This window comes from Lynx canadensis, chromosome E2, assembly GCF_007474595.2.
Source record: "Lynx canadensis isolate LIC74 chromosome E2, mLynCan4.pri.v2, whole genome shotgun sequence".
NCBI classification, from domain to species: Eukaryota; Metazoa; Chordata; class Mammalia; order Carnivora; family Felidae; genus Lynx; species Lynx canadensis.
Window position 1 is genome coordinate 57,667,920 of NC_044317.1, and position 140,158 is coordinate 57,808,077.

Here is a 140,158-nt window from a genome sequence, read left to right on the forward strand (position 1 = left end):
ACCAGCCCACTATGCCCCACCGTGCGTCTGTCCCCTGTGATCGCTGTCTGTTCACCCCCCTGAGCCTCACAGCTCTCCTTCTGCGTGAGCGAGGAGTGCAGCGCAATGGTCCGTCGTTTAATTCTGCGAGGCAGGTGCACCCTCCCGTTGGGGGATGAGGGGACTGAGGCTCAGAGAGGTTAAGCCACTTGCCCAAGGTTGCCCAGCTGTGATGGGGGGCAGAACCAAGAGAACTCAGGTCTAAGGGAAGTGATGTGCAGATAAGCTTTGTCTGGTGTGCCAAGCATTTAAAACTGAAACCCAAATCTGAATCAGTTGCCAACGTTTAAAAATAGGGAGACTTCACGTTGGAAATCTGATTTCCGGCTTTGTTTGAGCCAGTGGACGTTGTGCAGCCTCGTTGTGCAGGGGCCACGGTGGGCCAGCCCAAGTGGCACGCGCTCCTTCAGACCAGGCGTGCCGTCCATGTCCTTTCACTGGTCTGACCAAGCACCAGGCACCAGCCATATGTGGAAGTTGGCATCCTGAAACCCTAGGACAGTGTATGGCATATAGTAAAACTACCATTCATTCATTCATTCATTCGCTCATCCGTCCAACGACCAATGTTTATTGACTTTATACTATGTGCCACGCACTGTTCTTGATTCTGGGGCTACAGCAGTGGAAAACAAAAGATCCCTGGATTTGTATGTGTTATATTCCAGAACGACAGGCAAATAATCAGAAAGATAAGTAAGCAAAAGTTTTAGGGTATTAGATGGCACTCAGTGCTAAGGGGGACAGAGGAGGGGATGGAATGTGTTAGGACACTTACGTGAAGTTGCAGGTGAGGAGACTAGGTCGGGCTTCGCCGAGCAGGTGACCCCGGAGTGGAGGTCTAAAGGAAGTGAGAGATAGAGCCGCGTGACTCTCCGGAGGAAAGATACAGCCAGTGCAAAGGCCCTGAGGTGGGAGCCTGTGTGTGTGGTCACCGGCAGAGTGAGTGAAGGGGACGTGATGGGGCAATTGAAGAGACAACAGACCCTGTCTCCCGAGTTCTAGGTCCTGGGACCAGGGTTCCTGAGCAGAGGAGAAACAAGAACTGACTTACACTGAGAGACAAAAGGCGCACAGGCAGGCAAGAGGGGGAACGGGAGGTGGTTTTTCTGGAGGGGGAGCCGTGGAGTTGAAGAAGTGATTTGAATTCAGAGCGTGTCCCAAAGCTAAAGCAGTGGCAGGGTGGCTGTAGGATGTGAGAGAGAGAGAGAGAGGAGCCTCTAAAACGGCATCTCCCAACCTCAGCACTGTTGACACTTTGGTGTGGATCGCTCCGTGTTGTGGGGGCTGTCCTGCTTAGCGGCACCCTGGCCTCCACGTTCTCCATGCCAGGAGCAGTCCCCAAGTCGTGACAACCCAAATTGTCAACTGTCTCTGGTCTAGGAATAAATTCACCCCTAGTTGAGAGTCACTGCTCCCAAGGCTGTGGGAGACTGAGAACGGGGGGGGGGGATGCAGGGGGTGGGGGTGGGGGGGGACACCCAAAGGGTGGAACAGCGGGGGTTTTGTTTCGTTTATTTTATCGTCTCTGATCTAATTTATTGTGAGGAGCAATATCATGAGCTGTGTTGGCCACGCTAAATTTAGGATGCCTACTAGAGCCATCACCTGGGACAGGGGCAAGCATAGAAAAGTGCCATACAGTCAGCATTTTAGGGTCTGTGGACCCTCCGGTCCCTGTGACAGCCACTCGCGAGTGAAGGAGCGAGACCACGTTCCAGTTAAACTCGTGCACGGACACCGGCTTCTGAATTTTCATATCTTTCTCACGTGCCACGAGATAGCCTCCTCTGATACATGTATTTTTTTTCAATCACTCAGAAAGCATAAAACCCATTGTTTCACTGGCTTTGGCGGGCTGGGTTTGACCCTCAGGTTGTGGTTTGCTGACCCCTGGTCTAGGTTGTTAGTGATATGGCTGAGGAGGCCAGAGTTCAGGGGACAGTCTGGGCGGGAGATATAAATGGGAGGGGGTCATTGCATATGGATGGATGAGGTCACCTAGAGAATGAGGAGGGAAACAAACCAATTAGCTGAGGGCTGCAGCCTGAGTTAGTCCACTGTTAACAGAGATGAGAGCACCTGCGAAGGAGCCCAGGAAGCAGGGGCCGTGGAGGTTTGGGGAAGATGAGGTAAGCGGGTGTCCTGGAAACCAAAGCAAGTGTCCAAGTGTCTTAAGGAGGGTGTAGACGAAGGCTGGCTTTATTACTGTAACTGTCATTTATTGGTCGCTGAAATCCCACGATAAGCCCGTTTCATACGGACTCCTGTTATCTCCACCTTCTAGAAATGGCAGCTAAGGCCCAGAGAAAGCCGAGTGGCTTTCCCAAGGTCACACAACCAGTATGTACTACAGTCTGGATTTGAATCCAGGTCTGGTTTATCTCCTAGGAGAACAGAACAACGCATCCATCAGCCTCCAGCCCATCGGGGACCTGGGAATGTAGAAAGCGAGCCCCCTGAGCCATTGCCTCCTGAAGGCACCGTCTTCCCCGGCGACTTGGGGTCTCATTCCCGTGTCCCTGTGAGTCTCCCCGACAGATGCGGTAGATGGAGTGACCAAGGATTGCAGACTTTAGGACCAGGCTCATTGGGTTTACCTCCTGTCTGCCATGCGCAGCAAGGTGACCCAGGGCCACATATTTAACCTCTCTGTTCCTCCTTTCCATCATCTGTGAAATGGGGATTGGAATAGTCTCCCTCCCCCAACCCATAGGGATTTCAGAGGGATTCAGTGAGCTACCATTGTAAAGCACTTAAAAGGCCAGCGGGCACAGAGTAAGGGCTAGATTATGTCATTTCATTTTGTTGTAGTTCTTCTTCTAATTATTATTCAGGATTCAGGTGACTGCCCTGAGGCCCCCCTTCCCCTTCCTTGATGACCCAGAAGCCCCAGCCTCTGATCCAGCACTACCCAACAGAAATGCATATATGACTTAAATTTTTCCAGGAGCTACATTCAACCAAGGAAAAGGGAGAAGGGTCAATGAATATAATTTAAAAAATAGAAATTAGAAATTTATAATAAATCAATATAAAGGTTAATAGTATGTTTTATGTAAGCGAGCATAGCCAAAATATTATCACTTTAATATGTAAGCAATATAAAGTATTATTGATGGAATATTATGCTTTTTTTTAATACTAAGTCTGAAATTTGGTGCGTATTTTATGTTCACACCTCACCTCAGTTGCCACGTTTCTGGTGCCCAAAAGCCACCTGTCAGGACTCAATGGACCCACAGCTCCATTTATTGGAGCAGGTTATCTGAAGCCCCTGTGTTCAGCACTTTTCACGCCTTATCTCACCGAATTCTGTTAATTGTGCCAAGGGGGGAAGGTGTTATTACCATTCGAGTTTGTCAGAGGAGGACGCTGATGGCCAGAAAGGAAAGTGAGTCAGCCACATGGCCACCCAACATGTGAGGGTCAGAGCAGGCTGGAGCCCACATCCCCACACGTCCTCACTGCAGCACCCAGCCCTTTTACACCCACCCCACCCAGGTCTGTGCTAGGCAGACTCTGGGGGGACCCAGGGACACATCACTGCCATCCCTGCACATGAAACCTCCTGGCTCAGCCCCGTCAGGTCAGATGATACACAGAGGCATGCTGCACAGCCCCCTGTATTCTGCACTCAACTCTGTATTTCACTGAACACTTTTCAAACCCTATGAGGTCATATCATTGTCCTCATTTTCCATAGGAGGAGGCTGAGACTCAGGGGCATTCAAGTGCCCAAAAGCCACACAGCTGGGAAGTGGCCGCCCAGGGAATGTGAGTCCAGAGTCCGTGCTCCTGGCCACCACAGTCACCGTGCTCCCCTGCCTTAAATACGTCTGCCCCTGAAATTCAGCTGCACTTAATCTCCTCCCCATGATTTACCATCTACATGGGACCGAGCAACTTCTTCCACTCTGTGCCTCAGTTTTCTCATCTGTAAAGTGGGGATATCGTTACTGTCCAGTAGCCCTGGGACTAGTCATAATTATCGCGTGTGTCAATACCTGTCAGATGCTTGGACAGGTGCCTGGTGTGTGGTTAGCCCTCAGTAACTACTAGTTATCATTACTGCTGTCATCACTAATCTGTTGAGAGGGTCTATGATTAATTAATTAATTATGATTCATGTTTTGAGAGAAGTGATGTGATCCCATTCAAGAAAAGGAGAGAACTTGAACCCACAGTCTTACCTACCACACCATAATGCATGGGCTGATGGATAAGACTTGCGCTTGAGAGGTATATAATCAATCAATCATTCATTCCTTTTTTATTTTAAAAAAATTTGTTTTTAACATTTATTTATTTTTTAGACAGAGAGAGACAGAGCATGAATGGGGGAGGGTCAGAGAGAGGGAGACACAGAATCCGAAACAGGCTCCAGGCTCTGAGCAGTCAGCACAGAGCCCGACGCGGGGCTCGAACTCATGGAGCGCGAGATCATGACCTGAGGTGAAGTTGGCCGCTTAACCGACTGAGCCACCCAGGCACCCCGTCATTCCTTTTTTTTTTTTTTTTTTAATTTTTTTTTTCAACGTTTATTTATTTTTGGGACAGAGACAGAGCATGAACGGGGGAGGGGCAGAGAGAGAGGGAGACACAGAATCGGAAACAGGCTTCAGGCTCTGAGCCATCAGCCCAGAGCCTGACGCGGGGCTCGAACTCACGGACCGCAAGATCGTGACCTGGCTGAAGTCGGACGCTTAACCGACTACGCCACCCAGGCACCCCCCGTCATTCCTTTTTAAAAAAATATTGTGGTAAAATATAAGATAACAAAACATAACAATATATATAATCAATCAATTATTGATGTAATATCAATATTGATAAGACTTATCAATATTGATAAGACTTGCGCTTGAGAGGTATATAATCAATCAATCATTCATTCCTTTTTAAAAAAAATTGTGGTAAAATATAACATAACAAAACATAACATTAAACAGTAGCATCATAACTGTTTTCAGGCGTAGAGTACAGTTAGTGTTAAGTACGCTCACATGGCTGTGCACCCATTCTCCAGAACTCTTTCCATCTTGCAAAATGAAACCGTTCCCATTAAAGAACTCCCCATCCCCCCTCCCCCAGCCCCCGGAACCCACCATCCTACCTTCTGTCTCTATGAATTTGACTCCTCTAGGGACCTCATATAAATAGAAGTGTACAAATATTTGTATTTTTATGACTGGTTTGTCTCACTCAGCGTAATGTCCTCAAGGTCCATCCATGTGGCAACACATGTCAGAATTCCCTTACTTTTTAGGGCTGAATAATATTCCATTATACGTAGAGATCACATTCTGTTTATCCATTCATTTGTCAGTGGACACTTGGGTTGTTTTTGGCTGTTGTGAATATGGGTGTGAACGTATTTCTTAGAGACCCTGCCTTCTAATTCTCTTGAGTCTACACCCAGAAGTGGAATTGCTGGGTCATATAGTGATATCGTTTTTCACCTTTTGAGGAATCTCCATACTCTTTTCTGTAGCAACTGCAACATCTTACACCCCCACCAACAGTGCACAAGGATTCCAATTTCTCATCCTCACCAACGCTTATTTTCTGTTTTACTTTTTTTTGTTTTAAATAGTAACCATCCTAAGGAGTATGATGTGGTATCTCATTGTGGTTTTGATTTGCATTCCCCTAATGATGAGTGATGTGGAGCCTCTTTTCAAGTGCTTGGGCCCATTCAATCATTCTTTCATAAAAACATTTATTAAGCACCTACTAAGTGCTAGGCATTGTTGTAGATGCTCGGGATACAGTAGTGAACAGCCCATAGCCTATATTCCAGTAGGGCAAACTGCTGTGTGTTTTAATTCTGCTTCCACCCCTCCCCCCATCAGCTGTGAATTGATGAATCCTTTCTGTGTCTCTGCTTCCTCATCTGGACAATGGGTATATCGACTGATATCAACTGAGCACTTAATTATGTTCTATGCAAAGTGCTAAATCTCTTTACCTGGATTCAATCCTCACAACAACCCCATGACATAGGTCCTATCATCCCCTCTTTATAGGTGAAAGGGTTGAAGCCAATTGGCCTCAGTAATACCAACAAGGTCACAGAATAAGGACACGACGGCGTCGGGTTTCATTATCAAGCAGCGTGGCTCCAATTCCCAACGTTTGGCCACTGCCCAGCACCAATAACATTATCTATTTCATAGGACTCTCGGGAGCTCCGGATGAGTTAATCCACCTAGGAAGCATTTAGCAAGTGTTAGCGATTAGTGGAATTACTCACTGCCTTATATTCCTTCTTCCCAATCCTTTCCTTTATCTCCATTCCCTGCCATCTTCTGCCTCCAGCCTCCCCTTCTGCTATCCTTATATTCATTCATAATTTCATTCTTTCATTCAACACCCATTTCTTGAGGCCTCCTTTGTGCCAGGCAATGCTAGGGACACACGAGGAATGTCCTATGCTTTCCCCCTGCAGAAACTTCCAGTTTGCTGAGGAAGGAGCTCATAAATGAACCCTATGCATGCCCCCCCCCAAAAAAGGGGGGGGGAGGGGGAGGGGTACCGCAGGGCGCTGTTCCCGGAGGAACTCCGCTCTCCTGGAGGGGGAGACTGACCCAACTTTGGTAGGAGGCGGGCGCGCTCACAGGGAGAGCTTCCTCAAACAGGTACCCTGTGAGCCTCCCACTTGCAGGGTAAGTTTTTCATCAGTGAAGAATGTGAACGGAATCCACAGCATGGGCAAAGGCCTGGAGGTTGAAAGGAGCCTGGAGAATCGAGGAAACTAAGTGTATTTATATTTATACTTACATATCAATCTCCAGCTGTGTGCTAGAGGTAGTAGAATAGGAACCGTCCCCAAAGTGAGAGGGAAGACGGGTCCCCAAAGGGTGTGAGGATGAGGAGTCTGGGATGGAAGAAGGGGGTAAGACTGCATGACGTCTAGAGGCATACCTCCTCGAATGCCTCTACTTGCTCCAGCCGCTCCAACTTCCCAAGGATTCCAGGTAAGAGGCTCGGAATCCCTTTCCCTAGAGGCAGAACAGAAGAGACTACAACTCCCATGATCCACTGGGGCTGAGCGTTCACAATTGGATTTAAGACTCCATGGAGCCTCATGGGAAATGTAGTCCTCGCCTTCTGTGCCCTCCTTGGTTTTCTCACGCATTTTCAGACCCGTCGAGTTCAGAGTTGCAGAGCGCCTTGACATTGCCGAAACCAGCACCTTCTTTCTTAGGGGTAGGCAGAAGGCCAGAGAGGTTGAGTGTCCTAGCTCGGGTTACAGGGCAAGGGTCCTTGTGGCCTTTTAGCGAGTGTTGCGTGGGTTTTTCTTTCTTTTTCTTTTTTGGTGGGAAAACCGAGGCCAGAGAGGTTTAAAGTTTGTCCCAGACGCTGACAGGCCCAGGAGCCAGGATGTCCTGTCTCTCAATAGGCCCAGAAGGAAGAAGGGATTTGGGGAAGAGGGGGTCGTCTCTCACAGGGGAGTTCCCCCAACTCTTAAGTACACCCCCCACCATCACCCCCATCCCCCTCCAGGGTTGAAAAGAGGTGTCTGCGTGAAGATCAACCATTTCCCGGAGGACACGGACTACGACCATGACAGCGCGGAGTATCTGCTCCGTACGTGGGGGTCTGGGTCAGAGTGGGGGCGCTGCTGGGACGGGGAGGGGCGCCTAGAGAGCGGAGAGGGGGCTGGGGAGCGGCACTTAGATCGACACGCGGAGATGAACTTGTCAGCCAATCCAAATCCAGATGCTGAGATCCTCTGGCTCCCTATTGGCTCAGTGATCCCTCTCCCGCCCCCTCCTCTCACCTCGAGGCGGGCTGATGGATCCTGGGAGGGGATTGGCCGCCTTGCTGCTCGGCGCCCTTGGCAACACTGCTCTGTGACTGGCTGTCGGTGTCTGGGCTGGGATTGGCCAGTGCGCCCTGGGCCGTGAGGCAATCTGCGGCGCGGACTGGCCACTCTCTCGAGCAGGCTGGGGAAGCCGGTGATGCGATTGGTAGCTACGCCGAGAACGCGGCAAATCCTGAATTATGATTGGCTGCGGCCTCAGCCAGCTCAGAAATCGCAAAATCCGTTTGCTGGGGTTTGGAGGGTGGGTGGGAAAGACTGCAGAGAGAAAGACAGACAGACACACACAAGCGAAGACCGGAGCAATAGATGGAGCCAAGCAGAAGCATGGGGGTGACACAGAAGAGGAGGAAAGGAGGGGAACCCAAAGAGGGACATGAAGCCAGGCAGAAAGGGAGGGGTGGTGGATAAGATATTAAGAGATTTGATAGATCTGGAGAAAGGAAAGAAATACGCAGAGAAGGAGGGCAAAGAGAGAAAGAGAGAGGGGTCACAGAGAAGTTCAGAGAGAGGGAGAGTGATACTGAGAAAGGAAAAAGAAAAATAAACACGCCAGGAGAGAGAAAAATAGCCCGAGGAAGAAAAGGACGAAGAAAAAGGCGGGAGAAATAGAGAAATTTTAAAGGGGAGAGAGAATGAAACAAAAAACGAAATAATCAGAACACAGGCAGAGAGAGAGAATGGGAGGATTCCAGCGAGAGAAGCGGAGACGAAAACTGGTGAGGGGAGCAAAGGGCCGCATCTGACTCCCTGGCTCCCCACCCTCTCTCTCCCCTCCTTTCCCTCGCAGGAGTCGTCCGGGCCTCCAGCATCTTTCCCATCCTCAGCGCCATCCTGCTGCTGCTCGGGGGCGTGTGCGTGGCGGCCTCCCGGGTCTACAAATCCAAGAGGAACATCATTCTGGGCGCAGGGATCCTGTTCGTGGCAGCAGGTGAGAGGCAGAGGGAGGGGGCGGCCGGCTGGGGCGGCCCACCTGCGCGCGCGCACACGTGTGCGCGTGTGTGCGGGCGCGCGCGCGCGCGTGTGTGTGTGTGTGTGTGTGTGTGTGTGCCGGCGCGTTTGCAAAGCCACCCTGCCCCAGGCGCCTGTGGGGGCCTAGAGCCTTCCTAGGCTCTTCCTAAGCTCCATCGCCACCCGCTGGGCAAGGTAGGTGTCGCCTTAGCGCTGTCTTCGGGATGGGGGGGAGGGGAACAACCCAGCACTGACAGGTGTCTAGCGCGTAATCGGGATTGCCGGGAGTTTAGGTTCCAAAACCCGCGCGGTTATGGAGACGGAAGGGGCGGGGCTTGGTGAAGGGGGTGTGGCCTTGAGACGGTCGGGATCTTGGGGATTGGTGGGTGGGGCTGGCATCCGAGGACTGGGAGGGACCGGGAGAAAGTAATTTGGCTGCAGATAGAGGGGGAGGAACCTGCTTTAGGGGGCGGGGCCTCGTGGACCTTGGTGGATCCAAGAAGAGGCAGGTGCTGGAAAACCATCCGGACCAACTTGGAGTGAGGCTCCCCACGCTTCTCTCCCTCCTCCCTCCCCCGCTTTTCTACATGAAATGAGTAGTGCTCGGAAATTCCAGGGGGCAGAATTCGGAGAAGGGGAAGGATTTAGCATAAAGAGCAGGGTGTACTTTGGCGGTGGGTCAAGATCTGCTTTTGAGCCAGAAGACTAGAAAGGCGGGGGCCAGGCGTAAGAGGGGACCCGCAGGGGGCGGGGTTTGACAAGTTGGAGGCGGGCTTAGGGTAGACGGGTGGGTGGGTGTGTGTGAACGTGCTCTAGTAAAGGCGAATTTTAGACCAGCAGGGGGAGGTCCTAGCCTAGATAACCAGTCTGGGTTAATACCATGAAGAGTTTACATCAGCAAGGTACCGGGCCTAGAGAATCAGGCAGAAGTACCTCATTAACAGAGTTTAAAGGAGCATAGGGCCCAAGAGAAAACCCAGCTTTATAACGTTAAGGGTGGAGTTAGACCAGCCAGGGTAGGGCCTGTAAACACAGGCTGGGATCACCTCATCACGGGCAGGGTTTAGACCAGACTGAGCAGGGCCTGGGCTAGCTGGGAGTTCGGCCCTCTAGGGGTGGGCCCTAGATCAACTCGGGAGGAGTTTAGACCGTCTGTGACAGGACTCCGGCCAGCCAGGGCCTGAACCGCCTAGGGCCGTGGGGCTGGGGCGTGGTCCAGACTAGGCTGTTTTTGGGGCAGGGCCTGGGTTAGCTGGGGCAGGCGGAAGTTTAGAGGACCTGGGACGGGGCAGGGACTATTCGGGGTGGGGCCTACACCTCCAGGGGATGGGACTTAGACCAACGGGGGCGGGGCCTACACCGCCCTGGGGTGGGACTTAGGTCCGCCTGGGCGGGGTCTGCACCTCTTGGTTGGAGTGTAGGACACCTGGGATAGGGCGAGGACTATCTAGGGCGGGGCCTATGCCACCTGGGGGTGGAGCTTAGACCAGCGCGGGGCGGAGCCTGGGCCAGCTTGGGAGGAGTTCAGGGCACCTGGGACGGGACAGGAACCGTCCAGTGCGGGATAGGGAGCATTTGGGGAGGGGGCCTACACCACCGGGGCGTGGGTCTTAGACCAATGCGGGGTGGAACATGGGCTAGCCGGGGAGGAATTTAGAAACCTGGGACAGGACATGGACCGTGCGGGTCAGGACAGGGAGCATTTGGGGCAGGGCTTACGCCGCCTGGGGGTGGAGCTTAGGCCAGAAGGGGCGGGGCCTGAGCCAGCTGGGTTGGAATTCCGGGAACCTGGGGCGGGGCTGGGACTGGTGGGTAAGGATAGGGAGCACTTGGGGCGGGGCCTGGGCCAGGTGGGGAGGAGTTTACAGCACTTGGGACTGGAAGGGGCCGTCTGGGGCGTGACAGGGGGCACTTGGGGCGGGGCCTATACCGCCAGGGGGTGGAGCTTAGACCAGACGATTTCCGGGGCCTGGGCAGCTCAGGAGGAGTTCAGGGCACCTGGGACGGGACAGGGAGCATTTAGAGCGGAGCCTACACCGTCCGGGGGTGGAGCTTAGACCAGCCGGGGCGGGGCCCGGGGCAGCCCTGGATGAGTTCAGGGCACCTGGGGCCGGGCTGGGACGGGCGGGGCGGGGCGGGGGCGGGGCCGGGGGTGGCCTCCAGGCTCCCGTCTGACCGTCCCCGCCCAGGCCTGAGCAACATCATCGGCGTGATCGTGTACATCTCGGCCAACGCGGGCGAGCCGGGTCCGAAGCGGGACGAGGAGAAGAAGAACCACTACTCGTACGGCTGGTCCTTCTACTTCGGCGGGCTGTCGTTCATCCTGGCCGAGGTGATCGGCGTGCTGGCCGTCAACATCTACATCGAGCGCAGCCGCGAGGCGCACTGCCAGTCTCGCTCGGACCTGCTCAAGGCCGGCGGGGGCGCGGGCGGCAGTGGCGGGAGCGGCCCCTCGGCCATCCTCCGTCTGCCCAGTTACCGCTTCCGCTACCGCCGCCGCTCCCGCTCTAGCTCCCGCTCCAGCGAGCCGTCGCCGTCGCGGGACGCGTCTCCCGGCGGCGCCGGGGGCCCGGGCTTCGCCTCCACGGACATCTCCATGTACACTCTCAGCCGCGACCCGTCCAAGGGCAGCGTGGCCGCGGGGCTGGCGGGGGCCGGCGGCGGCGGCGGCGGTGGCGGAGCCGGCGGGGCGTACGGCGGCGCGGCTGCGGGCGCGGGCGGCGGCGGCGGGGCGGGCGCCGAGCGGGACCGCGGGGGGGCGCCCGGCTTCCTCACGCTGCACAATGCCTTCCCCAAGGAGGCGGGCGGCGGGGTCACGGTCACGGTCACCGGGCCGCCCGCCGCGCCCGCGCCCGCCCCGCCTGCGCCCGCGGCGCCAGCCCCCGGGACCCTGGCCAAGGAGGCCGCCGCCTCCAACACCAACACGCTCAACAGGAAAACCACGCCGGTGTAGGGGCGCGCCGGGGGGCGCCGAGGGGGCGTGTCCGGGGCGCGTGCGCGGGCGCGCGTGCAACGAGGCTGCCGGGGTGGGGCGGGGGCGCCCCCCCTCCCCGCGAGCGCGCTGGAGAACTGCGTGGCCCTCCCCGCGCCCCGCCTTCCGATCGGGGACCCTGAGGGAGGGAGCCGTCGGGAGGGGGCGTCGTGTTTTATTTATTTACTTTTTTTTGTGGGTTGGCGGGGCGGGGGGAGGGCTGTGGAGTTTTTTTGCAGTTTTGAGATGTTTTCTTTTTAATGTTTTGCTGTGTGCATGTGGGGGCGGGGCGGTGGGGGAGGGAGGGACTCCCAGCCCAGCCCGGCCCAACTCCTGGAGAGGGGCCCATAACACACGAATATATAGTTATACCTACAAACTATATATATGCCCTTTGTAAAGAGATAGAAAGGTAAAGAGAAGGCAGGCAGAAAGGCAAAGTAACGAGGAGTGGATGTGGGCATTCATTCATTTTTTCATTCATTATTCCACAAGGGTTTATTAAGTGCCTGTTGTGTACCAGGAAGGCGCTGGAGAGGGAACATAAACAGGCGATCAGAGTGACTGGTTCATTCATTATCCGAAATTTATTTGTGCACCTAAGCACTAGGCGTTGTGCCAGATGCTGAGGCTACAGAAAGGAGGAAGACAGACAGGGTCTCCCCAGCGTCCTCACAGAGTTTGCATCTTGTGCAGGAGACAGACGTTAATCAAAGAACTGTGTGTACAAGCAGCAAGGTACAGTTAGGACACAGGAGAAGTCTGAAATGCTACAAAATGTTCTGTCAGGGATGGGTAACCCAGTTTAAAAGGAAGAGATATTTTAGCTGACATTGAAAGGATGACAGGAAGCCAGCCAGGTGAGGCTGGAAGTGTGGCAGCCAGAGAACAGCATATGCCAAGGCCCTGGGGCAGGAAGAGCTTAAGGGAGGGCTACGGCATAGTGAGCTGGGTGCAGATGGGCCAAGATGATGCCGGAGATGTAAACAGAGCCAGACTGCCCAGGGCCTCAGAAGTTACGTCAGGAGTTTGGATTTTATTCTGAGGGCAGCAGGGGGCCCTGGAATGGCTTTCAAAGGGAGCATAACATGAATGGAGTACAAAAGGGAGGCAGGAACTCAAAGAGGAGAGTGAGAGGCAGAGACAGGCTGAAATTCAGCATCAAACACAGGCACTGGCCCTTGAAACTCACACTCCTGGGAGGACGCAGATAATCACACAAAATACTGAAGCACAGGCATGGTGTCTGGTGCGATTTAGACATTTGTGTTTCATTCATTCATTAATTCAGCCATTCACTCATTGACATTTCTGTGCCTCTGCGAACACACCAGGCAGTATGTTGGAACCAGGATTGCCCCAGATGAAACAGACCCTCCCCTTGCTCTCAAGGAGGAGTCGTCAAAAACTGCAATCCAGGCAGGGTGATGGGTCCTGTGACAGGGACCACAATGGGGAGAACAGAGTGACCAAATCCCAGGAGTGGGCTGTACTCAGGGAGACTTCCTGGAGAACATAAGTCCCAGCCTGGGTTTAAAAAGGATGAGTAGGAATCTGCCAAGGGATGAAGGGGGTGACTCATGCAAAGGCCGGGGGGGGGGGGGCGACATAGCATGCTGTACTGGGGACAGGGCTCAGAGACCTGGGATGCTGGAGGACGGGGGTGGTGGTGGTGGTTAGGTCAGAGAAGCAGCTAGAAACCAGAGTCAGAAGTGCTGGAGTTCCAGGCTGCGGGGTTTGGGCTTTATTCTGAGGGTAGTGGGGAGACGGGGGACAGCTTTGAGCAGCAGAAGGGCAGGACTGGACGTGGGTGTGAGAAGGCGCCACTCGGGAAAGGGGTGAGCAGGAGGCTGGTGCTATGGGATGTGGCCGGTGAGCCGAGCACGGGCTGTGGGGGTGCAGGGGGATGCATTTGAAGGCTGTGGACGATGCAGGAGGCACTTGGCGCTTAGTGGATGTCCCTTCCTTTGCTCCGTGAATATCTCCCAAGGTCTCCTGTGTGGCAGGCCCTGTGCAGGACGATGCTGGGGGTTGGAGATGCTTCAGACCCTGCCCTGCCCTCTAAGGCCCCTCCCCCAGTCTTGTGGGAAGCCAGACGCGGACACAAATGGGGAGGGGGTGGTAATTGGTGGTGCGCAGGGGCAGCCTCTGTCCTGATGACGATGACGAAGTGAGGCAGCAGAAAGGGGCAGAGCAAAGGAGGGACAGAATCAGGCTGGGTGTTGGGAGTTCCCCTCAGGCGCCTTGTGGGTAGTGGGTAGACTAGAAAGAGGGGGAGCCTGGAGGGCAGAGGATGGCCTTGTGGGTAGTGGGTAGACTAGAAAGAGGAAGAGCCTGGAGGGCAGAGGGCCAGGGAGGAACTCCCTGGGGACAGTTCCAGGGAGAGAGGGTGGAGAGTGTGGGGAAAGGAATACAAGTTAGCAAGAGTCAGAGGAGAACTGAGTGTAGGGAAGATGCATGGAGAGAAGGGCAGGGAGAGGTGGAGTCAAAAGAGAGTTTGGTGGGAGGAGGAAGGCCTGGTTAGGGCGCAGTGGAGTCTAGGTCCAAAGGCCAAACCTAGAGCGAGAAAGAGGTGGAAGATGGGCAGAAGGGGGGGAGGAGAGAGAAGTGGGGGAGGGGGCGGGGGAAGGAAGGATGAGGGAAAGTTGACACTGAGGGTGACCTGGAGAGGAGAGATGTCTCAGACACACAAAACCACACAGAGATGGGGAGGTGGATCTACAGAGAAGTATCCAGAGACATGCCCGGAAGGAAGCGTGGAGACTTGGAAGCTTGCGCAGCGGACAGGACGGGAATGACCCATGTCTTTGGTTTTGTCTTCAGGATTCAAGAAGTATTTATTGAGCACCAACCTGTTCTAGACCCAGGCTAGGCCTAAGGAATGTGCTGGTGGGCACTCAAGGTCCGGCTCCCCTGGGGAGCCCTACGTTTGGACAGATACGGGACGGGACAAGCATTTGGGCCACCAAAGGCAGCACAGAAGCTGAGGTGGGGGGGTACAGGTTTGGGAGGAGCCCCCCTCCCCCCCCCCCCGGCAGGCAGATTAACAGGGTTGAGCAAATCCGGGTGAGGTCAGAGCGCAGGCTGGGCGCCCAGCATGTAGGGTCTAGTAGTCCAGCGAAGAAATCTGCATTTATTCTACACTTCACGGGAGGCCTTCAGAGGGTTTTGAGCACATGCATGACATCATACTTTTATTTTTAACAACAACAACAACAACAACAGAACAGAACGGCATGGTTGTGCTGAGAATAGATTTAGGAATGAAACGTGGAAACAAGGAGTTAGGGACCGTTGTCCTTGTCCAGCTGAGGCTGACGATGGCCTGGACCGAAGTGGCGTCAGTGAGGACAGAGAGAAACGGAGGAATGGGGCCCGGATTTTGCAGGTAGAGCCCACAGTGGTGGGGAGGGATGCGAATGTAGCAGGACGAAGAAGGAATGAGAAGTCAGACTGACAGAAAGAGGGACTCTTTTTTTTTTTTAAGTTTATTTTGAGACATAGAGCAAGCAGGGGAGGGGCAGAGAGAGAGAGAAAGAGAGAGAATCCCAAGCAGCTCCGCACTGTCAGCGCAGAGCTCAGTGAGGGGCTCGAACTCACGAGCCGTGACATCATGACCTGAGCTGAACCCAAGAGTGGACGCTTAACTGACTGAGTCACCCAGGCGCCCCAGAAAGAGGAACTCTTAATTGGGCTTGCGCAGATTACATGATGCTGTGGTTTGTTGCCTAGAAGGGCCCCCCCCTCCCCCGGGGGCAAGGAATCAGAATTTGGGTGGTAGGGACCAAGCGTCCTTCTTTGGACCTGTCAAGTTGGAGATGCCTGCCAGAAACCCAAGTCTGGGTATCCGGTAACCAGTTGGATATGCAAGCCTGGGGGAGAGGCCATGGCTAGAAATATAAGTTTTGGAAACGTCAGCATATAGGAGATATTGAAAGCCATGGGGCTGGATGAGGTGACCCAGGGGGAGAAGGTGGACAGAGAAGTGACCCTGGCTAGTGACTCAGGGACATCTGCATCAGGGAAGAAGAGGATATAGCAAAGGGAGCCACAAGGGGTGACGATAAGGTAGGCGGAGGCCAGGAGGAAGTGGCCAGACGTGCTGAGAACTGAGCCAAGAAGGGGACTGCTAGGTCTGACCTGGTAAGAGGTCATCTCAGAGCACTGGTAGGGACCGGAGCTCTGCTTGGTGGCAGTGTGTGTGGGGCGGGGAGAAGCCCATCTTCTTGGCATGAAAATAATAAGAGCTTTTATACCAAAGAAAGTTCATACCCTTTCTGGGAAAAGAGGGCAAGGGGATGGAAAACAGAAAAATACACTCTGAAATAAACTTAGAGCACGCAAGATGCAGGATGGTGGGAGGTGGGCCAGGAGGGGAAGATGGATTCAGGCAGGACAGACAGACATGCCTCACCGGCTGTGTCTGCTCAGAATGCTCTGGTTCCCCTCTCGGCCCTGTCAAGGCCCAGGGGAAACCCAGTGAGGGGAAGGAAGCAGCAGGTGGAACTCAGTTAAGGACTTCTGGGCCTTCCAGGTGCCAGGCAGCGTAATCTCCGAGTTGCAGGTCAGGAGACAGGTGGCCAGGCCAATGAGAAGGCAGAGGGAGTTGTTCCCTGATGGGGCACAGCTTGGGAGGACATGCCTGTGTGTCACCATCTCACTTCATCCATCCATCCATCCCTGCATCCATCCACCCTTCCATCCCTCCCTCCCTCCTTCCATCCTTCCATCCATCCACCCTTCCTCCCTCCCTCCCTCCATCCTTCCATGCATCTACCCTTCTATCCATCCATCCATTGCTCCCTCCATCCATCCACCCTTCCATCCATCCATCCCTCCCTCCATCCACCCTTCCATCATCCTGCCCTCCTCCATCCCTCCCTCCCTCCCTCCATCCTTCCATCCATCCACCCTTCCTTGCATCCTTCCATCCCTCCCTCCCTCCCTCCCTCCATCCATCCCTCTGTCCCTCCATCCATCCCTGCATCCATCCATTCCTCCCTGCATCTGTCCATCCACTCATCCAATCACCTAATGCACATCTGAGGCCTCTGTGCACCCAGCCCTGGGCTGGGCGGTCTTGAGGACACGGAGCTGAGTTCCTCCTGTACCCCGCCCCTGCCCCAGCCTGGTGGGAGAGCCAGACACAGACACACACACAATCACACCAGAGTGACTCATGCTCCAATACAAGCAGCACAGGGCGCTGTGAGCGTCCAGAGCAGGGTGGACAGATAGGGCCAGGGTGCACCAGAGCAACCAGCCACGGACCAAGGAGTTGGTGAAAGGTGGGTCCCACCTGGCCTGTGCGCAGAAGGGCTGAGGGAGGGGGTGATGGGGTGAAGATCAGGCCCTGCTGCCATTCCACATGGCTGTCCCCGTCCTGGCCCCTGGGGGACCTGAAACTGCATGGAAGGTCCCCCGGGGGTGCCCTGTCTAATAAACTCAATGATGAGGACTGTGGCTCTGGTTCCAGTGCCTCTGACACCCAGCCCTTTTCGCCTCTGGGGAGTTGAAGACAACCAGCACCAGAATCAGCTCTATCCATCAAGATCCAGGGAGCTGGGCCCCAGCCTTCTGCCCCAGGGGTTCAGGCTCCTCCCTCAGACCTCGGAGTCCTGGCCCCCAGCCCCATCCTCCTTCAGGCCCAGGTGTCCTGGCCCCCAGCGTCTCCTCCCTCAGACCCAGCAGTCCTGACCCCCAGCTTCTCCTCCCTCAGACCCAGGAGTCCTGACCCCCAGCCCCTCTTCCCTCAGATCCTGGAGTCCTGGCGCCCCCCCCCCCGCCCCCACCTCTCTCAGACCCAGGAGTCCAGGCCTCCAGCCCCTCCTCCCTCGGACCCAGGAGTCCTGCGCCCAACTCCTCTTCCCTCAGACCCAGGAGTCCTGGCCTCCAGCCCCTCCTCCCTCAGGCCCAGGAGTCCAGCCCCCCGGCCCCTCCTCCCTCAGACCCAGCAATTAAGATTCCCAGCCAGGCCCGCTCCCTCTCCGGCCACCCTGGAGATGGGACCCGCGGCTCAGACGCTTGCCCCTCAAGGGGGTAAAAGTCCCCCCAGGCTCCAGCCGGGTCAGGACCCCGCCCCTAGGCCCTCCTCCCGGGACAGCCTCCCGCCTCCCCCCGCGTCCCCTTAAAATACCCGGGGTCCCTATGGCAACAGGCGCTGGGCGACAGGTGCGGGTGTTATTTACGGGTCGAGCCTGAAATAGCCCGGGAGGGCGAGGGGGTGGGTGGCTGGGGCCGAGGCCGGAGCGAGCGCAGCGGCGCGTCCGGGCCGAGCAGGCGGTGGCGTGCAGGACAGGCCGGCTGGGAGGCGGCGCGGAGCTGGGGCCGGCGCGGCGCGGAGGCAGGAGAGCGAGACGGGGCCCTGCCCGGGAGCCCGGGGCGGGAGGCCTGAGGGGGGCGGCGGGCCTGGAGCTGAGCCTGGAGCGGTCCTGGCCCCGCCGGCCCTGGGAGCCCGGGGGAGGGGGAGCCGAGTGATCCCGAAGGGACGCCGAGTCCCTTCCGGGTCCCCGTGGTCCTTTGAACCCCGGGGGGTGGGGGGGATTGCGTCCCTGTTTCCTGAGCCGCTGCGGGGGACCACAGCCCCTCCTCCTGACCCGGATTGGGACCCCAGGTCCCCCTCCTGAGCCCCGGGGGCGTCCCCCAGCCCCCTTCTCCGGACCCCATTATGTCTCTGAGCCAGCAGTCCCCTCTCTGAGACCCAGGGAGACTTTCTCTGACCTCTCTTCCCCGAATGGCCGGGGAGACACCCACTCCCTTCTCCTGGTTTCCAGCAGGTCGCCCGCCCCTTCTCTGAAGCCCAGCCGGCACTCTACAGACCCCTTCTGTGAATGTTGGGGAGGAGCGTCCTACTGCCTTTCTGAGACCCAGAAGGAGTTCTGACCTGTTCTGAACCCCAGTGGGGACCCAACTTCTCCCTCCCCAGACCTGAGCCCCAGAGAAACCAGGAGGCATCTCCTCTCCAATACATAGAGGGCCTCGGCAACCCTCCCTGGGTACCCCAGTCTCTGAGCCTTAGTGGGGTGCTCAGAGCCCGTCCCCCAGGACACCCAGTTTCCTGGAGATTCCTCCCAGTGGGGACCCAGAGCAGCCCCTCAGAGGCTCAGCTAGTACTCAGTTCTCCTTTCTCCCGGGCCCTCAGGCGCCCCTCCTGGATACCCAGCTTCTAGCTCTGGGCCTTGGGGATACCTTGCTTTTCTTCTTGGTCCCACCCTCCTCCCCGAGTTTCTGTGGGCTCCCTGGGGCCTCCCCTGAACTTAGAGGGTTCCTGGGCCAGAAGATCTATTTTGTTCTCTTCCAAGCTCCAGAGGCGACCTCCTCTCCCCCACTGGAGATTCCAGGGGAAGATCCCGATCTTCCTTTCTCAGAATCCAGTGGAAAGTGAGCCCCTCACTTCCTTCAGCACCCCACTTGTTCCAACCGCCCCCCCCTCCCCGGCCCCGGGCCACCCTCGGGACTCTGCCTCCTTTGCACCTGCTCGGCTACGGCCCCGAGGATGATGATGTGGTCCAACTTTTTCATGCAAGAGGAGGACCGGCGGCGGCGGGAGGCGGCAGGCCGGCGGCGGGCTCTCGGGCAGCACCAGTCCCGGCTGACGCCGGAGCGGGAGGGAAAGATCAAGCTGGGACTCCTGCTGAGCGCGGTGGGCGCCACGCTGGCCGTGCTGGCCGTGGGCACCGAGTTCTGGGTGGAGCTCAACACCTACAAGGCCAATGGCAGCGCGGTGTGCGACGCTGTCCACCTGGGGCTCTGGAAGATGTGCACCAAGCGACTGTGGCAGGCGGACGTGCCCGCGGGCAGAGACACCTGTGGCCCCGCGGAGCTGCCCGGAGGTGAGAGGCCACGCCCCCGGCCGGGGATTGTTCCCGGAGACAGCGAGAGTGGGCGGAGTCAGGGAAACCCGAGCCCCAAGGAGAGAGCAGCCCAAGCCTACACCAACCTGTGCTCCCCGAGTAACCTTTGCTCCAGGCACCAACTGTGTGTGCTGGGGGGGGGGGCGGTAGTTGGGGGCTGGGGGGGTGGGAGAGAAAGTCTGTACTTGCAGACTAGTCTGTGTACCGGCCATCCTGTCCACCCCCCTCCCCAGCAGCCTGTCCGCAGCTACATCCTGTACCCCCAGACTAGCCTGTACCCTAAAACTCGCCCAAACCCTTAGACCAGCCTGTGCCCCTAGAGAGAGAGAGAGAGTTTGGGCTCCCGGGGTCAGCTTGCTTTTCCCACATTGGAGACAGGCCGCACTCCTATCCCGTGGGCCCCGGGGAGACAGATCACCTTAATGCCAACCCCAAAATGAAATCTGTGCCGGACCCCCACGGCCGATACTGCCAAACACAGCTCTCACCGAACACCCCCCAACACCCTCCCCCCCCCCCCCCCCCCCCGCCCCGGGAGACCTTGTGCTTCTGGGAGATGTGCTTTTCCATTTCCTGGTCCTGTCACCTGCAGATGCCCAGACCTGACCCTCCAGCCCTTTTTATTTTCTCTTCCAGACACCCCACACCCCTCACCGTCCCGCAGAATGGCCTTTCATCCGTGGCAATGCCACACAGCTATCCCATACCCCTCGCTCTCCCGGACAGGACATGCCATGCCGTTTACGTGCACCATTGGGACATCCTATACCCCCTGGGAACGGGAATGGGCTCTTGCACCACACGTACTGACCCAAGGAAACTATCTGACACCCCTCACGGTCCATGTAGGGTGTCCCAGGCTTGATCACCCATGTGAGATCTCCAAACAGTGTCCTATAACCTCAGTGCCTCCCACAGAAGATCTCCTATCCCTCTGGGCTCCAATGGGATTTCCCCCCTCACTTATCCACACATGCTATCTTCCACCCATAGGGTCCAAAATAGGACATCCCAAATCCTTGATAGCAGAGTGGGATACCCCCACCCCTCATCATGTGAGGTACCCACGCACTCAGCGTCCAGATTCAACACCTCACTTCTGCAGATGGGCTAATTTTTTGCCCCTCACAGCCTCAAGCAGGAAGTTCCCAAACTTTTGCAAAATGGGGTGCCCTGGTAATAATATGCTTATGTAATATGCTTCGATGCTTACGTAGCACCCAGGCTCTGTTTGAAGTACGTCATGTGCATTAACTCGTTAATCCTCATATCCTCCTAGCAACCTTATGAATAGTTACCATCATCCTCATTTTAGAGAAACCAAACATGAGGAGTAAGGAATGGAAGTGGTTCCATCTATGCACCAGGCTAGTCATATGGGATTTGAACCTGGTTGTCCCTGTTCTTCACAATTGCACTATATCGCATCCCAGGAGTCCATAAAGATGCCCCAAAGGTCCTCGCTGCCCTATAAGGGATGCCCCCCCAACCCCACTCCATAAGGCAGGACTCCTCATATCCTTTGATGTCCCCCTGTTGGTCAGAAAGGACTTCAGCCTCCTCACAGGACCGTCTCATCATCCCACAGTCCTGACCCTCCAGAGGGGACTGTCCAAAAGTTCACAACTTCTGTTATCTCAGAAATATCCCACACATTGCCCTGTCCATCAAAGGGCACCCTTAATTCCCTTGGCTACAAGTGGGGGGAGGGTGTGTGTGACCCACCCCACTCTTTTCCAAATGGGATATGCCATCTGGAGTCTGAGACAAGATGTCCTAAATCACCGGTAGCCATGATGGGAGGCCAGACACCCCACGCTCTCTCAGAAAGATGGACCACACCTTCTTACTCTCTAGATGGGACTTCACGCTTCCCTCATGGATGAAGACCATGTGTCCCCCACTGACTGCTATCAATAGCATCCTCAGCCCTGCTGCAAGAGGTATCCTTTCCTCCTTGTTGCTGCAGGATTGCTGATGTTGCGGGGTAAGGACTCCCGTCCCACTGCTCCTGATAGAACACGTCCTGCCCTTCTCCTTCCCTCAGAGGGCAGGTGCAGTGTCCCACTGCCTCACCTGACTCAGGACTTTATTTCTTGTTCCTCTACATCTTTCTTTGAACTGGAAGGTTCCTTTCTGCTTCTCTAGCCCGCCTGGCTCGTCTTCTTGTACCCTCTCATTGTCTACCTCTCTTCCTCCCCCTTCCTGTGCCTTAGTTTCCCCGTCCGTAGCATGAGAACATGGGACTAGAGGAATTTCGTGGGAAGTTCCAGCTTTCAAATGCAGTTTATATATATATATTTTTTAACGTCTATTTATTTTTGAGACAGAGAGAGACAGAGTATGAACAGGGGAGGGGCAGAGAGAGAGGGAGACACAGAATCTGAAATGGGCTCCAGGCTCCGAGCTGTCAGCACAGAGCCTGACGCGGGGCTCAAACTCACAGACTGGGAGATCATGACCTGAGCCGAAGTCGGACGCTTAACCGACTGAGCCACCCAGGCGCCCCTATATATTTTTTTAAATTTTTTTAACATTTATTTATTTTTGAGACAGAGAGAGGCAGAGCATGAACGGGGGAGGGTCAGAGAGAGAGAGGGAGACACAGAATCTGAAACGGGCTCCAGGCTCTGAGCTGTCAGCACAGAGCCCGACGCGGGGCTTGAACTCACGAACCCCGAGATCATGACCTGAGCCGGAGTCGGACGCTTAACCAACTGAACCACCCAGGCGCCCCTCAAATGCAGTTTAGAGAGCGCCCCAGCCTTTTTTTTTTTTTTTTAAGTTTAGGTTTATCGGGGACCTCAAAGATGGGCAAACTTTACTCTTTCATTTACATCACAAAATCATCGCCAGCCTTCTCTTGCTTTATTTTACAGTATTATTCCCCCCCCCAATTTCTTTCTATCTCTTTAACATGTTTGATATGTATCCATCAGTATATATTTTAAGTTGGAAACTATACAGTGTTATTTTACATCTGTATGTATACATCTGTATTTTACATCTGTATTTTACATCTGTATGTGTTTTAATTTACATAAATGATATTGCGCTGTGGATCGTCCCCGTTTGTGATTTACTTATTTATCGATCTATTTGCTCAACGCTATTTCTCGGATCTCCCCACTTTGCTTTCTGCTCTTGTAGTTCATGGCTACTGCATGCTGCAGAGATTTGCACAGAGGGCATCTGCCCCATTTTCTTGATCCCCCTGAGATGGACACTTAGGTTGATTCCGACTCCCTGTTCTTACAAACAATGCTGCTACAATCATCCACACATATGTTCTGGATGTAGACCCAGAAACGAAATTGTTGGGTGTACGGTATAAACGTACCTCGTTTCATAAAGGATGTCAGAGTGCTTTCCAGAAAGACATTAGTGCCAGTTTCTGGTCCCCAGCTGTTTCCTCTTATTCTTCCAGTGCTTGATATTATCCTTTTAATATTTGCCAATCTAATTGATCTAAAGTGCCCTCTCCCTGCTGATTTAAGTTGCATTTCTGTGATCCCTGGTGAGGTGAAGCATCTCTTCATATACTTGTGAGTCATTCAGACTTCTTCTTCTGTGAATTGACTATTCTTGTCCTTTGCCCATTTATCAATTGGGTTTCCTCTCTTTTCTTGCTGGTCTCCAGGTGTTCTTTGTGTGTTCTAGTTAGGAACCGTCCCTGGGATGAGAATCTCCTCTGAGTCTATTAGCCTTCTGTTCCCTCTATCTTGGTGTCCTTTGTTGAATAAAGTGATCATCCGTTTCTAACCCCACTTGACCCCTCAACAAGCCCATCTGATGAAGCCAGGAAAGAGACTATTATCTCATTTAAAATTTTTTCTTTAACGTTTATTCATTTTTGAGACAGAGAGAGACAGAGCATGAACGGGGGAGGGGCAGAGAGAGAGGGAGACACAGAATCCGAAACAGGCTCCAGGCTCTGAGCGGTCAGCACAGAGCCTGACGCGGGGCTCAAACTCACGGACCGTGAGATCGTGACCTGAGCCGAAGTCGGACGCTCAACCGACTGCGCCACCCAGGCGCCCCCTATTATCTCATTTTATAGAGAAAGATTCAGAGGCTGCGGAGAGGTCAACAGCCTTCACAAGGCCACAGACCTGGACCTCTAGGCTCCAGACTGGAATCCCAGCTCCTGTATAGCCGGATGATGGCAGGCGGGTTTTGTTTCTCCGAGCATCATTCTCTCCTGTGTGTATCAGGGATGCTGATATCCTATTTTTAGGCTGCTGTGAGCTCTGTTAAATGCCCAGCCCTGAGCTTACGCCAGCAATGTCTGTATCATCACCTTTCTTTTTCTCTCCTGCTCCCACAGAAGCAAACTGCACCTATTTTAAATTCTTTACCACGGGGGAAAATGCACACATCTTCCAGAGAACTACAAAGAAAGGTGAGAACCACCCTGTGGTGGGGTGGTGGGGTGGCGGGAGGGGTACGCGGACCATGCCGGAAGAGTTCCTGATAGCATGGTCTTCCTCTATGCTTTGCCCTGGGGTGGCAGGAGGGGATAGGGGAGGTCCCATCTTTGGGGGAAAGAGGTTCTCCAGAGCCCTGTGCCTCTGATGCTCCTACCCCAGCTCCACCTTTGTCATGAGCTGTGTGACTTTGGGGCAGTCACAGCCCCTTTCTGGGACTTTCTTAAAGATGTCCACCTGCCACATGCTAAGCAGAGTGCCGAGCATTTCATTGATAAGAACTCCAGTCCTTGCCATGACCCTGCAGGGCGGTGGCTTCATCTTGTGGATGAAAAAACGGTAGTCCAGAAAATGGTTACATTTACTTTTTCCAGAAGGGGCAGAGGCAGAGGCAGAATCAATCCCAAATAATCCTGACTCCAAAGCAATGCTCTCCTGTAGAATCTTCCGTGAGATGGAAATACTCTGACCTGTGCTGACCGATGTGGTAGCCACTGGCCCCATGTGGCTGCTGGGCGCATGTGGCTGGTGTGATGCAGAGACTAAGTTTTTAAAATTTCGTTTCAATTTGGGGCACCTGGGTGGCTCAGTCGGTTGAGCGTCCAACTCTTGATTTCGGCTCAGGTCACGATCCCAGGGTTGTAGGATTGAGCCCTGCATCAGGCTCTGTGCTGACAGCTCGGAGCCTGGAGTCTGCTTCGGATTCTGTGTCTCCCTCTCTTTCTGCCCTGCCCCCACTCGTGCTCTGTCTCTCCCTCTCTCTCCTTCAAAAACAAGTAAGCATTAAAAGAAAAAAAGGCTATACCCTTTCTTGGGAGCCTGGGTGGCTCAGTCGTTTAAGCGTCTGACTTGTGGTTTTGTCTCAGGTCATGATCTCACAGTTCACGAGTTTGAGCCCTGCAGCAGGTTCTCTGCTGTCAGCACAGGTTTTACCTTTTCTGCTATAACCACAGCCTCTCTGTCACCCCAGTACCTCAGTGTCCAGCCACACCAGTAAAGAGATTGTGGTCATGTCATGACTCCTATCCAGCCTCTGTAAGGGTTTAATGAGATGATACAGCTGAAACGTACAGTGTGATGCCTGGCACATAGTAGGCCCTCAGTCAACAGTGGTTCCCATCCTCCCTGCTCCTTTCTGTCTTGTCTTTGTGCTAAGTGAGTTTGGGCAAGCCACTGTGCTTCTCTGGGATAGTGAATAATCACAGTGCACGTGTATAGCACAGCTCCTGTGTGCTAAGCACTGCACTGGGCACTTTTTATAAACTAATTCTAATCCGCACAACAGCCCAGTCAAATAGGGATTTCGATCCTGATTTTCTAGAGGACGAAACTGGGGTTCAGAGAAGTTTGGTGACATTATTATAACCTTCCAGCAAGGCAGTGGCTGTACAGAACTCAGACTTGGATCATTTCACTGTAACAAGCTACCTTCTCTGTTGTCACCCACATGCTCACTGCCTCAGTTTCCTCACCTGTAAACAAACAGTGACCAGATCCCAAGGAATAATTGGTAGTTCCCATTTCTTTCTAATCCTGACCATGTCTCCTCTTTGCTTTGTGGCCTCAGGCAAATCACTGAGCCTCTCTGTGTCTTAGTTCCTTCAACAGTGTAAGTAAAATATTGGACTGAATGATGTACTTGAAAATTCTCTAGTTCTGAATCTTCCATCTTCCTGGTTTTGGGTCTCTATAGGGGAGTCCTTCCCACTTCCTCCCTCCCATGTTCTCTACTTCTTCCCTTTACTCTCCTTGCAGAGGTGAATCTGGCAGCTGCCGTGATAGCAGTGGTAGGCTTGGCACTCATGGCCCTGGGGTGCCTCTGTATCATCATGGTGCTCAGCAAAGGTGCAGAGTTCCTACTCCGAGTTGGAGCCATCTGCTTTGGCCTCTCAGGTGAGGGCTGGGAGCCTGGAGACTGAGGGAATTGCATGCTGGGAGGTTGGATCTCCAAGAGCTCTTGCATGCTAGGAGGTAGGGTGTCCAAGCACTGTTGCATGGTGGGAGTTTGGAACTCTAGGTAATGTTGTATGCAGGGAGGTAGAGTGTCCAAGCACTGTTGCATGCTGGGAGTTTGAATCTCCAGGGCACTGTTGCATGCTGAGAGCTGAGGGAAACCCACTGGCTGTAGTAGTCTCAAAAATGGAAGAATTCTGGGGCGCCTGGGTGGCTCAGTCGGTTAAGCGTCCGACTTCGGCTCAGGTCACGATCTCGCGGTCTGTGAGTTCGAGCCCCACATCAGGCTCTGGGCTGATGGCTCAGAGCCTGGAGCCTGCTTCCGATTCTGTGTCTCCCTCTCTCTCTCTGCCCCTCCCCTGTTCATGCTCTGTCTCTCTCTGTCTCAAAAATAAATAAATGTTAAAAAAATGTTTAAAAAATGGAAGAATTCCAAGCTTTATTGTTGCCTAGAGATTAAAGGGTCTCCAAACACTATTTTAAATTTGGACCAAGGGTTTCCGAGAATTGTTGCCTGCTTGGAGGTAGAGTCCACAAACACAGTTGTACCATGGGGATTAGAGGAAGCTTAAGGGCTATAGAGGTCTCAAAGAATGGAAAATTCTAAGCCCTGCTGTCCCCAGAGGGGTCTCCAATTTGAACCCAGAGGTCTTCAATTGCTGTTGCATGCTGGGAAGTTGGAGGCCATCTCCAGGCACTGTTGCTTGCTGGGAGGTTAGAGGACATCTCCAAGCACTGTTGCATGCTGGGAAGCACCAGGACTGTAGTAGGCTCAATGTGAGAGTTCTAAGTGCTATTATTGGCTGGGAATTGGAAAGTCTTCAAATACTCTTTTAGCTTTGGAACTTAGGTCTTCAATGAATGTTGCATTCTTGGAGCTGATGGTCAAAAAAAAAATTCTACATCTTGTCAATGTAGTGCTCATTGGATCAGATGTTTGCTAAGGTAGATAGAAAGGTCACTAATTATATAAGCTTCATTTGTTCATCCTCTGTGAATTTACTGAGCACTTACTATGTTCCATGCACTGTGCTAAGGGCTGGGTATATATGACTAACAAGACAGATACAGTCTGCCCCTCACAGAGCCTAGCAGAGATAGACAGTAGCCAGTAATTACACATATAATAACGCAACTATAATTGTGATGAAAGTTATGATAAAGCGTATTAGGGGTAGACACTGCAGTGAGGGTGTATCAGAGAAACTCAGAGAAAGTGGTATTTAAGCTGGTAATTGAAGGGTGAAGAGGACTCATCCAAAGTGTGGTGGTGACAGTAGTGGTGACTATATTGATGATGTTGTCTATTGTGGTGGTGGTGGTGACAATGATGGTGGTGATGGTAGGGATGATGTTGGTGATGTTGGTGGTGACGGTGGTGATGAGGATGATAGTTAAAATGGTGGTAACGGTAGAGTTGATGGTGTACTGATGGTGGTGATGGTGATAGAATAGTGATTTGACAAGTTTGAGGAACAGAATGAAGGTCAGAGCATAAAGCAGGCAAAATCTTTCACAAATGTACATGGTAACCTTAACTAACAAGTGGGGTACACTCTAGTACAAGATAAGGGAGAAATGATAAGTCTTCACGAACATGAACATATGAATGGACAATAATAATGATCAATTTTTATTATTTTGTTGCCTTAGAGATCTTCCTAAATAAAGGGAAAAATTCAATCATCTCCTTTCCTTTCTTTCATTTATTCATTTTATTCATTGATACACACACAGACATATTACACACTTTTGTACGTTTTTGTATATGTAATATTATCAGAATGTACAGGACAAAAGGTGCCTTCCCTTAGGGAGATTACTGGTTAAGGACACCGAAATAACACAAATCATCCCACAATTACAAACTTCTAGGTGCTATACAAGAAAAAGAAAGGTAGATTTCTATGAGAGTGCATAATGAGAGCACCTGATTTAAAGCAGAGAGTTAGTGAGGGCCTCCCTGAGTAACCAAGCTAGACAGAGTTTGGTGAATTTAAGGTCTTGAAAGAAAGCCAGTGTGGCTGGAGGAAGGAGAGTGAGGAGGACACTGGGGTCAAAGATGGACCAGGAAATCAACAGGGAATCCAAACATCTAGGTTGGCGTCTAACTTCTGACAAGTTGTGTGATCTTGGGAAAATCTTTTATCTCTGAGCTCAAGTTCCCACATATCCATGAAGTCAGTCATCCAAGTATCCATTTGTCAAGTATCCATCTATCCATCCATTCATCCCATCTATCCCCGTCTGTCCATCCATCCATCCTTTCATTCCATCTATCCATCCGTCCGTCCATCCATCCATTCATCCCATCTATCCATCCGTCCGTCCGTCCATCCATCCATCCATTAATTCATTAATTTCCTCCCATTCCCTTCTTCCTTTTCCATTCTCCTTTCTCTTTTACCTGTTTTCCCTCTATTCATCCATCCAATCATTCAACAAGTATTTTTTATATATATCCAGTAGGTGCTCAATGCTGTGCTTGATACCACTGGGGATAGAATGATGAATAATATTAAGATGATCCCTGTTTTTGTAGAATTTATAGCATGGTAGGAATTTGGTTATTGAACTCATACTCGTGTTATTCCAGGGGGTGCCATGAAAGTGAGGATATAAAAGTGTTTTATGGAAGTCTCAGGCATGAAATTTTTCTGCAAACTGTACAAGCAAGTGAGAGCGAGGGGGTGGATTTGATGCTGTAAGTATTGGCTATATTTGGTATCAGGCCCTGGACAGATTGAATTTTCAAGATCTCCTTAAATAAAGGGACATGTTCAGATTATATTGATTCTCTCCATGAAATATATACATCAGGTATTGTTCATGTTTTAGAGATACAAGACAGACAAGTTTCCTGCTCTCATGGATTTATGATAGTGAGGGAGATAGCCATGGGACAAATAGACAATACTAATATAAATTAATATATGCTAATAATTACCAGCTGTGATAAATGCTACAAATGAAAATGAAAGAGTGTGGAGGAAAATCTGTAACAGGGAGATCTGATATAGACTTGAGTCGCAGTGCTTAAGGAGGGCTTCTCAGAAGTGCAATAGCAGTGATAGTAATAGTAATAGTAATAGTAATAGTAATAGTAATAGTAATAGTAATAGTAATAGCAATAGCAATAGCAATAGTAGTAAATAGTAATGGTAACAAAGAGTAACAGTAATAGTAATAAATAGTAATAGTAATAGTGATAGTAATAAATAGTAATAGCAATAGTAATAAATAGTAATGGTAATAAAGAGTAATAGTAATAGTAATAAAGAGTAATAGTAATAGTAATAGTAATAAATAGTAATAGTGATAGTAATAAATAGTAATGGTAATAAAGAGTAACAGTAATAGCAATAAATAGTGATAGTAATAGTGATAGTAATAAATAGTAATAGTAATAGTAATAAATAGTAATAGTAATAAATAGTAATAGTGATAGTAATAAATAGTAATGGTAATAAATAGTAATAGTAATAGTAATAAATAGTAATAGTAATAGTGATAGTAATAAATAGTAATAGTAATAAATAGTAATAGTGATAGTAATAGCAATAGTAGGGATGTGTAAGGCAGTACTCAGAGAAGGGTAAGCAGAAAATTATTCCAAGCAGCATAAAGGTCTCCAGGTTTGAAAGAATTTGGTGCATTTGTAGACTGAAAGAGGGGCGCCTGGGTGGCTCAGTCGGTTGAGTGACTGACTCTTGGTTTCAGCTCAGGTCATGATCCCAGAGTTGTGGGATCAAGCCCCGCATCTGGCTCCGTGCCAAGCATAGAGCCTGTTTCAGATTCACTCTCTTCTCTCTCAGCCCCTCCCCGGCCCTCTCTCTCTACAATAAAACATACAGACTGAAAGACGTTGTACTCCCCACTATTTTAGGGTGGGAAGAGCTGGGGAGATGAGCACAAACAAGGAGGCAGGGGCCAGATCACGTAGGCCCTTCTAGGTCATACAAGGCATGTCAGGCTTGGTCGGGGAGGAAGTACAGAGACGTGTCTAAGAGAAGAAGCTATGGAGTAGACCTGGCTTTAATCAAACCTGAGCTCCACCTCTCCAGGCTTTAATCTTCCCCTCTGTAAAGTGGGGATAATAATACATACCTCATGAGGTCTAGTGGGAAGAGATGAGATGAGAGAGTGTTTGGTTAGATTCTTTTCATGGAGGTCTGAGACCCAGACATGGGCAGAGTCGGTCTCCCCCGAGGCCTCTCCTTGGCTTGTAGACGGCTGTCTTCTCCCCGTGTCCTCAATCTGTGTATCTGTGTTCTCCTCTCCTCTTCTTGTGGGGACACCACCATATTGCCCTCCATATTGGATTAAGACCCTAGTGGCCTCATGTCTGTTTAATTATTGCTTTAAACACTCTGTCTTCGGGGCGCCCGGGTGGCAGTTGGTTAAGTGGCCGACAACTCTTGGTTTGGGCTCAGGTTGTGATCTCACAGTTCCTGAGTTAGAGCCCCCTGCATCTGTGAATGTGGGAGCCTGCTTGGGATTCTCTGTCTCCTGTTCTCTCTGCCCCTCCCCCCTCACACTCTCTCTCAAAACAAAACAAAAAAAAACTTAAAAAAATTCTATCTTCAAATATAGTCACATTTCAAGAAACTAGGGGGTCAGGACTTCAACACCTGAACTTTTGGAGGCACAATTCAGTCCACAGCAATACATTTGCCCTATTAGTGTCTAATTCTCCTTCTGGGATGGAGCTCCAAGAGGACAAGGCCTTTGTTAGTCTTTTTTTTTTTTTTTTGATATTTATCTATTTTTGAAAGACAGAGAGAAACAGAGTGTGAGCGGGGGAGGGGCAGAGAGAGAGGGAGACACAGAATCCGAAGCAGGCTCCAGGCTCTGAGCTGTCAGCACAGAGCCCGACAGGATGCTTGAACTCACAGACTGCGAGATCCTGACCTGAGCCGAAGTCAGACGCTCAACTGACTGAGCCACCCAGGTACCCCTGTTAGCCTTGTTTATATATTTTATAATGGGGGCTCAATTAAGATGTGTTGAATGAATCAATGAGGCATGAATTTGCAGAGGAATCAAGGGGACTGGAGAGTGTCTTGTCTGAATATTCTTCCACCTCTGGGTCCCTAAGCTGAGCTGCGTGGGGCCCAGGAGGCCTCAGAGGGGAGCTACTGACCCACAGATCCCAGACTCCTGGCTGCATTCTCCAGGACCTCGATTAAAAACCATGGCGGGGGGGGGGGCGCCTGGGTGGCTCAGTCAGTTGAGCGTCCGACTTCAGCCAGGTCACGATCTCGCGGTCCGTGAGTTCGAGCCCCGCGTCGGGCTCTGGGCTGATGGCTCAGAGCCTGGAGCCTGTTTCCGATTCTGTGTCTCCCTCTCTCTCTGCCCCTCGCCCGCTCATGCTCTGTCTCTCTCTGTCCCAAAAATAAATAAACGTTGAAAAACCATGGCGGGGGGGGGGCGCCTGGGTGGTTCAGTCAGTTGAGCGTCTGACTTTGGCTCAGGTCATGATCTCGCGGTTTGTGAGTTCAAGCCCTGCGTCGGGCTCTGTGCTGACAGCTCAGAGCCTGGAGCCTGCTTCGGATTCTGTGTCTCCTCCTCTCTGCCCCTCCCTTGCTCATGCTCTGTCTCTCTCTGTCTCTCAATGATAAATAAACATTAAAAACAAAAACAAAAACCATGGGGGGAACGAAGTACCAGGGAGTGGGGGGGAAGAAGAGTCGAGGGTCTGAGAGAGGGGGTAGCTAGGACCCATGACTCGTGGGCCATCAGATGGTCCTACAAGATCTGACCCCTGCCCACCTCTGCACGTCTATTCCCCACCACTCTCCCCTCCCCACTGTCTTTTCTCCAGCCACACTGACCTTCTTTCTCTCCCCCAGACACACTGTACTCATTCTACCACCGGGCCTTTGCACAAGCCATTCCTTCCTCTTGCACCGGCCATCACTTAGTTTTGTGCTTCCTCCAGAACCTGGCTTCTGTTCATCCTCCAAGTCTTAGCTCAAATGGCTTTTCCTGGTGACATCATCTCAAAGTCTGTGCTCTGCTCCTGGATGTCACTCGCCTTCCCATCACCCTGTTCTATCTTTCCCGGCACACATCACTCTCTGAAATTATCTCGTCTTCTCATGTGTTTACTTTGGACGTTACAACCTGGCAGCCTGTGGCCAGCGATGACCCATAAATGGACTTTGGCGGGCAGGGCATAACGTTTCTCTGAGCCAATGTTTCAAGGTTGGGCAAATTCCCATAAAAAAATAGTAATCATTTAAAAAATTCCAGCTAATCTTAAAAACTCAGAAGATCTGGCAATTTAAGTCCCCATTTCTGAAGGGTTGCAGTTGGCTGAAGCTGAGTTTTGGACTCTTTGTCTCCCCCCACCCCCACCAGCCACCGCACTCACCTGCTTTGTTGACTTCTGCTTTCTCATTGCCTCCTGCAGGCATTTGAGGGCAAGACTTGGTTTATTTGTTTACCGCCTGTCCCCTCCATCTAAAATACAAACTCCATGAGGTTAGGGTCTCTGTCTTGTACTTTCTTCTTTTCTTGTTGTTGTTGTTGTTGTTGTTTTTAATTTACATCCAAGTTAGCATATAGTGCAATGATGATTTCTGGAGTAGATTCCTTAATGCCCCTTACCCACTTAGCCATCTCCCCCCACACACCCCCTCCAGTAACCCTCTGTTCTCTATATTTAAGAGTCTCTTATGTTTTGTCCCCCTCCCTGTTTTTATATTATTTTTGTTTCACTTCCTTTATGTTCCTATGTTCTGTGTCTTAAAGTCCTCATATGAGTGAAGTCGTATATTTGTCTTTCTCTGACTAATTTCACTTAGCATAATACCCTCCAGTTCCATCCACATAGTTGCAAATAGCAAGATTTCATTATTTTTGATTGCCCAGTAATAATCCATTGTGTGTGTGTGTGTGTGTGTGTGTGTGTGTGTGTGTGTATACCACATCTTCTTTATCCATTCATCCATCAATGGACATTTGGGCTCTTTCCATACTTTGGCTATTGTTGATAGTGCTGCTATAAACATGGGGGTGCATGTGTCCCTTCGAAACAGCACACCTGTATCCCTTGGATAAATGCCTAGTAGTGCAATTGCTGGGTCATAGGGTAGTTATATTTTTAATTTTTTGAGGAACCTCCGTACTGTTTTCCAGAGTGCCTGCACCAGTTTGCATTCCCACCAGTGCAACAGAGATCCTCTTTTTCTGCATCCTCGCCAACATCTGTTGTTGCCTGAGTTGTTAATGTTAGCCATTCTGACAGGTACAAGGTGGTATCTCATTGTGGTTTTGATCTGTATTTCCCTGATGATGAGTGACGTTGAGCGTTTTTTCATGTGTCGGTTGGCCATCTGGATGTCTTCTTTGGAGAAGTGTCTATTCATGTCTTTTGCCATTTCTTCCCTGGATTATTTGTTTTTTGGGTGTGGACTTTGATAAGTTCTCTATAGATTTTGGATACTAACCCTTTATCTAATATGTCATTTGCAAATATCTTCTCCCATGCTGTCGGTTGCCTTTCAGTTTTGCTGATTGTTTCCTTCGCTGTGCAGAAGCTTTTTATTTTGATGAGGTCCCAATAATTCCTTTTTGCTTTTGTTTCCCTTGCGTCCAGACACATGTTGAGTAAGAAGTTGCTGCGGCCAAGATCAAAGAGGTTTTAGCCTCCTTTCTCCGGAGGATTTTGATGGCTTCCTGTCTTACATTTAGGTCTTTCATCCATTTTGAGTTTATTTTTGTGTATGGTGTAAGAAAGTGGTCCCTGTTCATTCTTCTGCATGTCGCTGTCCGATTTTCCCAGCACCACTTGCTGAAGAGACTGTCTCTATTCCATTGGATATTCTTTCCTGCTTTGTCAAAGATTAGTTGGCCATACGTTTGTGGGTCCATTTCTGGGTTCTCTATTCTGTTCCATTGATCTGAGAGTCTGTTTTTGTGTCATGTTTTTTTTTTTTAAATCAAATTTCATTGCAACTTAACTTGACTGCCTTTCCTTTTGTTTCGTGATTCACCATCTTTATTGGGGTATGGTTGATGAGCTTTATTGGGGTATGAATGGTGAGTAGAAATTGTAGATCTTTAAGGTGTACAACTTGGGGTTTTGATATACATGCACGTCATGAAGTGATCACCACAGTTAAACTAGTTAACAACATGCATCACCTCACGTGGCCACCTTGGTGTGTGTGGTGAGAACACCGAGGCTCTTGTCTTGTAACATGTGTGATACGGTATTGCTAACTATAGTCACCCTGCTGCACATGAAATCCCCACAACTCGTTTGTCTTGCGTAATTGAGTTCTGTACCTTTGTCCCACATCTTCCCCTTTCCCCTCCCCCGCCAGCCCTTGGCAACCACCTTTTGTTCTGTGCTTCCATGGTGAGTTCAACTATTCCAGATTTTACTATCGCTCTTTCCAAAAGCCTTACTTTTTTAAAAGTAAACTCCATGCCCAACATGAGGCTTGAACTCATGACCCAGAGATCAAGAGTCACATTCTCTACCCACCAAACCAGCCAGGTGCCCCTTTTATTTTTTCAAACAATTTTTTAATGTAGTCTTTAATTGATTTTCGTGTTTTTGATTTTGGACTTTGATTTTTTTTGAGAGAGAGAGAGAGAGAGAGAGAGTGAGCAGGAGTGAGGGGTGGAGAGAGAGAGAGAATCTTAAGCAGGCTCCACACTCAGCTTGGAGCCTGACACAGGGCTCGATCCCACGACGCTGGAATCATGACCTGAGCTGAAATCAAGAGTTGGATGCTCAAGCAATTAAGCCACCCAGGCACCCCTGCTTTTTCCTTTTTTTTAAATTTTTTAAATGTTTATTTATTTTTGAGAGAGAGAGACAGAGCGTGAGCAAGGAAGGGGCAGAAAGAGAGAGGGAGACACAGAATCTGAAGCAGCTCCAGGCTCCGAGCTGTCAGCACAGAGCCGGACACAGGGCTTGAACCCACGAACCGTGAGATCATGACCTGAGCCCAAGTCGGCCACGCGACCGAGCCACCCAGGCGCCCCCACATTTTTCTTTTTTAAAGCGCTAAAACACACATAAGATAAAATTTACCATTTCAACTATTTTGTGCTCAGTTCTGTGGCACTAAGCACGTTCACCATCCATCTCCAGAGCCTTTTCACTTCCGTGTTTCCCCAAGCACAACTCTGTCCCCATCAAACAGCAGCCCCCACCCCCCATCCCGTTCCCCCAGCCCCTCGGCCTCTGGCGACCACCACTCTCCCTTCTGCATCTGTCTGTGTTGTGTTCCTTCTTTATCTCCAGCTTCCAGACTCGTGCTATAGGGTTGGTGTTTAGTAAGTAGCTGTCGAAGGAATTAGGTGGGGTGGTGCTGAGGGCCCCCCAGGCTTCCTGTTTGAACGAGCATGAGATGGGGTGTGCTGGGGAGACGCTCAGACCCAGGTCGGGGTCCCCGGGGGCCTGAGCGCCATGCCTGTCCTCTCCCCACAGGCCTACTGCTCCTGGTCAGCCTGGAGGTGTTCCGGCATTCTGTCCAAGCCCTGCTGCAAAGAGTCAGCCCTGAGCCTCCCCCAGCCCCAGCCCTGGCCTACGAATACTCCTGGTCCCTGGGCTGTGGGATGGGGGCCAGCCTGGTCCTCCTGCTGGCCAGTGGCTGCTTCCTCCTGCTCACCTTGCCTCCGGGGCCCTGGGGCTCACTCTGCCCCAAGCTGGGGCACAGGGCCACCTAGAGCCAGCACTGTGCCTTCTCTAACTCCTTCCTTTTCTTCTTCTTATCCCTCAAAGTCTTTCCCCTTGTCCTGGAGAAACTGTGTTCTGCCTGCTGTGGGGCACACGTTGTTTGCACACACCTCCCTCTCCTGCCTCATGTTTTCCCTCTGTGAACATGTTCTTCTCGGTGGCCGAATTGGGACACTTGGGGTACGATGGAGAGAGGCCTTTTACAAACGAGGGTCCCCAGGGAAGGCTTGCAGGGGGACCTGATGGGGTAACTGGGGAGTAGGGTGGGGGGGATGAGGTCAGGGGGTCTTAGGACGGACTTGGACTGATTCATTTCCCAGATCTGGATGTATTCACTTGTGGGAGAGGCATCTTCCAACTAATTTGAACCTTGGGGAAACAGGGGAGGGGGAGGGGAAATCGCTGGGTCTGGCCTCGCTGTGGTCTGGTTTGGGATTAAAGGTTTGGAAATTTCAGAGCTTTGATTTGGAATCTGTTTGGATATGGTTGTGCATTCCGGGGTGGTGAAGAGGGACCCCTTGTGCTCTCCGGAAACCTGCTACTTAGCAGCCCCGAAGTCATATGTCAACAAACCCACAGAGTGACCAGAAAACTCAGCAGCTTAGAGCACACGCGTCGTGGGTTGAACTGCATCCCACGTCTGGACACCTGTGCTGGGATCCCGACCCCCAGGATCTCAGGGTCTGTACGGAGGTACCCAGGTGAAAGCGAGGTCATCGGGGTGGACTCTCCTCCAGTATGACTGGAGTCCTTGTAAGGAGGGGAGGATGCAGACAGGCGCCGAGGGAAGAAACAGAGGCCCTCAGCTGCCTGTGAACCGAGGAGAGAGCCGGGAACAGATTCTCCCTCACGGTCCTCAGAAGGAGACAACCCCGAGACCCGCTGACCCTGGACTCCCCGCCTCCAGAACCTGGAGACAGTACACAGTGTGCTTCAGGCCACCGGTCTGGTCTGTGGTGCTTTGTTAGGGCAGCCCCAGCGGGCTGGACAGATTCTAGTGCCTGGAAACGGTGTGACACACGGGGCTCTGGGACAGGAGCAGGGACAGGCAGGGGGCTTTGGAGGTGCCCGACAGATGAGCCGCCCTGGGCTCCGGGAGACGGTCGGTGGGGACACGCATCCCCAGGGCTCAGAAGGAGGCGGGGAGAGTTGCAGGGACAGTGGCTGTGTTCTCAGGGAACGCTGTCATCACTGTGCACTAGAAAAAGCTGGTAGGAACCAGAACAGCACCAGCTGATGCTACAGAGAACCAAGACCCACGTGCAGGGCTCCAGCGCTCAGGCCCAAGGACCGGCCTCGCACCTTGGGAAGACCAGGTGTGTATTTCAACTCCACAGTCACAGCTGGAGGGGGCTCCTGGGAGGCGCAGTCGGGTGGGCGTCTGACTTCCGCTCAGGTCATGATCTCACGGTTCGTGAGTTCGAGCCCCACCTGGAGCTCTCTGCTGTCAGTGCAGAGCCTGCTTGGGGTGCTCTGTCCCCCTGCCCCCCACCTCTCTGCCCCTCCTCCCCTCTCAAAAATAAATGAGCATTAAAAAAAAAGAAAGAAAGAAAGAAAATCGTGGCTTGAGTGCATTCTTTGGTTTCACAGGAATAGCTGAAGCTCGTCTGTTACCTCTCAAAGGCCAAAGTCTCTTAAACTTAAAAATGTTTGAAATAGGATCACCTGGCTGGCTCAGTTGGTACAGCAAACTCTTGATCTTGAGGTCTTGAGTTCAAGCCCCATGTTGGGTGTAGAGATTACTTGACAAATAAAATCTTTTTTTTTTTAATTTTTTTTTCAACGTTTTTATTTATTTTTGGGACAGAGAGAGACAGAGCATGAACGGGGGAGGGGCAGAGAGAGAGGGAGACACAGAATCGGAAGCAGGCTTCAGGCTCTGAGCCGTCAGCCCAGAGCCTGACGCGGGGCTTGAACTCACGGACCCCGAGATCGTGACCCGGACCGCGAGATCGTGACCTGGCTGAAGTCGGAGGCTTAACCGACTGCGCCACCCAGGCGCCCCGACAAATAAAATCTTAAAAAAAAATTACAATAGGGAATATGTGCTGATTTATGAATACAAATGTACTAACATCATGAGTTTGATTTCCTAAATGTTATATTTACAACTTAAAGATAATTACACATATCATATATAATATTTTATATACCAATAATATATAGTATATGATTATAGTTAATTGGTTACTATATTAATAATATGGATATTTAATATGTTGATATGTTATCTTAACATTTTCTATGTTTAGTTATATATTATAAATACAATTATAGGGGCACCTGGGTGGCTCAGTTGGTTAAGCATCCAACTTCGGCTCAGGTCATGATCTCGCAGTTCATGAGTTCAAGCCCTGCGAGCTGTCTGTGCTGACGGCTCAGAGCCTGGAGCCTGTTTTGTGTTCTGTGTGTCTCTCTCTCTTTCTGGCTCTCCCCTGCTTGCACTCTGTCTCTCATTCTCAAAAATAAACATTAAAAATATTTTTTAAATAAATACAATTAAGTAACTATATAGCCATATAGCATCATTATATATTATAGTAGTCATTACATAAATATTATTTATATTAATAGCCTGTCATGGTTTTTTTTAAATATAATTTTTTATGTATTTATTTTTTTAAATTTTAATGTTTATTTATTTTTTTTTTAATTTTTTTTTTCAACGTTTATTTATTTTTGGGACAGAGAGAGACAGAGCATGAACGGGGGAGGGGCAGAGAGAGAGGGAGACACAGAATCGGAAGCAGGCTCCAGGCTCTGAGCCATCAGCCCAGAGCCCGACGCGGGGCTCGAACTCACGGACCGCGAGATCGTGACCTGGCTGAAGTCGGACGCTTAACCGACTGCGCCACCCAGGCGCCCCTAATGTTTATTTATTTTTGAGAGAGACAGACAAAACATGAGTGGAGGAGGAGCAGAGAGAGAGGGAGACACAGAATCCGAAGCAGGCTCCAGGCTCTGAGCCATCGGCACAGAGCCAGGCATGGGGCTCAAACTCGTGGACTGCGAGATCATGACTTGGACCGAAGTCAGAGGCTCAACTGACTGAGCCACCCAGGTGCCCCTTTGTTTTCGTTTTTGTTTTTTTTTTAAGTTTATTTATTTATTTTGAGAGATAGAGAAAGAGAGCAGGGGAGGGGCAGAAAGAAAAGAGAGAGATAATTCCAAGGCGGTTCCACACTGTTGGAGCAGAGCCCAGTGTGGGGCTCGAACCATATCATGGCGTGAGCCAAAATCCTGAGCCGAAATCAAGAGTCGGACACTCAACCAACTGAGCCACCCAGGCGCCCAGTAGCCTCTCATGTTATATGACTATAGCATTCATAACGTTACATATATGAAACATAACATACAATATAATCTATTGTAGTGTATCCATACGATACTTATAATGTAACATGTAAGTTAATATTTGTATGATACGACACGTTATATAATTATAAATTGTCCCAGGGTTCCCAGCAGCCTCCTTGTTGAGGATGCTGTTGGGGAAGAGCTGGGGAGGTGGGTTCACGGCCTTGGACGGGTGGCGGGAGCGTGGGGCAGGGGCTGGTGGGGAAACCCTGGCTCCACCTTACACAGCCCGAGCAATTTTTCGCCGCTTCTTCATCTCTTACAGGAGCTCCTCGTGTGCTACCCCTACAGCCGCTGCCAGGAGTAATGCCGTCCTAATCCCTGCAGAGCCCTGGAGGACAACCTGGCACGGGGTCATGACTCGATCAGCCCTGCTGTTATTATTTATCGAGTGGCACTTTGGGCCCAGCATACAGTAGAGAGCAAAAAAGGGACCCCCAGGGAGCTGACAGTCTGGTGAGGGAAACAGATATTAATCACACAATCACAGCAATGGATGTGTAATTATAAACTCTGGTCAGAGCCAGGGAAGGGGATCAGGAACACGTTTGTTTTTTTCCTGCTTGACTTTGAGCCCAGCCGGCTCGGGGATGCCCTGAGAGCTGTCTGCCTCGGGGGAGAGTCCTCCGGTCTTGGGAATGGCTCTCTGTGCAGCAAGGCCTTCGCTCTGCACCTTCTTTGCCACCTGCAGTCTGGTGGACTCCTCGGAGGTGGGGGAAGGGAGCAGAGACCCAGCCAAGACCAGTAACCGGAAACACATCATGATACGGGACCAGTTATGGAAGCATTAACTTGCATCACTTCACCTTCTATATATTTTTTAATTTTTTTTTAACATTTATTCATCTTTGAGAGAGAGAGAGAGAGAGCAGGGGAAGAGCAGAGAGAGAGGGAGACACAGAATCCGAAGCAGGCTCCAGGCTCTGAGCTGTCAGCACCGAGCCCAACGCAGGGCTCGAACTCATGAGCCGTGAGATCGTGACCTGAGCCGAAGTCAGACGTCCAACCGCCTGAGCCACCCAGGCGCCCCCTAGAAGATACATTTCTGTTGCTTAAGCTGCCCAGCTATGATATTCTGGGGTTGCAGCCTAAGCCTAAGCTGACTAATATGTATGCACACACCACATTTTGTTTATTCATTCATCTGCTGGTAGACTGCTTCTACCTTTCTGTTATTGTGAATAATGCTACTGTGAACACGGGCATGCAAATATCTGATACAAGTCTGCACATTTGAGTCCCGGCTTTTGATTCTTTGGTTTGTATGCCCAGACACAGAACAGCTGGAGCATATGGTAAGTCTCATTTGATGAGTTGGAATCTGACGGTCTGGATTTTTGTCGTGTCAGTGAGGACTCACAGCGAGAGAGAGAGAGAGAGAGAGAGAGAGAGAGAGAGGCAGGCTCAGTGGGGAGCAGGATGTTGCAATAAACTATATCTCATTTCCTGAAGGGTCAGCAAAAGACCAACCGTGGGGCAGAAAGCAGAGGGGGGGGGGGGGGAGCATGACCTCCCCAGCTTTTCTCTCTCTCTCAAACTGCAGAACTGGGGTTTTTGGAACAAGGAAAAGGGACCCCTGTGTGTGTGTGTTTGTGTGTGGCCTCCTGATCTGCTTTGGGGAGCCTCTTGGGATCGTGCAAACAGCTTGAGGCTGGAAATGAGGGTATCAGTGTGGAGATGTGCAGGATGGGATTGAGTTTCTGTTAGGAAATCACCATTACGGTTCTAAGAGAGGTTTGTTGGACACTAGACTCGGGGCTGCGTGGACTGGCGGGGGGGGGGGGGGAACCTTCTTCCCCATCTTCCTTTCTGCTGGAGACAATCATTAGCCGCCACCTAGTGGCAAAAAATGGCAGCAGCAACCTAGACGTGGAGCAGGGGTGGTGGGAATACAGGCTTTCCCCCCCTCCTCCCTTCAAATTGCCAGCTCCCAGCGTTGCTCCTTCCCTGTTCTGGTTATCTATTGGTTTATGCCAAACCACCCCAAACTAAGTGACCTAAAACAACCGTCACCATTGGATCATAAGGTTGGGAATCTGGGCAGAGCACAGTGGGGGTGGGGATGTCTTGCTCCACAATATCCCAGCATCAGCCAGGAGGACCTGAATGGCTGGGAGTGACGTTCCAGGACCCTGCGCCCATGCTGGTCCCCAGCACCTTGCACTCAGGCTGTTCCCAGCACCCTGCACTTACACGCTTTCTCTCACCCTTTAACAATTAATTTTTTAAAAAAATTTTAATGTTTATTCGTTTTTGAGAGAGACAGAGCATGAGTGGGGGAGGGGGAGAGAGAGAGGGAGACACAGAATCCCAAGCAGGCTCCAGGCTCTGAGCTGTCAGCGCAGAGCCTGACGCGGGGCTTGAACTCACCGCCCGTGAGATGGTGACCTGAGCCGAAGTTGGATGCTTAACCGACTGAGCCACCAAGGCGCCCCTAACAAAGAAGCATTTAATTAGAATAGTTTTAGATCAGGGCACCTGGGTGGCTCAGTCAGTTGAACATCAGAGTCTTGCTTTTTTGGCTCAGGTCATGATCTCACAGTTTGTGGGATCGAGCCCCATGTCAGGCTCTGCACTGACAGTGAGGAGCCCGCTTGGAATTCTCTCCTTCTCCCTCTCTCTGTCCTTACACCACTCATGCATGCACATGCTCTCTCTCTCTCAAAAGAAATAAACTTAAAAAAAATAATTTTAGATTTACAGAAACATTGCAAAGAGAGTACAAAAAGATCCCCCTTTACTCTATGACCTGTTATCAATTTCCCCTATATCCTCCATTAGTATGGTACGTTTGTCACAGTTGATGAACCAACATTGATACATTACTGTTAACTAAAGTCCATGCTTTATTCAGATGTGCTTAGTTTCTACATAACGTCCTTTGTCCTGTTCGGGGATACATGACATTGATACATCGTGCCTCGTCTTGACTGCAACGGTTTCCAGACTTTCCTTGTTTTGAATGACCTTGACAATTTTGAAGAGTGACGGTCAGGGACCAGGGGCAGGGTTCATGTTCGTCTGAAGGTACGAAAAAAGAGTGTCGGAACTAGAACTCTTGATTTGTTTTGTTTTCGTGTGTTTGTTTCCGAGAGCTCTTGGGGTGCTGGGAGTCCCAACGTGGGAGTGTAACAAGGTTGCCAGTTTCTCACTCCATGCTTCATGGGGGGAAGCTTCCACTTGGTTTGGGGTGAGAGCAGGCTCAGAGAAGAATGGGATCGTGCCCACCTTTGACACTTTTCAAGGGCTGGAGACCATGCCTCTGAAGACACTTGGGACAGAATGAATGAATCAGGTGTCTTATGTCCTTTCCACCGGCGCCACCTGGAGGTAGAAGGTGAGCCCTGCAGAGAGGCTGGCGATGTGATGGACCCCAAAGGCAGAGCAGGGGGCCCTCCGTGAACTCCCGGAAGAGGTGCATTTACAAGCATCAGGGGGACTGCAGGTGAGAACCAGGGCTGGAGAGTGGACAGAAGCACCAGCCGGGGAAATAAAGAGAAAGCCGACTGTGCTCGCTGCAGCGGCCTGCAACCTGCCAAAAACGTTTCAATTACTGAACTGACACTCTTTTTCCCTTGCATGTGCCTAATTGGACGCCTTTATTACCTGAGATGACTGTGGAGGTCGCGAGACTTGCCTTAGATGTCCCCCACGGGCACAGGTAAAGAAGGAGACCTGGGGGGTGGCTGCATTAGGGTAACGGGGGCGGAAGGAAGGAGCAGTTTTCTGAGCCAATGTTCCTATCACACCTCCGTCTCTACAGTGTGTATGCTTACAATGAGGGTGACACAGTCTTCCTATTTGCCCGCGATGTTCTCAGTTTTAGCCCCCAAAACTGAAACATCCGTGTCCTGTGAAACTCCTCGTTCCCACATCCTGGGACACCCCCCCCGCACCCCCTCCTCCTCCGCCCCCCAGTCCTGGGAAAACTGGGACAGTGGGTCTTTCCACTCACAGCAACCCTATCGGATGCCTGTCTCTCTAGGGCAAGGACGTGGAGTCCTAGAGATTTTAAGAAATCTTCCTTAGGTTCACATGACCCGAACGTATACCCAACACCATCTGAAAACAAAGGACACTCCCTCTCCACAGTCCTGGCCTCTTCCCCCTCGTGTCTCACCCACTGGACACAAGTTAGGAGAACAACAGTGGACGTGCCCTGGCTGCTGCATTTGGAATTTTAGAAAATAAGCAATCAGGAGTCACTTCATTAAAACTGAAGAGGCGCCTGGGTGGCTCAGTCGGTTAAGCGTCCGACTTCGGCTCAGGTCATGATCTCACAGTTCGTAGGTTCGAGCCCGGCGTCGGGCTCTGTGCTGACGGCTCAGTCTGGAGCCTGCTTGGGATTCTGTGTCTGATTCTCTCTCTGCCCCTCCCCCACTCACGCTCTGTCTGTCTCTCAAAAATAAACAACCATTAAAATAAATTTTTTATTTTTTTTATTTATTTATTTTAAAAAATTTTTTTTGACGTTTTTATTTATTTACTGAGACAGAGAGAGACAGAGCATGAACGGGGGAGGGGCAGAGAGAGAGGGAGACACAGAATCGGAAACAGGCTCCCGGCTCTGAGCCATCAGCCCAGAGCCTGACGTGGGGCTCGAACTCACGGACTGCGAGATTGTGACCTGAGCTGAAGTCGGACGCTCAACTGACTGAGCCACCCAGGCGCCCCTAAAATAAATTTTTTTAAATAAAATAGAATTGGAGATGTCCTCTAGTAATTATGGAGGAACACCAGAGGGGATGTCCAGGAATGATAGCTGTCGGGGTCATCGGTTTTAACGATATTTGTCAAGACTGTGTTGAAAACAAAATCCCTCCTCAGACTAGCTCTGACTCAAAAACCTTTTTTTTTTGGGGGGGGTGCCATTTATGTAATTAATTAATTTGGGCTCACAGGGTTCCAGGAATGATTGAGCGAGAAAGCTGCACGGATGGAGGGCAGGGAGGGGGTGCTGAGTTTGGGAAGCAGTCAGAGCAAGAAAACAAAAGCGACAGGCACTCCCTGTCCTCCTTGGGGGGGGGGGGAGCTCTGAATCATCCTCGGGTTTCTTGTTAAAGAGCGGCTTCCTCCACATGGTGAGACAGATGGGCACCGAGAACTCCCAAGTTTTGAAGAGAATGACTTCCTGGACTTGAGGAACAGAGAGGTACGATCACCCTCCCCCCAGCTACCACCCTCTCCCCCAGGCAGGGGTGGGGGGCGGGGCGGGGCTCTCCAGCACCTCATGAGCCTGTGCGGGGAGCAGAGGGGAGCAAAGTGGAAGCTCCTTCAGGGGCCCAGATCCTGGGAGTTTCTGGCTGAAGCTGGGGTGCCAGCTGACGCAGCTCCAGGGGGCACAGAGCGAGTCGCAGGAGCTCACCTCCAGAAGGGACCCCGGGCTTGGGGCTTCCTGCCCTACTCCTGCCGCCTTGAACCTCTTAGGCGTTTATCTTGGGAACGAGCTCCTACTCTCGTTGTGAAGAGAGACAGCTGGTTCTGCAACTTGGATGGGAGCTTGTTTCCCGGAGAATTTTGCACCTTCTGGCCTCACCTTGACAGTCGGGGTCGCATCGCTGCCACTGACTACAGCGACTGGCTTGGGAAGGGGGTGAACGAGTCCCAGAGCAGAGAGGCCTCCTGAATCTTGGAGCCCTGGCCTGTCCCAGATTCTCCCACCTTCTTTGGGTGTGTCCGCCTCTCTGCTCGCACTGTGTGAGTTGGGGGAGGGCACTGGGCACTGGGCACGGGGGGCGGGGGGTTGGGGGGGTGAGGACAGGAAGCAGAGGAGGGTGAGGGGTCAGTAAGCTTGGAGAAAGGGAAAAAAGGGAAAAGAGAAGACACGCTCTGGATTGTGAACCTAGAGGGGCCTCTGCTCTACAAAGAGTCTCTCTTTCTCTCTCTCCTCTCTCTCTCATGCACACACACACCATAGTAGACTCCCTCCAGCTGCCAAAATAACATTCTGTAGAATGGGTGATTTATTGATTTATTGATTTATTGATTATTTATTTTATTTTTATTTTTTTTTAATTTTTTTCAATGTTTATTTATTTTTGGGACAGAGAGAGAGAGAGCATGAACGGGCGAGGGGCAGAGAGAGAGGGAGACACAGAATCGGAAGCAGGCTCCAGGCTCTGAGCCATCAGCCCAGAGCCTGACGCGGGGCTCGAACTCACGGACCGCGAGATCGTGACCTGGCTGAAGTCGGACGCCTAACCGACTGCGCCACCCAGGCGCCCCTATTGATTATTTATTTTAACATTTATTCATTTTTGAGAGGCAGAGCATGAGTGGGGGAGGGGCAGAGAGAGAGAGGGAGACACAGAATCCAAAGCAGGTTCCAGGCTCTGAGCGGTCAGCACAGAGCCCGAAGTGGGGCTCGAACTCACGAACTGTGAGATCATGACCCGAGCCGAAGCCACCGCTTAACCGACTGAGCCACCCAGGCGTCCCTAGAATGGGTGATTTAAGCAAAAGGCAGTCATCGCCCTAATTCTGGAGGCAGGAGGTGCAGGATACGGTGACAGCCAATGCACTATCTGGCAAGAGTGGTCTTTCGGGCTTGCACATGACCACCTTCTTGCTGTGTCTTGACGTGACCTTTCTCTGTGCTCATGCAGTGGGTGGAGAGAGAGACAGAGACAGAGACAGAGAGAGAGGGCAAACTCTTGGGTGGCTCTTCTCATAAGGACACTAATCCTCGCAGATTGGGGCCCCACTCTTATGACCTCATGGGCCCCTCCTTTAGGCAAAACCACCTCTGTGGTAGGAGGGATGGCCACTGGGGCTTTGCGTGTCAAGACAGAGAGGACCCCAGGAACCATTCTACCCTGCTTGTTTCCCACTTTGTTGGATCTGAAAACTGAGGAAGGGGCAAAAAGGTCTCCCATTGCACCCCAGAACACATATGTCCTAGCTTAATTCAATTCTTATTCCGGTGATGCATTCGGATTTCAAAAAGCGATGGTCTAGGACGGGTGTTGGCCATAGGCCCATCACTTGTGTTTGTAAATAAAGTTTTATTAGAACACAGCCCCATCTATTTGTTTAACGTAACAGATATGGCTGCTTTCCTGCTTCAAGAGCAGAGGTGAGTTGTCATAAGAGATCCTGTGGTCCACAAAGGCTGAAAATACTACCCTCTGGTCCTTTTCAGAAAAATTTGCTGACCTCTGGTCTAGGAGCTAGGAGGCTTGGGTTTTCTATCCATTGTGTAGATACATGGATGAAGGATGCTAAACCCTTATTATTCCTGATAAGGTGGGGGCATGCATTCACCCAAGGTAAGTGCTGGAGGCTTTCTTCTTCATGGATTAGTTGTAATTATGTACGAGTGGAAGTTTGGCCTCCTAAACTGTAGTTTTCCTGAGGTGCAGGTTATAAGTGAAAGGCAAGATAAATGCTTGATTTCTTTCCTCTGTGTTTAACACTTTTGTGAGTTGGGTTTCTAGCATGTTCCAAAGGTAGCCAATAATATCTTTTTCTAAATTGATCTAGTAAGTGAAAGCCCCCCTTACCTCTTTGGCTAAAAGTCTGCAAGGCTGTAAGCCTAGAATTGTCACTGTCAGTCCCAGACTCCTCGGGACAGCTGGTCTGAATAATAATGATAACCCAGAAATAGAAATAGGGAAGAGAGATACAGAGAAGAGAAGTGTAAATGATATTTGAGCCTGTGGATGCAATTGTCAGAAGATATCTGTAGCTCTGTCTTTTGCTTAGTTAGGTTACATGACTCAATTTCTTCCTTCTTTCCCTCCTTCTCTCTCTCTTTCTCTCTCTCTCTTTATGTAAGCTCTACACCCAACATGGGGCTTCAGGTCAAGATCAGGAGTCACATGTTGCACCAACTGAGGCGAGCCCGGTACCCCCACCCCCACCCCGTTTTTCCTTATTGTTTTCAAGCCCTTCCAAATTAGGTTTCTCCTTTTGTCACTTCCTACCAAGAGTTTGAACTATGCTAAGAATGGAAGGCAGCACGATGGAATAGGAGGGGGCATATTTTGAGACGCCTGGGCAGCTCAGTCGGTTGAGCACCTGACTCTTGATTTCAGCTCAGGTCATGATCCCAGGGTCATGGGATTGAACCTCATGTGGGGCTCTGTATTGAGTGTGGAGCCTGCCTCAGGGTCTCTCTCTCCCTCTCTCTCTCTCTCTCTCTTCCCTCCTCCCTCCCTCCCTTTGCCCCTCTCCCCTGCTTGTCCTCTCTCTCTAATAAATAAATAATAAAAAAGAAGGGGCACCTGGGTGGCTCACCCGGTTGGGCATCCAACTTCTGCTCAGGTCATGATCTCATGGTTTGTGGGTTCGAGCCCCACGTCAAGTTCTGTGCTGACAGCTCAGAGCCTGGAGCCCACTTTGGATTCTGTGTTTCCCTCTCTCTCTCCCTTCCTCCACTCACTCTGTCCCTCTCTCTCCCGAAAATAAATAAACATTAAACATTTTTAAAAATAAAGTAAAAAGTAAAAAGAAGTGAGCATATTTCATCAGATTGAAGACACAATTTTTTTTAAGTTTATTTATTTATTTCAAAAGAGAGAGCAAGCAGGGAAGAGGCAGAGAGAGAGGGAGAGAGAGAGAATCTCAAGCAAGCTCTGCACTGTCAGCACAGAGCCAGACACAGGGCTCAAACGCACAAACCATGAGGTCAAGACCTGAGTTGAAACCAAGAGTTGGACACTTAACTGACTGAGCCACTCAGGCACTATGAAGACACAATTTGAAGGAAAAAAATGGGTCTTTCAATAACAAAGGGCACTGGGGCAATTGGTTTTGCAAGTGGAGAAATTGGATCCCCACCTCATGCCTCAGACAAAAATTAGTATCAGATGTATGAAATATAAAAAAGAAAATTGAAAACATTGTTTAATGTTTATTTATTTCTCTGTGTATGTGTGTGTGTGAGAGAGAGAGAGAGCATGAGCAGGGGAGGGGCAGAGAGAGAGAGGGAGATGAAGAATCCCAAGCAGGCTCCAAGCAGCCCCAGTGTGGGGCTCGATCTCACAAACCGTGAGATCATGACCTGAGCTGATGTCAAGAGTCAGATGTTTAACTGACCGAGCCACCCGGGCACCCCAAAATTGAAAATGTTTTAAATTTAGAACATATAGAAGAGTATATTTGTCATGTAAAGGTAGTCAGGACACAGAGAAGTCTCTCAACATATAAATGAAAAGATGAGTTACTTTGAGTAGCTAACATTTAAAAGATACAAAAGGAATGAAAATATGTCACAGACTTCCAGGAGATGTTTGCAGCACACGGCTTACAAAGGAAAGGTGTGCCTGCTGTATAAAAATCAGAAACGGGCGCCTGGGTAGCTCAGTTGGTTAAGCATCTGACTTTGGCTCAGGTCGTAATCTCAGAGTTGGTGGGTTCAAGCCCTGGGTTGGGCTGTGTGCTGACAGCTCAGAGCCTGGAGCCTGCTTTGGATTCTATGTCTCTTTCTCTCTCTGCCCCTCCTCCACTCATGCTCTGTCTCTCTCTCTCTCTCTCTCTTAAAAATAAATAAACATTAAAAAAAATTATAAAAATCAGAAAGGAAAAGACTGATAGCTCAGCAGAAATGTGAACAATGGATAGAAACCATCAATTTACAGAAAAGAAACCCCAAATGGTCAGGAAAATGCAAATTAAAACAACAATGAGATATCTTTATATAGGAGGCTTAAATTGGGTTATGAGTTCATCTATTTTAATCAGCAAAAAAATTATCAAGTTTAATATATTTCTGAAGTGGCAAGAACATGGGGGAATTGGGAACTTATACATCCCTGGTGAAAGTATAAATTGGGAAAAGTACCTTAGTTTTTTTTCAGTTTGCCTCTCCTCGTGGGATTAAAGGTGTGCACATCAGACAAGACAGATTTTACTTCTAAATGTATGCCATGGAAAGATCACATTTGTGAACAAGAGGGTAGGTACAAGGATGTCTTTTGCAGGATTTTTCTGATAGCACAGCTCTAAAAACAACCCAAACATCTAGCAGTCAAGGAAAGAACAAAGAGAAACCATGGTTTGTGCAATTTAACCAAGTTCTTTTCAAAAATTTGTTTTATTAAAATCTAATTCAGGGGCGCCTGGGTGGCGCAGTCGGTTAAGCGTCCGACTTCAGCCAGGTCACGATCTCGCGGTCCGGGAGTTCGAGCCCCGCGTCGGGCTCTGGGCTGATGGCTCAGAGCCTGGAGCCTGTTTCCCATTCTGTGTCTCCCTCTCTCTCTGCCCCTCCCCCGTTCATGCTCTGTCTCTCTCTCTGTCCCAAAAATAAATACACGTTGAAAAAAAAATTAAAAAAAAAATCTAATTCACACATCAAAAAAATCTATGCTTCTTTTTTTTTTTTAAAAGACGTTTAAGTAATCTCTACACCCAGTGTGGGGCTTGAACTTACAACCCCGAAATCAAGAGTTGCACGCTCCACTGACTGAACCAGCCAGGTGCCCCATAGTCTGTTTCTAAAGTGTATAATTCAGTGGGTTTTTAAAAATATATTCACAAGGTTGTGCAACCATCACCAGTTTCTAATTCCACAATATTTCCATCACCCCCATAAAGGAACTCCATGCCTATTCTCTCTTCCCTCAGCCCCTTGGCATGCATGAATCTGCTCTCTGTGTCTAACGGTTTGCCTAGTTTGGCTATTTAATATAAATGGAATCCTATAGTATGCAGGTTTTTGTGACCAGCTTCTTTTACTGGGCATAATGTTATTTTAAAATTGTTTTAATGTTTATCTATTTATTTATTTATTTATTTTTTCAATATATGAAGTTTATTGTCAAATTGGTTTCCATACAACACCCAGTGCTCATCCCAAAAGGTGCCCTCCTCAATACCCATCACCCACCCTCCCCTCCCTCCCACCCCCATCAACCCTCAGTTCTCAGTTTTTAAGAGTCTCTTATGCTTTGGCTCTCTTCCACTATAACCTCTTTTTTTTTTTTCCTTCCCCTCCCCCATGGGTTCCTGTTAAGTTTCTCAGGATCCACATAAGAGTGAAACCATGTGGTATCTGTCTTTCTCTGTATGGCTTATTTCACTTAGCATTACACTCTCCAGTTCCATCCACGTTGCTACAAAAGGCCATATTTCATTCTTTCTCATTGCCACATAGTACTCCATTGTGTATATAAACCACAATTTTTTTATCCATTCATCAATTGATGGACATTTAGGCTCTTTCCATAATTTGGCTATTGTTGAGAGTGCTGCTATAAACACTGGGGTACAAGTGCCCCTATGCATCAGTACTCCTGTATCCCTTGGATAAATTCCTAGCAGTGCTATTGCTGGGTCATAGGGTAGGTCTATTTTTAATTTTCTGAGGAACCTCCACACTGTTTTCCAGAGCGGCTGCACCAGTTTGCATTCCCACCAACAGTGCAAGAGGGTTCCCGTTTCTCCACATCCTCTCCAGCATCTATAGTCTCCTGATTTGTTCATTTTAGCCACTCTGACTGGCGTGAGGTGATATCTGAGTGTGGTTTTGATTTGTATTTCCCTGATGAGGAGCGATGTTGAGCATCTTTTCATGTGCCTGTTGGCCATCCGGATGTCTTCTTTAGAGAAGTGTCTATTCATGTTTTCTGCCCATTTCTTCACTGGGTTCTTTGTTTTTCGGGTGTGGAGTTTGGTGAGCTCTTTATAGATTTTGGATAGTAGCCCTTTGTCTGATATGTCATTTGCAAATATCTTTTCCCATTCCGTTGGTTGCCTTTTAGTTTTGTTCGTTGTTTCCTTTGCTGTGCAGAAGCTTTTTACCTTCATAAGGTCCCAGTAGTTCATTTTTGCTTTTAATTCCCTTGCCTTTCGGGATGTGTCAAGTAAGAAATTGCCGCGGCTGAGGTCAGAGAGGTCTTTTCCTGCTTTCTCCTCTAGGGTTTTGATGGTTTCCTGTCTCACGTTCAGGTCCTTTATCCATTTTGAGTTTATTTTTGTGAATGGTGTGAGAAAGTGGTCTAGTTTCAACCTTCTGCATGTTGCTGTCCAGTTCTCCCAGCACCATTTGTTAAAGAGGCTGTCTTTTTTCCATTGGATGTTCTTTCCTGCTTTGTCAAAGATGAGTTGGCCATACATTTGTGGGTCTAGTTCTGGGGTTTCTATTCTATTCCATTGGTCTTTGTGTCTGTTTTTGTGCCAATACCATGCTGTCTTGATGATGACAGCTTTGTAGTAGAGGCTAAAGTCTGGGATTGTGATGCCTCCTGCTTTGGTCTTCTTCTTCAAAATTACTTTGGCTATTTGGGGCCTTTTGTGGTTCCATATGAATTTTAGGATTGCTTGTTCTAGTTTCGAGAAGAATGCTGGTGCAATTTTGATTGGGATTGCATTGAATGTGTAGATAGCTTTGGGTAGTGTTGACATTTTGACAGTATTTATTCTTCCAATCCATGAGCACAGAATGTTTTTCCATTTCTTTATATCTTCTTCAACTTCCTTCATAAGCTTTCTATAGTTTTCAGCATACAGATCTTTTACATCTTTGGTTAGATTTATTCCTAGGTATTTTATGCTTCTTGGTGCAATTATGAATGGGATCAGTTTCTTTATTTGTCTTTCTGTTGCTTCATTATTAGTGTATAAGAATGCAACCGATTTCTGTACATTGATTTTGTATCCTGCAACTTTGCTAAATTCATGTATCAGTTCTAGCAGACTTCTGGTGGAGTCTATCAGATTTTCCATGTATAATATCATGTCATCTGCAAAAAGCGAAAGCTTAACTTCATCTTTGCCAATTTTGATGCCTTTGATTTCCTTTTGTTGTCTGATTGCTGATGCTAGAACTTCCAACACTATGTTAAACAACAGCGGTGAGAGTGGACATCCCTGTCGTGTTCCTGATCTCAGGGAAAAAGCTCTCAGTTTTTCCCCATTGAGGATGATGTTAGCTGTGGGCTTTTCATAAATGGCTTTTATGATCTTTAAGTATGTTCCTTCTATCCCAACTTTCTCGAGGGTTTTTATTAAGAAAGGGTGCTGAATTTTGTCAAAGGCCTTTTCTATATCGATTGACAGGATCATATTGTTCTTATCTTTTCTTTTATTAATGTGATGTATCATGTTGATTGATTTGTGAATGTTGAACCAGCCCTGCAGCCCAGGAATGAATTCCGCTTGACCATGGTGAATAATTCTTTTTATATGCTGTTGAATTCTATTTGCTAGTATCTTGTTGAGAATTTTTGCATCCATATTCATCAGGGATATTGGCCTGTAGTTCTCTTTTTTTACTGGGTCTCCGGTTTAGGAATCAAAGTAATACTGGCTTCATAGAATGAGTCTGGAAGTTTTCCTTCCCTTTCTATTTTTTGGAATAGCTTGAGAAGGATAGGTATTATCTCTGCTTTAAATGTCTGGTAGAACTCCCCTGGGAAGGCATCTGGTCCTGGACTCTTATTTGTTGGGAGATTTTTGATGACTGATTCAGTTTCTTCGCTGGTTATGGGTCTGTTCAAGCTTTCTATTTCCTCCTGATTGAGTTTTGGAAGCGTGTGGGTGTTTAGGAATTTGTCCATTTCTTCCAGGTTGTCCAATTTGTTGGCATATAATTTTTCATAATATTCCCTGATAATTGCTTGTATCTCTGAGGGATTGGTTGTAATAATTCCATTTTCATTCATTATTTTATAATGTTTATTTATTTTTGAGAGAGACAGAGACAAAATGCAAGTGGGTTAGGGACAGAGAGAGAGGGAGACACAGAATCCGAAGCAGGCTCCAGGCTCCGAGCTGTCAGCACAGAGCCCGACTCGGCACTTGAACTCATGAGCTGTGAGCTCATGACCTGAGCCGAAGTCGGACACTTGAGCCACCCAGGCGCCCCTCTGAGCACAATGTTTTTAAGGTTCATTTGTGTAGTGGCATGTTATTCTTTTTTGTGGCTGAACAATATTCCCTGGTATGGTTAACAGCTAAATTCTATGCAGTGGATAATGAGCCAGACCCACAAAATTCCCCCGAGGCGATTTCCAAAAGCATAATATTGAGGACAATTAAGTCACAGAATTATAATATACAACATGATTCCGTATATTTGTATATATACTAATAACACAGAGAATCTTGCCCTATATTGAATATTAGTAGATGTCTGTGTAGGGAAAGTGAAAAAATGCATAAGAATAACATACAGCAGGGGCATCTGGGTGGCTCAGTCGGTCAAGCGTCTGACTTCAGCTCAGGTCATGATCTCATGGTTCGTGGGTTCAAGCCCCACATCAGGCTCTGTGCTGACAGCTCAGAGCCTGGAGCCTGCTTCCGATTCTGTGTCTCCCTCTTTGCCCCTCCCCCACTAATGCTCTGTCTCTCTCTGTCCCTCAAAAAAGGAATAAAGGTTAAAAAAAGATTTTTTTAATTAAAAATAATAATAACAGGGGCGCCTAGGTGGCTCAGTCAGTTAAGTGTCCGACTTCGGCTCAGGTCATGATCTCACAGTCTGTGAGTTCGAGCCCCACGTCGGACTCTGTGCTGACAGCTCAGAGCCTGGAGCCCATTTCAGATTCTGTGTCTCCCTCTCTCTCTGACCCTCCCCCGTTCATGCTCTGTCTCTCTCTGTCTCAAAAATAAATAAACATTAAAGAAAAAAATTTAAAAAAATAATAACATATAGCAGCTTGGATAATGTTCACCTCTGGGGAGAGAGGAAGGACAAGAGATTGGATGTGGTAGTGGTGAAACACAGCAAAATGTTAATGTCTAGAAAGTAAGGCCAGTGTGCCTGTTTCCATTTATACTATTTGGTGTTTTCCATTATGGTTGAATCACTTCATAATTAAAAACCTAACCTAGAAAGAGAAGAGTTACCCTGTATATGCTTGTGAGCTAAGAATATTTACATGTGCATCCTGAATGCTTACACTTTGGTTCATTCACATATTAAACAGTGACTTCCAAACCTGATTGGCTGACATAACTTTGGAATCAGAGCTCGTGTATTTGTGTTGATACGTAACTGGCCATTCGGTGTCATTGTCACACAAAAAAGCCCACCCTCAGAAAAATCCTTACAATGACATAATACGTAAATTAATGAAGTTATGGGTGCCCAATAACAACACCAACATATACTTGGCAAGTCTAGCTTCGTCGTATCCTTCGATTTCAAAGAAATAATGTAGATAGAAACACGATGGCACTGAGAAAACTCTCCCATTCGCATCAGAAAGGAAACTGGTCTTAACTTTAAGACTGGATGGCTCTGCCCAGCACAGCTTGGAAGGATCATGAACCAAATACGTTTAGTGACTTACCTCGGTGCATGCGACTTAGGGTTGTGTTTGATAGGTCGCAGTTGGGTGTCTACATTTGTGGCTTGTATCTTGTGCTCCTTTTCAAAATCACTTGGTGTATGGGATGCCTCACCCAACAGCAATCAATGGAGTTTCCTGGGGGAACAGTTTTCTATGCCTCACCCAACAGCAATCAATGGAGTTTCCTGGGGGAACAGTTTTCTATGCTTTCAAAATCCCTTGGTCTATGGGATGCCTCACCCAACAGCAATCAATGGAGTTTCCTGGGGGAACAGTTTTCTATGCTTTCAAAATCCCTTGGTCTATGGGATGCCTCACCCAACAGCAATCAATGGAGTTTTCTGGGGGAACAGTTTTCTATGCTTTCAAAATCCCTTGGTCTATGGGATGCCTCACCCAACAGCAATCAATGGAGTTTTCTGGGGGAACAGTTTTCTATGTATGGGTGCCATCTAGAATTCCCTAACTGGGTATCCTGGTACTACCAGCCCATACACATGGTATGTGTTCTTAGCCTATGTTTTAAGCCAAACCGTACTAAAGTCACACTCCAAATTTTGGGGAAATCCAGCCAGTAATTCTTGAGAGGTGTGGAAGCAAAAAAGCGGAAACTTCATTTTATTACTATGGATTATGAGCCAAGGACACACAGTGACCTGGTTTCCCTGTGTTCGGTCACCTCCACCACCTTAAATCACGTTCTCCTCCTCCAGGGATCCTACAGCACTGTCCGTTCACAGGATCCTGGGGGCCCCTCGGCGGGGGACAGAAGCCGCCGCAGGTGGTGCCTTGGGGTTTCGATCAGCATAGCTCACTCCCTGGAGGTCTTTCAGCCTTTGGGGAAAAGAGATGGGCATTTAGAGCTTAGCTGTCTCGTATGGTACCTACAAGCCACATATGGCTATTTACATTTAAGTGAATTAAAGTTAAATCGAACTCAAAACTCAGGTCCTCAGTCACACCAGATGTGTCTCAAATGTGCACAAGCCACATGCAGCCAGTGGCTGTTGTATGAGCACAGCTTTGGGACACTTCCATCATGGCGGGAAGTCCTACTGGACAGAGCCATTCTAGGAATGGCCATGTTTCACGGACGATGAGGGTTTTGACTCTGGTTTTAATGAAACGATGCTAATGAGTATAACTGGGACTAATAACAGTCATTGCAAATGTGTGGTTTTGAGAATAGGAACTACTACCCTTCAAGAATTCCTGGGGCGCCTGGGTGGCACAGTCGGTTAAGCGTCCGACTTCAGCCAGGTCACGATCTCGCGGTCCGGGAGTTCGAGCCCCGCGTCAGGCTCTGGGCTGATGGCTTGGAGCCTGGAGCCTGTTTCCGATTCTGTGTCTCCCTCTCTCTCTGCCCCTCCCCCGTTCATGCTCTGTCTCTCTCTGTCCCAAAAATAAATAAAAACGTGGAAAAAAAATTAAAAAAAAAAGAATTCCTACTGGTTATGTAATATTACACTGTTTTTAAAACAGTGTTATTGGGGTGCCTGGGTGGCTCAGTCGGTTAAGTGTCCGACTTTGGCTCAGGTCATGATCTCACGGTCTGTGAGTTCGAGCCCCGCGTCGGGCTCTGTGCTGACAGCTCAGAGCCTGGAGCCTGTTTCAGATTCTGTGTCTCCCTCTCTCTCTGCTCCTCCCCTGTTCATGCTCTGTCTCTCTCTGTCTCAAAAATAAATAAACGTTAAAAAAAATTAAAAAAAGTGTTATTAAGATATAATTTATGTACCATGTGTGCAATTTGATGACATTTAGTGAATCGGTAGAATGATGTGGCTGGCCATCGCCACAGTAAGTTTTAGAACATTCGTCACCCAAAAAAGTTCCCTCGTGCCTATGTGCAGTTACACCTGCTCTCCCCACCCCAGCCGTAGGCCACCACTGATGTGCTTTTTCTGGAGATGTTACACAATGGAACACCACCATGGACAGTCTTCTGTATCTGGCTTTTTTTCACTTAGCAAAATGGTTTTTGCAATACATCCTTGTACCAAAGGTACCTATCACTAGTTTCTTCCTTTTTTATTGCTGAATAGAATTTCACTGTATGGAGGTAGCACATCGTAATATTATATTATTTTAATATTATGATCAACAATTTCCTAATCAATGTCATTAATCCAACGCTTAAAATAGGCCAGATTTGTTTATTGAGGCTTCATTTGTGAATCTGTGAACTATGTTTTTCCATACCTTAAAAAATTATATGCATATCTAAGTGAATGCCATGTGCATAAATATTTTTTAAACACAACATTGAACCATTTGTACTTTTTACTAATGCCTCTTTTTACTTGCTTTGACATAAAGAATAAGCCAATGGACCTCTGTGTCCTATGGAAAAAATGTATAAACGTTATCTGTTATTGCTCTTAGAGGTAATGCTAATTAAAAAAAATTTTTTTAACGTTTATTCATTTCTGACAGAGACAGGACGTGAGTGGGGGAGGGGCAGAGAGAGAGGGAGACACAGAATCCGAAGCTGGCTCCAGACTCCGAGCTGTCATCACAGAGCCGGACGCGGGGCTTGAACTCACAGACCACGAGATCATGACCTGAGCTGAAGTCAGACACTTAACGAACTGAGCCACCCAGGCACCCCAAGGTAATGCTAATTCATGTTGAATCACGAGTAAACAGTATTTTAAATAGAAAGAAATGATGTACATTGGTTAACATTTGTTAATTGATGCTTTTATGCCATCTGATGTTTAAAATTTGCTGGAAACTCCAGCAAACCCTTTATGATTAGCACATCAGTGGATTCACACAGGCCTTCTCATGGGGCATTTTGATTCCCACTCGACATGGGAGGCAGTGAAGGGCCCAGATCACAGGGGTTTCATGATTTGTCTCAGACCATATTGGTAGTAAATAGTAGCCATGGGCAGTTGGAGTCTAGCTACTCGGGAACAAAAAGCCCATGTATCTTTGTTGATTGAGATGTAACTGACATATAACATTGTATAGGTTTTACCACTATGGTGGTAATCGTGTTGCAATATATAAATGTACCAAGTGTTTATTTGATACATTTATATATTGCAACACGATTACCACCATAGTGCTAGCTAACACATGAATCCCATCACATAATTATCATGTCTTTTCCAAGCAGTGAGAACAATTAAGATGTAATCTCTTAGCAACTCTGAAGTTCGAATACATCGTTACGGACCGTGATCACAATGCTGTGCATTTCATCTCCAGAACTTACTTATCTACCAACTTTCTCACCTCCTGGTAACCACCATTCTGCCCTCAGTTTATATGAGTTTGGCCGAAGCATATGTTTTTAAACACAATGTTCATTGGCCTCCGGTAAATTGTGTGAGCTAGGGGCAGTCATATAACCAGAGTGTGGGTTAAGCCAAGGGGGTGAACAGGGTTGGCCTATGGAGATAAGTGAGCTCTTGGGGAGAACTCACCGAGACAGATGTCCTTTCCAGGTCGGATGAATCTGCATGTGAGAGAAAGGGGGAAAAAATCAGTTCTCAGATTGCAGGAGTCAGACTTACCCTTCCTATCCCACCATGCCCATGTGGTTTCTTCCCTTATCACTCACCCATAGCCTCCTGCTGGGGCAGTTTGGAATGGCTGGTTCTGAGAGACAGAAACACATGAAAGTGTGGGATCTGAAGACTGGGGGAGAGGATAGGGTTTTGGAGAGAAGAAGAGAGTCACAGCACGGGTTGGACGGGAGTGGGAATCACAGACACGCAAACAGGGTCTGTGAAAGGTGGGAGGGGGCACGAGATATGTCGAGTTTATCTACCTCTTGGTGGATTCTTCATGTGACAAATCTACAAAAAAAAACACATAATAATAATAATAATAATAATAATAATACCGGGAGGAATTTAGCTGATGAGGAAATCCTTCACTTCACTCCCCTTCCCCAGTGTTTTCAATCGGTGCATCCCTGAACTCACCATGCTGGGTGCATCTGTTGATGAGGAAGATGGAGAGGAAGAGGAGCAAAATGGAGAGACAGCAGCAGGTGGCAGCAATGATGGACCTGGTGACTGGTGGGAGAGGAGCAGGTCACACAATCTGTTTGGCTGCCCAGACACCCTGATCTGCATGCGGCAGGACAGTCGTCAGCAGCTAGACAACCCGGCTTCTAAAGCCTCCAGCTGCTGCTTCCGAGCTGGACCTTCCGATGTCTTAGGGGAGTGAATCTGACTTTCCCTTTCCCCATTCAAAGCGAGGATGGGAATAGTAGCTACTGACTGCACTGCATGGTGGGGGGCGGGGGGGGGGCAACCAGGTGGGCACTCCCAGAGAGGGCCTCGCCCAAGGGAAATTCCCAATCAGTGTGTCAGCCATATCAATAATAATGAAGATTTATGGGGCGCCCGGGTGGCTCAATTGGTTGAGCATCCGACTTCGGCGCAGGCCATGATCTCACAGTTCGTGGGTTCAAGCCCCGCGTCAGGCTCTGTGCTGACATCTCACAGCCTGGATCCTGCTTCAGATTCTGTGTCTCCCCCTCTCTCTGCCCCTCCTCTGCTCATGCTCTGTCTCTTTCTGTCTCTCAAAAATAAATACATGTTTAAAAAAAATTAAAAAAAAAAAAGTCACACAGCCAGGATGGGCTTCAAGTCCTGGGATGTCTAACCCTTCAGGCCAGGCGGCCCCGGGTCCGGGCAGCTCTGTGCTGGCTACTGGGTGTGGAAACCCCAGAGAAGTGAGCTCACAGTCTGGGCAGATACGCGTTTCCCCACATAATGGCGATGCTGGCAGAGGCAAGTCCCATCAGACATGAATGGAAGTCCCAACTCTCTCCCAGTTCAAGGGTTGTTTAAATGTTATACACCCCTGGGATATTATTCAGAAAATCCTACCATGTGCAACAAAGCCTATGAAACCTGGAGGGCATTATGCTAAGGGACATGAACCAAAGGCAAACACTACATGATTGGATTCCACTTACACTTGGAATCTAAAAAATTAAAAAAAAAAAAATTTTTTTAAATTGAACTCATAGAAGCAGAGAGTAGATGGTTGCCAGGGGCTGAGGGCGGGGTAAGTGAGGAGAAGCTTCCAGTTAAAAGATGAATCAGGGTTCCTGGGTGGCTCAGTCGGTTAAGCATCTGACTTCAGCTTAGGTCATGAGTTCGAGCCCCGCGTCGGGCTCTCTGCTGACAGCTCAGAGCCTGGAACCCGCTTCGGATTCTGTGTCTCCCTCTCTCTCTGCCCCTTCCCCGCTCATGCTCTGTCTCTCTCTCTCTCTTTCTCAAAAATGAATAAACTTAAAAAAAAAACTTTAAAAAAACAGGAGTAAGAGTATAACAAGTTTTGAGAGAAATCCAGAGGTAATCCAGGATGTGTATAGTGATTATTCAAGTTCATAAAATACATTACTTTCCTTGGTATTCACTTTTTGGGGCAATGGGAACGCCAATCAGGAGAAATATGTTAATGAAAATTCGTAACTGTTTAATATCTAACATATACGCGTTTTAAGTTAAAATGGCACATAATAAGCAATTTTATTGCCAATCACATGAAGTTTTCCCTTTATGTGAGATCTTGACTTTACAATGAACATTTCCTGGCTACCAGGAACATTATTTTTGAATTATCTAGATATGTCTTATTTCTTTTTTTTTTTTAATTTTTTTTATGTTTATTTATTTTTGAGACAGAGAGAGACAGAGCATGAACAGGGGAGGGTCAGAGAGAGAGGGAGACACAGAATCTGAAACAGGCTCCGGGCACCGAGCTGTCAGCACAGAGCCCGACGCGGGGCTCGAACCCACGAACCGCGAGATCATGACCTGGGCTGAAGTCGGAGGCTCAACCGACTGAGCCACCCAGGCGCCCCTAGATATGTCTTATTTCTAAACAGAACCACACCAGTTAGTATTTTCACAGGAGGGTTCTCTTGCTGACTGAGGCTTACTAGAATCATCTTTCGTGTGGAATTTTTCTTCCAAAATGCCTACTATACAGAAGACCATAAGAACTGAATTTTTTTGTTTGATAGTACTTTTTTTCAGTCTTTTAAATTTGGACAGAATTTGAACACATCGACTCTGCACTCAAAAGAAGCGAATAAAAAGTACTTATAAAAGACAACATGGGGTGCCTGGGTGGCGCAGTTGGTTGGGCGTCTGCCTTCGGCTCAGGTCATGATATCACAGTCCGTGAGTTCGAGCCCCACGTCGGGCTCTGTGCTGACCGCTCAGAGCCTGGAGCCTGCTTCGGATTCTGTGTCTCCCTCTCTCTCTGCCCCTCCCTGTCTCACACTCTGTCTCTCACTCTCACAAAAATAAATATTAAATTTTTTAAAAAAGGTGAATAAATTCTGCACATGTAATGTATCGTATGGTGAAAGTAGTTGATACTCTATTGTATAATTGAAATTTGCTTAAAGAGATCTTAAGCATTCTTACTAAAAAAAAAAAAAGTGAGTACGTGAGGGGCAGGTGCATTCATTCACTTGATGGGGGGATTCCTTTCACAGCGTACTTGTACTCCCAACCATCACGGGGCACACTTTAAGTACCTTATTTTATTTCCCGATTACAGCTCCATAAAGATGGGGCCGGAAGGAGAGGGGTGGGGTGAGAATACCTGACTCACAGAGCTGGATAATGATGGAAGGTGCGAGTACTGGCTTTACAACGCTCAGTCTAGCATCTGACTCACCATGTAGGATAATGAGATCGCAGTGATAATGATTATTTTCTCCCCCGATATCCCGCCCACACCTGTCTCCCTCTGTAGCAGATGATGCTGATACTCCTTCCCTGCTCCCCCAGATCCCTTTGCCGTTTTTATGCACTCTGGATCGTGGTTTCCTGCCTTAACCCTGGCTGCCCGTGTGTGCCACCTTCTCCATCTCCTGCACTTTCCCGTGGCATTGAGCAAAAGACACTCGTGTTCTGTCCTTTTCTTCTCATGCCTTCTTCCCCCGTGCCCTCTACAATATCGTTTCCACGCTCGTACTTATGTGAGAGTCTGCTTCTAGCAGCCCTGAATCCAACACACCCTCAAACACAGCAATCTATCAGCGCATCACCAGGGACGTGAGACACAGGGCAAGAGCAGCTCTTCCCGGACTAGCAAGGCCCCGAATGGACGCAGAGAAGCTTCAACCTTCCTCTAGCCTAGATTTCTCTCCCACAGCAGCTCACTAGAAATGAGAAGTAAACTATTACAAGACTTCCCTCTTCCTATGGCCCCACACCCATCGATCTGAGCTCACCCTGAGATGTCCACATATCCTGGCCAAATTTCACATCCCTGTTTACAAGTTGCCAGAATAAACTACAAAGAGTCTCTGGTGTTGGTGTGAAGGAATCAGACGAGCAAAGGGATACAGCTTGACATGGGGCGTAAATAAAGTCACAGGCACAGAAGAGAAGACTGGCCTCGTATGCGGGCTGGGGACATCCTGTCTGAGCTTAAAGGCTTTATTCTGTTTAGAATCGCGGCGGTATAAATTTGAACTCAGAAAGCACATCTTAAGAAGACACCCACTAGGGTGTCTATAATAAAAGGAAAATAAGGGTTGGCAAGGATATGGAGATATTGGAACCCACATGCATTACTGGTGGGAATGTAAAATGGGGCGGCCACGTTGGGAAATAACTTGGCCGTTTCTCAAAAAGTTAAATGTAGAGTTAACATATGCCCTTCCAATTCTACCCATGGGTAGATACCGAAGAAAAATTGGGAGCGGGGACTCAAACAGGTACGTGCACACCAATGCTCAGGGTAGAATTATTGCGATACCAAAAAGGTATGAACAACCCAAATGTCCACCATGGGGATGGGGAGAGACCGCTTAACAGGCTGGCGATTTCATTTGGGGGTGATGAGAATGTTCTGGAATTGTATAGTGGCTGTGGCTGCACAGCCTTGCAAACATAGTAAAATGCCACTGAGTCATATACTTCAAAAGGGTGAATTTAGGGAGTGTAGTTATGTATCAACCAAAAAGAAAGAAAACGCAAGAGCCGAAATCACCGTTTCTCTTCCTCTTTCCCCTCTGACACTTCCTGCTCTATTTCTGACCCTTTCATGCTCCTGGATGCTATCAGATTTCAGATCTCTCCAAGAAAACATTCCTGGCACGCATTATGGTCCTAAAGCTGGAGTAGAAAGTCTGCTAATCCTGAATAAACACATTTTCAAAGACTATTACTTATTTTGCAAGGACATTTTGGGAGATACCTTTAAAAAAAAAAAAAAAAGCTGGTTATGTCAGCGTCAACTCTAATGACAGCCCTGAACAATTTTGGCTCTTTGGAGTAGCTTGTAGGGAGGTTACAAGTTGCAGAAATTAAAGATGAGTAAGCACCTAGTTGCCAATTTACATTATATATTTGGCCATTAAAATCTGAATGAGCTCCTGTTTTCATCCAAAGATGTCAAAAGCTCTAACTTTCACAGGCATCTCTGAGGATAGAATCTTAGCCAATTCTTCATGGCAAAGCAGCATCAGGGAAAAGTAACTGAACGTTCAGCTGTGTTTGAGAATTTAGAAGTTTTAGCAAGTCCTTTGGTCATACATATTCCCAAAGCACGTGGACCCCACAGCATAGGGATCGTGCCGCCCAAACCAGACACACAAGCCCATCCCCATTCTTCCCAAAACTTCACCATAGTGTTTTCATTATGTAAAATGACAAACGATGCACCTCGTGCTGTCTTACTCATCAGATTTTTATGCACCCAGGAGGAGCTCAGGAGTCATTGCCCAAGAGAGGCAATCATCCTCCCAATCGCATTGAGAAATCATGCATCGAGATGCTTCTTGTGCCTTTTAATCAAAAAGGATCCCCTGTCTCATGAGGTGGGTATAATTTGGAAAAGCATTCTTCAATTTAACTTACCTTTTCCCCCTGGAGGGGCTCTGCGTTTATTGCGGTCATCTAGAAAACAGGAGGTAAGAAAAAGAAATCACAATGATTGTGTGGGAATCTTGGGGTCCTCTGTCCTCATGTCCCACTTACGGACTCTATGCCTTCTTTGGGAAGCAGAGAATGTCTTCCCCACTCTTGGGATGCTCACTGGGTTCGCAAACCAGGGTCAGAATATGAGATTGCTCTTTCTAATATTCTTGGAGTTTTGGTATTATTTCTAATAACAAAAATATTTTTATGACCCCACTAATTCCCCCCTCCCCTTCCAATCCTATTCCTTGCCAGTCTTCCCTATCTCAGGCAAGAGCACGGCCATTTTGCAAATATTCTCTCCCATTTGGTTAAGTTGTCTTCTCATCTTGTTGACTGTTTCTTCAGCCACGCAGAAGCTTTTTAGCTTGATGCCTTCCCACTTGTTTATTTTTGCCTTTTTTAAAAAAATTTTTTTTAACGTTTATTTATTTTTGAGACAGAGAGAGGCAGAGCATGAACGGGGGAGGGTCAGAGAGAGAGGGAGACACAGAATCGGAAGCAGGCTCCAGGCTCTGGGCCATCATCAGCCCAGAGCCCGACGCGGGGCTCAAAATCACGGACCGTGAGATCGTGACCTGAGCTGAAGTCGGACGCTTAACTGACTGAGCCACCCAGGCGCCCCTATTTTTGCCTTTTTAATGCTTTTTGTGTGATATCTGAAAACCTCATTGCCAAGGTTAAGCAAAGGAGTTTTCCCGTTTTCTTCGAGGAATTTTATGGTGTGGGGTCTTATGTTTAAGTCTCTACTACGTTTTGAATTGATTTTTGTGAGTGGTGTAAGATAGGGGTCCAATTTCATTCTTCTGCATATGGGTATCCAGTTCTCCCGACACCATTTATTGAAGAGACTACCCTCACCCCACTGAGTATTTTTGGCTCCCCTGCCAAATGTTAGTTGATTGTATACGTGAGGCTTGAATTCTGGGCTCTTGGTTTTGTTTTGCTGGTCTATGTGTCTATTTTTATGCCAGTACCATACCATTTGGGTTACTGTAGCTTTCTAGTATAGTTTGAAATTAGGATGTGTGATACCCCCAACTTTGTTCTTTCTCAGTATTGCTTTGACCATTCAGGATCCAGCATTTTTTTGGTTGAGTCGTTAGGATTTTCCATATGTAAGATTACATCATCTGCAAATAAAGACAGTTCTACTTCTTCCTTTCCAGTTTGGATGCCTCTTACTTCTTTGTCTTGTTTGATTGCTCTATTGCTACGTTGAATGGAAATGGTGAGAGTGGACATCCTTGTCTTGTTTCTGACGTTAGAGGAAAAGCTTTCGACCTTTCCCCTTCGAGTATGATGCCAACTGTGGACTTGAGTATGTCCTTTGTTATGTTGAGATGTATTCCTTCTATATCCCATTTGTGGAGAGTTTTTAATTTTGAAAGTATGTTGTATTTTGTCAAATACCTTTTCTGCATCTACTGAGATGATCGTATGACTTCTGTCCTTCATTCACTAATGTGGTCTATCGCATTTAGTGATTGTATATGTTGAACCATCCTTATGCCACAGGGACAAATCCCACTTAACCATGATGTGTAACCTTAATGTGCTGTTGAACTTGGTTGCTAATGTTTTGTTGGGAATGTCTGCATCTATGTTCATCAGGGATATTATATTGCTCCGTAGTTTTCTTTTAGTGTTGCTGTCTGGCTTTGGTATTGGTGATGCCAGCCTCATAAAATGAAAGTAGGAGTGTTCCCTCCTCTTCCATTTTTGGGAAGACTCTGAGAAGGATTTGCATTATTTTTTCTTTAAATGTCTGGTGGAATTCATAAGCGAAACCTTCTGGTTGGTCCTGGGCTCTTCTTCATTGGGAGGTTTTTGATTTTTGAGGCACTCTCCTTCTCTGTTATTGATCTGTTCAGATTTTCCATTTCTTCATGATTCAGTCTTGGTTTGTAGATGTCCACACAGGTTCCCTTGTCCATAAGTTATTGATCACATCTCCAGGTGCTTCCAGACCATGGCCAATAGGACCTGGAAATAATTTACAGTCTCCTGCAGGTTCCACAGCTGGTACTGAGGTCTGTCTGCCTACTACTCAACTCACAGGTGGGTGAGACTCCTCTTGGGTCCCTTGGTGTATAGTGCCGAATCCCACAACTCCCACAAAAGCACTTTTGTTTGTGCATGGATGCCACATTTCTGTTGTTGACATGGAAGGTTGGTACAAAAATGAGGGATGTCTTATGCTGCCACGATGCTCAGTTTGGATTTTCTTATTTTCTCAACTTGTAGTGGCTCTGCCATCACCGTTTTCAGCAGAACAATATCCATACATTTGGTTCTGCTGTATGGAATCAGAGTCTCACACTGGGACCTGGAATTGTCTCAGGATCTATGCTGAGTAAGAGGGAAGGTTTTAGGATTGATCCTGAAGAGTACAAAGCAACGGGGGTAAAGGGGAGGACCAGGGTTTCCCTAGGGACATTCTTACCCATCTCTGTATTAACCATATCTTTTATTTTCTGTATTTGATTCTTTGACATTTTGGGACCTTGCTGACCCTGGAGATATTCTCCTCCCAGGGTATCTACTTCCTAGAGATAGGAGACAGCTCCCCCTCAAGCACACCTCTCAAATGCAACCCAAGCAATCCAGAACTCACACTCTCGACCACCTCCTCTATGGCTCCCACACTCTGGACCACTATTCCCCTGCCCTAATGACTCCAGGGTCAGATACGAGACACTCAGGGACAGCCTCTATACCCCAGAGCCAATCCTAAGCCTGTTCCTTCCCACAGAAACCACAGTAAAGGTTACTGCCCCATCTTCTCCCTCCCTCTGCTTCCTGACTAGCCCTGGTGCTTCTCTGTGTGGTCCTGCATGGCATCCCCCTCTTGGAAACTCTAACAAACACTTTTTTTTTCCCCAGTGACAATCACATCTCCATCTTTGGTCATACTTCAAATTTTCTGTTAATACCTATATTCTAAAACACCCTCCATCCACACCCACCTCATTGATACCCATCCGGAATCTCTGATGAGAACTGGTCACCAAATTCAGTTCCCATTCCTGCCTTCCCCCAATTCTCTACACTCAAGCGGTCACAGCTGTCTTTTTGTTTCCTGGACTCTTCTCTCCCCAGCCATGTTCCATCACAGGAAAAGGAATATGTGCCTCAAGGGCAAACCTGAAGCCGCCTTTCTCACCTGTGACCTCCAGCTGCAGGTGTTCACTCTCCTCTGACCACTCCTGGGAGCCCATTGTCTTGTAGGCACAAAAGTACGTCCCAGCATCCTTTGGCTCCAGGTGAGTGAGGAGGAATTCAGCCTCATATCCTGCAGATCTCTGCTCCTGTCTGTACCCAGAGTCCTGCAGCTTCCCCAGCATGAATGTCACATTGTGGCGGTGACCCAGGCACCTCAAGGTCACGTTACGTCCCTGTTCAACCACTGGGCTGGGCAAGGCACTGAGGTAGGGTTTGGTAAGTGTCTCTGGAAAGAATTTGGAGTTAGTCTGAATCTTCCAAGTGATGACTGCCAATGCCCTCCCAGAATTCGGAGGATCAGACAGAAAACTTGGGATGTAGGAACAGATCAAGTGTATGCAAGAAAACTCACCATTCTTTTTCTCATCTTCAAAGCCCAGGGAAAGCCCTGGAAGAGAAACCCTCATTAGACGTGAATTTATATACTCATCTTGGAGTACAAATCAGGCAGATGATGCATGACTAATTTGTTAAAGATCCATACCATTTCTTGAAGGTACTTCCTTGGGTTGATTTAAAAAAAATTTTTTTAAATGTTTATTTATCTTTGAGAGAGAGATAGTGACAGAACACGAGTGGGGGAGGGGCTGAGAGAGAGAGGGAGACACAGAATCCGAAGCAGGCTCCAGGCTCTGAGCTGTCAGCACAGAGCCCGATGCGGGGCTCAAACTCACAGACTGCAAGATCATGACCCGAGCCAAAGTCAGACGCTTAACCAACTGAGCCACCCAGGTGCCCCTCCTTGGGTTTACTTTTTACCTTTTGCTTACGTCCCATTGTTTCTCATTCAGGAGTTATGTTTATGTACAAAATTCCAGTAACCTTTCCTGATTTATTGTGTTGCTTTCCCAATTAGTCTTTTCTTTCACCATCTAGAAATCATTGCACACTTACCTATATTTTCCTCTCCTGTCTTGTATGACGGCAGTTTTCACCCTTACCACTTAAATGATGCAATGGTTATTTTATTGTGGAGTATGAGTGGTGGGTTTCCTCTCTGATTCAAATGGAGAGAAGTTGCTCTCTCTAACAAAGTTCTTCTTTTCACAAAGAATTCAAGACATTCGTGGTCCTAAATGCTTTCTTCACTCTTGGCTTTGATCTTGACAAACATCAGCCCCTCCCTCTCCTGTGCTCTGTTCTATTTATTTCATTCTGGGACAGGAACATCATCCCATGGATGAAAATATGGGAAACCAGTCTTGGGGTCTGCCAAGAGTTGAAGCTAGAATTTCTCAATGCAAGAGTATCTCAAGACATCTGGCCTTTGTTTAAACTCAGAGGTCAACTCACAACAGGGACCTCCAAGCTTCACCTAGAAGGAAGGAGGTGGAGTCTAGACAGTGTGCTGAGAGGGCACTTGCAGTGAAAATGTCTGGGATTAGTAGGTACGAAATCATCCTCTGGGTGGTCAGGGAGTCCTAGGTCTCATGGTCCCTTTTTAGTGCCCCGCCCCCACCAATCCTGCTTTCAGACTCATGTTATCGCAGCTCTGATATCAGCCAATATTCTGCTCAAATAGTGATTCCCTTAAACACACACACACACACACACACACACAAACATACAGTTGCCTTTAGTTCATTTTACATTGTGAAACCCTACCAGAGAATAGAAAGTGAGGGAGGGGTCCTCTTTCTTTGTCAAATAAAGTTGTGTATATTTAAGTTCTACAATATGATGATTTTATATCTAGCTATTATCTATCTATCAATCAATGATTACCACTTTCAAGCTAGTTAACACCTCCATCACCTCATATAGTTACCCTTTGTGAGTGTGTGTGTGTGTGTGTGTGTGGTGAGAATACAGAATCATTAACTCAAGTCCCCATACTACGCATTGGATTCCTCAGAACTTGTCCATCTCTCCTAACAAGGGACGACAGCTGACTTAGACAAGGAAGACTGAAATGGAGAACGCTGTCATTAAGGGGAAGAAACCCAGTGGCATTCAGGATAACCTGAAAAAGCACATTTCCCACAATACAATAGAGAAACTACCAATGATCAAGTATCTGTCATTTGGCTGATGCTTTACAAACAATGACCATTTACATACTCGTATGACTTAGCAGGTCCTTTGCAGATGACTGTCACTTGCCATACAGCTACCATATTTGCCCACCTCTACCATATATCCTACATCTAACATTTGGAATGGCCTTTACATACATCAAATGGAGAGCTGTACAATGTCCAGCCTAGTTAGGGGCTATTACCTTTACTTAGATAGGAAGGAGTGGGGACCCTAGAAACCACAGTTCCCTAAAAACTAATGTGATACTGTGATTTATGGTAAGAAACATACGTTTGGTTTCTGTCCTGGTTCCTGGCACAGAGGTCCTGAAACCCTCGAAATTTTCTAAGTGTTGAAAGCGATAAGCATTCTTTCATTATGTAAATGAAGGGACTTTTGGACCACACCTAAGGATGGGGACTGGTTGCCAAGGGAATCAACCCTAGGAGGACAAGGCTGGAACTTTCAGTCCCACCTCACTGGCCTCTGGGGAGGGGAGAGGGGCTGGAGATGGAATCAATCACCAATGGCCAATGATTTCATCAACCATGCCTATGGAATGAAACCTCTATAAAAGCTCTAAAGGATGAGTTCAGAGAGCTTCCAGGTTGGTGAACATATGGAGGTGAAGGGGAGAATGGTGCACCTGGAGAAGACATGGAAACTCTGTGCTCTTTCCCCATACCTGGCCCTCCACACGTCTTCCATCTGGCTGTTCCAGAGCCATATATATTTATATTTTTATATTTATAATATTCTTTTTTTTATTAATTTTTGTTTTAACGTTTATTTTTGAGACAGAGAGAGACACAGCATGAACGGGGGAGGGGCAGAGAGAGAGGGAGACACAGAATCGGAAGCAGGCTCCAGGCTCTGAGCCATCAGCCCAGAGCCCGACGCGGGGCTCGAACTCACGGACCGCGAGATCGTGACCTGAGCTGAAGTCGGCCGCTTAACCGACTGAGCCACCCAGGCGCCCCTGTAATATTCTAGTAATATAGTAAGTAAAACATTTCTGTGAATTCTATGAGCTTCTCTAGCAAACTAATTGGACCAAAAGAGGGGGTCATGGGAACTCCTGATATATAGACAGTTGATCACAAGCCCAGGTGACCACCTGAACTGGTGACTGGCATCTGAAATGGAGAGGGGACGTTCTTGTAGAACTGACACCTTACCTATAGGATCTGATGCTACCTCCAGCTAGATAGTATCACAATTGAGTGAAATTATAGTATACCCAACTGGTGTTCAAGACTTGCTTGGTGGTGTCAGGGTCCCACCCTCACACATTAGAACTGGGTGCCAAACTTGGGTCTCCCAGTTATCGTTAAATTACAACTTAACAGATCCTTTGAACCCATCATCTGGAAAGCTTGAAAATTTTTATGTAAAAGATTATTCAGATTATAGTATATTATATAAAATATTATCTTATTCCATTATAGAAATAAATGTCACAGCGATACATGCTGCACCATGGATGGACCTTACAAATATACCAAGAAAAAGAAGCCAGACATGAAAGGTCACATGTCATATGATTCCATTTACATGATACGTCCAGAATAGTTCAATCTAGAGAGACAGAGAGTAGATTGGTGACTGCCAGGGTCTGGGGGAAGGGTTAGGGTTAGGGTTAGGGTTAGGATGATGAGTGACTGCCTTGTGGGTATAGTATTTCCTTTAAGGGTGATGAAGTCATTTTGTGGTGGTTACATAACATTGTGAATCTCTACCATGCCACTAAATTGAATACTTTAAAATGGTTACTCTTGGGGCGCCTGGGTGGCGCAGTCGGTTAGGCGTCCGACTTCAGCCAGGTCACGATCTCGCGGTCCATGAGTTCGAGCCCCGCGTCGGGCTCTGGGCTGATGGCTCAGAGCCTGGAGCCTGTTTCCGATTCTGTGTCTCCCTCTCTCTCTGCCCCTCCCCCGTTCATGCTCTGTCTCTCTCTGTCCCAAAAATAAATAAACGTTGGAAAAAAAAATTAAAATGGTTACTCTTATGTGAACTGTACCTCAATACATTTAAACATTTTTATGTAAGTTGGGTACTTTTGCCCTAAAGATGCACAAAGATTCAGGTATCAAAAGTCCACCTGAAATAAGATTAAGTGGAAATGCCTAGTTGTATCGCAAGCAACCTCCGTCAAGTGCAGTGGTGGATCTGGCTGGCCTCTAGAGCCATCTGATCCAGGGATTCAGTGCTGTTAGGGCCTTTTCTCTTCACTGGCATGCATCACTCCCTCTGAATATGGTCAGGATAGGACCAAGAGCCTGGGAGCGGGGCTGAGGGCAACTACAGTCTGGCATCTTTGGAAGGTCACTTCATAGAGGACCAAAATTTATCTGTGTCCTGATGCCAGTTTGAGAAACTTCCCGACAGAACTGGACTGGCTTGCTTTGCATCATCCCTGGAATAATGATTATGGTCAAAGAGAAGGACAGTCTTATGGGTTGATTTGTGTCCCCCTCAAAAGATATGTTCAAGTCCCAATATGTTATTTGGAAATAGTGTTATTGGGGAGTAGGATGGCCCCCTAATCCAGTATGACTGGTGTCTGCATAAGAAGAGGTGGAGAGACATGGAGACCGACACAGAGGGAAGACGGCCATTTGAAGACATGAGAGATCCCAGCAAAGTATCTACAGACAAGGAGCCCAAGGACTGCCTGCCATCCCCAGAAGCGAGGAGAGCTGGGAACAGATTCTCCCTTCGAGCCTCAGAGCCCTCACAAGGAACCAGCTCTGCACCTTGATCTTGGACTTCTGGCCTCCAGAACTGTGAGAGAATACATTTTTATGGTTTTAAGCCACTTGGCTTGTGGCACTTTGTGACAGCAGCCCCAGGAAATGAATATGGGCAGGAAAAGGTCACTCTCTTCACTTCCCATATTATTCTGCCCTACAGCGGGAGGTTTGGAGGTTTGGGGTACAGTGACTGACAGCCACCCCAGAAGCTCAAATGTGTGTGTGGGAGGAACAATACCCCAAAGGGAAGGTCTATACCCCAGAAGAAGGAGGAAGGAACTGGGGCAGATGAGAAGTCCTGCTGTCCTCCACACACACCCTTCACCCCCTACTCATGAAGTGGAGGAAGTGGGGGCTTGGTCAGTGGAGCTGCTGGTTCAAAGTCTAGGGCTCCTGTGTGACCAAGCCACAGTTATAATTGAGGCGTTCCTTTCTACAGGCTCAGATCCATCTGATTACATCACGCTCAAGTTGAGGACAGTTAAAATCAGGCTGAGGATAGGGCTGGCCAGAAAATTTTCATGTCATCCACTGTCTGCAGCATAACTCTTCACTGAATTCCTGATTTGTACCCAAACTCACCACTCCACACTGTACATACCCCACCCTCCTATATGCCTACAAGCATTCATGGCAAGACTGGTATTTAGACAAAACAGGTTTGGGGACCCCATGGGAGCTCTGCATTTCACAGCTGAGTAAACCAGGGTGTCACTACACATCTCTGAACCTTGGTTCCTCATTCCTTATGTGCAAGCACCAGTACAGAGGCATGTTGTACCACAGCCCACCAAAGTCTGACAGGTGGCATGTGTCTAAGACACAGAAGCCATCAATTCACATCAACCTCCACTTCATGGTAAATTTTCTCACCCACCCAAACCCATCCATCCCAGTCCTGGAGACTCACCGAGGCAAAGCAAGGACAGGAATTCTGTGATCATAGTGTCCCTTCCACCCAGACCGAGATCCTGTCTTCAGTTTTATAGTTCAAAGGAAGAAGGGGGACTGGGCCATCATGGCTCCCTCCTGCCACTTTGTGCCCAGGCTGTGTGGGCAGAGGTTTCACCCTGACACTTTGGTTCTCCACCACCTGGTGTAGAGTTTCCTTCTCACAACCAAGCCAGGAAATGATCAATGACAACATCTCCTTCATAAATCCGGTGTGTGTGGCTCCACCCACCCCGAGATCTGTCTTATCTCATCTAAAGTCCTGACCAAGATATTTTCTTTAAAAAAAATATAATAATTGTCTTGGAAAATGTTTTAGAGTTGCAAAAAAAAAAAAATACAGGGTTCCCATGTGCCCATCAACCAGCTTTCCCTAATGGTAATAGAAATACAGTACATTATCAAAACCAGAAATTTAGCATCAGCACAGTACAGTGGCTGGGCAAGCACATGGTAATGTCTAAAATGCAGGAGTCTCTGGTAAAAGCTGGGCACCCGCTGCCCATGAGAGCAGGTTGGTCAACAAGAAAGCAGAAATGGATGTCTGCCTTTGAAGCTGAGTAAACTTGTCTCTTAGTAAACCTTGCCAAATGGGTCACACATTGGATTTTTAGTGTGCTTTCTTTTACAGAAGAGAAAGTAATCAAGGGAAATTGGAAAGCTTCCATTCAATTTTTTTCCCCTCACGGGGAGAGTGTAATTCCATTTTCCAGGAACAAAGGAGGAAATATTGATCAATTAAGGGAGAAAATTCCTCTCTAAAAGTACAACACACATCTTTCTTTCCCAGCTACTCATTGCTTCCCAAGTTAGTTAAGACTCTTGTTAATTAATGATTGCCTCACATAACTGAAAACACTAGCGTTGTAATGGGTTCAAGCATGGGTAGATCCAAATGCTCAAATAATAGAACTCTGTCTTTCTCCATGTCTGGGCGCCACTTCCCACTGTGTAGACTTCACTCTCAGGTTATTTCTCATTATGTTCTGGGAAGATATCCACCAGCATATCCAGGCAGAAATAATGTACTTGAAAAAAAATAGTATGCTTGCGCTAACACTTGCAACAAAACTCATAAGGCAGACTCAACATTGCTTGATCTTGGTTTACATATCTGTTCCTAAATTGATCAATGTAGCCAGTGTGATAGATTATGCTGATTGGCCTTTCTGGGGCAATGAGCACACCTGCAGCTAGAAAGTTGGATCAATCTCATTTAACCACAGAGAGTAAGTGATAGTTGGCCAATGTCCCAGTCAAGATAGTCTTACCAGGATATACAGGATATGAGTAGTTAGACGTGCAAAAAGTCAATATTGTCCACTATGTGCCTTCATCTGCCCATGTAAGGCTGTGCCCAGGCACGATTTTGCCTCCTTCCCAGAACTAATCTATGATTCTTCTCTCCCTTAACCATGAATATTTAACCATGAGATTGCTGAAATTGTGTGCAGGTGCCATAATGTTATAACAGCTATACATCAGCTTTCTAGAATTATTAGGTCCCTTGCCTGGAGGTGAGGAGAGTTGGGAGGAAACATGATTGTTTGCAGATACACAAGGGTTGAAAAATCATACACTACACCTCAAAGCAGATGCCAGCACTTCATTTTTTTAAAATTTCTAATATTTATTTGTTTTTGAGAGAGAGAGAGAGCAGGGGAGGGGCAGAGAGATAGGGAGACACAGAATCTGAAGCAGTCTCCAGGCTCTGAGCTGTCAGCACAGAGCCCGACATGGGGCTCAATCCCACAAATCCCACTTGGATTGAAAGTATTGGAGGAATTAAGATTGGAAGGGAAGACTTCGGAAATGCAGAAAAGCCCCAACCCTGGACCACTCCATGTCTACTAAAAACAGCTTGTTTGATACTTATATGACCTCTGATTCAACCTCAACCTTGTCCTGCAACTATTTTTTAAGTACAATTTTTCAGAGGTTAAGTTTCCAACAAAACACCAGTGGAAAGTGAGTTCTGATTTTCATTAAGATTTGAAATCACCCAGGTTCAACCCTAACTAGTAATAAGAATGTGTGTGTGAATGCACATGTGCACACATGCTCTCCATATTTCCCAGATCTACTTATTTCTGTCCAGCCCTTTCTGCATTCAGATGGGGTGACTTGGCTCTTTCATCTTCCTGCTGAGAACAATGTGCTAGCCCTCACACATTCTTCTGGTGGAAATGGAAGATGTACTAGGGGCCGAATCAAAATATGCCATGCCCCTGAGGACCTGGGCTGGAGCTAAAATATTACCACTTGCACTTTATCCTCTTGACCAAAGCAAATAACATGGTGAACCCATAGTCAAAGGGCTTTAATGAAATCTATTGCACTATGACTTCTTGGCCACAGTTATTCATATCCATCCCATGTACAAAATATGCTCATCTCCATCCCAGGACCTGCTCCCCTAAATCTTCATCCAAAAATGGCATTAGTCTTCAAATTTAGGATCTACTGATCATTATCAAGTCTATATGTGGCTCCTTTTGATCCAGGATACATGCACTAAAAAGACAAATTAGCTGTCCCATACATCTTCCATATAATAGCAAAACAGAAGTGGGATAACCACAGCACTCCCACGTGAAAAGGCTTCTTCCCTGTGGGAAACATCAGCAGTCACTGGTTCATAGCAATTGCAAAATCACTCTGGGCAAACGCTGCAAGATGCCACAATTCTGGGGATGGAAATGTTCCTTCATAAAGTTTCAGTTCTATTCTCTGAGAAGGGCTTCTCAGCCCACTGTTCTTCACAGCTCTTGGTTCCTCCCTCTGAGTTATCTTTATTTTATCAACCCTCCTCTCCACTTCTGAAGAGGACCCTGGAGAATATGACCCTCTTGATGGATGGTACGATTTCTCAGCTCGCTTTCTGCCCAAAGAAAATTGAGCCTTCAAGTCTTTGTGTAATTTCCTTTTTCTTTTTCTTTTTAATGTTTATTTATTTTTGAAAGAGAGAGAGAGAGAGAGTGCAAGCAAGGGAGGGCCAAAGAGAGAGGGAGACACAGAATCTGAAGCAGGCTCTAGGCTCTGAGCTGTCAGCACAGAGCCCAACATAGGGATCAAACTCACAAACCGTGAGATCCTGACCTTAGCCAAAGTTGGACGCTTAACCGACTGAGCCACCCAGGCGCCCCTTTGTGTAATTTCTTTAAGTAGAGCTGGGAGCAATTTTATCAGCGTAGATCTCAAAAATGTTGTAGCTTTCTATCCATCTGACACCAGCCCATCCCATATGGTAGAACATACAGCCACCATTCTTTTTGAGACATAATTCTCTCTGTACATTTAACGACAGTGTTTTGGGCAAACCAGGATCCTGCGGGTACACTTTGTTAAGCTTTCTCCAAGAAATCTTCTGTCCAACTAGACAATGTACTCGATATCACCTTAGTCTTCCTAAAGGCCTTAACAAAAAAAGTTTCAAGCCAACTTCTTCACTTTCCTGAAAGATTTCATGTACACAGAAATCATGAGTGGTCCATGGAGATTTGTGTCTGCTATGTCACAGAGGAGCTAGAGAAGGAGTTTTATATCACACTCCCCAGTGTTGATTTTCTCCCATTTTTTCCCCACTGCACATGTCCCTGGTTTCTATGATGTCATTCATCTAGATTCCATCTTTAGCCCCACTCTGAATTTGTTAACTCATTTTTATACAGAACAGTTCAGATCATCTACCAATTGACCCCTTGCACCTTCATACCCAAACCCACCACTGCACTCAGCAAAGGTGTTAATTTTATTTATTTTTAAAACAATTTGTAGTGTTTATTTATTTTTGAGAGAGAGAGCGAGAGACAGAGAGACACAGCATGAGTGGGGTAGGGGCAGAGAGAGAGAGGCAGACACAGAATCTGAAACAGGCTCCAGGCTCTGAGCTGTTAGCACAGAGCCCAACACAGGACTCGAACCTACGAACCATGAGATCATGACCTAGGCTGAAGTCAGACGCTTAACCGACTGAGCCACCCAGGTGCCCCGAAGATCTTCATTTTAAAAGGTTCACATACTTTAGAAATGTTTGGGGGTAATATATATTTACGTGTGTGTACACACACACACACACACACACACGTGTATGTATATCCTATACTGTTATCTTGTTTTGTCACAAACCAATACATTTTATTTTTTTTCAACGTTTTTTATTTATTTTGGGGACAGAGAGAGACAGAGCATGAAGGGGGAGGGGCAGAGAGAGAGGGAGACACAGAATCGGAAACAGGCTCCAGGCTCCGAGCCATCAGCCCAGAGCCCGACGCGGGGCTCGAACTCACGGACCGCGAGATCGTGACCTGGCTGAAGTCGGACGCCCAACCGACTGCGCCACCCCGGCGCCCCACAAACCAATACATTTTAAAGAGTGTTCCATGCCAATGAGTACTTTCTCACAACATGACCATAAATTGCTTCCACAGCGTGATTTATTTATAGAATTTTTTTAGAATTTTGAGTCTTTTGTTTATACATATTTGTATACATTATCATATCTTCCTGGAAAATTGAAATTTTATTTGTATACTCCACAATGTGACTCAAATTGATGCATAGTGTTCCCCTCTATGGAAGTAAGTACTTATTTGTACCTAACCAATCTCCTACTTTTTCACATTTATATTGCTTCCAATTCACTTGCTAATATAAACATAGTTAAAATGAGCAACTTGTAAATCTTTTGGACAACTTTAATTATTCCTCAGGGCAAACTACTGGGATTTAAACTTCCAGGTGAAAGACTATAAATGTTTTGTGTAGTGGTGGCGGAAGGCAGATAAGCTTCATAAGCTAGTTGCCATTTAGTAAAGAATATTGATTTATCATCCTAAAAACTGATTATGTGCATGTATATTTTCCTAAATTCTATTCAACATTACATATTAGCATTAAAAACTTTTGGGGGCACCTGGGTGGCTCAGTTGGTTAAACGTCCAACTTCGGCTCAGGTCATGATCTCACAGTTTGTGAGTTCTAGCCCCACATCCGGCTCTGTGCTGACAGCTCAGAGCCTGGAGCCTGCTTCGGATTCTGTCTCATTCTCTCTCTGCCCCTCCCCCACTTGGGCCCTGTCTCTCAAAAAGAAATAAATGTAAAAAATTTTTTTTTAATTTTTGTCAAAAAGATAGAGTGAAATGGCATCTTATTTACCTTCTCCTGGTTTGATTGCTTGGAATAGCAAATGGCTTTCTTTTCTTTCTTTCTTTGGGCTTGTGTGGGTTTTGTTTGTTTTGGTTTGTTTTTTTTCCACATGGAATGCAGTTACTGAGAGAGATGTGTTACAAGATAAAGTGATTATATGTTTATTTCTTTATGGTATCAACAATTCTTTTATGGATTTTTGTGTCTATGTTAGTAGGTGCATACAAAGTTAGAATTATTATGTATTTCCCTTGAATTGACTATTTTATCATTAGGAAATACTCCTCTTCATATCTAATGCTATTTCTTGCCAAAAAATCTACCAGTAGAGCCATTTCATCTTTCTTTTTCTGGTTATATGTTATATATTTCTGTGGGGGGTTTTTTGGGCTTTCAACTCATCTTTGCATATACTTAAAGTGTTTGTCTTTAAAAAACAGCATATATTTAGGTTTTTAAGAAACACCCAGTCTAATAGTCTTTCAATTGAATTTTTGGGCCCATTTACATTTAATGTAATTACTTATTCACAGAATATAAGTTTATCATCTTGCTAGTCCTTCTATTTGTGCATCTCTTTTATGTTTCCTCATTTCCAAAGCCTTTGTTTTAAAAACAATTATGGTTATTTTTTAAAGTTTATTTATTTATTTTTGAGAGAGAGAGAGAGCACAAATAGGGGAGGGGCAGAGAGAGAAGGAGAGAGAGAATCGTAAGCAGGCTCTGTGCTCAGTGTGGAGCCCGACTTGGGACTTGATCTCATGAACCATGAGATCACGACCTGAGCCAAAATCAAGAGTCAGATGCTTAGCCAAGTGAGCCACCCAGACACCCCTACTGTTATATTTTTTCTTATTGTAATTTTTAATAGGCCATTTTAACTCCCCCCACCTTATTTTTTTTTACCTCTATTTGTTTTTTGTTCATTTCTTTTAGTGATTACCCTATGGCTGGCAACATGTATGTTTGACTTACCAATAGCTATGTCATATTTTTCCACGTAAGACAAAAAAAATCTTTACACAGTATAACTCTCCAGACTAAATTTGTTTTCAAATGCACGAATCATGGTCTTTTTTGTTTTTTAAAGTAAGCTCTACACCCAATATGAGGCTCAAATTCACAACCTTGAGATCAAGAGTTGCATGCCCCACCAACTGAGCCAGCCAGCCAGACACCCCCATGAACCATCGGTCTTGCTCCATTTCTGCACACTGACCTCAGAGAAACACCTCATCTGTTAACAGTCATTCAAAAATAGTCACTAACACCAATTCCTTCATTCACTTCCAAAGTCCGGTATCTTCCCTATAGGCCAGAGAAGCTCCAGTGGTCTCTGCACCAGCCTGTTTCCATCTCCTCAGGGGAATTGTTTGGGTCCTGGTTTCCAGCAGCTCTTGCTCTTGTAAGTGGGTTTGAATTTGTGTACTGAATTCACCATGTTCACGTAAAGACTTTGCGTGAATTATGATCTCATGGAGCATTTTATTCCTTCTTGTTTCCTGAATGTGGGTGGGACACAAAATGTGTATGTCACATGAGAGGAAGGAAAGGAAGGGTTGGCCAAAGATGTCACTACCCACATGCAGCTTACCTCCCTGTCGTGGTTGAGATAGAAGAAGGGCCCTTAGAGCAGACTGCAGGGCCACTATGATCTCTGAATTCTTTTGCCTCCTCTGCCTTGGTAAGTTTCTTGGGCTTGTATACTGGGATTAGAGGTGGGGGCGGCTGGAAAGAAATGTGATCACCTGCTTGTCTTTATTGATTGCTTCATATGTGTTAGGTACCTTGCAGAGGCTTTAGGTACATCAAATGTTTTCCAGTATGCAAATCCTTACATTCCACATCCATGGTCTATCCTGTAGGCCTACCTCATCCCTATTTATTTAAAATCTTACTGGCTCAATATCTTTATTTTAAACAAGTACATTCATTTGAAGACAGAAACTTTATGCCAACTGCTTAAATAAAAAAAATTGAGGGTGCCTGGTGGCTCAGTCGGTGAGGCCTCTGACTTCGGCTCAGGTCATGATCTTGCGGTTTGTGGGTTCAAGCCCCATGTCGGGCTCTGTGCTAACAGCTCAGAGCCTGGAGCCTGCTTGGGATTCTGTGTTTCTTTCTCTCTCTGCCCCTCCCCTGCTCATGCTCTGTCTCTCTCTCTCTCTCAAAATTAAACAAGCATTAAAAATTTTTTTAAATAAATAAAATTTAAAAGAAAAACCAGGGTCACTACCAAAAGTAGGTCAATGTAAACATATACACATTGCAAAGAAGAAGATGATCGGACATTCTAGCCATGCATTGTTGCCCATCACATTTCTGAGCCCATGGCCAGCTCTTCCTCATTACAAAGGGCAACAAGGCAGAAAAGGTTGATCTCTAGCTTGAAAAATTCTTTGTTGTGATCAAAGCAGTGGAAGTGATTTAAAAGGGTAATGCCTTTCCTTTTCAATGCCTTTCCCAGGTATTCAATGCTATAGAATACCATGTCACTGCATTCCCTAAAGTCAGCTCCTAGAGCATCCGTGGTTTGTAATCCACCTTGTGGGAAATACCGTTTCGACCCTCACAAGCAATCCTGCGTGGTGGGAATTAGGCCCACATTGAGAAATGAGGACTCTGAGATTGACAGCTCAAGGTTCCTGCTCAGGGCCATGCAGAGAATTAGCAGAAAGGTCAACATTCAAACCCAGGCCTGTCCGCCTCCAAAGTCACTGGTTTTTCCACCTGAAAAATCTCTCTGAGCCATGCTTCCATGGGGGCATCTCTTCAGTTGATCAACATGCATCTGTTGAGTCTCAGTACAGTACAGAATGTGTACAGACACTGGGGAAGCTGAGGTGAACAGCCCAGAGCAGCTACCTTCCAGGTGTTCACAGAACAGTGACACTTTGTGTCTCCTGTGGCATGAAGTACATAAACTCTAAAGAATTGAGGGTTTTGTGGATGTTTGTGGAACCAGCAGAAGTCCTGGGGCCATGGCAGGTGAAATTCGCACAGGACACCTTCGGGGGGAAATGAGACAGGAGCTGAGGGCAGAGCGGAAGCCAGGGGCCAGTGTGGGGAAATGAGAACCCCAGATGCATGACCTCCAGGGTCCAGTCTCAGCGGCGGCCCCCCGGGAGTTCCCCTCGGGATGGGGCTCAGGTCTCACGGACAGACGGTTCTCTTGCAGGGCTGTGCGCTGGCCAAGGAAGCAGGGGGACTGACGGTGAGTGTTCCTTCAGTTAAACCCTCCCTCTCCTTCGCTCCAAATTCCCCGCATCCCTTCTCTTTCCTTCAAGGGGTTTCCTGACAGCAGGCGAGGGCACCAAATCCTGTCCCCAATCTGCTTCCTTCCAGAGCCCCTTCCCAAGCCCACCCTCAGGGCCTGGCCCAGCTGGGTGGCGCCTCCCAGAAGCAATGTAAGGCTGCAATGCCAGACCCCGACCAAAAATGTCAACTTTGCTCTCAGGAAGGGAAATATTCTTTTGGATTTTTCACGATCACCGGCTTCCAAGGAGGGCCTGGCTGAATTTCACCTCACTGACCTAAGAAGCAGCCACGCTGGAGACTACACCTGTGAGTGCTACAGACCAGGGGCCCCGGACATAAGATCACCGCCCAGTGAGGTCATCCTGCTGCTGGTGACAGGTGAGGAGCAGGACGGGCCTGGGGGAGGGACCAGAGGACGGGACAGAGAAGGTGGAGACACACAGCAACAGAATGACTTGGTCGGCCTCATCCAGGGCTCGTGGGGGCGGGGGGACCTCCTTCCCGCAGAGTCCAAAGAGGGTGACACCAGGGATCTGTGTCCCACCCTCAGCAGGAACCCCCCGCGGGAGAACAAGGGTGAGTGGGGGACCCCGGGCTTCTCCCCGTGACCTCGGAGCCCCCCTTCTCTTCCAGGAGGTCTCCCTAAACCTTCCCTGCAAGCCCACCAAAGGGGTGTGGTGACCGCAGGAGACGACGTGACCCTGCAGTGCCAGAGGCCAGACAATATTTTTGGGCCCATGAGGTTCGCCCTGCTGAAGGCGGGAGCGGCAGGGCCCATCCGGCTCCGGACCCCAGCCGGCAGGGAGGCGGACTTCTCCCTGCAGACCGTGACAGTCGGTGACCCGGGAACTACAGCTGTGTCTACTTCCAGACCGGGACTCCTTTCTGGGCCTCACAGCCTAGCGATCGTCTTGAGATCCGGGTGAGAGGTGAGGGTTTGCACCATTTTTCAGAAGTTGGGGAAAGTCAATTCATTTCTTCCTCAGCTTGTCTTTATTTTGGCTGTTTTGCTTGCGTTCCCAGTTGGGTGGACCCATCACTGACTTACAACACTATCAGTTTAAGGTGAACGACGTGCTCTTTTTTCTACCTGGAGAGCGTTGCTTCTGTTCCTTTCTGATTCTTCTTTCCCTTCTGATTTTACCGTCATCTCCTTCTCACACCTGCCCTTTCCTAGCCTCTAGTCTTTGGCCTTTGTTGTTCTGTATTCCTGGAGAATTGCTCAAGTTGTTCTTGCAAACGATCCATCCCGCCAACCGTCAGGGTCTCTTCCCCTACCCTTTGCGTCTCTTAGACTTGTGGGTCGTCCCGGTGATGGCAGCCTCATGGCTTGAGGTCTCGTTCTTAGTGCGCGCTGTTGCCCCGGCCGCCGGCTTCTGGGTCACCCGTGGAGGATCTTCCACAACCATCTTGTGTGTCTGGCCAGAACGTTGCCTCCTCGGATGCCACACCCCGTGCTTCCGTGGCACCGTAGACGTGTGCATGTGAGCCGTGGTGGCCCATCGCCCTCTGGTTGGAAAGCAGGGACCGTGCAGCCAGCGCAGACAGGTGCAGAGGGCACCCTGGGTCCGCGACGTCACCACGGGTTCCTCCCACGGACTCTGTCTCCGGGAAACGTTGTGGCTGGTGGGCTCACACACGAACTCTGCACCCACGGCCTGTGTGACATGGAAGCTTCACTCGCAGGTCCTCTTAGGAGCCAGGGCCAACCCCGAGCCCAGGTCCTGGTTAGGAGCCCAGGTCCTCATTAGGAGCCAGGGCCAATGCCAGCCCAGGTCCTCATTAGGAGCCAAGGCCAACACTGAGCCCTAGCTCTTCTTGGGTGCGGTGGGAATGAAATGCACAGTGCTCTCGGTGCTTAGCTACTGGGCTTGAATTTTCTTGAGCTCACGGCCGCCTGAAGTCTTTGCCAGTGAGGAGGGGGTGCACAGGCAACCACCGAATCATTTCCACGCTCGGGGCAGCATCTTTGGGTTTTGGTCTTGCTCCTAAGCCCGATTCCTAATACCAGGAGGGAGAAGGGAAAAGGGACACGTGGGAGCGTCAAATGATATGAAGAGCCAATAAATGAAGGAAGAGAGACCGAGCAGAGAGAAGACAAAGGACAGAAGACCAAGGAAGACCCACTAGAACCCTCACGAAATCCCACGTTGGGTTTTCAGTGATTACAACTTCAGGGCGGCCACAGCTAACCACTGGCCAGGGCACACACGTGGGTGCAGGAGCGTCCCGTTGGGCAGATCCACGTGGGAAGGACGGGCGCTCCTCTACTGGCTGGTGCTGACGCTCTCCTCTCTCCCAGTCCCCCCAGGTGCCATATCGAGGGACTACACCACGGGCAACCTCATCCGCCTGGGTCTGGCTGCCCTAGTTGTGGTTATTATGGGCGCTCTCCTGCTGGAAGCCTGGTGCAGCCAGAAGGAGTCTCCACGTGGATCCACGTAGAACAACTGAGCACTTGTCTTGTTCATGGGCTGGTATACTGACACGGGGTTCTCTGAACACCAAACTCCACCATGGGGACATGCTGTGTTTCTCACCATGGGCACAATTGATACTTTGGGTGGGATATTTCTTCAGCACGTGGGACTGTCCTGTTCCTTGTGGGAACATTCAGCACCATTTCTTTTTCCCATTAAAGAGCAGCTGAAGCCCCAGTCATTGTGGGACAAGATAATGAGTGCTATCAGGACCTTTCCCAACATTCCTAGATACGGAGGATGGGTGGTGGGGTGGTATTTCCTCGGTGGAGAACCTGTGTTAGGAGGCCAGGAGAAATATTTCCTCTCTTCCTTACTCCCTGTCCTCAGGTCTGTCCTTGCATGCATTGGCTCCACAGTTACCATGGGGAATGAGGAGTCCTTGATCAAGTCACCAGCTTGTGTGAGATTTTACTGGTTCTCTTCCCTCCTGGGACAGAAGGCACACCATGGGGGGAGGTCTGGGAAGTTTGCAGATGAGATGAGATCTCACTCATCTCCTGACAATATCAAAGACACAAAGTGGCCCCTATGTCTCCTAAGAGTGACACCTGGGATAAAGTGACCAGGAACTGTCCCCAATATTGAAGGCTTCTTGGTGCTTAGGATGAGATAAATTTAGAATCATTTGGTTGTAATTTTTTATGTCAAAATCAAAATTAATAAAATGTATGGCACCAGCTGTCTTTCACTAGTACTAGGATATGGAAAAGGTAGACTTTAACCAAAAAAATTCTACAATTAGTTAACTGTGATACAGCATTCAGCAATGTTCTAGTAAAAGCATCATGACTTCTAGGTGTTCCATTAGCTGACACACTGGAGAATAAATATCCTTTACTTAACTGTGATCTTGTTTTCTGAAATCAAGAGCTAAGAGCAAGTGGTCTGGCAAGGGATTTTTTTTTTATGTTCATTTATTTTGGGGGGCGGGGTGGGGAAGGGCCGAGAGAGAGGGAGACACAGAATATGAAGAAGGGTCCAGGCTCTGAGCTGTAGCACAGAGCCTGAAACGGGGCTTGAACTCACGAACGGTGAAATCATGACCTGTGCCGAAGTCAGACGCTTAACCAACTGAACCACCCAGGTGCCCCAGAGGATTTTCTGATGTGTGAGTTTATGTATAAGTCATTGAAAGACATCAAAACTGCTCTCAGAAATCATCCATTGCTCTCAGGACCAAGTCCTAAAGCATCAACGTGCTCCTTTAAGTCAAGAAAGATTTGGGTCCACTTCCCTTGGGATTTGGGGGACATTAAAAATGCGATAAATGCTGAAACAGTTTACAAACACAGGCCACAAGGTCGAGAACCTGGAAACAAACGGGGAGATGCCGTCTTTTATTTAAGCCTCAAGACGCATCTCCCCGCCTGTACTGATAGTCTCCCCTGGAGAGAAACTCAAAAGGGGAGTGCAACCTTCAAACAGCACTTTTTTTTTTTTTTTTTTTTTTTTGTCATTTTTTCCCCCTTCCCTCCTACCTTCCGAGTTCATCTTCCTGCTTAAGCTCGAGTGGGCACGAGCTCACCTACCAATCCCAGCAAGGAGCTCAACACAGAGCAAGCACTCAATGGTGCAGGTGAAGCAAACGGACTGGTCCCCTACCCTACAGATTCCCAGAGGGGATGACGGATCCGTAGGCCCCGCCCTGGGGACTACAAGTCCCCGCGGCCCCTGCGGGCCTGGCCCCGTGCCCGGGGTGGGGGTCAGGGGGCGCGCAGGGTTTTTCCTCCGAGCGGGCTCCAGCCGGACAAAATGCTGGAGCCTCTCGCGGCGCAGGGCCGGGGCCCCACGTTGCCCGGGACGCAACGCGCACTGTTGCTAAGCGTGGGCGGGCCGGCGAGCAGGGCGCCGAGGGCACCTGCGGCCCGCGCGCTCCGCACCTGCGCTCCCTCCGCCGGGGCGCCCGAGCGTGCGCGCCGCGTGCGCCTTCGGGAAGCTTCGGTGCGCGCCGTCCGCGCCCTGGCGCCGCCCGCGTCTGTGCTGGAGAGGCGTGGGAGCGGGGTGGGCGCGCCCCTCGCGTCCTGGTGTGAAGGAGCGGTGGCCCCACGGTGAGTAGCGGCCGCGAGCTCCCCGGCGCCGCCCGAGGAGCGCGCTTTCCCAGGAGGACGCCTCCGAGTCCGGCCCTGGAGAGCGCTGCTCGCGGCCTAGGGGGCGCCCCGTAGCCCCAGGCGGGAGGCCCGGGGGCACCCGCGGAACCCTCCTCCGCCCCTGCCTCGCAGGGGAAGGGGGGTTCCGGGACTTCAGGCGCTCAGGGGGTGCATCCCAAAGAGCGCCCTAAGTATGTAAGTCGGACGCCCAACCCACTGAGCCACCCAGGCGCGCCCCTTAACACTTTAGATTCTTAAAGTGGGGCATGCCAGACCTTTTATTACTATTATTGGATAAATTTGACTTGTAGGGGTACCCGGGTGGCTCAGTCAGTTAAGCCTCCGACCTGACCTGGGCTCAGGTCATGATCTCACGGTTCGTGGGTTCGAGCCCTGCATGGGGCTCTGTGCTGACAGCTCAGAGCCTGGAGCCTGCTTTGTCCAGATTCTGTCTCCCTCTCTCTCTTGCTCTCCCCTGCTCACGTCCTCTCTCTCTCTCTCTCTCTCTCTCTCTCTCTCTCTCTCTCTCTCTCCCCCCCCTCAAAAATAAACATTAAAAAAAATGACCTGTAGCATTGTGTAAAATTATAGTGTATAGCTATCATTTTGACATTTATATGTTGTTAACATGATTGTAGCGATATTTATCACATTGTGTAATTATAGTACAGTATTATCGTCTATATTCATTATGCCGAGCATTAGATCTTTGGTTTATTCCCTGCTCGTTACAAGTTTGTACTCTGAACCAGCCTCGTCTAATCCCTGAATCCCCTGCTAATCACCATTTACTCTCTGGGTTTTTTTTTTTTTTTATGGGTTTGACTTTTTTTTAGATTCCACATATGAGTGATAGCACAGTACCTGTCTTTCTGTCTGACCTATCTCACTTAGCGTGATGTGCTCAGTGTCTATCCACGTTGTTGTAAATGGCAAGGATATCTTCCCTTAATATTGCGTTGTGTATGCATACTCCACCTTTTTTTAAAAAAGATTTTATTTTCAATTAATCTCTATACCCAATGTGGGGCTAGAATTCACAACTCTGAGATCAACAGTCGCACACTTCACCAACTGAGCCAGCCAAGTGCCCGTATACTATATCGTTTTATCCGTCCATCCATTGATAGGCATTGGTTGTTTCCGTATCTTGGCTCTTGTGAATAATGCTTCGATAAGCATGGGTGTGCGGAGGTCTCCTTGAAATCCTGTTTCATTTCATTTGGGGATCTTCCCAGAAGTGAAATTGCTGGGTCATACAGAGTTCTATTTTTAATTTTTTGAGGAATCTCCATATTATTTTCCATAGTGGTTGGACCAATTTACATCTCCACTGCAGTGAACAAGGGTTTGGTTTTGGTTTTACTTTTCACCACATCCTCACCAACACTTTTTGTCTCGTCTTTTTTTTTTTTAAGTTTATTTATTTTGAGAGAGAGAAAGAGCATGTACGTGTGTGTGCATGCCCCAATAGGAGAGAGGCAGAGAGAGAATCCCAAGCAGGCTCTGCACTGTCAGTGCAGAGCCTGATGCAGGACTTGATCCCACAAACGGGGAGATCATGACCTGAGCTGAAATTAAGAGTAGGACACGTAACCAACTTAGACACCCAGGCACCCCTCTTCTTCATGAGAGCCATTCTGACAGGTGTGAGGTGATATCTCATTGTGGTCTTAGTTTGCATTTTCCTGATGATTAGTGACATTGAACATCTTCTCATGTACCTGTTGGCCAAATGGATGTCCTCTTTGGAGAAATGTCAATTACTTTTTCGGCCCATGTTTTAATTGGATGGTTTTTGTTATTGTTGTTACTAGGTTGTGTGAATTCTTTATGTATTTTGCATATTAACCCCTTATCTGATATATGGCTTGCAAAAATTGTCTTCCATTTTGTAGGTTGTCCTTTCATTTTGTTAATTGTTTCTTTTGCTCCGCAGAAGCTTTTGAGCTTGATATAGTCCCATTTATTGATTTTTGCTGAGAATTTTTGCATCTATATTCATCAGGGATATTGGTTTGTACTTTTTTTTTTTTAATTTTTTTTTTCAACGTTTATTTATTTTTGGGACAGAGAGAGACAGAGCATGAACGGGGGAGGGGCAGAGAGAGAGGGAGACACAGAATCGGAAACAGGCTCCAGGCTCCGAGCCATCAGCCCAGAGCCGGACGCGGGGCTCGAACTCACGGACCGCGAGATCGTGACCTGGCTGAAGTCGGACGCTTAACCGACTGTGCCACCCAGGCGCCCCGGTTTGTACTTTTCTTGTGGTGGTGTTCTTTTTCTAGTTCTTGAGGTGTAAAGTTAACTTGATTATTTGAGATCTTTCTAACGTCTTAATATATCCATTATTGCTATAACTTTCCTCTCAGAACTGGTTTTGCTGGGTCCCACAAGATTTGATAAATTGTATTTCCATTTTCGTTGTGTTTCAAGATAATTTTTAATTTCCCTTTGATGTCTTCTTTGAGCCATTGTTTAGAAGTGGGTTAGTTTCCACATATTTGTAGATCTTCTTTCTCATTTTCTTGTTGTTGTTGATTTATGTTTTACTGATTATTCTGACCATTGTCATCAGAAAAGATAGTTGGGGGGCACCTGGGTGGCGCAGTCGGTTAAGCACCCGACTTCAGCCAGGTCACGATCTCGCGGTCCGTGAGTTCGAGCCCCGCGTCAGGCTCTGGGCTGATGGCTCGGAGCCTGGAGCCTGTTTCCGATTCTGTGTCTCCCTCTCTCTGCCCCTCCCCCGTTCATGCTCTGTCTCTCTCTCTGTACCAAAAATAAATAAATGTTGAAAAAAAAATTAAAAAAAAAAAAAAAAGATTCCTCATGATGGGGCGCCTGGGTGGCGCAGTCGGTTAAGCGTCCGACTTCAGCCAGGTCACGATCTCGCGATCCGGGAGTTCGAGCCCCGCATCAGGCTCTGGGCTGATGGCTTGGAGCCTGGAGCCTGTTTCCGATTCTGTGTCTCCCTCTCTCTCTGCCCCTCCCCCGTTCATGCTCTGTCTCTCTCTGTCCCAAAAATAAATAAACGTTAAAAAAGTGTAAAAAAAAAAAAAAGAAAAGAAAAGATAGTTGGTGTGGTTTCAGTCTTCTTAAATTTGCCAAGATTTATTTTGTGGTCTGTCTCGATCTGTCCTGGAGAATGCTCCATGTGCACTCGAGAAGAATGTGGATTCTGTAAATGTCAGAGAGCATGTTCTGTATTAGTTCACTTGTTCCAAAGTGTGGTTCAGGTCCAACATTTCCTTGTTGATTTTCTGTCTGGATGATCTATATGTTGCTGATATTGAAGTCCCTTATTATCATTGTATCATGGTCTGTTTCTCCCTTAAGATCTGTTAGTATTTGTTTCATATACTTTGTCGTTCAGGTGTTAGGAACATATATGTTTATGATTGTTATTGTCTTCTTTTTATTTATTTATTTATTTTTTTTTTCAACGTTTTTTTTTTTATTTATTTTTGGGACAGAGAGAGACAGAGCATGAACGGGGGAGGGGCAGAGAGAGAGAGGGAGACACAGAATCCGAAACAGGCTCCAGGCTCTGAGCCATCAGCCCAGAGCCCGACGCGGGGCTCAAACCCACGGACCGTGAGATCGTGACCTGGCTGAAGTCGGACGCTTAACCGACTGCGCCACCCAGGCGCCCCTGTTATTGTCTTCTTGATGTATTGACCCGTTCATCATTATATAATAACCTTCTTTGTCCCTTGTTACGCTTTTTGGCTGGAAGTGTGTTTTGTCTGATAGAAGTATGGTTTTGCCTGCCTTCTTTTGGTTTATGTTTGCTTGCAATTCCATCCTTTCAGCTCGGGCCTCTCTGTGTCTTGAGAGCAGAAATGAGTCTCCTGCAAGCAGCATAGAGTTGAGTGGGTTTTTTTAAATCCAACCAGCCAGTCTGTGCCTTTTGATTGGCAAGTTCAACCACTTTACAGTTAGGGTGATTGTTGATATGTAAGGACTCACTACTCCCTTTTATCTTTTTACCTTCTGGTTATTTTGTCTCTCTGTTGTTTCTTTTTTCCTCTGTTTCTGTCTTTGTAAGTTGGTGGTTTTCCATTGTGATTTGCTCTGTCTGTCCTTTCTTTATGTTTCATGTCTTTGCTGTAGTTTTTTGCCCTGTGATTACCATGAGGTTTACACCAAACGTCTGATAGATGAAATAGTGCCCTTGCTGCCGATAGTAGTTTATCTTCATTCACCTGTAAAGGCCCCATCCTTTTACTCCTCCTTCTTCTGTATATTTTTGATGTCATAAATTACCTTTTTGGATACCGTGATTTCATCACCAAATTGCAGTGGCTATGGTTATGTTTAATGCTCTTTTTTTTTTAACCTTCATGCTGTATTTCAGTGTTTAATATACTATTCTTAAAAAGAGTTACACTTTTCTAATGCTATTTATCACCTGTATCAGATTTTTTTTGTATTTGTGTCCTGTTTCTGCTTGAAGAACTCCATTTGGCATTTCTTGTTAGGCAGGTTGAGTGGCGATTGGCTTCTTCAGCTTTTTGTCTGAGAAAGTCTTTCCTCTCCTTATATCTGGAGAGTATTCTTGGCTGGCAGTTGCTGTCTTCCAGTATTTTGAAGAGGTCATGTTAGTCTCTCCTGACCTCTAGAATTTCTGCTGAGAAATCTGCTTATACCCTGAGGGAGGTTCCTTTATAGGTTACTACCTTCCCTTCCCCACCTCGGCTGCCTTTAAAATTCTTTCTTTATCATTGTCTTTTGACAGTGTTGTTGTGATGTGTCTTAGAGAAGGTCTTTTTGCCTTGAGATTATAAGGTGTTCCGTTAGCTTCATGGACTTTCCACTTTCTTCCCTAGGTTTGGGGAGTTCTTAGCTATTGTTTCTTTAAATACAGTCTCTATTCCCCTCACCCTCTCTTCTCCATCTGGTATACCTGTTAATCTTGTGTTGTTTCCTCTGATGGAGTCTGATTGTTCTTGGAGGGTTTTGTGGGTGGGTTTTGGTTTTTTTTTTTTTTGAGATTTTATTTATTTTTTTTAAGTTTATTTCTTTATTTTGAGAGAGAGAGAGCATGCACACATGAGCAGGGGAGGGGCAGAGAGATAAAGAGAGAGAATCACAAGCAGTCTCCTCACTGCCAGCACAAAGCCCGACATGGGGCTGGAACTCACAAACCATGAAATCATGACCTGAGCCAAAATCGACTCAGATCCTTAAAACTGACTGAGCCACCCAGGCTCCCCAGATATTTTCTTTTTTTTAAGTAATCCCTACACTCAACATGGGCCTCAAACCCACAACCCCAAGATCAAGAGTTGTGCGCTCTACCCACTGAACCAGCTGGGCACCCCAGCTCTTTTGAATTCTTTGTAAGTCAGCTCACAGTATTGTGTCTCTGGGTTTAGTTGGTTGCTGGAAAATTGTCATTTGCTTTTTGTGAGGCCATGTGGCCGTGATTTTTCATGGTGTTTGATGAGAAGTATCCCTGACCCCACACTTGAAGTAGGGACCCTCTTTTGGGTAAGGTTCTGTTTACTTGAGTCTAATCGAATGGTTCAACCGATGGGCCCCATAGGAGCCTTTCTTTTATTTTCCAGAAGGTGGTGCTAGAGCATAAGTCTTGGTTTCTCTTGCCAGTGCTGTCTTCCAGCTCAGGTTGGGAGCATGTGAAAAAGCAGGTTGAGGAAAAAGGTGGGGGTGGCACAAAGTGGGGAGAAGTATGTGCTTAGCGCTGTGGCTCTGGGTACGTCCCCACCTTGGAGAGGGGGTGTCCCAGAGCTCCTCCTGGGCAGACAGCACGGGCAGCAGGAGCCAGTTCCCTCAGTTTTGTGTGCACCCTCCCCCTGCCCAGCCTCACCCCAGCCTTCCCACTGGTCTTGGCACTCTCTCCTCCGAAATAGGGGTGTTGCTGAAGAGTGGGGGACCGTCCAGCCATAGCCAGGCATGCAGACTTCCACTGACCCCTTCACTGCCCACCTCCTCCACTGCCAAAGCCACCACTGCTGTCATGTTGCAGCCACCTCCAGGCCCCGGCCACCTACCTTCCTTGCACAGAAGGATGAACCTCTGGTGTCCTAGTGGGCTGTGCAGAGGTGCTGTCGTTCAGTTACAGATGTGGATTCATTGTGCCCAAAAATGAGAGAGGAAAGGACCAACTCCTGTCACCATGATGCCTACATTGCTCTGGTTGTAAACTCTTTTTTTTTTAACGTTTTTTATTTATTTATTTATTTTTGAGACAGAGAGAGACAGAGCATGAACGGGGGAGGGGCAGAGAGAGAGGGAGACACAGAATCAGAAGCAGGCTCCAGGCTCTGAGCCATCAGCCCAGAGCCCAACGCGGGGCTCGAACTCATGGACTGCGAGATCGTGACCTGAGCTGAAGTCGGACGCTTAACGAACTGAGCCACCCAGGCGCCCCTCTGGTTGTAAACTCTCGCGTGCGTTTATACAAGTGTATGTGCTTCACGCCATGGGAGGTACAGGATGTCACTCACCCAGAAAGCCCGGACTCTGTGCTATCCACCTTGGCATCCCTATGTCTGCACAGGTCCCGGCATGTAGTAGGACCTCAACAAATGCACAGTGGCAGACTGACAGGGTGCCCAGTGTAAGCACGACTCACAAAGATTATTTCTAGGATGTGAAAAGATGCACACTCGCCATAACTCACCATCTTCTTCCCACACGGTGAACCCCACTTCCAATAGCACGCCGTTGTCACCCACATCCAGTTGATGGGATGAAGGGCTGGCTCAGAGATGGAGAAAGCCCCATCACCGCAGGGAACAAGTGACAGCCTTAGCTCTGGCATCGAAAGGTTTTTGGACCAATCTTTTCCATCGTCGTTTTTCATTCCTTGATACTCCAGACGGGATGAGGCTCATTGCTCGGTGCCCTAAAACAAACCTCAGAATCCAAGTGGATATTCAAAAAGGAAAAAGGTCCATCCACCTCTGTCCCCCACACAGGTGGATTTGTTGCATCTTTGTCAACTCCCGCTGCTCTAACAGAAGACCCTAGACTGGGGGGGTCTTGGCTCTAGAGGCTAAATTCTGAGACCAGGGTACGAGCGTGTTTGGATCCTTGTGAAGACATTCTTCCCGCTTTACAGACCGCTGCCCTTTCCTCTGTATCTTCCTGCAGTGAAGACAGATCATCTCTCTAGGGTCTCTCACAAGAAGAGACTAATCCCATGCACGAAGACTCCCCTTATGACCTGGTTAGCCCCCAAAGGCCCCACCTCCCAACATCATCACCTCGGGGGTTAGGGCTTCCATATGGGGACTTTCAGGAAACAAAGACATTCAGTCCATAGAAGTAGGATACTCCAACCCAGTTGTTCTTACTCCTGGCTACTTCTTGGCTCCCTTGGAATTAAAAATAATTAAGAAGGGCGCCTGGGTGGCCCAGTCATGATCTCCCGGTTCGTGAGTTCGAGCCTCATGTTGGGCTCAGGGCTGACAGCTGAGAGCCTGGAGCCTGCTTCCAAATTCTGGGTCTCCCTCTCTCTCTCTGCCCCTCCCCTGCTCATGCTCTCTCTCTCTCTCTCTCTCTCTCTCTCTCTCTCTCTCTCTCCCTCTCTCCCTCTCTCCCTCTCTCCCTCTCTCCCTCTCTCCCTCTCCCTCTCCCTCTCCTCCTCTCTTTCTCTCTCAAAAATAAATAAACATCAAAAAAAATTTTTTGTAACATTTATTTATTTTTGAGACAGGGAGAGACAGACATGAACGGGGGAGGGGCAGAGAGAGAGGGAGACACAGAATCTGAAACAGGCTCCAGGCTCTGAGCTGTCAGCACAGAGCCCGACGCGGGGCTCAAACTCACAGACCACGAGATCGTGACCTGAGCCGTAGTCGGACACTTAACCGACTGAGCCACCCAGGCGCCCCCAAAAAATTTTTTTATGGGGAAGAATATTGAAAGTGTCCATCCCTGAGTGACTACATTTAAATAAAAAATACTGAGTTGCTAAAAATAAATAAACTGGAAGCCATGTAGGCATAGAGCACAGTCATGGATATGAAATGTAAGTTTTAAATATTGCCATCACTTTATAGGAAGCATGTCTAAAGCCGCCAGTGAAGGCATACTGACGGTATTTCTTTCCAACTTCATTACCTTAACGACGTCTCTTACTCAGTCCACCCCGTCCTGAATCCCAGTACAAGCAGTCCAAGGAACTTACCAAAGCGGAGGAGGCAAAGGAATTCAGAGATCATCCTGGCCCTGCAGCCTGCCCGAAGGGCCTGCTTCAGTTTTGCAACCACGGGAAGGAGGGAAGCCCCCCACGGTGGTATCTTTGGCCAGCCCTGCTCTTCCTTCCTCTCTCTTGACCCGTGAGTTTCATGACACACCCATGCTCCCACGGTGAGAACCAGGTGGCGTGCACAAACAGCCCCACAAGCAAGTACTTCTGGTGTCGCAGTCCTGCTCTGATTGCGTGCGAGCTCAGGTCTCAGTTCTGACTCCTCTTAGCCCCGAGCACTGGGACCAAAGGATTCTGTTTCAGGATACGGAAACCGGTTGATGTGGAGAATATTGCTAATTCCCTGGCTAATGGAAAAGACGCTGGAGACTGGTATGAAATGAGGTCATCCACATTGCTGAGTGTTTGAACGGCTATAGCGAGACCCTTCATTAAGGTCGTTAAAAGGTGCGTGAAACACTCCCACCCCTCCATCCAGGCACACGAGGGTTCTTCCATCATGGGAAAAAAACACATTTTTTTTAAGTTGATTTATTTTGTGAGAGCAAGAACACAAGTGGGGGAGGAACAGAGAGAGAGGGAGAGAGAGGATCCCAAGCAGGCTCTGTGCCGTCAGCACAGAGCCCGATGTGGGGCTTGAACCCACGAAGCTGTGAGATCGTGACCTGAGATGAAATTAAGAGTCTGACACATAACCAGCTGAGCCACCCAGGCACACCTTTCATGGCAAAACTTTTTTAAAAAAGATTTCCCTGTTTTTTAATTAAGACTTTATTTTTTTATTTTTAGGGTTTTTGTTTTGTTTCTTGAGAGAGAGAGAGAGGAGAGGCAGCCTGAAATGGGGAGGGACAGATGGAGAGAGAGAATCTTAGGCAGGTTCCACTTCATGTACAGCCCGACTCAGGGCTTGATCCCATGACTGAGGTCATGACCTGAGCCAAAATCAAGAGTTGGACGCTTAACCAACTGAGCCACCCAGACACCCCTTAAGATTTTATTTTTAAGCAATCTCTACACCCAACATGCACTTGAACTTACAACCTTGAGATCAAGGGTTATGTGCTCCACCGACTAAATCAGCCAGGTGCCCCCCCATCATGGAAAACTTCTATCTGCACACAGTTATTGATGAAACAAGCAAAATTATCAGGCTAAAGAAGATTAGAACAACAGGATTAACCAACTTGACCTAGTTAACGTTTTCAGAGCACCGCTACCCCCAGCAGTTACAAAATGTACATTATTTTCAAGTGCGCATGAAGCATTAACCAAAATAGGCCACATGCACTGTTAAAAACAAAAAAGGTAAAAAAACAAAAAACAAAAAAGGTGGGGCCCCTGGGTGGCTCAATCAATTAAGCATCTGACTCAGGTCATGATGTCTTGGTTCATGGGCTCAAGCCCTGAGTTAGGCTCTGTGCTGACAGAGCAGAGCCTGCTTGGGATTCTCTCTCTCTGCCTCTCTCTCTCTCAAAAATAGTAATATTAATAGTTAATTAGTTTTTAAAAGTAAAAATTAAAAGCAGGGCGCCTGGGTGGCTCAGTCGGCTAAGCGTCCAACTCTTGGTTTCAGCTCTGGTGATCTCACAGTCTGTGTGAGACTGAGCCCAGTGTTAGGTTCTGTGCTAACAGCAAGGAGCCTGCTTGGGATATATTCTCATATATTCTCATATTCTCTCTCTCTCTCTCTCTCTCTCTCTCTCTCTCTCTCTCTGCCCCTCCCCTGCTTGCTCGTGCTCCCTCTCTCTTAAAAATTAATGAACTTAAAAATAAAAAGCAAGAAGGAAAAAAAGCAAAAAGAAGAGAAGGTTTGTGTCTCTGGGAGTGGGGGCTCTAAGTCCTAGTTTAATACGTATTTAGGAGATTGGAGCCTGCGGTGGTTACTTTGGACTTACGACGGTTTAAACCTGCCTATATATTCTTTTCTGTTCATCACACCAAAAGTTAGAGTCGAATTCTCCTCTTCTGGAACACGGGTCATTTGTAGCGGCTTGCTTCTAACAACCAGAATACAGGCAAGTGTGCAGGGAAGGGTTAAGTCAGCAGGCCCGCCTTGCTCAGAACCTATGTGTTACTAAGAAAATCCTGTCTTCCCCTCAGGGCTCACCTTTGGCAGCTCCTGAGGGATGGGCTCTGAGCCCTTGGAATGTTCTCCCTGGTCAGCCTAGCAGAGTGTGGTACCCCCTCTGTAACCCTGCACCAAATCTCTGTAGAGAATTACACGCTCTGGGAGAAGTGGATTCTCTAGGAAATCTTTAGGGAAAGTAAAGAGGTGTCAAACATCCATCAAACAAGACAAGTCAAAATGGTGTACCACTTGCTGGGAGGCAAGATCATGTTTCTGAAGGTTCTGTTGACCTACAGATAACCTGAATCTGAATGTGAGTGGATACGAGACTAATCCAACTGAGGTCGTTCTGCAAAGTAACTAGCCTGTAATCTCAGCTCACGAAAATCAAGGGAAAACCATTCGAGAGGGAAGAAGATGAAGGAAGTGTGGCCACTGAGTGCCACACATGACCCCGAACTGGATTCTCTCCTTGGGAAAGGAGGTCCTGGGACCATTGGCACAACTTGAATGAGCTCTTGAGTACGAGAATGCAGCCGTGTATCCGTGTTGAGTTCTGACTCTAAGGGGTGTCCTGTGGTTGTAGGAAAGAACACCTATATCTGCAGGGATCACACACTGGAGTGTGCAGGCGATGAGTCACTGTGTCGCGCTCTGGAATGGTTTGCAAGCCAGAAGGCTTTCCTCCTGTACTTGGACACCGTATAGTCTGGAAGTTGCTACAGATGAGATATCTGCAGATTGCACCTTTCTTTAAAAAGATGTTAATTTGGGGGCACCTGGGTGGCGCAGTCGGTTAAGCGTCCGACTTCAGCTCAGGTCACGATCTCGCGGTCCGGGAGTTCGAGCCCTGCGTCAGGCTCTGGGCTGATGGCTCGGAGCCTGGAGCCTGTTTCCGATTCTGTGTCTCCCTCTCTCTCTGCCCCTCCCCCGTTCATGCTCTGTCTCTCTCTGTCCCAAAAATAAATAAACGTTGAAAAAAAAATAAAATAAAAAATAAAAATGCGAAGAGAAGTAACAGACTGAGGTAAATATTTGCAAGATGTGTCTGTTAATAATGGACATATGCCCAGATTATATATATTCTTACCACACAGTATCAGGAAGATTAACAACCAAATTAAAAAATGGACAAAGTAGGGGCGCCTGGGTGGCTCAGTCGGTTGAGCGTCCGACTTCAGCTCAGGTCATGATCTCACGGTTTGTGAATTCGAGCCCTGCGTCAGGCTCTGTGCTGACAGCTCGGAGCCTGGAGCCTGCCTCAGATTCCATGTCACCCTCTCTGCCTCTCCCCTGCTCGTTCTCTGTCTCTCTCTCAAAAATAAACATTAAATTTTTTTTTTAAAAAGGGCAAAGTATTTAATCATATACTTCATGAGGAATATATACATATTTCCAGTAGTACCTGAGAAAGTGCTCACAACATAGGAGGTCAGGAAAAGGCACAGTAAAAGCCACACTGACCAAATAAATAATGATCCCAGAAACAGACCCACACACGTATGGAACTTTGGTTTATGACAGAAATGGTAGACCAGTAGGAGAAAGATTAATTGTTATGTGTTGCATAAATTCATATTTTGTTGGATTAATCTTTATGCCTGTCCTCTGCCCCAGGTGAAGAGTACAGAAGAGGAAGCCGTCATCTTGTCCTGGAGCGGCAACATTCTCAACAGAGGTGAGAATGCGCGTTCCATGAGAAACTGTTCAGGGTCAGTGGGTCTGATTTGATCAATACCCATCATTCCCCTGGGCAGCTGTGGGGTCTGTGGGGCGAAGGACAGAAAGAGATCACAGTGGGGGGGCGGAAGGAAAAGGAAGAATATTATTTCTCCTGGCCTCTAAACACAGGTTCTCCACCAGAGGAATACCACCCCATTCCCCAACATCTATATCTAAGGATGTTTGAGAAAGTACTATAGTGTGTGCTTTTCTTCTTCTCCCGTGCTTATTGGGGGTTTAACTGGTATTTAACGGGGAAAGCAGATGCTAAGTGTTTCTGTAATCAATAGGACAGTCACACATAGTAAAGAAATATCTCACCTAAAAGGCCATTGGCCCTCCTACTGAGAAACAGGAAGTGTTAATGATAGGGTTTGGGGTTTAAGGAACCATATATCGCTACAAAAGTCCAGCTGCTTTACGTGGTTCCTTGTGGAGACTCCTTCTGGCTATGCCAGGCTTCAGTCCTGGTGATAATCAGAAACATGACAGAAAGACCCAGTCGGATGAGGTTAACTTTGGTGTCATCCCCCAGTGTGGTACCTGAGAAAACTGAAAGAGAGAATGAGATCATGACTGGTATCCCTTCTGCTCAAATGGATCCTACCAAATGTGACTCTCACACACCCGCTTGTGTTTCCTGGCCAGTGGTCTTGTACCTTCGCTCAAGTTTTATTGAAAACATAATGTAGGATTTCATGAGGTCTATAATGGCCCTTCTTTTTGTCTTCTTTCTTTTATATTCTCTGTGCCCTCTCTCTCTTCCTTCGTTTATTTGGTCTTTATCTCATTTCCACTTTCCCACGTTTCCTTTCTCCTTTCTCCCTCCAGGGATTAGGGATTAGGAGCAACACAAAAGACTCAGAGCACTTTTATTGCCTTCTTCAGGCTGTCATAACAAAATGCCACCAACTGGGTGACATAAAGCAACAGAAATGTATTCTCTCACCGTCTGAAGGTTCGAAGTCTGTTGGGACCGGCGCAACAAACACCGAGATCAGGGTCCTGAGGGTAGGGGAATGTAAGAAAAAAAGAGAGAAGAGAAGACAGTTTGGGAACAGGAGGGTCCCCTGGGCTGATGGCCCAAGTGACGGCTTTATTGTTGCTGTACACAATCTTTTATATCCAGATTCTTATGGGTCAGGCCATTCTAAGAATAAACAGGTTTCACATAATCTCTGCCAACCAAAACATTTAGTTCTGTGTTTCTTTTTTTTTTTTATTTTTAACGTTTATTTATTTTTGAGACAGAGAGAGACAGAGCATGAACGGGGGAGGGTCAGAGAGAGGGAGACACAGAATCTGAAACAGGCTCCAGGCTCTGAGCTGTCAGTACAGAGCCCGACGCGGGGCTCGAACTCACGGACCGTGAGATCATGACCTGAGCCGAAGTCGGCCGCTTAACCGACTGAGCCACCCAGGTGCCCCTAGTTCTGTGTTTCTTGTGAATTTTCTAGACGGGTCACAACAAGACCTTGTTGATAAGATTGCTATCCCATGTTTGTTTCTGTCTGACTCGGGGTAGAAAAAGGGAGGTAGCATTACTGCCAACACCTGCAGACCACAGGCTTCAGGAATTAACTTTCTCAGCCTTGACAAGGCTTTCGTATGCCCTTGAAAGTGGGGGAATGGGAGGGGGAACCACCGGGTTGGCTGAGTCAACAGGGAACCGTTGCTCGACCCCGTCTCAGCCTGGCACTGGGGCCCGGCCTCCCACATGAATGGGAGGGGGAACCACCGGGTTGGCTGAGTCAACAGGGAGCCGTTGCTCGACCCGGTCTCAGCCTGGCACCGGGGCCCGGCCTCCCACAGAAGTCTGAAATCAAGGTGTTGACAGAGCAATACTTTCTCCAAAGATTCTAGGGAAAGATCCTTCCCTCTTTCCTCTTCTAGCTTCTGGAACCTCCAAGCACTCTTTGGCCTGTGGCCACATCCCTCCAATCTCAGCCTCTGTTTTCACGTGGCCGTCTTCCTTCAGTATGTCTCAGTGTCATTACTTACTCTTCATCTTTTAAGGACACCAGTCACATTGAGTAAGAGTATTCCCTAATCCAGTGTAACCTCATGTGAAGGTAACAAATGATTATCTGCAAAGACCAGATAATGCTATTTCCAAATAAGGTTGCATTCACAGGTACTGGGAGTTAGGACTCAAACATACCTTTTGGGGGACAAAAATCAACCCATTACGGCTCCAGCAGAGTGCCAAAATCTCGTAGCTGGCCCAGTATCCTCATAGCACAAAACTTAAACTTCATATAGGCAGTGAGCCCAGGAATTTTGGAATTCAGAAGCTAAGCATCTGGGTCATGGTGCATATCAGCTGCAACCAGGTAGGGCTTGAGGTTGGCTGTGGACCTGGTTCCTAAGGAGGAGCCTGTATGTGCATCATCCCTCTCAGTAGAACTGGGAATAGCTATGGCCTATAAACAGGGAATTTCTCAACGTCACATACCCCAGTTACTGCCGAGTCTATCTCTAAACTCAGCGGTAGGGGCGCCTGGGTGGCGCAGTCGGTTAAGCGTCCGACTTCAGCCAGGTCATGATCTTGCGGTCCGTGAGTTCGAGCCCCGCGTCGGGCTCTGGGCTGATGGCTCAGAGCCTGGAGCCTGTTTCCGATTCTGTGTCTCCCTCTCTCTCTGCCCCTCCCCCGTTCATGCTCTGTCTCTCTCTGTCCCAAAAATAAATAAACGTTAAACTCAGCGGTAAACACGTTCCCTGAGGTGAGGTCCATGGAGAGTAATTTCTAATGATGCCACCATATTTTTAAAAATTTTTTATTGTTTATTGTTGAGAGAGAGGGAGAGAATGGGAAGGGGAGGGGCAGAGAGAGAGGGAGACAGAATCGGAAGCAGGCTCCAAGTTCTGGGCTGTCAGCACAGAGCCCGACGCGGGGCTCAAACTCAGAAGCCGTGAGATCGTGACCTGAGCCGAAGTCAGATGCTTAACTGACTGAGCCACCCAGGCCCCGATGACGCCACCATATTTAGAAAGTCCCCTCCCCCTCTCATTACTGACCATACAGGCCTTCATTTCTAATTATAAAACGTTTATTGACTGTGGGAAGAATCAAGAAGACACAAAGTTGTAAACCAAGAAATTCATTTGTAGCATCCAGTGAAGTAGAATTATAGTAGAGACAAAGGTAATTTTCAACGGTGTAGTACGGGCCTGGTGACCCAAGTAGGTACCACAAACATGACACAAAAGCAGAGTGCTGTGGAAACCCTGCATCTGGAGAACAAGACAGAGTCATTGAAAATTAAATTGTTAACGCCAAGATAAACCAAAACGGTAACAGCTGCAGACAGTAGTAGAAGGAATTCTGCTGGTGACCAGCTTAACGATTTTAAAGACTGACAGGAGAGATCATCCAAGAACGCAAAATAAAAAAGGTGAAACAAATGGAAACGATGAAAGACTTAAAAGGAACATAATGGACGCAATGGAGAAATGAGAATCAAAGACTAACAGAACAGTCTTTGATTAAAAATAATATATTTCTGGGGCGCCTGGGTGGCTCAGTCGGTTGAGCGTCTGACTTCGGCTCAGGTCATGATCTCGCGGTCTGCGGGTTCGAGCCTCACGTCGGGCTCTGTGCTGACAGCTCGGAGCCTGGAGCCTGTTTGAGATTCTGTGTCTCCCACTCTCTCTGCCCCTCCTGCACTCTCACTTTGTCTCACTCTGTCTCTCAAAAATAAATAAGTGTAAAAAAAAAAATTTAAAGAAGGACAAGGAAAGGATAGGGAATTTGGGATGAAAGAACAAGTAGGAAAAATAATCACCATCTATTGTGTCTCTTTGGCCAAACACACAGCCCTGTAAAAGAATCACCCATGAGATACAAGCTATTGTTGTGGAACAAGGTTCCCAGTCACTTTATGACAGACTTCCTTAGATACTGGCAGCACTTGGCTAGAGTAAGACTCAGTCACCAGGCTTCCCCAGACTGCCTCATGGTTATTGCCCTGCTGGAGCAATCTAGAAAATGTATCAGGGGGGCGCCTGGGTGGCTCAGTCGGTTAGGCAGCCGACTCCGGCTCGGGTCATGATCTTGCGGTCCGTGAGTTCTAGCCCCGCGTCGGGCTCTGTGCTGACAGCTCAGAGCCTGGAGCCTGCTTCATATTCTGTGTCTCCCTCTCTCTGACCCTCCCCTGTTCATGCTCTGTCTCGCCTTGTCTCAAAAATAAATAAACGTTAAAAAAAATTAAAAAGAAAATGTATCAGGGGCTGTAGAAGAAATGGCTAGATTAAGTGCAGTTTGGGATAGAGAACGGTCATAGTGTGATTTGTGGAGTGTCTGTGTGGGTACGTACTTTTGCCTGAGTGCTAAGAGCTCCTGGAAATTGACGTCATGCCTGTGCATGAATATTACTGTAATAAAGATTTTACGTTCACAAGGAGTTTAGTTAGACATGCATTTCTAAGAAGAGAAATTTCCTTCTCCCGTATGGAAAAACGGTTTGGTGTTTCTGGGGGAAAGTGAGAAGTTGATAGGACTTTTAGGTGCAAACACGTGCACGCATCAAGAAAAGCAGGGGTGCCTGGGTGGCTCAGTCAGTTAAGCCGACTTGGGCTCAGGTCATGAGTTTGAGTTTGAACTCGCAGTTTGTGAGTTCGAGCCCCGCGTCAGGCACTGTGCTCACAGCTCAGGGCCTGGAGTGTGCTTCAGATTCTCTCTCTCTCTCTCTCTCTCTCTCTCTCTCTGCCCCTCCCTCCCCCGCTTACGCCTTCTCCCCCCCCTCTCTCTCTCTCTCTCTCTCAAAAATAAACATTAAAAACGGTTTTTTATTAAAGAAAGAAAGAAGAGAAAAGTCTGAGAAAGTGGAAGATAGTGGGCGTATGCCAAGGCATGCTAAGGACTGCTGTTGCAAAGTCAGAGGAACACAGAAAATGGAGGAAAGCAACATGTAGAGAGAGCAGAGACCTGTGGACGCCTCAGAAGTTGCACATGGGAAGCAGCATGACCCCCACGTCTAGACAGAGCCTGGTCCCTGTGCATCAAAGCGCCAGGGGCCTGGGCCCTTGTCCCTCCTGCCCAGTCCCTGCAGAGAGGGCAGAGCCCCAGAACAGATCCGTCCCCATTGTGATGGGCCGTACTGTGGCAGGAGGGCATGTGCCACTTCTGATGTTGCTGAAACTGGGCAGAAGGCAGAAGACCATGGTCAGACCGCACACAGTGTGAGCAGATTTAGTGGTGGAGATGAGATTTCCTATGGGAGCGAGTGGGATGTCTGGAGTCACAGAATGTGAAAGGACCTTAAGCTGCCCATAGCTGTTGGAAGATCAGAGTAGAGGGAGGCACTCAAGTGTGAGAGTCCAGCTTACCCTGTAAATTAAACTTAGTTAAGAAAAAATATCAGAAGCATCGTGTAGTCATTTCAAGTGAAACCCTGCTAGAAATCAGTGCCCTCCACCTGCCGTCTCTTGACTGAGGACCACGCAGGTTCTGAAACCTTCAGAGCTCTTCAGTTCCTGCCTCCCCAACGCCTGCCCTCACTCACTGCCACGGATGCTGCTGGTAGGGATGGGGACCCTCTCCCTGCTTCCCGACTGGGGTATATCTCTCTGAGACTCCAGGGTTTCACCCAATATGATTAGGAAGAACATGTTGGTTGGACACAGGCTTGACCACCTGGCTTCTCATCACACTGGCCCAGGCCACAGAACTCAGGCGCACTCTGCACAGCACCTCCACAGTGATCAGAGGGGACCATTGTAGAAGTCTTTTGTAGACTTTTGTAGTCTTTTGTAGACCATTGTAGAATCTCACTGGGGCTGCCTCGAAGCCTGATCACAGGGGCACACGTTCTCGCAAGGACAGAAGACAGGAGGGACGGGCTTTCTGCGCTGACAGACGAGGGACAGACCTATGTGATGGGTTTCCAGTAGAAATAGCTCCTGAGCCAGGGGGAGGGGACGATAGGATTCATTCCCCCGTGGAAATAGCAGTCATCTTCCTATGAGCATGCAGTCTCTAATCACTGTGACAGCCCTGCAGACGGGCATAACTGTCCTCGTTGTATGGATAAGGAAATCGGGCCCAGGCACCACAACCCGCGTGCGCAGGAGTGGAGGCTCCAAAACATGAGTTGAATTCACTTCTTTCCTGGAAACACAATTAGAAGGCCTAAGAAGGACATTCTTTTCATTTTCCCACGGTGAGGGTCTGATGTAAAGAGAGCGCATAGACTATCCTAGAATCTAGGGATCAGAGAGATGTGGTAAGAATTTGGATCCAGTCACGGTGCCCAAAACCAAGCTGAGAACCACATGCCATCCTTGCCTGATGAAACCAGGGGTTTTGGCTCCTGTAGACAGACATCCTGAGCTGTACCCTGTTCCACACCCAGGAAACTTTAAAACAACTTTATCGAGATGTAATTCACATGCCATACAGTTCACCCATGTAATACGTGCAGTCCAGCGGCTTTCCTTTATTCACAGATGCGTGCAAATACCACACAAATTTAAAACGTTTTCATGGCTTCAAAATGACCCCCCATTACTCTAAAGCTTTTGCTGTATTTCCCTACCCCCACCACCTGCAGCCCTAAACACTAGCCTGCTTTCTCTGTGGGTTTCCCTACTCTGGACTTTCCTATGAGTGGAATCGTGTATTATATGGTCTTTGTGACTAGACTTTCACTTGGCATCATGAGCTCCTCCCTTTTGTGTCTTTGGAATGTCCCCCCCTCAGCATCTGGCCAGGTACCCCAAGGACATTTCTGTTTTGAAGACCCCATACTTGTATCCGTCTTAATTTCCTGTTGTAACCCAGTGGAAACAGAAATGCCTTTAGAAGCAGACGGACTTGGGCTTTGACTTCTCTGTTCATTCTCCCTGTGGCCCTGAGCAGGAACCCTCAGCCATCGGTCCCAGGGTCCTCATTTATCCAAGTGGGCCTAATTCCCACCACACAGGAGTGTTTGCAAGGGTCAGAGTGACATGTCCCACAGAATACTCTAGGAGATGATTTTGGGCAATGCAGTGACGTGGTATTCTATAGCTTTGATCATGGCGTTAGAAAGTTATTACCCTTTCAATCACGTTATGCCCTTCTGATCACATCAAGGAGAGAAGATGCATTTCAAGCCGACTTTAGAATACCTTTATCTCTGGCTCGTCACTCTTTGTAACTAGGGAGTGGTTGGCCGTGGGCTCAGAAGCCTGACCATCAACAGTGTAAGGCTAGCACGTCCTAACATTTTTTGCCTTTCCATCGTATTCTATATTTATCTTTACCCTCCTTTACCAGGTAGGTGACACTGCATTTTTAAATTATTGCTAACTGTTTCCATTTTCAAATAAAAACGTGTATTTAAAGAACAAACGTTGACTCCTATTAGTAAATTACTAAATGAGTAACAGTGGTGCAGGCATAGCACACAGTCATGAATGTGGCGTGTACATATTTGAATATTGGAAAAAACTTGAGCGGTGAATGGATGTAAAGCTTGCAGCGTGGGCCCTGACATGTGTGAAGCGATCTGTAAATACAACCAGTGTTGTGTCTTTTGTATTCTCCTCATCTTTCAACCTGTCCATCCACCCTTATCTTGAACCCCCCAGCATACCATCCTAAGGAACGTACCAAAGCAAAGGAAGGAAGGAGTTCCACGGTCATACTGGCCATGCAGCCTGATCCAAGGACCCCTCTTCAGCTTTGCAACCCCTGGACGGAGGACAGCTCCATGTGGGCAATGACCTCTTTCCTCCAGCCTTTCCCTTCCTTCCTCTCACGTGACCCACAGGTCAGGAAAAGAAAGTCAGGTGATGTCACATAAAACATTCTGAAAATGACACAGTGGTAAAGATGAAGAACAAACCGGTGGTTGCCCAGGTTGGAGGGTGATGTTGGGGAGAGCGGTGGGTGTGACAGTAAGGCACAAGGCACAGCATGAGGTGATAGATGGATCGCTATGTTGGTTGTGCTGGTGGCTCCACGAATCTACACATGACAAAACAACATCAAACCCTACCCTCGCATTGTGCTAGTGTTAGCTTCTTGGTTTGGATCTTGTAATGGACATGTCATGGAACCATTGGAGAAATTGGGTGCAGGGTACAAGTATCTGTCCTGAGTTTGCAACTTCCTGTGAATTGAATGACTTCAAAATAAAAGTAAGATATGATTGAAGAGGAAAGGCAGTCTAAAACAGACATGGGCAGTCACACGTTAGGGAGTGGAAACATCACAAAGTCTGTTGCATGCACGGCCAAGGCAGAGACTGAAGCAAGACGTGGTTGTCCAGTGAACAACTGGTGTCTCTGTGATGTGCCACACTCATACTGGGCATAAATCCAAAGTTCTGTCCATTTGGCCACTCTTGGCCAAACACCAGCCAAGGGGGTCTGTTCTCAGTAGGAACCATGAGTTTTACTCATTGGGTAGAAGGAACAGAAAAATTCTCCTGGTGCCTGAGGCTACCAGAGTGTCCACATTGAGAAAGTCTCCAAAAGATTTGCAGCCTGGGAGAAGCTCCTGTCTGCCCCCAGCACCCCGAAGCAAGACTCGTCCATGATGTGATGAAAGCCAGTGCAACAAAACGAAGCAGATGAAACAAAGAATTACCTCTGCAAGAATCATCTCTACTCCAAACAGGACTTTTTTTTTTCTTTTTGAGAGAAAAAGAGAGAAAGCACGTGGGGGAGATGGGCAGAGGGGGACAAAGAGAGAAACTTAAGCAGGCTACACGCTCAGTGCAGAGCCCGGTGTGGGACTTGATCTCATGATCGTGATACCATGACCTGAACCGCAGTCAACAGTCAAGACGCCTGCCGGAGCCACCCAGGCGACCCCAGAACTGGATTTTTATAAGCGTATCTCCCGGGTTTTAAGAGAGGAGACAATAGTTCTAAAATAAGAATGAGTATTTGTGACAGAGAACAGGATTATGAACAAACAGCAACAGATCGTGAAGGTGAAAATATTGTGGATAACCTTTTTACACCTGCACCAGACGATGAAGAAATCCTGGGTACAACTCAGAAGCAACTTGATGCTATGAAGTTGAGAGGGAGCCTCCCAAAATTAGGCAAAATGTGGAGAATCTATGAAATAAAATTGAAAAGACACATAGGATAAAGAAAGTTTCACACTTGACTAATTGCTGGTCCTGAAGTACAAAATAGAGAATGGAGGGGGATCGATAATATGCCGGAAGCAGTGTTTTCCCTAAATATCAATGGCATCACAGTTCCTATGGAGGTAACTGCACGTGCTACCCAGCCAGACTCTGAAGTTTTAAGTATTTTTTTCAAATCATCCAAATTTTTTGAGTGTGTCTTTAAGATCCATTCTGTGCTCTGCCCCAGGCAAAGCTATGGCAAGAGGTAAGCCTCGTCCTTGAGTAGTTCTTCATAGAGCTAAGAATGTAGGTTCCACAGGACTGTTAAGGATCGGCAGGTCTCTCCATCTGCACTCGTCATTCCCTGGGAAGCCCTGGGGCATGTGGGTAATACAGACCTAAGGACAGGGGAGGAAGGAAGAGGAAGAATATTATTTCCCTGGCCTCCTAACACAGGTTCTCCACCAGGGGACCACCACCCCACTACCCATCCTCCGTATCTAGGAATGTTGGGAAAGGTCCTGATAGCACTCATTATCTTGTCCCACAATGACTGGGGCTTCAGCTGCTCTTTAATGGGAAAAAGAAATGGTGCTGAATGTTCCCACAAGGAACAGGACAGTCCCACGTGCTGAAGAAATATCCCACCCAAAGTATCAATTGTGCCCATGGTGAGAAACACAGCATGTCCCCATGGTGGAGTTTGGTGTTCAGAGAACCCCGTGTCAGTATACCAGCCCATGAACAAGACAAGTGCTCAGTTGTTCTACGTGGATCCACGTGGAGACTCCTTCTGGCTGCACCAGGCTTCCAGCAGGAGAGCGCCCATAATAACCACAACTAGGGCAGCCAGACCCAGGCGGATGAGGTTGCCCGTGGTGTAGTCCCTCGATATGGCACCTGGGGGGACTGGGAGAGAGGAGAGCGTCAGCACCAGCCAGTAGAGGAGCGCCCGTCCTTCCCACGTGGATCTGCCCAACGGGACGCTCCTGCACCCACGTGTGTGCCCTGGCCAGTGGTTAGCTGTGGCCGCCCTGAAGTTGTAATCACTGAAAACCCAACGTGGGATTTCGTGAGGGTTCTAGTGGGTCTTCCTTGGTCTTCTGTCCTTTGTCTTCTCTCTGCTCGGTCTCTCTTCCTTCATTTATTGGCTCTTCATATCATTTGACGCTCCCACGTGTCCCTTTTCCCTTCTCCCTCCTGGTATTAGGAATCGGGCTTAGGAGCAAGACCAAAACCCAAAGATGCTGCCCCGAGCGTGGAAATGATTCGGTGGTTGCCTGTGCACCCCCTCCTCACGGCAAAGACTTCAGGCGGCCGTGAGCTCAAGAAAATTCAAGCCCAGTAGCTAAGCACCGAGAGCACTGTGCATTTCATTCCCACCGCACCCAAGAAGAGCTAGGGCTCAGTGTTGGCCTTGGCTCCTAATGAGGACCTGGGCTGGCATTGGCCCTGGCTCCTAATGAGGACCTGGGCTCCTAACCAGGACCTGGGCTCGGGGTTGGCCCTGGCTCCTAAGAGGACCTGCGAGTGAAGCTTCCATGTCACACAGGCCGTGGGTGCAGAGTTCGTGTGTGAGCCCACCAGCCACAACGTTTCCCGGAGACAGAGTCCGTGGGAGGAACCCGTGGTGACGTCGCGGACCCAGGGTGCCCTCTGCACCTGTCTGCGCTGGCTGCACGGTCCCTGCTTTCCAACCAGAGGGCGATGGGCCACCACGGCTCACATGCACATGTCTACGGTGCCACGGAAGCACGGGGTGTGGCATCCGAGGAAGCAACGTTCTGGCCAGACACACAAGATGGTTGTGGAAGATCCTCCACGGGTGACCCAGGACCTGGCGGCCGGGGCAGCAGCGCGCACTAAGAACGAGACCGCAAGCCATGAGGCTGCCATCACCGGGACGACCCACAAGTCTAAGAGACGCAAAGGGTAGGGGAAGGGACGCTGACGGTTGGCGGGATGGATCGTTTGCAAGAACAACTTGAGCAATTCTCCAGGAATACAGAACAACAAAGGCCAAAGACTAGAGGCTAGGAAAGGGCAGGTGTGAGAAGGAGATGACGGTAAAATCAGAAGGGAAAGAAGAATCAGAAAGGAACAGAAGCAACGCTCTCCAGGTAGAAAAAAGAGCACGTCGTTCACCTTAAACTGATAGTGTTGTAAGTCAGTGATGGGTCCACCCAACTGGGAACGCAAGCAAAACAGCCAAAATAAAGACAAGCTGAGGAAGAAATGAATTGACTTTCCCCAACTTCTGAAAAATGGTGCAAACCCTCACCTCTCACCCGGATCTCAAGACGATCGCTAGGCTGTGAGGCCCAGAAAGGAGTCCCGGTCTGGAAGTAGACACAGCTGTAGTTCCCGGCGTCACCGACTGTCACGGTCTGCAGGGAGAAGTCCGCCTCCTTGCCGGCTGGGGTCCGGAGCCGGATGGGCTCTGCCGCTCCCGCCTTCAGCAGGGCGAACCTCATGGGCCCGAAAATATTGTCTGGCCTCTGGCACTGCAGGGTCACGTCGTCTCCTGCGGTCACCACACCCCTTTGGTGGGCTTGCAGGGAAGGTTTAGGGAGACCTCCTGGAAGAGAAGGGGGGCTCCGAGGTCACGGGGAGAAGCCCGGGGTCCCCACTCACCCTTGTTCTCCCGCAGGGGGTTCATGCTGAGTGTGGGACACAGATCCCTGGTGTCACCCTCTTTCGACTCTGCGGGAAGGAGGTCCCCCCGCCCCCACGAGCCCTGGATGAGGCCGACCAAGTCATTCTGTTGCTGTGTGTCTCCACCTTCTCTGTCCCGTCCTCTGGTCCCTCCCCCAGGCCCGTCCTGCTCCTCACCTGTCACCAGCAGCAGGATGACCTCACTGGGCGGTGATCTTATGTCCGGGGCCCCTGGTCTGTAGCACTCACAGGTGTAGTCTCCAGCGTGGCTGCTTCTTAGGTCAGTGAGGTGAAATTCAGCCAGGCCCTCCTTGGAAGCCGGTGATCGTGAAAAGTCCAAAACAACATTACCCTTTTTGAGAACAAAGTCGACATCCTTGGTCGGAGTTTGACATCGCAGCCTTACACTGCTTCTGGGAGGCGCCACCCAACTGGGCCAGGCCCTGAGGGTGGGCTTGGGAAGGGGCTCTGGAAGGAAGCAGATTGGGGACAGGATTTGGTGCCCTCGCCTGCTGTCAGGAAACCCCTTGAAGGAAAGAGAAGGGATGCGGGGAATTTGGAGCGAAGGAGAGGGAGGGTTTAACTGAAGGAACACTCACCGTCAGTCCCCCTGCTTCCTTGGCCAGCGCACAGCCCTGCAAGAGAACCGTCTGTCCGTGAGACCTGAGCCCTGTCTCAAGGGGACCTCCCCGGGGGGGGGGGGGTCTGCCACTGAGACCAGACCCTGGAGGTCACGCATCTGGGAGTGTTCTCATTTCCCCATGCTGGACCCAGGCTTCCACTCCGTCCTCAGCTCCTGCCCCATTTCCCACAGAAGGTCTCCTCTTTGGATGCCACCTGCCACTCCAGGGGCTCTCCTGGCTTCACAAATGTCCACAGACCCCTGGATTCTCAGCCTCTATCATGGACAGGCTCTTGCATTTTTGTCAAGCTGGTGTTACAGTTCCTGAACATCCCCCCCACTGGCCCCCGCCAATTCACCCTGGATGTAGAAGGCAGGAACCCTGAAAAAGATCAGGAAGCATGGGACTTGAATGTGACCCTGGGCCACCTCGGATCTTGTCTGAGACCCTGAGTGGGCCTGACAGTCTGCAGACAGCCTCACCTGTGCCGGAAGAACCCCTCCCCACCCCATGCTGAAGGCTGCTCTATGCCAGGGGTACCTGGGTGGCTCAGTCCATTAAGCGTCCAACTTTGGCTGCAGTCATGATCTCCTGGTCCATGAGTCGGAACCCCATGTCGGGCTCTGTGCTGACAGCTCAGAGCCTGGAGCCCGCTTCGGATTCCGTGACTCCCTCTCTCTCTTCCCCTCCCCCGCTTGCACTCTGTCTCTCTCAAAAATAAAAACTTAAAAAAAAAATCCGTTGACTTAGAAAGAAATTTGCAATTGACAGTTATTATGTGTATCTCCGAGCACCCACAGACATCCTGCTGTTAATGCCCAAATGTGGTAGACACGTTTTGTCTGAGTTCTAAGATCTCCCGAAAAATAACATCAAGCCTGTTTACAGAATTTATTGGAAGAGAGTGATTGCTCTAAGTCAACAGATACTTAAGAGATTTCCCCTTCCTTCCTTCTTCCTTCTTTCCTTCCTTCCTTCCTTCCTTCCTTCCTTCCTTCCTTCCTTCCTTCCTTCCTTCCCTTTCTCTTCCTTTCTTTCTTTCTTTCTTTCTTTCTTTCTTTCTTTCTTTCTTTCTTTCTTTCTTTCTTTCTTTCTTTCTTTCTCTCTTTCTTTCTTTCTTTCTTTCTTTCTTTTTCTGTGTGAACCAATTTTGTGTCTTAGTCATGAAAAGGGGGAAGTTACCAGGCCTTTGTGCTAAAATTGTCTGGGGAAATCAAAAATACTACATTCCATGTTTTGAAAAAAAAAAAAACAAGAAAAAGAGATAAATAGCCAAAACATGAAAAGACCCAAGCATCCAGTGAAGGATAAGTGGATAAAGGAAACGTCTGTGGGGGCGCCTGGGTGGCGCAGTCGGTTAAGCGTCCGACTTCAGCCAGGTCACGATCTCGCGGTCCGTGAGTTCGAGCCCCGCATCGGGCTCTGGGCTGATGGCTCAGAGCCTGGAGCCTGTTTCTGACTCTGTGTCTCCCTCTCTCTCTGCCCCTCCCCCGTTCATGCTCTGTCTCTCTCTGTCCCAAAAATAAATAAACGCTGGAAAAAAAAATTAATAAAAAAAAAAAAAAAGGAAAGGTCTGTGGTCTGTACAGACAGTGGAATACTCTTCTGCCATTTGAAAGGAATGAAATGCTGGGGCGCCTGGGTGGTTCAGTCGGTTAAGCATCTGACTTCATCTCAGGTCATGCTCTCGCAGTTCGTGGGTTCGAGCCCCACGGCGGGCTCTGTGCTGACAGCTCAGAGCCTAGAGCTGCTTCTGTTTCTGTGTCTCCCTCTCTCTCTCTGCTCCTCCCCTGCTCTCACTCTGTCTCTCTCTCTCAAAAATAAATAAACATTAAAAGCAATGAAATGCTGATAGATGCTACATCATGAGTGGACTTGGATGACACTTTGCTGTGTGAAATTAGCCCAACACCCAAGAACAATTACTGTGTGATTCCACTGACACAAAGTACCTAGCTAGAATGGGCAAATTCATGGTTATCAGGGGGCTGGGGAGGAAGCAGAAAGGAGTATTGATGAACGAGTACAGAGTTTATGTCGGGGATGACACAAACGTTTTGGGTGAAGGTTGCACGTCGTTGTGAATGCACTGAAATGCCACCGAACTGTATACTTACAGAGAGTTAAGAGGATCAATATTATTTACATATATTTAACGTAATAAAAAGCAGAACATAATGGGTGTGTTTACGGTATTGAAAAGAAAATTCTCACCGATGCCAGACAAAGTGGGAGTCTGAAAAAATAAATTCTAGATGGCATGGGACAGCTCACAAGGGGATTGCGATTAGGACAGAGAAGTCAGCATGTGCTCTGTCTTGCCTCACGGGACATTTTGGGGCCTGTGAAAATTCAGAGCCTTTGCAGTCCCAGCCCTGTGTCCCTCAGCCCCCTCCTGTACTCCTCAAGACGCTTGGTCCCAAACACCTTTAAGGGAGGTAAGGAGGTGATGTAAGGATTGCTCTGTGGGGCCGCCTGACGTCTTGGGATCAGAGAACTATGGAGGGAGGGAGGCAGTTTTAGCATAAATATCTGGTAGTTTCAGGGCGCCTGGGTGGCTCGGTCGGTTAAGCATCTGACTTCGGCTCAGGTCATGATCTCACGGTCCGTGAGTTCGAGCCCCGCGTCAGGCTCTGTGCTGATAGCTCAGAGCCTGGAGCCTGTTTCAGATTCTGTGTCTCCCTCTCTCTGACCCTCCCCTGTTCATGCTCTGTCTCTGTCTGTCTCAAAAATAAATAAACGTTAAAAAAATAATTAAAAAAAAAAAACTGGTAGTTTCCCCCTTCTCACTGCTGAGACACAAAACTGGTGGTCCACACAGGGTAAAAAAAAAAAAAAAAAAAAAAAAAATGGAGATGTGTTAGAAACATGGGCCTAATCGCTTCAGTGGCTTCCTGTGCTCTGTTAGCAGGAAGGAGATGGAACTTGGTAGATGGTGGTTGGACACACCTTCAGGCCACATAGGGTTTATCATTCGGCCCCAGGCCCCCGGCACATCTCATCTGATCTCACCCCTGTCTTGAGCAGGACACTTGCTTAGAGGCCTCATTGCTTATGAGGCAAGAGGAAGTCCTCTTAGGAGAGACTCACTCGCTCTCAAAGCCAAACATGGAAAAAGGTTTATCTCATTGCAGTGAGGCAGAGAATGAATAGTCAAAAGATGGGAACAACCCAGGCACCCACCAACAGGCGGATGGAGAAACAAAATGAGATCCATATATAAGTGGAATAGTACTCAGCCGTCAAAAGCAGTGAAGATTTCAGACATGTGTCTGGAGACGATCTCTGGAAGGCATTGCTAGTGGAACCTGTGCCTAACCCAGCCAGAGGAGAATGAACGATAAAAGGAATAGTAGACGTATTTTTTTTGGACACAGACGGGCGTGTCTTCCTACGACGAGCCTCTGACATAAGGGGCCCTCTGCGAGCAAACCTGAAGTCTTGGGATCAGAGATCCGTGGCGATGGCAGGAAGCCAAGTGCAAAGAGCCATGCTGACATGAGTCCTCCCTTCCTGTTTGTGGATATCAAGCTTTGTTGGTTTCTGGAGACCAGTTCTGGTCTCTGGTCCATCACTGGGGACATGCTGAATCACGCGTCTCTGCCTCCTCAGGGGTTTCCAACCCCGAAACCCTTTCAGACACTCCTAGAGTGCTCCATACCAAGGACCCCATGTGTGTGTCCCTCTTACTTCAACATCTTGGCTGAGTGGAAACGTTTTTAGAACCCGGCGGTTCTGGGTTGAGATCTGGCTTCCCTGCACACCACCCGTGCGATCCGAGACAAGGCACTTGACTCTGCAGACTCAGATTGGATTCCTAATCTGCAGACGTGGACCTCGTTCTCTCTTGCAGGGTTTGTGTTGTGGGGAGTGTTGTTTTTATTTTTTGAGGGGTGGAAACCAGCGTGGTATTTCCCAAGTGTGGAATACATCCCATCAGTGTTAGACGTGATGAGTTCGAGGCGGAAGGAAGGACAGTCCAAGCGCTGTGTGATTGTATGCAGTAAGCACCAAGAGAGCCTCCTTGAAGCTAGCCTCTGACATACCTGGATGGGGGCTAATTGCCTCCATAGCAGAGAACTAGCAGCTCTCAGGCCCAGAAGCTTGACAAGGACCAGCGTATAGTTAGAGAATGCTAATACTGTTTCCTTCTCACTGCATTTACTTTATAGTTTTTGTATTTGACCAGGATTTTTTAAGTTTATTTATTTATTTTGAGAGACAGAGAGAGAGAGAGAGAGAGAGAGCAAGCGAGCGGGTCTGTGTGTTCTTGAGTGGGGAAGAGGCAGAGAGAGGGAGAGAGAGAGAACCCCAAGCAGGCTCCATGCTGTCAGTGCAGAGCCTGATGCGCGGCTCAAATCCCATAAACCATGAGGTCCATGACCTGAACCAAAACCAAGAGCCGATGCTCAACCAACCGAACCACCGGGTGCCCCGACCTGGATTTTCATTCATAGAATCGAAAGTTTCTTTCCTAAGCACTTTTATTTAGGTAAAAAAGGCTAAGTCAGTATTAACAACAAAACACGTTAAGCCGGGGCGCCTGGGTGGTTCAGTTGGTTAAGCATTCGACTCTGACTTCAGCTCAGGTCATGGTCTCACAGTTCGTAAGTTCGAGCCCCGCGTCAGGCTCTGTGATGGCAAAACAGTGCTATTGGCCTGAGCATCTCCATGTAGTAAAGTATTTCTATGACAGATACACGATAGTGTCATCAGAAATGTGCTTACCATGTAAGGGTCGCCTGGGTGGCTCAGTTGGTTAAGCATCCAAGTTCGGCTCAGGTCACGATCTCACGGTTCGTGAGTTCGAGCCCCAAGTCGGGCTCTGTGCTGACAGCTCAGAGCCTGGAGCCTGCTTTGGATTCTGTGACTTCCTCTCTTTCTGCCCCTCCCCCACTTGTGCTCTGTCTTTCTCTCAAAAATAAATAAACATTATTTTTAAATTAAAAAAACGTTAAGCCAATAAAGTACAGGTAGCAAAGGCTTTTCTGCAGAAATCATGAACTTGGAACATTCATTGAAATTTGTAAAGCACCAGTTTAGAAGTAATGTGTGCATTGATTGCACTCGGCAAGATTTCTGATACGTAGTATGCGCTCAATAAACCAAGGCTGATGTTTTTGTTTTCTCTTTCAATCCCCAGCCCAAACCTCTTACCGAGTCTGTTGTTTTCTAGGGTCGCCCTGTGAGACTTACTGAGACAGAGCAGTGGGAGTAGCCTAGGGATCATGGCAGCAAACCAGCCTGTCCAGAGCCGCGTCTTCAGCTGTGCAGCCCGTGGGAGGGAACGGAGCTGGGACGGCCACAACCTCACTCACGACTCCAGAGTGTGGGCAGGAACAAGGTTTCTCTAACTGTTAAGTTCCTCCTTTCACAGCTACGTTCTGGAAACGTTCTCAGTGCTGCTGATTGCAACATGTTCCTCACATGCCCAGCTTCAAGGATTTGACTCACGGAAGTCCTCAGTCCTTGTCTGTCTTCAGATTTCACACATCAGATATGCGACCCCCCACGTACCTGGGGCGTGAGCCTGAAGGATTACTAAGAGAAGATGAAGATATTTCACTGTTGAGAATACTGGAAAATGCTGGACAAACACTCAGGTTGCTGGACGTTGTCCACTGTCTTTTTTTTTTTTTTTAATTTTTTTTTTCAACGTTTTTTTTTTTATTTATTTTGGGGACAGAGAGAGACAGAGCATGAACGGGGGAGGGGCAGAGAGAGAGACACAGAATCGGAAACAGGCTCCAGGCTCCGAGCCATCAGCCCAGAGCCCGACGCGGGGCTCGAACTCACGGACCGCGAGATCGTGACCTGGCTGAAGTCGGACGCTTAACCGACTGCGCCACCCAGGCGCCCCTGTCCACTGTCTTAAGAGCTGAGGACTAGGGTCGCCTGAGTGGCTCAGTCAGTTAAGTGTCCGACCATGGCTCAGGTCATGATCTCACGGTTCGTGGGTTCAAGCCTCTCAACAGGTCTGTGCTGATGGCTCAGAGCCTGGAGCCTGCTTGGGATTCTGTGTCTCCCTCTCTCTCTGCCCCTCCCCTGCTCACACTTTGTCTCTCTCTTCCAAAAATAAATAAACATTAAAAAAGATAAAAATAAATAAACTTAAAAATAAAAAATAATAAAATGAGAGTATGTATCCCAAGCAAAAAGGAATTCTGTCCTTCCTCACAGCTGCATAGATGGGCTTTCTCTCTTGGGTCAGGACCCACCAGTATGTTCACAAAGCACCTCAGAACCAGGAGACCCAAAACGGGTCCTGGGCTTGGGTTTCTTCTTCCATGATGGGCATGTTGCCAGCCCCAGGGGCAGAGCCCTCTGGATGGGTCTCACGGGACCCGGTATAAATCATTGTTCTCACGTTTACCAATAAGTAATTGCGAGAAGCTGGCACAAACCTCCCCGGGACTCCTTGGACCTCTGGTCACAGAGCAACGCTAGGAGTGAGTAGGTTTCCTTCCGTGACCAGAAGTCGGTGTCATGGGGTACCTCGTCATGCCAGCCAAATAGCTCAGGCCAGCTCCTGCTGGAACGACCCTCGCAGCACAGTGCTCTAGTAACCTTCATGTGTGGCCACTGAGCCACGTTCCTCAGGATGCACAGTGGTTCAGGGGACGCCGTGCTCTCTGCACCCAAGATCGCTTTCGTCTCCTGGAAAAGCTGTGTGGGACTCACAGGCTGTTACCTAGCCAAGAAATGAAATTATCAGAAGGTCCGAAACGGCACCTTTCCATTTCTTGTTGCTTCCTTCACTGATTTTGTCTCTAGGTAGGAAAATGCACTGCTGCAACTTAAAAATGTAAATCCTCAGGGGCACCTGGGTGGCCCAGTCGGTTAAGCGTCCAACTCTTGATCTCAGCTCAGGTCTTGATCTCAGGTTGTGAGTTCAAGCCTGCGTTGGGCTCCACACTGGGCGTGAGGCCTACTTCAAAGCATCCTGACTAGCTTTTACTTCTTTTATCTCCACAGAAAGGGTTTCTAATCTATTTTCAACCCCAGCTAGTATTCTTATTATTGTGATTCTAAATTCTGGTTCAGACATCTTGCTTATATCTGTGTTGATTATGTCCCTGGCTGTCATTTCTTCCTGCTCTTTCTTTTGAGGCAGGGATTCCTTCATTTTGTCATTTTGAGAGAATAAAAGGAATTAATAAGGTAAAAAAATTAAAATTAAAAAATTAAAAACAATACACAAAAAAATCAAATACATGATGCTAGATCCTAGGTGTGTTTTGGTCTGGTTGTTGAAAGGAGCTTGGTAGATTAGAGAAAAAAGGGAAAGATAAGAAAAAAAAGGAAAAAGTTTGAAAATTTGAAAAAATGAATACAATGAAATACAATAAGATGAAATGATGGAAGTAAAATAGAATTTGAAAAATTTACAAAAATAAAAAATACGGTAGAAGAAAATTTAAAATATTTTTAATAAAATTGAAAATAAAAATAAATTTTTTCTCTTTCTGTATCCAAGAAAAAGAAAAAATATGAATAGATGGACCAGCAAACTGAAATACAATTGAAATTGTATTGTTTTCCCCTAGAAATCAAACTATGAAGCACTTTATAGTCCATAAACTAAGCAGGCAGAGAGACGCACGGTGTTCCTAAAGAGTGAGGTTGGCCCAGTTGGGCGGGACTTAAAACAAATTTTTTAAGTTTATTTATTTGTTTTGAGTGGGAGAGAGAAAGTGTGAGTGGGGAGGGGCAGAGAGAGAGAATCCCAGGCAGGCTCCACACTGTCCGTGCAGATCCCAACAAGGGGTTCAAAGCCACAAACATGAGATTGCAGGGCTCGAACCCACGAACCATGAGATCACGACCTCAACCAAAGTCCAATGTTTGAGCCACCCACACACCCCTAATTTAAAAAAAAATTTTTTTTAATGTAAATCCCAGTTTACCCACACTTTGACCAACTTGCTGACTTCATGGTATAGGTGAACCATTATTTTTTACCAAATTGTATTTGACGAAATTCCAAATTGTACTTGGTAAAATTTGGCGGGTGGGGGCAAACTAACTGGGAATATGTAACCTGAGAGGCAGTGAGGCAGGTCCCCTTGCACAAAGACACAGAGGTAGGAGAGGCAGGTGCAGGAGTTGGAACCCAGCTCTGTCTCCAAAGCCCATTTCCTTTCCAGAAAATCACATGACGCTCCCCACCCCTGGCCCCCAGTGGTGAAGGTGTCTCTGTGTCTTGGGTCCATTCTGTGGAATGATGCCCACAACAGTGTGTTTCGGTTATCTATTGCTGTGTAACAGCATTACCCCAAGGGTAGCGGCTTAAGCAGCACACCTTCAGTATTTCATTGTTTCGGGGGCCAGGAGCCGAAGCATCGCTGAGCAGGGTTGTCTGACCTGCAGTCGCCGAGTCAGCCGGGGCTGGGGTCTAATCCGGAAGCTCAGCTGGGGAAGGATCCACTTCCGTGCTGCAGTTCTGACATGCGTCACCCAGAGTGAGCACAGACTTCACAGGCTAAGGGTGAGGGGCCCACAGGACTGTCCTCACTGCAGACACCAGCTGTGTGCTCAGCTGTTCCCGAGCCACCTGCACCCATGAACAGATGACCTAAATTTTTGTAGGTTCCCACTACTCCGTGAGGTTCAATAACTTGCTAGAACCACTCAAAGAATTCAAGAAAGCACTATATTTATGATTACAATTTCTATTATAAAGGATATAAATCAAGACCATCTAGATTTAGAGACACATAGGGTGAAGCCTGGGAGGGCCCCAAAAGCAAAGCTTCCTATGGTCTCAGGATGTGTCACCAGCCAGAAAACTCCCTGAGCCTCAGTGTGCACAGTTTTCTTGGGGATATCATCACATAGGCATGATTGATTGCAGCATTGCCCACATGATTGACTCTATCTGCAGCCTCTTCTCATCCCCAGAGGTCAAGGCTGTAACCTTGTAATCACATGGTCTTTCTGGCACCACCAGCCCCCATCCTGAGTCATCTCACTGCCATAAACTCAGGTGTGGTCCAAGGTGCCTGCTGTGAATAATAAAGATGCTGCTGTTACCCAAGAGATCCAAGGGGTTCCCTGGGGGACTCAGTCAGTTGAGCGTCTGACTCTTGATTTCAGCTCAGGCCACCATCTCACAGTTTGTGAGTTTGAGCCCCACATCGGGCTCTGTGCTGACAACACGAAACCTGCTTGGGATTCTCTCTCTCCCTCTCTCTCTGCACCTCCCTACTTGCACTGCCTCTGTCTCTTCAAAATAAATAAATAAACTTCAAAAAAGGGTGAGAGATAGATTCCAAGCGCTTAGAGATTAGCTCCCGGGAGCCAGGGACAACGACCAGCCAAATTCCTTATTATACAACACAAGCCCACATGCTTGTTGGAAGAAGCCAGTTCCTTGCTGGCTGGAGACGGTCCTCGGTTCCTTGCCAAGTGGGCTTTTCCCAAAACAGGGATTCCACATCATCATCCAAATGCACAAGGAAGGTAGAAAAAGCACACTGTCAAGATGGCAGTTGTATTCTTCAGTAGCATAACCGCTGAAGTGACATCCTATCTCCTTTGCCATATTCTGTAGGTTAGAAGCAAGTTGACAAAACCAGGGGAGGGATGGCCCAGGGACACAAATACCAGGAGTGAGAATAGTTGGAGGTCACAGGTCACAGTGAAGGCTTTGCTCGCACCCACAAACTTGTGTAAGGTGATGGAGCAGCTTTGTGGCGAGAAGGGAGTGTGAACAGAAGAGCGGCTATCAAGAAAAACACTGAGCGCTTGTCAGGAAGGAAGCAGGAAGTAGTACAACCCCCTTAGAAAACTGTTCAGAAGTAGCAAATGAAATTAAGCATACACCTGTTCTTTGACCCAGCTATCCCACTATTTATATTCCAGGGGGAATGTGTGCACATGTGCCCATGTCTGCAAAGACATAGCTAAGAGTGTTCGTGCAAGCTGGCCCACAGAAGCCGCAGCCTGCAAACAACCCAATTGTCCATCCCCTGGAGACCGTTCTCCGTGACCGTGGCACAAATGTGCATTGGAGTGATGCTCAGCGGTAGATAGGGAAGAAAACACAACTACATGTAACGTCGGGGATAAACCTCAGGAACGACGTATGTGGGTGAAAGAAGCCAGACACAGAAGAGAACACATAGTGTGGCCGCGTGTATGTGAGGGCACATGAAGAACAGGCTTGAAAAGTGATGACTGTGTTTACTTGGACGGTGGTTATACCAAAGGGGATAGGTAGAGATAGATTACTGGGATATCTATATATCTATATCTGTCTGTCAGTCATCTATCCGTAGTCACTTAGCTGTGCAAGGTTTGTGCATTTCACTCTGCAAATGATACCTCTCATTTATTTATTAAAAAAATTTTTTTAATGTTTATTTATTTTTGAGAGAGAGAGCACGAGCAGGGGAGGGACAGAGAGAGGGAGTCACAGAATCTAAAGCAGGCTCCAGGCTCCAAGCTGTCAACACAGAGCATGACGTGGGGCTCAAACTCGTGAACTGTGAGATCATGATCATGACCTGGGCCGAAGTCAGACGCTCAACCGACTGAGCCACCCCAGCGCCCTGATACCTCTCATGTAAAAAATAAATTTTTAGAAGGAAACGAGTCTTCATTGCAGATTTGAGGAAAGGGATCCCCATTTGCCTGGCGCCCCAAGGGCTCTCCATCATCCATCGGAAGATCTTGTTTGCTGGGCTCCAGGCACTCTCCCAGCTATGTCTTGAGGGTCAAGTACACAGGTTTCCAGGGGCTGTTCCATCTGGCTGGAAGGACCCTCACTTAGGGCTCTGATGTCCAGCTCAGCATAAGTCACTCCGTGGGGTTCCTCAGCTCTTGAGACCTGGGATGCTTCATCCTGAAGGTAAGCAGGGAGAGAAGGATCAAGTCCCCCCCGGGAAAGAGTGTTAGATTGTGGAGATTTAGCGTTTGTGATGGCAGTGTGGTAGACAGCTGTGTTAGGAAGAGCCTCCTGTCCTTCGAGTCTTCGTGCAGTCCCTTCCCCTCTCGAAGGTTGGCAGGACCTAGTGACCTGCATCTGTCAGTCGGAATAAGCAAGAAGGATGGGCTGTCATGTGTCATGTCCAAGACTAGGTTATGAAAGACTAAGGTTATGACTTCCATCTTGTTTACACCTGTTTCCCTCACTCGTGCTGATCAAGCCAGCTGCTGTGTTAGAAGCTGCCGTATGGAAAGGTCCATATGGCCAACGTGGTCTCTGGCCAACAGCCAGCAAGGATCTGAGTCCCACCAACCGCCACCTGAGTGAGTGAGTGTGGAAGCAAATCCTCTCTTACTCAAGCCTGAACCAGCAGCCAATGCCTTCGTCCCAGCCTTGTGAGACCCAACTCCCAGCCTTGTGAGACCCAATGAGAGACCACGTCGCTGAGCCACACCCAGACTCCCTCCCTGCAGACACTGAGATCCTAAGTGTTGCCTTAACCAACTGCATTTGGGGATGATTTGTTATGAAACTTCAGATAACTCAAATAGACAGCCATCACATTAGTGTGAATGTGAGATGTCCAGAGTAGGCAAATCCTTAGGGACAGGAAGCTAGTGGTTGTCAGAGGCTTGGGGTGGCAGTGTGGGTGTGCAGAAAGACTGCTTACAGGGTGTGGGGTTTCCTTCGAGGCGATGAAAATGTTCTCGAACTGGATTCGTGGGGTATTATTGGACAACGTTGTGAATATTCCGAAAGTTGTGAATATCCCGGGTTAAAATGGTGGATTTTAGGCTTATGTGCATTTTGCCACAATTTTGTAAAAGAAACTGAACTGTAAAGGATAAAATAAACGTTACTATTAATAAGTGTGCTGTGTGGGTACTTCACGGTACGTGCTTTACAAAGAGCTCTTACCGTGTTTTCCTAAATTGCACCAACAGGTGGGGCATATTACCCCCATCGTGCGCATGGAGACCCTGAGGCTCAGGGTGGGAGAGTCACTTACCCGCGATTACGACCAATGGTTTATAAAAGCAGTAGCTTCAGGGTACTGAATGCTTACACCGTGCCTGAGATCCCACTGACCCCTCTGTGTCTCTGAGCTCATTAAACCACCCTGTTAATCCCAGGGAGAAGGTGATGTGGGGGTGCCTGAAGCGTCCGACTTCAGCTCAGGTCATGATCTCACGGTCCACGAGTTGGAGCCCCACGTCAGGCTCTGTGCTGACAGCTCAGAGCCTGGAGCCTGCTTTGGATTGTGTCTCCCCCTCTCTCTGCCTCTCCCCTGCTTGCTCTCTGTCTCTCAAAAATAAAGAAACGTAAAAAAAAAAACAAAAACAAAAAGGTGATGTTCATCACAAGTCACCTGGGAAAATGTCCTCAGAAAGGACATGGGATGAAGGTCCCCTGGCCAGAGAAGGCACAGAAGGGTTCAGACCAGATTCTCCTGGAGTGTAGAGTGAGGGTGGCGGTGGATGGACGTGGGAGCCCAGACCATTGACAAAACTGGCAGGAGGAACGGAGAGCCTGGGACAAGGAGGGGATGGGAAATGTCTACAGGGGACGCTCACCGACGCAGGAGGACAGCTCATCGTGGCTGTGGCTGTATCTGGGAGGGAAAAGGTCCTGTTGTTGCTTCACCCCCAGGCCCCAGGGGTTAACTCTGGACACACAATCCCACTCACATGCACATTCACATTATACATCCTCACACACACATGCACGCACGTGTGTGTGCACACACAAATAAGGCATGCACGTGACACACACATACGCCACATTCACATGCAACAGACGTGCAAACCACACCTGTGTGCACGCACAACACACAAACATATGCACGTCTATACACATGCACACATTCACGTACCTCTACGTGCATATGCGTGTTCACACACGTACATATATCCCTGCACACCTACACGTGCAGACTCACAGACACACACTCAAATATACATGCTTATTTGAGAACACCACACGCATCCAAATACACACACACGTGTACCCACCATCGCTCTCTTTCCCGGGCTGATTACTTGTCCCCACTTTTTCCTCAGAAGAGCAGGAGCTGAAAGAGAGAAACAGTGAGGCACCGGAGACAAAGGGAATTGGAGTGAGACGTCAGGATCCTTGTGGGGAGGTGGAGGTGAGGCGCCCAGCAAGATCATGTGTAAACCAAAGTTCCCCCCCCACCTCCTCCACGCTCATACACCCCACACGAGGGTCCCCACGTCATTCAGGTGCTCAGCAAAGTCTTGAGAGCTGAGGAGGAGAAGTGGTTGGGGACAGTGTGGTCCACGAGGAGAGGATCCAAGGGAAGAACCTTGAGCGAGAAGTGGAAGGTGGTCATGAGAAGAGAGGACGTGGAGAGACACTTGGGGATGATCGTCGGGGCTGGTTGGGGGCACATGAAAGGTTCAGGTAAGAAAGGGGGTCTTGAGTGGTCAAGGCAATAGTGGGGGAAGGGTTCGGTATGGGCTGATGGGATTTGCTGAGTAGCTCTACCATTTGGTCATGTTGTCGGGAGCCGCCCCTGGGGATGAAAGAGACAGAGACAGTGTTGACCCTGTGATGTTACTTTCCCGTTCTGTTTCTCCCATTTCCTCCCAGGTACTTAGGCCTTGTTTTCCTGAACTCGCCCCACCGGGTGTATTTGTAGATGAGGAAGGCCCCAAGCAGGAAGAGAAGGGCAAAGACCACAGCGAGGGGGAAATCCCCGTGGTCCCTGGGGAGAGGATAGTAGGTGAGAGGGTCAGTGGTTCCCTGAGTGTGCACTGAGGCACCTCACTGTGTCTCCCGTTGATCACATTCCTACCACTTGTTGGAGCTCTCACGACATTCTCTTCACACAAGTATCCCGGGAGAGCGACAGAGTGAGTGATGCCTATTCCACAGATGCAGAAGCTGGGCATCGGAGATTTGAAGTTCCCTTTCCAAAGTGGCCCAGGTAACTAGGCAGGGCTGCGCCCCTAATCCTACCCACCTCGAAAGACCTCGCACTGAGCCACAGCCTTCAGGCATCACCACAAGACAGACATCCTTGAGAACTTTCCCAGGTGTGGACGGTTCACAGCGTCACAAGGATATCTCATCCCACGCGTGGATGAGTGTATGTAAGATCTGTGCTCCTACCGAGGCCTGTTTCTGCTCCCTTGGGTGATTTCCTTTCAGTTTTATCTAGAAGAGAGAATTCTAGAGTTAAATTTTATTTATTTTGTTTTTTTAAATATTTATTTTTGAGAGAGAGAGACAGAGTGTGAGAGGGGGAGGAGCAGAGACAGAGGGAGATACAGAATCTGAAGCGGGCTCCAGGCTCTGAGCTGTCAGCACGTGGGGCTCAGACTCACAGACCTGATCGTGACCTGAGCCAAAGTCGGCTGCCCAACCGACTGAGCCACCCAGGCGCCCCCTATAGTTAAATTTTAAACTTAAATAATTGTAAATAGAATGTAAAACTCTATGCTGTGTTTACAAAGGCATGTCTATGTAGTAAAAGTGTAAAAACCTGCACAGAAATAACACCAACTTCAGGGCGGAAAGTTCTGGAAAGGGGAAAAATAACAGAAGTAATGTTGAGAGAGAAAAAGGACTTCTTTTTTTTTTATCTTGTGGAAAGAAAACAGCTTTGGGGCAAATACAACAAAATGTGAACAAGTATAATTATGAGTGGTGGATACGTGAGTATCTGCTATTTGACTGTTATTTCTACTAGATAGTATTTTTTCAGATTTCTCAAAAGAAAGGAAATTCTTTCTTTTCTTTTTAGGTTTTTTTTTTTTTATTCTGAGAGAGAGAGAGAGAGAGAGAGAGAGTGATGGAGGGGCAGAGAGAGAGGGAGAGAGAAAGAATTTCAATCAGGCTCCGCACGGACAGTGCCACGGACAGTGTGCAGAGCCCGATACGGGGCTCGAGCCCACAAACTGTGAGATTGTGACCTGAGTTGAAATCAAGAGTCGGACGCTTAACTGACTGGGCCACCCAGGTGCCCCAAAAGAAAGCTAATCCTCATCCGTTGTCTTGCTGGTTTCTGGAGGGAAATTTTTGTGAGTTTTAGGTTTAGCTAGGAAACAAGTAAGATGGAATGCAGAAAGAGAAGGTGAGTGTATTCCAGAAATGTCCAGACCCCATTCAAGGACCCCAAGACTCTTATGTGGGCGGGTGTGATGGTTAATTTTATGTGTCAACTCGACTAGGCCGCGGTACCCAGTTGTTTGGGTCTAATACGAGCCTAGAATGGTGGCCAGGAAGCTGGCACTTGAAACTAATATAACGCTCTATGTTGACTACACTGGAATTACAGTCAAATAAAGCAAATGCAATCTTAAGTCAATTCATTAAAAAGAAGATGTGTTTAACATCTAAGGCGGTAGAGTTTGAGGGAGCAGATTACGCTCTATCATGTGGGTGGGCCTCCTCTAATCAAAGGTCAAAGGTCCAAGGAGACAAGACTGATCTCCTCTGAGGATGAAGGAATTCGGCTTCCGGCTGCCTTCAGACTCGACATCACCTCTTCCCGGGGTCTCTAGCTTGTTGGCTCCAGAGTTGCCCGGGGTCACACAGCCAGTGAGTAGCAGAGCCGAGCTTCACAAAGCTCTACTGAGGTGACACCACATGACTCTTCATTGCCTTTATCATCCACAGCTGTGTGGGCCCCGCCTCCTCGAGCCTGAAGCCGCGACTCCTACCCTCAGCCTTACACTTCAGAGAAGGCAAGCCTGGGAAGCCTGCGGACTCCCGACCACTGTCTCCTCTGTTCCCTGTGGTACCGCCTATGGTTCTTCACCTCTGCCCTGCACAGCCACACCGTCAGGAGGTGGGACACCGTTTGTCCCAGCCTCCTCCTGCCGACTCAGCCTCCCCCACCGCCAGCTGCATTCTGCTGTCCTCCGAACCGGAGACTGCACTCGTCTTGTTCCAACTTCGGAAATGACGAGCAAACCCCACGAAACCCTGGGGTCTGGCTCCGAAGAAATCTCTGGGAGCCTGGAGACAAATCAAACCGGAATAAAGGGAGAAAAAAAAAAAAACCCAAACATCACAAGCGGCCTTCAAGGAAGACAGGTGATGCCAGTATCACTGGTAAGTATTTTCTGAAACAGCTACCGGTCTGGGGCACGTAGTTGAAGTAATTCGAGGCTTCAGGAATTGGAGGGGAGTGTGGTCTCCACCTGTGAGATCCCTGCAAGAACTCTGGTGTCTAACTGGAAACTGGACGGTGGGTCTACAGCAGGATTTCTCCTCTTGGGCGCCACTGATATTTGGGGCTAGATGATTCTTCGCGGGGAGGGGTCCTTGCATCGTAGGGTGTTTTGAAGCATCCGTGGTCTCTACCTCCTAGATGCCAGAAGCATCCCCCACCCCCAGCGGTGACCGCCAAAACTGTCTCAGACATTGCCATACGCTGCCGAGTGGCAAAATCGCCCCCAGGGGACAACCAGTGGCCTGAGGAAAATAAGAGGTGACCCAAAAGTGAGGGACTTCTCTTTCCTTGTCCTTTGTCAGGATTCCTGCCGCCCACCTTCTCCCCGCCTCCTGCCCTTGGCCAGTCAGGTGACGCTCACGTCCCCACAAGTCAAACACGGGGGTGTAGCTGCAGCTTCACGGTTCTGGCCCCTGCAAGAGCCGCGTAAAACTGTGAGGGTTTGTAAAAGGCTCTGGGGGATCCCAAAGGGAAACCCTCGGGCTCCATTTTCTTTTTTTTTTTTAATTTTTTTTCAACGTTTTTTATTTATTTTTGGGACAGAGAGAGACAGAGCATGAATGGGGGAGGGGCAGAGAGAGAGGGAGACACAGCATCGGAAACAGGCTCCAGGCTCCGAGCCATCAGCCCAGAGCCTGACGCGGGGCTCGAACTCACGGAGCGCGAGATCGTGACCTGGCTGAAGTCGGACGCTTAACCGACTGCGCCACCCAGGCGCCCCTCGGGCTCCATTTTCAATAATCTGCCAATGCACCTGTACCCAGTCGTCTGCCTGCCAAACACCCCCTCCCCGCCATGATGTCCTCCTCTCTTCCTCAGTCTTGCCCTTGGCGACAGTTGCCAGGGTTGGAACCGTGGCTGAAGGAAGACAGGAAAGGTCGACGTTGAACTTGACAACAGCTTCCCGGGTCCTTCTTGGTGAAGTGTCCTGTCACTGATGTATTCATGTCAGAAGCAGCAATATTTATGACCATCGAGGAAGAAACTCAGAAGTGTCCTCATATGCCAAGGATAAATAAAGAAGTGGGAAAAAAAAAATGATTCACCAGCTGTGGAAGAACCCAAAATTATGTAAAATTTCCCCCTCCTACAGAGAGCCAATCTAGCTTGTGGTATTTTTCTTTCCGTTCTGTTTTATCATCCTGTTTTGGAAAGACCATCTCATCGGTACTTAACCGTGTCACATACAGTTGAACTGAGTTAAAGACACAGACACACACCCATGGGCTTTTTTAGAACCAGGAAGCCCTTAACAGGTCGTGGAATTTTCCACTAATATTTATCATTCATTATAACGATAAGGATATTTACTGGTACCTTCCGAGGGATATGCAGGCTCTCTGTTTCCTGGAAAGTCTCCCCTGAGGAATGGAGTTCTTGATAAAGCTGCTTCAGTAGTCAGAGGAGGAAGTTTTGGGTGTTTCATAATGATAATAATGGCAGATCCTTAGATAATATTTTGCTGTCCACCGGACACAGTTTAGGAGGGATTTAGGTAAAATAACTCCTCAAAATCCCAAGCATGAGTCCCTTGTGTAGGTACTACTATCAACCCCTGACAGATACGGAAGCTGAGACAGAGGGAAGCTAAGGAATGTGTAGGCAGGTAGCTTGTTAGGTACTGGCCCCAGCCCAAATCCAAGCGGTTATAATTATCTGCAACTCAAGAGTCCATACACACACTTGCAGACGGTGGGGCCATGTACCCAAGTGACGGGTGCCCATCCCTGGTTGTGTGGTTGTTCTCCCCTTTCCCCCAGTTGCCTTACTTCTCCCTGGAGGGGACATGGAATGTCCTTCACGCTGACCTAGAAAACAGCATGAAGCGGGTGAGATGTGAGAATTCCCTGCCTCACTCCTGGGCTCCATGGCCCCAGCAGGGGGCAGAGACAAACATTCTCGTCTACCCCGTGTGGCCAATGGGCTCCAGATCAACATCCGGACCTTGGGATTTTCTTGCTCTGTTCGGGGGTCTGTGACTCTGAAGCAAACACACTTGCTGGGCGTACCTCTCCCTCGTCGGCTTAGTCCATTGGGGCTGCTCTAACAATGCCACAGGCTAGGGGGCCGATGAACAGCAGACACCTTTTTCTCACAGGTCTGGAGACGGGAAGTTCGAGACCAGGGGGGCAGCATAGAGCCCCACATGGAGGAAGGGGACAAGGGAGTTTCTGGGGTCTCTTTTAGAAGGGCACCGATCTCATGAGGGCTCCGCCCTTAGGACCTAAGCTCCTCCCAAAGGCCCCCACCTCCTAATGCTGTCACGTTAGGGGTCAGGATTTCAACATGAAGTTGGGGGGGGGGGGTTGACACAGACCTTCAGCCCATAGGATCGGATCAAAGGGTAGCAACTCTCATTCTTTTAGGAACTGTTCATTACCCTCCTACATTCCAGTCTCCCTGGATGGGGCTGGGTTTTCTTGAATGGCATCCTTCCATGAGCATTTCCTAGGATCGATCTAGAGGCTGAGCTAACCAGGACTGTTCACAGCCCTCCCCAGTCTGTCTGTCTGTCTGTCTGTCTGTTTTGAACTGGTCCCCACTAAAAGAGAATGAAACAGGGGTGCCCGAGTGGCTCAGTCCATAAAGCAGTTAAGCATCTGACTTTGGCTCAGGTCATGCTCTCGTGGTTCGTGAGTTCAAGCCCCACTTCGGGCTCTGCGCTGACAGCTCGGAGCCCGGCACCTGCTTCAGCTTCTGTGTCTCCCTCTCTCTCTCTCTGTGCCCCTCCCCCGCTCACGCTCTGTGTCTCTCAAAAATAAAAACATTTTAAAAAGTTTAAAAGAGAAGGAAACAGGTACAATAAAGACACAAGTGTCAGAAAGGAAGAGAATCTGGGCAAGACTCCAGTCCCTCGTTCTAGTTTGTGAAGCCAGGTGGTATCCTCATGCTTCCCAAGATTCACTAGCTCTGGATCCCAGCTGTGTCTGGCCGGGCACAGTCTGGCCCCCTGCGGGACATCTGGAGTGTCTGGAGACACCATGGTTGTCACAGCTGGAAAAGGGAACGTGGAGTAGGTAGAGATCCAAAATGCTGCAAACATCCTATGTTACACAGGATGCACTTTTCTTCCTCACCTGCCCCACAGAATAATTATCCAACTCCAAATGTTAGTAGTGCCGGGTTGGGCAGCCCTGAATGACCCCTTTAATTCCAAGGACGTCACCTTTTCTAGGTCACTTCGAGATCGGTGTTTTTTTCACTTGGAACCAAGTGCCATGACTAATACAATCATCCAACTCTCCTTTATAATTGATTACTATTATGTCTCCTTCTCACAGAAGTTCATGGTCAGATGTATGCATCACTGTCCCCCCTCCCCCACTTGACAGACGAGAGAAGTGAGTTGCGGGTCCACTGACTTCAGAATCTCGTACCCCGTGTGGTTTTTCTCAGAGGCCCTGAATGCCTGCCCCGTGTGTGGTTTGGGAGAATCTGGGTTCATTGGTCAGTGCCCTGTGCAGTTATGACTGGCCCCATATCAACCCTGGGGGATTCAGTACCCCCATCCGGGAGGATGCCTGCTTCCTGCTGGCCTCTCTCCCTCCCCTTGTCCTGGACAAACTCAGTCCTCAAAACTGGCCCTAATACACAACGGTCAAAAAACATCCATTTCAGAAACACACCAACAGAAATCTGTGTGCACTGGGTGTGGAAATGTAGAATGGTGTGGCCACTATGGAGAACAGCAGGGTGGTGGGTCCTTAAAAAATTAAAAGCACAAGTAGTATATGATCCGGCAACCCCCTTTCTTTTTTTTTTTAATTTTTTTTTCAACATTTATTTATTTTTGGGACAGAGAGAGACAGAGCATGAATGGGGGAGGGGCAGAGAGAGAGGGAGACACAGAATCGGAAACAGGCTCCAGGCTCCGAGCCATCAGCCCAGAGCCTGACGCAGGGCTCGAACCCACGGACCGCAAGATCGTGACCTGGCTGAAGTCGGACGCTTAACCGACTGCACCACCCAGGCGCCCCATCCCCTTTCTGAGTATACATCCGGAAGAAGCGATGGCCAGTAGGTGACCGGCCGACAGCCAAATAGGTGGAAACGACCCAAACGTCCATCAGCTGATGAAGAGACAAAATGCAGTCTATCCGTAAAATGGGACGTTATCAGCCTTAATAAGGAAGAAGCCCAGTTATGTGCTACAGTGTGGCTGAGCCTTGAGGACATTATTCTGAGCAAAATGAGCCAGACATAAGAAGACACATACTCAATGATTCCAATGATGTGGGGTCGTTGGATTCGTCAGATTGACTAAGACGATGTGTAGGACGGTGGGTGCCAGGGGCTGGGGAGGAGGGGTGAGGAGAGGCTGTTTGATGGGGACAGAGTTTCAGTGTTGCAAGACGCAGAGCATTCTGGAGGCAGATACTTAAGGGGCGCCTGGGTGGCTCAGTTGGTTAAGCATCCGACTTCAGCTCAGGTCATGATCTTGTAGCTCATGAGTTGCGTTCTGTGCCGACAGCTCAGAGCCTGGAGCCTGCTTTGGATTCTCTCTCTCTCTCTCTCTCTCTCTCAAATAAACGTTAAAAAAATTTTTTTTAAATACTTAAGATGGCAAAATTTACCTTATGCAGTTTTGCCATAATTTGTAAAAATCATTCCTTTCAAAAAGAAGGAAAAGTCTCAGCAGGAAGAGAAAAACTCGATTCAGTTGAGCTAAAGGCAAGAGTGCTAGAGTCCCGGTTAAAATGAAACTGAGATCTTCCTGGAGTCTGAATCTTTCTCGGAAAGATGTTCCTGGACCCTTTGTTATTCTCTCCCTCCTCCTCTGCCTTCTTGCTAGACTCTCCTCCTGTATAACCCCAGGAGGTGTCATCCACACTTGAGTCTAAATGAATTGTGCCCTTCCCGGGAGAACAGCAATGACTTTGTGTCTACATCTGATTTTCCTGGTGAGGGCGGGGGTCAATTATTACAGATCCCTCCTCCTCCAGGCCTGGCCCCCTCACAACACAGTTGGTCACCTACAGTGGGAAGCCCCCCTCCCAGCCTCCAGTTATGTGATCTCCACCATTGGTGCTCCCTCTCTCTCAGCAGAAGATCCTCTGCTCTATTCCACAGAATCCTGGCCCTCCCTCGGTCCTTCCCAAATGACTGCTCCAAGCTGCAGAGTCTTGTGGACACAGACTGGCAGCACCTGAGCGGGCAGGTAATCCAGCTGGGGTCCTCCCAATGGTAAAACCCTCACCTCTCACCCGGATCTCAAGACGATCGCTAGGCTGTGAGGCCCAGAAAGGAGTCCCGGTCTGGAAGTAGACACAGCTGTAGTTCCCGGCGTCACCGACTGTCACGGTCTGCAGGGAGAAGTCCACCTCCCTGCCGGCTGGGGTCCGGAGCCGGATGGGCCCTGCCGCTCCCGCCTTCAGCAGGGCGAACCTCATGGGCCCGAAAATATTGTCTGGCCTCTGGCACTGCAGGGTCACGTCGTCTCCTGCGGTCACCACACCCCTTTGGTGGGCTTGCAGGGAAGGTTTAGGGAGACCTCCTGGAAGAGAAGGGGGGCTCCGAGGTCACGGGGAGAAGCCCGGGGTCCCCCACTCACCCTTGTTCTCCCGCGGGGGGTTCCTGCTGAGGGTGGGACACAGATCCCTGGTGTCACCCTCTTTGGACTCTGCGGGAAGGAGGTCCCCCCGCCCCCACGAGCCCTGGATGAGGCCGACCAAGTCATTCTGTTGCTGTGTGTCTCCACCTTCTCTGTCCCGTCCTCTGGTCCCTCCCCCAGGCCCGTCCTGCTCCTCACCTGTCACCAGCAGCAGGATGACCTCACTGGGCGGTGATCTTATGTCCGGGGCCCCTGGTCTGTAGCACTCACAGGTGTAGTCTCCAGCGTGGCTGCTTCTTAGGTCAGTGAGGTGAAATTCAGCCAGGCCTTCCTTGGAAGCCGGTGATGGTGAAAAGTCCAAAACAACATTACCCTTTTTGAGAACAAAGTCGACATCCTTGGTCGGGGTTTGACATCGCAGCCTTACACTGCTTCTGGGAGGTGCCACCCAGCTGGGCCAGGCCCTGAGGGTGGGCTTGGGAAGGGGCTCTGGAAGGAAGCAGATTGGGGACAGGATTTGGTGCCCTCGCCTGCTGTCAGGAAACCCCTTGAAGGAAAGAGAAGGGATGCGGGGAATTTGGAGTGAAGGAGAGGGAGGGTTTAACTGAAGGAACACTCACCGTCAGTCCCCCTGCTTCCTTGGCCAGCGCACAGCCCTGCAAGAGAACCGTCTGTCCGTGGAAACTGAGCCCCCATCCTGAGGGGAACTCCCGGGGGGCTGCCGCTGAGACCGGACCCTGGAGGTCCCGCTCACGGCCGGTCCCAGCATCCTGCCCAGGAACCCATCTGGCGTGGGCATTGGTTTGCACCTTGTGTTAATTTCCTATGGCTGCCGTTAACAAATTGTCAGAAACTTGGTGGCTTGTGACAACACAGATTTATTATCTTGCGGTTCTGTGGGGTAGAAAAGCCCCAAAACAGTCTCACTGCTAAACCCAGGGTCTCTTTGGGGCTGTGTTCCCTCTGGGGCTCTAGACAAGAATCCATTCCCCGGCCTTTTCCAACTTCTAGAGATGCCTGCATCTCATCATGGCAGCCTCTCCCTCTGACTTTTTTTTTTTAATTTTTTTTTAACATTTATTTATTTTTGAAACAGAGACACAGCATGAATGGGGGAGGGGCAGAGAGAGAGGGAAACACAGAATCGGAAGCAGGCTCCAGGCTCTGAGCCATCAGCCCAGAGCCCTACGCGGGGCTCGAACTCGCGGACCGCGAGATCGTGACCTGAGCTGAAGTCGGAGGCTTAACCGACTGAGCCACCCAGGCGCCCCTCCCTCTGACTTTAAAACTATCAATGGTTGGTGCACTGGCACCCTCTTCTGCCTGCTTTGCTATTTTAAGGACCCTGCGGTTACACTGTGACCACCCAGGTAATCCAGAAGAAGCTCCCTACTTCAAGGTCAACTGATAAGTTTAATTCCACCTGCCACCCTGTATGTATCTCCTTTGCCATGTAAAGGAAGGTATCCACAGCTCCTGGGAGTCAGGACGTGGAGTGAGGTGGGGAGATCCCTGCCCTATGATAGGCGACATCTAGACACTGAGAACACAGTCCTTTGTGCTGAGATACTTCTGTCTGCCCTCAAGGTATGACCGAAACGCATCTCGGACATTACGGTTGGCCATGAGTCATCTCCTTGGTGCCCCAGAGTAAATCTCAGAAATCTAAGATTGGTATTACTTGGAAGGATGAAGTGTATATCCCCCACTTTTCCCCTCTGGGGGCCTTACTTTCAGATCTAGACCAAACTCACCCCAAGAAATATGTTCCTGCACATTCTTATAGGTGTTCTAGTTTGATTAGCGTATAACGGTGGTTCTGCCCACCCCCCCCACACACACACACCAGGGACGTTGGGCACTATCTTGAGACTTTTTTTTAAGCACGTAATACCGTATTGCCATCTGTGGTCACAATGCTGTACGTTAGAGCCTCAGAACTCACTCGTCCTTGAACTGCAAGCATGTACCATTGGATCCATACTCCCTCTCCCCACCACCCCCAGCTCCTGGCAAGCACCATCCCACCGTCGTGTTTCAACAAGTCAACATGTTTAGGTGCCACATACAAGTGAGGTCATACAAGCAGTCCAGTGTCTTTCTCCCTCTGACTGGTTTCACTGAGCACGATGCCCTCACGGTCCCTCCGTGTTGTCTCAGATGGTGGGATTTCTTTCTTTCTCACGGCCGAATAACATCCCCTTGTATGTAACATGCTGCATCTACTTTCTTCGTGTCAGTGGATGGACACTTAGGTCACTTCCATGCCTTGTGAATAACGCTGCAATGAACGTGGGGGCACCGATATCCCTTCAATTTCCTGTTTTCATTTCCTTCTGACACACAGCCCCGAAGTGGGGTGAATGATCGCAGGGTGGTTCTGTTTTTAACTTTCTGAGGAACCAGCCCCCAAACTGTTTTCCGCACAGTGGCTGCACCGGTGTGCATTCCTGCCAACAGAGCATGTGGGCTCCCTTTGCACCACATCCTCGTCAACACTTGTCGCAAGATGAGGGCCATTCTGACCGGTTGAGTGGAACCGACACCCTGTGGCCACAGAGCCCTTCTGAAAAGGTTGCCGGACATTTCCTAAGAGGGATTCACTGTTCACTTACCTTCTTGTGGTCGTGCTAACCATGACTCCCTTTATTCAGCCTCCAGATGTTTCCACCCCAAAGCCCTCCCCCCCCCCCCGCCCTCCCACGTTGGACCCTTTCAGTTCCCTCGTGTGGCTCCATGGAGAATTACGGTCTTTGGCCCTGCGCAGACCAGAATGCGAGCTCAGCTTTTCCGCTTAGTAGCTGAGTGGCCTTGGCATGGACTTCAGGGCTGATTTTCAGATTCCTCGAATGCAGTATGGGGAAGAGGACTATGTTGGAGAAGCTCTCTAAGAGATGTAAGGTGACTCCTGGTCGTATGATGACAGGAGGGTATCACTGAGCCTGTGTGAGAAAGTCTCTCTCTTCTCGGTTCCCAGCTCGTTCTCCCCCAAGCCCCTGGAAGATGCCACAGCCGGGTGCTCAGCTGAACATAGCTTCCGGCTTCACTGCTACCTCTCAGAAACAAGACCGGGGAAAACTGGGGCCGGTTCGGGTCTGTTTTGGATGAGGGGCACGGATTTTCCCACTAATGCATGAATTTTACAGATCTTTTAAAATGGAGTTGAGAACAGTTGAGCCTGGGGGGCTCAGTCGGTTAAGCGTCCAACTGTTGGTTCAGGCTCAGGTCATGATCTCAGGGTTCATGAGTTTGAGCTGTGCGCCAGGCTCTGAGCTGACAGTGCAGAGCCTGCTTGGACTCTCTCTCTCTCTCTCTCTCTCTCTGCCCCTCCCCCACTTGCTCTCTCTCTCTCAAATATAAATAAACTTAAATTTTTTTTTTAATAATAAAATAGGGGTGCCTGGGGGCTTAGTTGCTTAAGTGTCCAACTTCAACTCAGGTCATGATCTCACAGTTCATGAGTTCGAGCCCCGTGTCGGGCTCTGTGCTGACAGCTCAGAGCCTGGAGCCTGTTTCGGATCCTGTGTCTCCCTCTCTCCCACTCGAATTCTGTCTCTCTCTCTCTCTCTCTCTCTCTCAAAAATATATAAAATATTTTTAAAACTTTTTTAAATAATAAAATAGAGTTGAGCATAAAAATACTAATGTGAAAACCCGGGACATGTCACAGACATAGGGCACAATGTCATTCATTGGGCAGTTCAGGGATGACTGAGTTTGGGGAAACAGGAAAATGTGTGTAAAGCGTCCTTGTACCTAACATGTATTCAGGGAATGGAAGGTTCTAGTCTGCGCTTATTCACCCCCACCCCACTACTGCCCCCGAAGGTCCCACCAACTCCAGCTGCCGCCACAGCCCATCTGCCCCCGCAGGGCTTACCAGTGCGGGGCCAGGTCGGGAGCTGGGGCATCATGGCGCCCCCCCCCGCCCCCCCCAAGCCTCCTCCAAGGATCTTCCTTGAGTTTTGCTGTTGGTGGTGAGCCAAAACGTTCTCTTGACTCCAGGACAGGCAGGAACAGCTTTGCTCCCAGTTTTTCAAACCTCTGTTCTACCTACCCACACGTTGTGTCTTCTGGTCTCTGTTAGGAAAGGATTATTGCAACACACTCTCAAGCCACTTCCCACAGGCTTCATGCCCAGCACAGCAATCACCCACTGCTAAGGCACGTCCTTGAATATGCAAAGCATGGGAGAAATTGCTAGCCTTTGTCCCCTTTTGCCAAGTGGCTGAAAAGAGCTGGGCCCCCAGCAGTCCAGAATAAGAGACCCATCTCTCTCCATTGGGGAACCGTAGGTCCTTCTGGTCATAGGATGTAAGCAGAAGAGATGTGCACAACTTCCCCGAGAGGGAAGAAGTCACAAGGCATCAGGGACGGATGAGGATCTGGGAGAACGAGACAACAGGCCCTACAGAGAGGAGGTAAGAGAAAAGAACCCTCAGTGGCAGGCAGCATGGCGGACAAGGAATCTGAAGAAGAGAAAGTTCTGTGGTGGGTTTGAAAACTGTTTGCTGGGGGGACATGATTGAACTCCCTCCTCGGTGAAATCTCTTGTGAAATCTTCTACTCATTAGATCTTTCGTGGGAAGGGGCTCTTAAGAAGAACTCGGGGACCCTGGCTGAGGTGCAGACAGAGAGACAACCCAGGCAGTGGACCCAGGCAATGGGCAGGAGCTGACGTGTGCATGGAAAAATCTAGAAGGGTAAATCTAGTATTTTTTTTAAGTGTTTATTCTCCAAGTGGTGGAATTGTGCTCAATATTTTTTTTTCTTTTGCTTCTATGCATGTTCTAAATTGGCTGGAATTGGGGCGCCTGGGTGGCTCAGTCGGTTAAGCGTCCGACTTTGGCTCAGGTCATGATAGCACAGTCCGTGAGTTCGAGCCCCGCGTTGGGCTCTGTGCTGACAGCTTGGAACCTGGAGCCGGCTTCAGATTCTGTGTCTCCCTCTCTGTCTCCCCCTCCCCCGCTTGTACTCTGTCTCTGTACAGAGAGTACAGTCTGTCTCTCTCAAAAATAAACTTAAAAAGAAAGACATTAGGGGCACCCACGTGGCTCAGTTGGTTGAGCATCGACTTCAGCTCAGGTCATGATCTCACTGTTTGTGGGTTCCAGCCCCGCGTCGGGCTCTGTGCTGACAGCTCGGAGCCTGGAGCCTGCTTTTGTCTCCCTCACTCCTGCCCCTGCCCCGCTTTTGCTCTGTCTCTCTCTCTCTCTCAAAAATAAAAATAAAAACATTAAAAAAATTGTTTAAAAACCATTAAAAGGAGACATGAGAAAACATCAGGTCTCTCCTTCTCTCCTCTCTCCCTCTCCCCTGCTCTCCCTCTCTCCCCCTGCTCTCCTCCTCTCCTTCCCTCTCTCCCTCTCCCCCTGCTCTTCCTCTCTCCTTCCCTCTCTCCCTCTCCCCCTGCTCTCCCTCCCTCCCTCTCCCCCTGTTCTCCCTCTCTCCCTCTCCCCCTGCTCTTCCTCTCTCCCTCCCTCCCTCTCCCCCTGCTCTCCCTCTCTCCTGCTCTCCCTCCCCCCTGCTCTCCTTCTCTCCTTCCCTCTCTCCCTCTCCCCCTGCTCTCCCTCTCTCCCCCTGCTCTCCTCCTCTCCTTCCCTCTCCCCTGCTCTTCCTCTCTCCTTCCCTCTCCTCCTCTCCCCCTGCTCTCCCTCTCTCCTTCCCTCTCTCCCTCCCCCCTGCTCTCCTTCTCTCCTTCCCTCTCTCCCTCTCCCCCTGCTCTCCCTCCCTCCCTCTCCCCCTGCTCTCCCTCTCTCCTTCCCTCTCTCCCTCCCCCCCTGCTCTCCTTCTCTCCTTCCCTCTCTCCCTCTCCCCATGCTCTTCCTCCCTCCCTCTCTCCTTCCCTCTCTACCTCTCCCCCTTCTCTCCCTCTCCTCCTCTCCCCCTGCTCTCCCTCTCCTTCCCTCTCTCCCTCCCCCCCTGCTCTCCTTGTCTCCTTCCCTCTCTCCCTCTCCCCCTGCTCTCCCTCCCTCCCTCCCTCCCCCCTGCTCTCCCTCTCTCCTTCCCTCTCTCCCTCTCCCCTGCTTTCCTTCTCTCCTTCCCTCTCTCCCTCTCCCCTTCTCTCCCTCCCTCCCTCCCTCCCCCCCGTTCTCTCCCTCTCTCCTTCCCTCTCATGCCCTTGCTGTCCCCTCGTCTTTCCTTCTCTCCTTCCCTCCCTCCCTCTCCCCCTGCTCTCCTCTCCTTCCCTCTCTCCCTTTCCCCCTCCTCTCCCTCCCTCCCTCTCCCCCTGCTCTCCCTCTCTCCTTCCCTCTCTCCTGCTCTCCCTCTCCCCTGCTCTCCTTCTCTCCTTCCCTCTCTCCTTCTCCCCCTGCTCTCCCTCCCTCCCTCTCCTCTTCTCCCCCTGCCCTCCCTCCCTCCCTCCCTCCCTCCCTCCCCCCCTGCCCTCCCTCTCTCCTCCCCTCTCTCCTGCTCTCCCTCTCCCCTGCTCTCCCTCTCTCCTTCCCTCTCTCCCTCTCCCCCTGCTCTCCTCTCCTTCCCTCTCTCCCTTTCCCCCTGCTCTCCCTCCCTCCTCTCCCTCCTCTCCCTCCCTCCTTCCTCTCTCCTCCTCCCTCTCCCCTTCTCTCCTCTCTCCTTCCCTCTCTCCTCTCCCCCCTCTCTTCCCTCCCTCCGCTCCCTTCTCCCCTCTCTCCTCCCTCCCTCCCTCCCTCCCTCCCTCTCCCCTGCTCTCCCTCTCTCCTTCCCTCTCTCCTTCTCTCCCTCTCCCCTTCTCTCCCTCTCTCCCTCTCCCCCTGCTCTCCCTCCCTCCCTCTCTCCTTCCCTCTCTACCTCTCCCCCTTCTCTCCCTCTCCTCCTCTCCCCCTGCTCTCCCTCTCTCCTTCCCTCTCTCCCTCCCCCCTGCTCTCCTTCTCTCCTTACCTCTCTCCCTCCCCCCCTGCTCTTCTTGTCTCCTTCCCTCTCTCCCTCTCCCCCTGCCATGTGAGGATACAAGAGGGCACCCGTAAGCCAGGAAGAGGGCTTTCACCAGAACCATGCTGGCACTCTGATCTCGGACTTCCCAGCCTCCAGAATTGCTAGCAATAAGTTTCTGTTGTTCAAACCACCCAGCGTGTGGCATTTCACAAGAGCCTGAGTAGACCGAGACAGGTGTGCGAGAAGATGGTCACACGGATGGGCTCCCAGGAGGAGTGCCTGGGAGGCAGGGAGACAGGTGTAGGAAAAGCCTGCAGGGTGGCCCGGCTCATCCTTGGCACTCAGGCAGCCAGGCCAGTGGACCAGCCACCATCTCAAACACTGCTGGTCTGCGACAAGAGGGAACTCAGAGTGGGGAGGAGGGAGTTCTTACAGTTAAATGCTCCAGCTTGGAAGTGACACTCGTCCAGCCAGAATAGTCCTGTGACGCGCCGGTGAGTTCAAGGATTTCCTTACCCATCAAGGAACATGATGTGACCACAAGGCGGCAACAGCACACAACTTTCGGTCTCCCAACCGCAACCCCCTAGCTTCCTCCGCAGGGAGCCTTTGCACAGGCTGTTCCCTCTGCTTAGAACACCCTTCCAGCCCCTCTTTGTCTAGTTAAGGTCTGCCCAACTTTCAGATCTCACCTCACTTCTTCAGCAAAGCCATCAGAGATCTCCACTGATTGGATCAAATCCTATTAGAGGCTTTCAAAACTCCCTCTTGGTTTTTGCTCTGGTTGTACTGATGGAGAGGCAAATGGTTTCCCAGCATCCACTTTTCCTTTCTTCCTTTAAGTAATAGAAACCCCCTCCGTTTTTAAAAAATGATTGTGTAAAAAAAAAAAAAATGATTGTGTGCGATACCTCCCTCCCTCCCTCTCTGTCTCTCTTTGTCTCTCTTTGGTCCTCCTTTCGTGCTGGCTCAGAACCACCTAGGAAAGCTACATACTGACAAAAACAAAGCTGTTGATAAACAGCCCTAGACTGTTTCATCTATATATTGTTAAGTGAGAGAGAAATCAAATTACATGGTTTTCTTTTTCTTTGGTGGGGGCTGGGGGGGGGGGTCTCTTGGTTACAGCAGCTGAAAGTGCTCCCTGATCAGTACGGCGACTACCAATTTGGCCCATGCTTTCCTGGGTGAGCTTCATGAGAGCAGGGTGTGTGTGCTGTGTCCCCAAGCACCAGCACAGTGCCCCACGCGAGGTGGGCATTGGACAGATGTGTCCCAAGTGGGTGAATGGGAACTGGGAGGGGAAGCAGGGCTCGGGGCCGAAAATGCACATCCTAAGGATGAACAGGCCCAGGTTTGCGACAAAAGGAAAAGAGGTTTCCGCTGAAGCTAATAGTATTAGCTTTGCTTTTGCTATTGTAACAGATTGTCACCAACTCGTGGCCTGAAATGACATAAAATTTTTATCTTTCTGTTCTGGAAGTCAGAGGTCCAAAATGGGTTGAGAGGCTGCCTTCCTTCTGGAGGCTGTAGGGGAGACCCAGGTCCCTGACTTTTCCAGCTTCTAGAGGAGCCTGCGTTCCTGGCCTCGTGACCCTGCCTCATGCTGACCTCTGCTTCTGTCTCTAGGTTCCCTTCTCTGACTCTGACCTTGCTGCCTCTCTCTTCTTTTTGAAAGAAATTTTTTTAAATTTTTTTTAACATTTATTTACTTTTGAGACAGAGAGAGACAGAGCATGAACAGGGGAGGGTCAGAGAGAGAGGGAGACACAGAATCCTAAACAGGCTCCAGGCTCTGAGCGGTCAGCACAGAGCCCGATGCGGGGCTTGAACTCACGGACCGTGAGATCGTGACCTGAGCTGAAGTCGGACGCTTAACCGACTGAGCCACCCAGGCGCCCCAAGAAAATTTTTTGTAATGTTTATTTTTTGAGAGAGAGAGAGCACGAGCAGGGGACAGGCAGAGAGGGAGACACAGAATCCAAAGCAGCTCCAGGCTCCGAGCTGTCAGCCCAGATCCTGACACAGGGCTTGAACTCACGAACCATGAGATCATGACCTGAGCTGAAGTCAGCCGCTTAACCAACTGGGCCACCCAAGCGCCCCCAAAAATAAAATCTTTAAAGAAGAATTCTTTTTCTTTATTTTTATTTTTT

The 140,158-nt window shown here is 48.7% G+C and overlaps 6 protein-coding genes and 2 long non-coding RNA genes across 16 annotated transcripts in view; 5 read left to right on the forward strand and 3 right to left on the reverse strand.

The window, feature by feature from the left end:
• The window catches only part of CACNG8 (calcium voltage-gated channel auxiliary subunit gamma 8), a 12,831-nt gene extending 1,046 nt beyond the window's left edge, over positions 1 to 11,785 (forward strand). Inside the window, exons 2-4 of the mRNA XM_030297380.2 lie at positions 7,549 to 7,632; positions 8,658 to 8,798; positions 11,008 to 11,785. Of these exons, the coding sequence (XP_030153240.2) occupies positions 7,549 to 7,632; positions 8,658 to 8,798; positions 11,008 to 11,771 (989 nt within the window). The 3' untranslated portion in view covers positions 11,772 to 11,785. The remainder of the gene's footprint in view (positions 1 to 7,548; positions 7,633 to 8,657; positions 8,799 to 11,007) is intronic.
• Positions 11,786 to 18,243: 6,458 nt separating this feature from the next.
• On the forward strand, positions 18,244 to 36,289 carry CACNG6 (calcium voltage-gated channel auxiliary subunit gamma 6). Its single transcript, XM_030298374.1, has 4 exons — positions 18,244 to 19,621; positions 23,970 to 24,044; positions 25,825 to 25,962; positions 35,474 to 36,289. Exons 1-4 carry the CDS (start codon positions 19,285 to 19,287, stop codon positions 35,710 to 35,712), a joined length of 789 nt encoding a protein of 262 aa, XP_030154234.1. The 5' UTR covers positions 18,244 to 19,284; the 3' UTR covers positions 35,713 to 36,289.
• An 18,614-nt stretch (positions 36,290 to 54,903) lies between these two features.
• LOC115502704 (V-set and transmembrane domain-containing protein 1-like) lies at positions 54,904 to 72,345 on the reverse strand. 3 transcript variants are annotated; one of them, XM_030298381.1, is made up of 9 exons: positions 72,135 to 72,344; positions 66,805 to 66,840; positions 66,394 to 66,678; positions 63,168 to 63,206; positions 58,251 to 58,343; positions 58,094 to 58,121; positions 57,884 to 57,960; positions 57,747 to 57,778; positions 54,904 to 55,146 (listed from the first exon to the last, which is right to left on the reverse strand). In XM_030298381.1, exons 1-9 carry the CDS (start codon positions 72,166 to 72,168, stop codon positions 55,114 to 55,116), a joined length of 657 nt encoding a protein of 218 aa, XP_030154241.1. In that variant the 5' UTR covers positions 72,169 to 72,344; the 3' UTR covers positions 54,904 to 55,113. The 3 variants fall into 3 exon arrangements, with proteins under 3 accessions (XP_030154241.1, XP_030154244.1, XP_030154243.1); XM_030298384.1 differs by having other exon boundaries at positions 57,884 to 57,921; positions 72,135 to 72,341; XM_030298383.1 differs by lacking the exon at positions 66,805 to 66,840 and having other exon boundaries at positions 72,135 to 72,345.
• On the forward strand, positions 56,877 to 66,263 carry LOC115502732. Of its 2 annotated transcripts, XR_003965171.1 has the most exons (3): positions 56,877 to 56,923; positions 63,011 to 63,127; positions 65,187 to 66,263. It is a non-coding gene; the product is annotated as an uncharacterized LOC115502732 (long non-coding RNA). The 2 variants fall into 2 exon arrangements; XR_003965170.1 differs by lacking the exon at positions 56,877 to 56,923 and having other exon boundaries at positions 60,552 to 63,127.
• On the forward strand, positions 69,441 to 83,841 carry LOC115502698 (T-cell-interacting, activating receptor on myeloid cells protein 1-like). The gene is given in 6 exon segments (XM_030298372.1): positions 69,441 to 69,999; positions 80,499 to 80,534; positions 80,666 to 80,956; positions 81,212 to 81,418; positions 81,421 to 81,507; positions 82,881 to 83,841. Coding segments are annotated over 6 exon segments (813 nt in total). The 5' UTR covers positions 69,441 to 69,950; the 3' UTR covers positions 83,024 to 83,841.
• Positions 83,842 to 105,973: 22,132 nt separating this feature from the next.
• LOC115502695 (T-cell-interacting, activating receptor on myeloid cells protein 1-like) lies at positions 105,974 to 114,745 on the reverse strand. Of its 6 annotated transcripts, XM_030298365.1 has the most exons (6): positions 114,624 to 114,706; positions 109,443 to 109,478; positions 109,021 to 109,311; positions 108,470 to 108,766; positions 106,923 to 107,097; positions 105,974 to 106,586 (listed from the first exon to the last, which is right to left on the reverse strand). In XM_030298365.1, exons 1-5 carry the CDS (start codon positions 114,694 to 114,696, stop codon positions 106,955 to 106,957), a joined length of 840 nt encoding a protein of 279 aa, XP_030154225.1. In that variant the 5' UTR covers positions 114,697 to 114,706; the 3' UTR covers positions 105,974 to 106,586; positions 106,923 to 106,954. The 6 variants fall into 6 exon arrangements, with proteins under 6 accessions (XP_030154225.1, XP_030154226.1, XP_030154227.1 ...); XM_030298366.1 differs by having other exon boundaries at positions 105,974 to 107,097; positions 114,663 to 114,745; XM_030298367.1 differs by lacking the exon at positions 106,923 to 107,097 and having other exon boundaries at positions 108,477 to 108,766.
• Positions 114,746 to 122,635: 7,890 nt separating this feature from the next.
• LOC115502204 (T-cell-interacting, activating receptor on myeloid cells protein 1-like) lies at positions 122,636 to 131,846 on the reverse strand. The gene is made up of 4 exons (XM_030297381.1): positions 131,771 to 131,846; positions 131,349 to 131,639; positions 130,746 to 131,093; positions 122,636 to 122,793 (listed from the first exon to the last, which is right to left on the reverse strand). The coding sequence occupies exons 1-4, from the start codon at positions 131,844 to 131,846 to the stop codon at positions 122,636 to 122,638; spliced, it is 873 nt and encodes a 290-aa protein (XP_030153241.1).
• Positions 131,847 to 135,355: 3,509 nt separating this feature from the next.
• LOC115502738 overlaps positions 135,356 to 140,158 on the forward strand; it is a 6,717-nt gene continuing 1,914 nt past the window's right edge. The window contains exons 1-2 of the long non-coding RNA XR_003965180.1: positions 135,356 to 135,571; positions 135,725 to 135,853. This is a non-coding gene — a long non-coding RNA (uncharacterized LOC115502738). The remainder of the gene's footprint in view (positions 135,572 to 135,724; positions 135,854 to 140,158) is intronic.

Excerpts from the sequence above, each read along its gene's own strand:
- CACNG6 (XM_030298374.1), top strand. The coding sequence starts at position 19,285 with ATGATGATGTGGTCCAACTTTTTCATGCAAGAGGAGGACCGGCGGCGG. Across the intron at positions 24,045-25,824 it reads CCAGAGAACTACAAAGAAAG|AGGTGAATCTGGCAGCTGCC; the intron begins GTGAGAACCACC and ends CTCTCCTTGCAG. Across the intron at positions 25,963-35,473 it reads CATCTGCTTTGGCCTCTCAG|GCCTACTGCTCCTGGTCAGC; the intron begins GTGAGGGCTGGG and ends CTCTCCCCACAG.
- LOC115502704 (XM_030298381.1), bottom strand. The coding sequence starts at position 72,168 with ATGATCACAGAATTCCTGTCCTTGCTTTGCCTCG. Across the intron at positions 58,344-63,167 it reads AGCCCCTCCAGGGGGAAAAG|TCACCAGGTCCATCATTGCT; the intron begins GTAAGTTAAATT and ends CTCTCCCACCAG. Across the intron at positions 55,147-57,746 it reads TGGAAAGGACATCTGTCTCG|GCTGAAAGACCTCCAGGGAG; the intron begins GTGAGTTCTCCC and ends TTTTCCCCAAAG.
- LOC115502695 (XM_030298365.1), bottom strand. The coding sequence starts at position 114,696 with ATGATCCCTAGGCTACTCCCACTGCTCTGTCTCAGTAAGTCTCACAGG. Across the intron at positions 109,312-109,442 it reads AGGAAGCAGGGGGACTGACG|AGCCCCTTCCCAAGCCCACC; the intron begins GTGAGTGTTCCT and ends GCTTCCTTCCAG. Across the intron at positions 108,767-109,020 it reads CATCCTGCTGCTGGTGACAG|GAGGTCTCCCTAAACCTTCC; the intron begins GTGAGGAGCAGG and ends CTTCTCTTCCAG.
- LOC115502204 (XM_030297381.1), bottom strand. The coding sequence starts at position 131,846 with ATGGGGGCTCAGTTTCCACGGACAGACGGTTCTCTTGCAGGGCTGTGC. Across the intron at positions 131,640-131,770 it reads AGGAAGCAGGGGGACTGACG|AGCCCCTTCCCAAGCCCACC; the intron begins GTGAGTGTTCCT and ends GCTTCCTTCCAG. Across the intron at positions 131,094-131,348 it reads CATCCTGCTGCTGGTGACAG|GAGGTCTCCCTAAACCTTCC; the intron begins GTGAGGAGCAGG and ends CTTCTCTTCCAG.